Genomic DNA, 119,038 nt, shown 5'->3' with positions numbered 1-119,038 from the left:
GAGATAAGGCTTACACATCAGCAGGAAGTTGCAACTGTCGGGGTTGGTCATCCACATGTTCTGTACCTTTTTAAACTGTTCTTGACCAACAGTTGTAGCTCTGTGTAGCATCACCACTTTATATTTTCACCTTCTGTGACAGCACAACTTGTTCTTTGTGGAGCTGTTGGCTATGAGGGTCATTATTGTGTGTGTTTAACTAGTGTGTGTTGATATTGCATGGGCACAGTGTGTCACCACAATTGATAAGCAATTCTCTATTAGGAGAACATCACTCTAGTACTTTTAACTACTCTATATAGTTAGACAGCATATTTTTATTTATTTTTATTTTTTACATTTGAGAGTAGCCTCAAAGTGAAGAGCATCTTCCTTGCTATTATTTACATTTTTGTATTAATAGCAATTTTAACAAATCTGCACTATAATTAAATTACCTCTGTGTTTTGTATTCCCATTATTAAAGGGAAGCACCAGCTTGTGGTATTGCACAAGAAAATAGCTTAATTTTTAAAAGTTCAATTGCAAATAAAAGTATTGTCTTGTATGTGTTGTTCATATGAAAATTTATACAACTGATACGTGATGGCCTATTAAGCCAACATGAGACCCGTTCCATGACATTTTACATATGTGACTAATATAGTCCAACTTGTTTTAGTTACTGTACACTGTACATAGTCAAGAGAATCTGTTTGATCCAGCAATGCCTTGTGTACAGTAAAAATAGTTGGTGTTTAATGATCTAGTACTAATTCAGAATAATATTGAGATACAACACAATAGATTTATTAATTTATTTATAAATGTACTGTACAAGAAGAGAAAGTGCTTTCATGTGTAGCATAACTGCCAATGTTATCAGGCAATTGGTGCTGTGTCAACTAGAGTGTATTTTACAGTACATTCCTGAATCTGTCCTCAGTGAAATGGTGTCAAAATACACAATTACTTTGTATTGTGGCAGGGTGGGGTTGGGGGGCACCTTTGATGATTTTGGTCCATAGGATGCTTCTGGGTCATGTCAGATGTTGATTCCCTTTAAAGTGTCTGGCAACAGCTGAACAAAGTCAGCATTTCTTTCATTTTCTTCACAGACATTGACACTGTCTGCATGAAGGTATTCCTTTGAAAACTAAATTGTGTATTGCAAGTGCTGTATTTATCAATATATTTTTGGTTACGTCAATCGTCATACTTACGAGGAGTTACTGTTATATCACACTGGTTTGTATTTTAAAAAATAATCCATATCCAAACGTATTCCTTCATTTTTTTCTTTTTACACTTCAAAAAAATTACTCACTGCACTATGATTCACTTCAAGTTAAAAGAAAATGAATGAAACTAAAAATTCAAAGGTTACATGAATAGTGATGATACAATGGCTAAAAAAAATATGATCTCCTGTTTTCATTTTACATAAACTTGGTTTGAACTGCCATTTGACTATTTCTCATTTATAAACCTTAGATTAGACCAATTGGGCATTCGTCCACAGCAACTGATTACAAATATCACTACCACATTGACTGACCTCTCCACAGACTCCCTGTTGTCAGATATGAATTATCAATATTATAGGGAAGCTGCCGCTAATGTCAACAAATTGAATGTTTCAAAGGAAGTTCTTGCAGTAGAGACACTACCACTCCCACTGCAGTCAAAACTGGAGTTCTTATGGCTCTTACTGAGCTTTGATGAATCAGGTCATTTTTATCTCTGTTATGTAATGTCGCATGGTGAATCCTTTTTTTTTTTTTCAAATCCTTAATCGTTCTAATTTTTATACACTGGGTGTTACAATGTTAAATGTTTTACATTTAGGGCAGAAGTGACGCATTTTTTTGGCCACATTGTAAACACAGTATTGTCAGCTTATACAGTAATAGAAATGAATTCATATTAATGTAATGTGTGAACTTAATTGTGCATAGCCATGATATCCCTTCTTGATGAAATGTACTGTGCGGTATGTGTACAAATTATTGAAATTATGTCACCCGAAGCAATACATTGAGTTAAACCTTTTCCTATGTCATTATTATGTTGATTAGCATTTAAGATGTATAACATTGTTCAAGGCAACTTCATTACCTCTGAGTAACGATAAAAGGCTAAAGAAGATTGAGACTTGTCCATTCTGTTCACTGATTGCCTCTTGAAGTAAAGTCTTACAATCCAATCACTTGACAATGGACCAGTGCACCAGTTCGAATGATACTATACAAAACATCATACTCCTCCATGTGTAGATTATAATTGCGCAATTTCATAACTGGACAATTTCATAACCGGATAATTTCATATGGTCATGTTTATGATGACATTGTACACACACCTTCAAGCCAAAGTTATTTTTTGTTGGTTAAATGTGTATCTTCAGATTAGAAATTACACTGACAATGGCTTTTTATTTATTTATTTTTCTTCTTTCTCTCTCCATTTACACAGCTTTTTACATTTTTACCGTCATTCATGTTATCCATAACCTTATACAATTTTGAGGGAACAATCATAATATTTGTATGACTCCCGTATTTTGAGCAGAAAGTCAACCTGGACATACAAACAGTTAAAACTATCGACTACACTTTCTGTGAGTAACCAAACTTTACAATTAGAACATTGAATATGTCTGTGCTTTATTCAAAAGAACTGACAGAGTTTAACTGTTCCTCAAAGAAGAATAGATTATATCAAATATTTTTTTAAATACTGTACCTCTTCATGTCACACATTATTTTCTCGTTTTTAGCAATAATATATGGATTCACTGAATTATAAATTACTTTAATGCAAAATTTCATAATTAATCTGAAATCTAATGTTGTTGTGAACTGTATGTACATGACAAATATAATGTATATTGGCCGCCATATGTAAAGCGGCTCTCACTGAAAATAAAAGCAACAAACATTTTGTCACATTTAGCTTCAGTGTTTGGAAATATGCGATGAATTTTCCAGTCACTTTTATGTTTAGAACAATATTTGTCAACTTTATGGTTAAATTCAAATTTGTAATTTAAATGTTAAATATATATTAAAATGTTAAATATATATATATATATATATATATATATATATATATATATATATATATATATGAATGTTAAATATAAATGTATAGGTAGGAAAATAAGTATGTGAACACCCTGCAATTTTGCAAGTTCTCAAATTTTAAAATCATGGAGGGGTTTGACTTTTTCATCTTAGGTGTATGTCCACCATGAGAGACAATAAAAATCCGGAAATCACAATATAGGATTTTGTAATAATTTATTTGTGTGTTACAGCTGCAAATATGTATTTGAACACATGTGAAAATCAATGTTAATATTTACTATAGTAGCCTTTGTTTGGCGGCACAGTGGGGGACCTTGTTAGGGTGTTGGCTTCACAGTTCTGAAGACCGGTGTTGAAATCCCAGCTTGTTCTCCCCGTGCCTGCGTGGGTTTTTTTTTCCAAGCACTCCAGTTTCCCTCACACATCTCAAAAACATGCATTAATTGGAGACTAAACTGCCCCTAGGAGTTTTACCCACAGTAACCTTAGAAACAGTGGTGCCCGCTCTCTTCACGTCATTGACCAGTGCCTCCTATGTAGATCTGGGGTGATTTCTCACCTTTCTTAGAATAATTGATATGCCACAAGGTGAGATCTTGCCTGGAGCCTCAGTCCGAGGTAGATTGACCGTCATGGTTAGCTTCTTCCATTTTCTAATAATTGCTCCAACAGTTCATCTTTTATAACCAAGTGTCACGACCCATCGGAATGGAGGTAGGACCCAAATGCAGGATTCGGGAGATGCAAGGTAGTTCAGGGAAAAACGTTTATTATTAGCAGGTCGGGGATCGGGCAGGCAGTCAGGTGCAGCAGCGGTAGTTGGGACGTCGGGCGTAGAGAGCAGGTCAGCGGGCAGGCAGGAGTCGGTACACGGGAGAACGAGCAAAGCAGGCAGGAGTATCAAGGGAGTCAGGGTTACGGGGTCGGTCGGAGAACAGGCGAAGGTCAGTACACACGGGTTGACGATCAGGGATACTAGAGTGCTGGAACGGGACATGAACCTCAACAATCTGGCGGAGAACCAGTCATCACCGGGTCCTATATATACAGGGGATAATCAGCCCGCAAGAGGCGCAGGTGTGTGCCTCCCAATTAGTGCGACCACGCGGGCACCCACACAGCCCGGGCTGGAGCGGCAGGATCATGACACCAAGCAGCTTGGCAATTGACCCCTCCGTACAGGGGACTTAACCACACCTCCTGAAGTGACGTCACGCCACGTGCGCTGACGTCAGACAAACAATTGGGAAAAATATCGGCGCAGCAAGAAAGGAATAGAGGGAAACTGTCCGATTTACTGGCTGATTTCTCACTCGCATTCTTAGCTAACAGTGAAATATCATTAAAAAGCAGACAGCAGGGTTCAAGTATTTCAGCGAGGGGTATTTCAATGGTATTTACATGCATATTGACGGAGAAACCATTGATATTAGCGCGAGATCTTTCCAGAGTCAGAGGAAGACCGAGATGCCACATAATATAATATATTATAACCCAAAGACGAATTCGTCATTGACAGTTTCCTATTTTCGTGTTACATATCACACTTGTGTGCAGAATCTGTATATGTATCTGTATAGCCGTTTGTGAACCACCGTATGAAGGAAAAGAAGGCGAGGCTTGATTTACGAGTTGTTTCTCTCATTTTCTTTGTGTAACGTCACGCGCTCCCCTCAATAATTATTCTTGAATTACTGCCGAACCTACGCAAGTCCCGACCGAGTACGACAATCACTACTTTAGTGTCCTCAAACATCCTTCCTTTAGTCTTGGTGTTTCGGTGCATGTTAAAGGCTTTTAGGACTGCTAGTCCGGTTTAGCTTAGCTAATTAGCCACAAACAATGGGACACGTTTGTGCAGTCAGATCATCGCAAAATATCACTCAACACAGATCAAGTGTGACAATCATTCACACGTAGCTATATTATGCAAGCGAAGAACTGCTAATTCATTTATATGAGACATGTATTGAAAATCAAATTTAGGGCATACCTTCGTGCTAACAAACAAAGTCCGGTTTAGCTTCGCTCGGGAGCGCCGAACAGAGACACGTTTGTGCAGTCAGATCATCGCAAAATATCACTCAACACAGATCAAGTGTGTCAATCATTCACACTTAGCTATGTTATGCAAGCGAAGAACTGCTAATTCATTTATATGAGACATGTATTGAAAATCAAATTTAGGGTTTACCTTCGTGCAAACATATCTGTTCCGGTTGATGGATTCAGTTGATCATGCGGTCTTCCTCAAAGTTTTATCCATCAAAGACATTTTTTGTACTCGGTCTTCTGTTCCGGTTGATTTTAGATGGATTCAGTTGATGATGCGGTCTTCCACAAAGTTTGATCCATCAAAGACATTTTTCGTACTGGGTCTTCGGTTTTGGAAAGGGTACGAATTGAACTCCACCAACTAGCCTTTCAGGATACCTGTCGTCACTATTACAAAGTCCGTGACTACACCTCTTAACCATATCTATTGTTAAAGAACCCAAATACGCGATAAAACGCCAACAGAAGCTATACTGGACCATCCAGCCAGCATTGTCTGAGATTTGAGTCCGAGATTATGCAGATCTCTGCCCTCTGATTGGTCAGTGACGCGGATTGCGCAACATCCACGGAGGGGTCAATTGCCCCGTAGACCTTTCCAGTCTTGTGGAGGTCTACAATTTTGTCTCTGTTGTCCTCGGACAGTTCTTTGGTCTTAGTCGTGTTAGTAGTTGGAGCCTTACTGATTGAGTGGGATGGACAGGTATCTTTATGATGCTAACAATCTCAAACAGGTGCTTCTAGTTTAGAGTAATAAGTGGAGTGTAGGTTGACGTTTTAGAGGCGGACGAACAGGTCTTTGAGGGCCAGAATGTTTCCTGATTGGCAGGTGTTCAAATACTTATTTGCAGCAGTAACATACAAATAAATCGTACATTTTGATTTCTGGATTTCATTTAATAAAAAAAAAAAACAGTATATCTAAATACAAATCTTACATTTAAATGTGAATATTACAACCTAATGTTAAATGGACAACCAGTTTAGGGTGTACCCCACCTCCTGCCCAAGGGTAGGTGGGATGGGCTCCAGCACTCCCGCGACCCTTGTGAGGATAAGTGGATCAGTTCATGGATGAATGGATGTTAAATATATATTTGAAGTGATTGTGAGTGTGACTGTTGTCTGTCTCCATATGCCCTGCGATTGGCTGGCAACCAGTTCAGGGTGAGCACCGCCTTCTGCCCGATGACATCTGGGATAGGCTCCAGCACCCTCGTTGAGGATAAGCGGCCCAGAAAATGGATGGACGGATGGATGGAGTTAAATGTGACAAAATCTGTTATTCTTGACACGAAAATAAACGGGACACCATAGACATAAACATGACATCATACAGGGTTCATTGGAGGATGTGTGACGTTTCGCATTATATTGCAACATTAAAGGATTCATTATTAGGGACGCAACAGACGTTATTCCAAAGTCAAAGAAAACCCCGGTATTTTTTTTTTTTTTAACATCAAATGGCACTAAAGAAATGGTGCACAGAATCTCATTGTCAAAAAAGAAAAGGTTAATATACTATATCGGGTTTCACGCCAATAAAGCAATCTAGAGATTGACCTTTGAGCACTCATTATAGTTTTTTCACAGTATAATAAACAAATATTTTAGTTGCTGCAAGTCCAAGGTCGTAGGAGTTCAATGTAACATACTGAAATATCTGTCGGTTTGGAATATTTGAATAGGAGGGAGCACTGGTACATAAAATAACTATTGCCATGATGTGAATCTGTTCGAGATTATATATTCCACTAAATTTACAGACAATATAATATGAGTGGTGCATTTGTATCCTTAATTAATATATTGGGAAATTGTTGGTGACACTATGAGAGAGAATTGTTGTGATCTACTGTTCATTGAACTTCAGTTTCACACAGTTTCTTGTATTGTCTTGTCCTTGATTAAGTGATGTGATTAATGCAGGGAAAGCAGAATGCCCAGATTTAATTATTGATGTTTGATGAACTGATCTTTTGTGAGAACCTCAGGTCCCTCTATGCTGACATTATGCATGATGGCTGTTCCAACAATTTGTCCAATTGAGGCATAGTTTACAAAAGCATTTACTTAGATCCCAAATTTTATGACCTTGGGGGCATTGGCGTTTACATGCAATCAACATTAAAAATGATATTGATGAATGCATTCAACAATCCGTGTAGATTTATTGAACATATTTGTTGGACTTTAAGTAGCAATAGATTGTTATTCAACCATTTTCCTCACCACAAAATTTTTCAATTGTAATTTTAATGCAAATTAGTGTAAAACAAAAGGAATCCACACATTGCTTCCATGCCACTGGACTTCCAAGTATTTTCACTTAAAGTGTCGTTTAATTTCAATTAATCAAACTGGCATGTACCATTGGCAGATGTTTCATGAGACTGGTGTGACTCGCAATGTGTGGTCAGTGGGCACCAGGTATAATGAAATGAACACCAAATACAGTAATAAATCATTCATGGAAACAATGTACACATATACTGTATAGTCTCTTGCGTTGGAATGAAGTTAGTCTAGCAAGCAATGAAATATCATGGAAAGTATGTATTGTTGTAGATATAATTACTTTTGTTAAATTAATATATAAAAATGAAGTAGAGTTTAGAGTTTTTGAGAGCACCGTGTAACTATACTCCTTTACAGCTGCAGAGATTTTATTGAAGATAATATTTCTGCCTTATTTTTAAATGATCTGAACAATGAGTCAGCTATGCCTCTTTACCATCTCGCCATCTTGGAAGGACTTCTTGTTATTAACGATGATATGACGAACCCGGAACGACGCTTTGGTGGTGCCTTTCGTTGTTGAAGCACAGTGAAGAAAATAATTATTTGAACACCCTGCTCTATTGCAAGTTCTCCCTCTTAGAAATCATGGAGGGTTCTGAAATTTTTATTGTACGTGCATGTGAGAGAGATAATCTAAAAAGAAAAATCCAGAAATCACAATGTATGATTTTTTAAACGATTTATTTGTGTGATACAACTGCAAATTAGTATTTGAACACCTGTGTATCAGTTGGAATTTTGACCCTCAAAGACCTGTTAGTCCACCTTTAAAGGTCCATCTCCACCCATATTATCCTGAATCAGATGCACCTGGGTGAGGTTGTTAGCTGCATAAAGACACCTATCCACCCCATACAATCAGTAAGACTCAAACTTGTAACATGGCCACGACCAAAGAGCTGTCCAAAGACACGAGAGACAAAATTGTACACCACCACATGGCTGGAAAGGGCTACGGAGAAATTGCCAAGCAGCTTGGTGGAAAAAGGTCCACTGTTGGAGCAATCAGAAAATGGACGAAGCTTAACTGTTGGAGCAATCAGAAAATGGAAGAAGCTAAACATGATGGTCAATCTCAATCAGAGTGGAACCCCATGCAAGATATCCTCTCGTGGGGTCTCAATGATCCTTAGAAAGGTGAGGAATCAGCCCAGGACTGCACGACAAGACTTGATGAATGACCTGAAAAGAGCTGGGTTAGGGTCACCGTTTCCAAGGTGACTGTTGGTAATACACTAAGACATCATGCTTTGAAATCATGCATGGCACGGAAGGTTCCCCTGCTTAAACCAGCACATGTCAAGGCCCGTCTTAAGTTTGCCAATGACCATTTGGATGATATAGAGGAGTCATAGGAGAAAGTTTTGTGGTCAGATGAGACCAAAATTGAACTTTTTGGTCATAATTCCACAAACCATGTTTGGAGGGAGACGAATGATGAGTTCCATCCCAAGAACACCATCCCTACTGTGAAGCATGGTGGTGGTAGCATCGTGCTTTGGGGTTTTTTTCTGCCCATGGGACAGGATGACTGCACTGTATTCAGGAGAGGATGACAGAAGAGGATGAAGGAGAGGATGACATAAAATGGATGGATGGATATGGCATGCATATCTGTACAGTGTCTGGTATTTGTCAGCTAGTGCTTTGAATGAGTCTGATGTGTTGGTCAAAGATGTATTTCACATAATATGTTGCTGCAAGTTTGTTAAACTCTTTGTAAGACAAAACATGGAACGTCGGGTGCACCCTCATCGACCTGGGCAGTTTCAGTGAGACGGCAACCAGGTTAATAACCTTGGAAATCGGAAACGGGCCAACGAACCTGGGAGCCAGTTTGCGGGATTCCGTCCGCAGCGGGAGATCCTTGGTGGAGAGCCACACTCGCTGTCCCACTCTGAACTTTGGCGCTGGCCTCCTCTTGCGGTCCGCTGTGGCCTTGTAAGCGCTGCTCGTGCGCAGCAATGTCCTCCGCGCTGCTTCCCAGGTCCGTTTGCAGTGTCGCACGACTGCGAGGGCCGACGGGACCCCGGAGTCTGTGGCCAGTGGAGGAAACAGGGACGGAGGATAACCGTGAACGACATGGAGTGGAGCCATACCTGTGGAGGCGGAGGGTAGAGAATTGTGGGCATACTCCACCCACTTGATGTGCTGGCTCCAAGTGCTCTGGTCCCTGGAGGCCAGGCATCGAAGACCGGTCTCCAGCTCCTGATTTATCCTCTCAGTCTGGCCATTCGACTCCAGGTGATGACCCGATGTCAGGCTAGCTGACGCGCCGATGAGGTTGCAGAACTCCTTCCAGAAACGAGCGCTGAATTGCAGACCCCTTTCCGAAACGATGTCCCGGGGTAGCCCGTGATAACGGACGACCTCGTCTAACACCAGCTGGGCTGTCTGTTTGGCCGACGGAATCTTTGGAAGCGGCACGAAATGGACCATTTTGGAGAAACGGTCCACTACAGACAGGACCGCTGTGTTCCCTTGGGAGGGCGGCAGGCTGGTGACGAAGTCCAGCGCGATGTGTGACCACGGACGAAAAGGAGTGGACAGGGGTCGCAACTCACCAACGAGGACGCCGCCTGACGTTCCGGAGCCGCGTACTGGAAAACCTGGGTGAGCGCGCAGACGAAGCTCGCCCATGAGCGGCAGATTTCCGAGTTATGACTCCACTCGACGGTGGCCCATGCCTCTGCCCTCCCCGTCATGTGGGAAATGACGAAGGCGATTCGGGAGCGGTCTGTGGGAAAAGCGGACACTTGCAGCTCAAAGTGGAGATCGCACTGAGCCAGGAAGGGCTTGACGTTACCGGAGTCGCCTGAGAACCGCTCTGGTCGAGAGAGCGGAGTGATGCCGGCACAGGGAGGCACAGGAGCGGCCGCGCTAGCTTGAGAGGCTAGCCACGGTTCCAGCTGGGCGCAGAGCTCCTGGATCTGGTGAGTCATACCCTGGAGAGCAGCCTCTTGCTCGCCCAGGTGTTTGCCCTGCACTTGCAGCGCACGGCGGATGGCTTCGGAGTCGGCTGGGTCCATGTTCTGGCTAGATCGTTCTGTCTCGATACGGGGCTCAAGGGTGGACCCAAATGCACGACTCCAGAGACAGCAGACAGTACAGAGGAAACCTTTATTCGGTCTGAGGTCTGAGATCAGGTAGACAGTCCAAACAATCCGAAGTACCAGTATGGATGGGCTTACGAGGGTGGTCAGTGGACAGGCGTGGGTCGGTGCACGGAGAGCAGAAGTCAGGAAAACAGGAGTGCGGGAACGAGGCATCAAAAGCAACGATCTAGCGGAGTATTTGTCATCCCCCGGGTCCTATATGTACTGGGTCTAATCAGTGGTCATGAGGCGCAGGTGTGCGCCTTCCGATTAGCTGGCCACGCCCAGCCCGGGCTGGAATCCAGGAGCATGACACATCCTTCCCGTCTCTATCCCTCTGTCTGGCCAACCTGTAGAGATCCTTTTCTCCTTCTTTTTTTTTTCTTGTCCAACTTGGTGTACATGTCTTCATATGCTTCTTGTTTAGGCTTTGCCACCTCTACCTTTGCTCTACGTCACATCTCGATGTACTCCTTTCGCCTCTCCTCAGTACTCTCAGTATCCCACTTTGTCGCTAATCTCTTTCCTTGTATGACCCCCTGTATTGTGGGGTTCCACCACCAAGTCTCCTTCTCACCTTTCCTACCAAAAGACACACCAAGTACTCTCCTGCCTGTCTCTCTGATTACCTTGGCTGTCGTTGTCCAGTCTTCCGGGAGCTTCTGCTGTCCATCGAGAGCCTGTCTTACCTCTTTCTGAAAGGCCGCACAACATTCTTCTTTTCTCAGCTTCCACCACATGGTTCTCTGCTCTACCTTTGTCTTCTTAATCTTCCTACCCACCACCAGAGTCATCTTACACGCTACCATCCTATGCTGTCGAGCTACACTCTCCCCTACCACTACTTTACAGTCAGTAACCTCCTTCAGATTACATCGTCTGCACAAAATATAATCCACCTGCGTGCTTCTACCTCCGCTCTTGTAGGTCACTATATGTTCCTCCCTCTTCTGGAAATAAGTGTTCACTACAACCATCTCCATCCATTTTGCAAAGTCCACCACCATCTGTCCCTCAAAGTTCCTTTCCTGGATGCCGTACTTACCCATCACTTCTTCATCGCCCCTGTTTCCTTTACCAATATGTCCATTACAATCTGCACCAATCACAACTCTTTCGTTGTCTGGGATGCTCAGAACTATTTCATCTCGTTCCTTCCAGAATTTCTTTTTCAACTCTAAGTCACATCCTACCTGTGGGGCATAGCCGCTAACCACCTTATACATAACTCCCTCAATTTGAAATTTCAGTCTCATCACTCGATCTGATACTCTTTTCACTTCCAAGACATTCTTAGCCAGCTCTTCCTTTAAAATAACCCCTACTCCATTTCTTTTCCCATCTACTCCGTGGTAGAATAATTTAAACCCTGCTCCTAAACTTCTAGCCTTACTACCTTTCCACCTGCTCTCTTGGATGCACAGAATATCAACCTTTCTCATAATCATCATGTCAACCAACTCCTGAGCTTTTCCTGTCATAGTCCCAACATTCAAAGTCCCTACACTCAGTTGTAGGTTCTGTGCATTCCTCTTTTTCTTCTGACGATGGATCCGGTTTCCTCCTCTTCTTTGTCTTTGACCCACAGTAGCTGAATTTCCACTGACGCGCTGCAGGTTAGCAGGGCCGGGGGCGGGCGTTGTTAACCCGGGCCACGACCGATCCAGTATGGGATTCTTTGGATGAACGCTCATATTTGTTTGGCACAGATTTTACGCCGGATACCCTTCCTGACGCAACCCTCTGCATTTATCTGGTCTTGGGACCGGCCTACAGATTGCACTGGTTTGTGCCCCCATAGGGCTGCATTACTCAAATGCATTGATACAGAGGTGAAAGAGAATTTTTGGAAGGAGTTAGACGAAGTAGTTCAGAGCATCCCAGACAAAGAGAGAGTCACGTATGGTGCAATTGGCATGTTGCTGAAGAAAACAGTTTTTAATTTTACCATCCAGGAAATGAACTTGGAGGAGGAGAGATAGTGGTAGACTTTGCAAAAAGGATAGAAATTGGAGCAGCTAATAGTTTCTTCCAGAAAAAGCAGGAACAGAGGGTGACCTACAAGAGTAGAAGTAGAAGCACCCAGGTGGATTACATTTTGCGGAGATGATCTGATCTGAAGAAGGTTACTGACTGTAAAATAGTGGTAAGGGAGAGTATGGCTAGACTTTGGCGGTGATGAAAAAGGCGGAGCAGAAAATCAAATAAGATATTCTTCAGCGAGCCACGTGTCCACAAAGCCTCTGACCAGAATGTACATAGACGTACATACACACTGGGTAAGTTCAAATTAATTTAGTCAGCCGACTTCCTTTGAAATAGCCACACTCACTTTTATTCTCGCCAACACCCTTGCTCTTTAGTACCCTGCTTCCTCTTAAACTATCAATCTATCTTTTTGTTGTTTAAGAAATTGAAGTAGTGGAGGCTTAGGACAGATGTGAGTATTTCTGAACAAGAGTATGGTTTCCTGTCTTGGAAGAGTACCAGAGATTTTCAATTTTGGCCTTGAAGAAGTTGATGAAGAAGTACAGAGAAGGTCAAAAGGAGCTACTGTACACGCACACACACACACATACACAAACACAAAGCAGCTGAAATAAGTATTTAGCACAGCTCCATTTTTCTCATTAAATCTACTTCCAAAGGTAGTCTTGACATGAAACTCAAACGAGATGTGGCAACCACCAACTTATACATGCATACAAAAAAGCTCATAAACTAAGTTTGTTTGTAATAATGTGAAATGACGCGGGGAAAAAATATTCAACACTGCAACCGGTATTTATCGAATATTTTGTACAAAAGCTTGTCTTTCCAAATGAGAGCTCGAAGACATCTCCTGTATCAAGAAACTAGTTAGACACTGCTTTAGGGGGGCTTTTGTCCCATTCCTCCGCACAAGCAGTCGTCAAATATTGAAGGTTCCATGGGCTTCTTTTGTGGACCTTGAGACACGGTAGGACTCCAAAACCCCTATGATGAATACAAATATGACAAAGTATGACTCCAAAACCCCTATGGTTAATACAAATATTGGATCTCAGTTTCCCTTGCCTGTACGCGGGTCACCGGGGCCCCCCTCTGGAGCCAGGCCTAGAGATGAGGCTCTAAGGCGAGCACCTGGTGGCCGGGCCTGCACCCATGGGGCTCAGCCGGGCACAGCCCGAAAGGGTTACATGGGTCCCCACTTCCCATGGGCTCACCAACGGTGAGAAGAGCCACAGGGGTCGGGTGTGATGTGAGCTGGGCAGTAGCCAACCAGGGACCTTGGCAATTTGATCCTCAGCTACAGAAACTAGCTCCATCATTCTACTGGGGGACTTAAATGCCCATGTGGGTAATGACAGTGAGACTTGGAAGGGAGTGATTGGGAAGAACGGCCCACCCGATCAGAACCCGAGTGGTGTTCTGTTACAGGACTTCTGTGCTCATCACGGATTGGCCATAACGAACACCATGTTTAGGCATAAGGGTGTCCATATGTGCACTTGGCACTAGGAGAACCTAGGCGGCAGCTCGATAATTCACTTTGTGGTCATGTCATCGGAATTGCGACCAGATATCTTGGACACTTGGGTGAAGAGGGGGCGGACCTGTCAACTTATTACCACTTGGTGGTGAGTTGGCTCTGATGGTGGGAGAAGATGCCAGTCCAACATGGCAGGCCCAAACGTTTTGCTGGGAACGGCTGGCAGTTTCCCTTGTCAGAAGGGGAACTTCCGAAAGAACTTTGCTCATATTCCGGGTGAGGCTGGGGACACTGAGTCCGAGTGGATGATGTTCCGCGCCTCCACTGCTGAGTCGCCCAATTGGAGCTGATGCCGTAAGGTGGCCAGTGCCTGTGGTGGCTGCAGCCCCCAAACACGTTGGTGGACACCAACAGTGAGGGATGCCGTCAACCCCTTATGGGACAAGCTGAAAGGAAAAAAAAAGATGGTATTGAGTCGATGCAGCTAGTTGACAGTTTCAACTGCTGAACCTTTTTCTCTACAGTTTTTTGTCAACTTTATCAAATTCTGCCAAGGTAAGATTTAACTCACTTGTCCAAATGTTGTTCAGCAAACTTTCAATTAGCTTTGACATGCTTTTTTTTCAGCAATGGGGTCTTCCGTTCTGAGGGTGCATACGGGCCATGGAGGTGGGGTGCATTACTTATTGTTTTCCTTGTGACAGCAGTTCCTACTAATTTACAGTCTTTTAGAATCTCTGTACAGGTGATCCTTGGCTCTTGGACAACTCTTCTGATTATTCTTTCCTCTTTGCTGTCAAAAATCTTGAGGAGTACCAGATAAATAAAAATTTTTGGTAATGTGATTGGCTTTCCTCTTATGTATTATGGCCACAATCGTGCTCACTGGAACATTAAAAAGCTTAGATATCTGTCTGTAACCAATGCCATCTCTATGTTTTGGAACAATTAGTTTGTGAAGGTCTTCAGTCAGCTCTCTGATCTTACCCATCATAAAATGTGCCTTGCCTCGCACCTAGGCAATAATAGCTTCTTGTGGTCCATCAATTGGGACTGAACCACCTGATATTCATTTGCACTGACAATGGAATGGATTGCTGTTTGATTATTTATGAAAATTTAGTGTTGTCTTGATTTCCAACCCTTTGCACCTCCCTTTCTTTATGTCATTTCACATTTTTACACACAACTTAATTTCTGATCTTATTTGTTGTAGGTCCTTTGTATTTTCAGATTAAATGCAGTTAACAAGACTGTTTGAAATTTTCAGGTGCTGTTGACCTGAAAATTTCAAGCAGTCTTGTTTAAAAGTATGTAAACCTGTATTTAGTGGGATAAATGGTGATGTGTTTCAAACTTACTGTATTTCAACCACTGTACTCTTCATACAAGTGTTTTAAATACCTTCATATTTGGTGAATACATCGATGAGAGATAATGATTTTTGTGAAGTTCTCATTTTCAAAACACTTAGCTCAAGAATGTACTTCTATTACATCATTACCATCCCCAAAATTGTTTTCTACACAAGTTACATCCTCCTCCTCATCTCTGGCATCATGACATCATTGTAGCAGTCCAGCACCAATCTTATAGGAGTTGACCACTGTTTGACATCTACATGATTATCAGATGATTTACTGCAAAACACACACTCTTACAATCACTGGGGGCAGGTGAAAAAAACAATTGAGAAAGTTGAGGAATCCTCAACAGACATCTGTTTATAACATGAACAATTTAATTGGGAATAGGTGAACACCATGAGACAGACCAGTCTCCCATTTGAAAATGTGTGGTGCATTATGTAGCATGAAATAGGACAACAGAGACCACGGACTGTTGAACAGCTGAATCTGTACATCAAGCAAGAATGGGAAATAATTCCACCTTCATAGCTTCAACAATTAGTGTCCTCAGTTTCCAAATGTTTACAGAATGTTGTTACAAGAAAAGGAGATGCAACTCAGCAGTAAACATGAACATGTCCTAGCCTTTTTGGAATGTGTTGCAGCCATAACATTCTAAGTTAATGATTATTTGCTCAAACTAATAATCAGTTTAATAATTAAATATTTTGTTTCTGTAGTGTATTCAAACAAATATAGAATGCACATGATTTCAAGCTGGCACGCAGGGCTGCTTTCATGGAGCGGCGGAAATGCTCGCAGAGACCGTTCGCCTGGGGGTGAAGGGCGGTAGTGCGGTGCAGCTTGACCTCATAACTCGCAGCGACTGCGTTCCAGAGATCGAAGGTAAACAGGGCCACGGTCGGAAGAGAGGTTGGACGGGATTCTGAAGCACGGAACCCACGAGCCGATTAATGCCCAGGCTACGTCCGATGACCTCGTTGAGGAGAGGGGAACAGCTTCGGCCCAGCGGGTCGTCCTGTCCACCATGGTGAGCAAGTAAGCGAAACCGTGCGAGGGAAGAAGCAGACCTACCAAGTCGACGTTGACGTGGTCGAACCTCCTCTCGGGGACAGCGAAGGACTCCAAGGGGGCTTTTGCGTGGCGATGCACCTTAGCATGCTGACAGGCCCGTGGTCCGAGGCCTGGATTGTGCTCATACGAGAGTAGTCAAGACCCAGATGCACAGTGCCGACGACTGCCCTGGAGAGGCAGTCTGCGACCAAATTGGATTTGCCAGTGATGTGTTGGATGTCCGTAGTGTACTCCGAGATGAACGACAGTTGGCGCTGCTGGCGGGCGGACCACGGCGAAAGTGAGGGGTTCGTGGTCCACATATGACATGAACTCACGGGCTTCCAGTCGGGAATGGAAGTGGCGGACCGTCAGCCAGAGGCCGAGGAGCTCTCTATCGAATATGCTGCATTTTCATTCCCTGGGGACCAGCTGACGGCTGAAAAAGGCAAGCGGTTGCCAGGCACCGCCGACCCACTGTTTGAATACGGCCCCAACGGCGTAGTCCAATGCGTCGGTAATGAGAGCGACGGGGTCAGATCAACTTTCTCCAGTCTTCTTAAAGATCTTCAGCCGGTGTCTGGACCACATCAAGAGCGTCACATGTCTACCCACTACAGTTTGCCCACAAAGCTAACAGGTCTAAATATGATCCAATCAACAGGGATCTGCACTTCATCCTTGACCATCTTGTTAGCATGGGAACATACACAAGGATCCTGTTTGTGGTCTTCAGCTCTGCGTTCAACACCATCATGCCCGAACTCTTCTCCTCCAAGCTTCTCGAGCTCAGCATCCCACTTGTCATCTGTCAGTGGATTTACAACTTCCTGATAGGCAGGACACAGGAGGTAAGGCTGGAGGACACCAAGTCAACCACACACACCATCAACACCCGAGCACCTCCAAGGTTGTGCCCACTCCCCACTGCTCTTCTCGCTCTACACAAATGACTACAGCGCCCGAGTTGGTGCATGAGGTCGAGAAGTTCCAACTAGATATAGTCAGACTCGCCTCTGCGCACCGCTTGTGCTCTGGCAACACTCTTCTTGAGAGGGGTGGGACTCTGTTCCACTCTGGGGTTGCCCACGGGGAGAGACACCGAGTAGGTGTGGGTATACTTATTGCCCCGCAGCTCAGGGCCTGTACGTTGGGGTTTACCCCGGTGGATGATAGGGTAGCCTCCCTAAGCCTGTAGGTAGGGGGACAGGTCCTGACTGTTGTTTGTGCTTATGCACAAACAGCCCAGTCCTCTTCACAGATCTTCTCGAGATCAGATAAGTTTCCGTGCCGTCGCGGAGAAACACGGAGTTTAGGCTCCCTCCAAAGATTTTGTATTGGGTTTAGGTCTGGGCATTGGCTAGGACACACCAGAACCTTGATATTCTTCTTACGGAGCCACTCCTTCGTTCTCCTGGATGTGTGCTTCAGCTCATTGTCATGTTGAAAGACCTAGCCACAACCAATCTTCAATGCTCTGACTGAGGGAAAGAGGTTGTTTTCCAAAATCTCAAATACATGGCCGCGGTCATCCTCTCGTTAATGCAGTGCAGTCGTCCTGTCCCATGTGCAGAAGAACACCCCCAAAGCATGATCCTACCACCCCCATGCTTCACAGTAGGGATGGTGTTCTTGGGATGGAACTCATCATTCGTATTCCTCCAAAGGTGTTCAAATGCTTATTTTCTTCACTGTATATTTCCTACCTGCACAATGGCCACTGAAACAATGTAAATTTCCCTTATTAACCTGCCTACATTTTGTAGTGACATGTCAAGGGAAGTAATTAATTTCTCGTTCAGATCCAGCATCCTATTGGGATGTCCGTTTTTTTACATTTCTATCCTCAAATAATTATTCATTGTTTATTAAATGACCTGTTATTTTGTTGTTCAAAGTTCTTTACTCTCTGTTTAAATGCATTTCCAGCCAGGCTTATGTATACTGTATCACTAAATCCCTTATTTTGACATTTTGCAACTGCATGACATGATATCTCAGCAATGACCGTGGCTATGACATCAACGTTGCCTATTCACTCCTCGTCCTCCCTTCATGAAACTTTTGTAAGACACATACATGCTAGCATAGCTTATTTGCTGCCATGGAAACGCTGATCACTGACTTATAATACATTGACATTTGACGCAAACATTCGCCTCCGCGGCTTGGCAGCCGGGGGGCGTTATAAAATAGCATGCACCAACCAGCTGTTCAAAGCGGACAGTAATGTCAGACACTTTTTGTCTAATATCCAGAGCAATTAGTGATCCAGCCATAAGGAGTCACCGTTCAGTGATTTCCGTAAGAAAAGACCAATGTTCCGTAACATTTGACAGCTATGGTCGAAACTGTTACATTGATTTACCATTAATATTGTATATTTCATACTGATTGTATGGGATGGACAGGTATCTTTATGCAACTAACGACCTCACACAGGTGCATCTGATTCAGGATAATACATGGAGTGGAGGTAGACTTTTAAAGGCGGACGAACAGGTCTTCGAGGGTCAGAATTCTAGCTGATATACAGGTGTTTAAATACTTATTTGCTGCTGTATCACACAAATAGTTAAAAAATCATACATTGTGATTTCTGGATTTTTCTTTTTAGATTATTTCTCTCACACTGGACAGGCACTTACGATGAAAATTTCAGACCCCTCCATGATTTCGAAGTGGGAGAACTTGCAAGAGAGCTGGGTGTTCACATACTTATTTTCTTCACTGTTCTAGTCACCTTCTGTGAGTGAGTGAGGAGACCTGTTTTCAACTTATAAAAAATTATTTGTGCACCATGAAATGTCCATCCATCCATCCATGCATCAATCCATTTTCTTTGCCACTTTTCCTCACAAGGGTCGAGGGGAGTGCTGGAGCCTATCCCAGCTATCAACGGGCAGAAGGCGGGGTACAACCACAATTGGTTGCCAACCAATTGCAGGGCACATAGAGACAGACAACAGTCGCACTCACAATCACACACCTAGGGGCATTTTAGAGTTCCAATTAGTGTTGCATGTTTTTGGGATGTGGCAGGAAACCGGAGTCCCCGGAGAAAACTCATGAAGGCACGCAGAGAACATGCAAACTCCACACAGGCGGGCCAGGATCGAACCCGGGTCCTCAGAACTGTGAGGCCAATGGTTTACCAGCTGGACCATCGTGCGGCCCCACCATGAAATAGAATGAAATAAACCTCTGCTTTATCTATAACTTTTTTCTAATTTTATACATTTATTTTCTAAACTTTGAACCTTATTTTTCTATATTAATTACAGATGTTGCAGGAAGCATCTTCTACACAAGATGTTGACATCGAACCAGCAGATGCGGAATCTCCATCTTTGGTACATTCCAAAAGTTGCCAGACTGATGAAGTGCCTGTTCATGAGAAAGGAACACATACAGTATCTTTCCGACAGCAGAGAGAATACTGCAACATGTATTTCAACCTCAGGTGGCCTCAAGATGCTCATCTTGAAAGACCAAATAAGTATTCAGTGAAAATGTTACGAGAGAAACATATTTACACACAATATAAGCATCTTCTTTTTTTCCGTTCGGCTTGTCCCATTAGGGGTCACCACAGTGTGTCATCTTTTTCCACCTTAGCCTATCTCCTGCATCTTCCTCTCGAACCCCAACTGCTCTGATGTCTTCACTCACAACATCCATCAACTTTCTCTTTGGTCTTCCTCTCGCTCTTTTCCCTCGTAGCTCCATCGTCAGTACCCTTCTACCAATACACTCACTCTCTCGCCTCTGGATATGTCCAAACCATTGAAGTCTGCTCTCTCAAACCTTGTCTCCAAAACATCAACTTTGGCTTTCCCTCTAATGAGCTCATTTCTAATCTTCACCATTCTGCTCACTCTTTCCAAGAACCTCAACATCTTCATTTCTGCCACTTCTAGCTCTGCTTCCCGTTGTCTCTTCAGTGCCATCGTCTCTAACACAACCACCCAGCCTATCGCAGGTATGCTTTCTTCGTCACGTGACATCACATACTAAGAAAGCGTAACTGGATTGGCTGGGTGTTTGGTTTTGACCTTACAGTAAGTAACCCTGCCTGGTTGCACAGACAGTGACTTTCAGACAGACAATTGTAGACCGTTTAATTTCAGACAGCGAATTGTCGCCAGTTGAATTGTTAACATTGAAAAGTTACACTGAAATACAACTATTGAATATGTGATCACTTTACATTTCAAATTAAAATCCTGTTTTCTATGGCATTTCAAATTCATATCCTGGTGGGACATATTAACTTTTTATAGCCTTTCATCCTAGCAGAGACTCCTCTGTCACATAACATTTATAATGCTATGATAGCTACTTTTTCTTAACCATGTTTCATTTAATGAGGAAAAAAAACAAATCATAGGTTGTAATGATGTCATTAATCAAAACTGAATTGTTACCCACTGACCTGATATTAAAAAGAGACTGTCTCACATAGACGACTGGAGACAACGGTTTAATAGATTAACATTTTATCCTCACTAAGTTAGTAGTAGTACATTTTTGTGCCATATCTCTGACGAACTTTCTGTCTCCTGTAGTTACAGAGGTGAAAAATGCCCGTTTGAAATATTCTGGAAAAGACCTGGCAAATATCAATCAGATCCTTCATGGGTGGAAGAGGAGCCTTTCACATCTTAATGGATGGTGGTTTCAGGCGAGAGGGGTATGGGAGGAAGATCTGACGTGTTATGAGCCGGTCTCCAATGTTGACAATAGTCCTCATCCTATTCATCAGACCAAACATTGCATTTAGACTAGGAGAGAGGATCCAACATCTACTGCAAATTGTTTGGTTATCTTAGTCATAGAGGGGAAATTATGACGTGTGGATGGCTCCAATAGGGCAGGAAGAGGTGTGGGAGAGTTGAAGTTCTGGCACATTCCATTTGTCATTTGCTCCTCTGATTGTTTGGATGACCCAAATGAGTCTGTCAGCCCCTTGTCTCGCCTTGTCTCTTGTTCCTCTGATTGTTTGAGAACAACTGCATCCTTTTATCCTTGATTTTTGTCAATATTTTCTTTTTGGGGTGGTGAATGATGCAGTAAAAATGTTGGCAACCAATAACTCCTTGTCTATTTAGACAGAAAACATCTGCTTTGTTAAGATGTCCACTCTCCCAAAAAACACAGAAAATGTCAATGAAACTCAGCCATTCCAGGATGAGACTGTCCAATTGCTGCTGAATCCCGTCCATAAGATCCACAATGTCCAAGATCGTCGACGTCAGCCCATCGGCTCGGTCGTCGGTAAAACGTTGGCGGAAGTCGACCGAGGCTCAGCCGTCGCTGGAGCGAAAGTGGGCTGCCGCTGTGGCTTGGTTGTTGGCACGGTGTGGGCGATAGTCTGCTGTGGCTTGGTCAACGGTGAAGCATCAGCAGAGGTCAGCTGAGGCTCGACCGCCAACGAGACGTGGGGGGACGTTGGCCGTGTCTTGGTCGCCTCGCAGCGGGAGTTTCAAGGCAGCACCCTGCTTGGGCGTCTCCTCTGTCCGCGTCACACCCCTGTCTCGGCGGCGGCGACCAGTCTTTGCCCGCCACACACTCCTGTCCCGGTGGCGGCGATGACTCCTTGGCCGTCTCACGCACCTGTGCCAGCGACTACAGGTATACGACCGCCTCACGTTAGTGTCTCAAAAGCGACCCATCCTGGGCTGCCACACGCCCGTGTCTTGGCATCGGCGACCCATCCTCAGCCGACTCCCCCCCCCATCTCGGCAGCAGTGACCGGCTCGTGGCTGGTTCATGCTCCTGTTTCGGCGGCGGCGTCACATTCACGGCCGCCCCAGGCTCCTGTTTTGGCGGTGACCCATCCACGGCCGCCTCACGCTCCTGTCCCAGCATCGGCGACAACTCCTTGGCCGGCTCACACTCCTGTGCCAGCAGCGACAGGTATACGACCACCTCACATTATTGTCTCGACGGTGACCAGTCCTCGGTCGCCTTATGCTCCTGTCCCAGCAGCGGCAACGCCTCCTTGGCCACCTCACGCTCCTGTGCCGGTGGCGACAGGTCTACGAACGCCTCATGTTACTGTCTCAAAAGCGACCTGTCCTTGGCTACCTCACGCTACCGTCTCAGCGGCGGTGACCCGTCCTCAGCCGCCTCACGCCCCCATCTCGGCAGTGGCGACTGGCCCGCGTCTCACGCCCAAGTCTGGGCGGCGGCGACCCATCCTCGACCACCTCACGCTACTGTCTCAATGGTGACCAGTCCTCGGCCGCCTTATGCTCCTGTCCCGGCGGCGACGACTCCTTGGCCGCCTCACGCTCCTGTGCCGGCGGTGAAAGGTATACGACCGCTTCATGTTACTGTCTCAAAAGCGATCCCCGTCCTTGGATGCCTCACGCCCCCGTCTCGGCAGTGGCGACTGGCCCGCGTCTCACGCCCAAGTCTGGGCGGCGGCGACCCATCCTCGACCACCTCACGCTACTGTCTCAATGGTGACCAGTCCTCGGCCGCCTTATGCTCCTGTCCCGGCGGCGACGACTCCTTGGCCGCCTCAGGCTCCTGTGCCGGGGGTGAAAGGTATACGACCGCTTCACGTTACTGTCTCAAAAGCGATCCCCGTCCTTGGATGCCTCACGCCCCCGTCTCGGCAGTGGCGACTGGCCCGCGTCTCACGCCCAAGTCTGGGCGGCGACGACCCATCCTCGACCACCTCACGCTACTGTCTCAATGGTGACCAGTCCTCGGCCGCCTTATGCTCCTGTCCCGGCGGCGACGACTCCTTGGCCGCCTCACGCTCCTGTGCCGGCGGTGAAAGGTATACGACCGCTTCACGTTACTGTCTCAAAAGCGATCCCCGTCCTTGGATGCCTCACGCCCCCGTCTCGGCAGTGGCGACTGGCCCGCGTCTCACGCCCAAGTCTGGGCGGCGGCGACCCATCCTCGACCACCTCACGCTACTGTCTCAATGGTGACCAGTCCTCGGCCGCCTTATGCTCCTGTCCCGGCGGCGACGACTCCTTGGCCGCCTCACGCTCCTGTGCCGGCGGTGAAAGGTATACGACCGCTTCACGTTACTGTCTCAAAAGCGATCCCCGTCCTTGGATGCCTCACACCCCCGTCTCGGCAGTGGCGACTGGCCCGCGGCCGCCTCACATTCCTGTTTCAGCGGTGGCGATCTATCCACGGCTGCCTCACGTTACTGTCTCAGTGGCGACCAGTCCTCGGCCGCCTCACGCTCCCGTTTCGGCGGGGGTGACACGTCCACAGCTGCCTCACGCTCCTGTTTCGGCAGTGGCGACACGTCCACGACTGCCTCACGCTTATGTTTCGGAGGTGGCGACCCATGTACTGCTGCCTCACGGTCCCGTTTCGGCAGCAGCAACCCCTCCAAGGCCCCCTCACTCTCCTGTTTTGGAGCTGGTGACCCGTCCTCGGCCGCCTCACATGACTGTCTCGGTGGCGACGGGTATACGAAAGCCTCACGTTACTGTCTCGATGACGACCGGTCCTCAGCTGCCTCATGCTCCCTTCTCGGCAGCGGCGACACGTCCACGGCTGCCTCACGGTCCTGTTTCGGTGGCAGCGACCCCTCCACGGCCGCTTCACTCTCCTGTGTCGGCAGTGGTGACCCCTCCATGGCCACCTCACGCTCCTGTACCGGCAGCGGCGACAACTCCACAGCCACCTTACTCTCCTGGTTTGGCCGCGGCGGGTATACAAAAGCGTCACATTACTGTCTCGATGGCGACCTGTCCTCGGCTGCCTAACGTTCCCTTCGCGGCAGCGGCGACCCATCCTCGGCTGCCTCACGCCCCCGTCTCGGCAGCGGCGACTGGCCCGCGGCCGCCTCACGCTCCTGTTTCAGCGGTGGCGATCTATCCACGGCTGCCTCACGTTACTGTTTTGGTGGCGACCAGTCCTCGGCCGCCTAACGTTCCCTTCTCGGCAGCAGCGACCCATCCACGGCCGCTTCACTCTCCCGCGTCGGCAGTGGTGACCCCTCCACGGCCACCTCACGCTCCTGTTCCGGCAGCGGCGACAACTCTACAGCCACCTCACTCTCCTGTTTTGGTGGCGACGGGTATACAAAAGCCTCACATTACTGTCTTGATGGCGACCTGTCCTCGGCTGCCTAACATTCCCTTTTCGGCAGCGGCGACCCATCCTCGGCTGCCTCACGCTCCTGTTTCGGCGGCGTCAACACATCCACGGCTGCCTCACGTTACTTTCTCGGCGGTGGCGACAACTCCTCGGCCGCCTCACGACCAAGCCTCGGTGGCAACTCATTCCAGCGGTGTTTCAGAATTTTATTAATGATGTGTTACGGGAGAGACTGAACAAGAATGTGTTTGTCCACCTCGACGACGTACTGATCTTTTCTCCGGACGAAGCTTCTCACATCGAGCACGTCAGGGAGGTGCTGCAGCAGCTACTACGACATAACTTATATGTCAAGATGGAAAAGTGCGAGTTTCACCGACATTCCGTCAAATTCCTGGGATTCATCTTGGCCGAGGGACAGATTCGCATGGATCCCAGTAAGGTTGACTCTGTTCTCCAATGGCCCACTCCCACCAATCCCAGGGAGGTGCAGAGATTCATCAAATTCGCCAACTTCTACCACAAGTTCATCAGGAACTTCAGTTCCATAGCTGCCCCCTTGCACGGCCTCACTTCACCGCACAATTCATTTGAATGGGATGTGACCTGCCAGGAGGCCTTTGATAGTCTTTGGTCGAGTTTCACCGCAGCTCCACTCCTCATCATGCCAGATCGAGAGAGGCAATTTGTGGTGGAGGTGGATGCATCGGACTCGGGAATTGGAGCAGTACTCTCCCAGAGGTGTGCAAGGGATGGAAGACCTCACTCGTGCGCCTTCTTGTCTAAGAGACTGACTCCGGCAGAGCGGAATTATGATGTGGGTGATCAAGAATTATTGCCGGACAAAACTGCGCTGGAGGAATGGATGCACTGGCTAGAGGGATCACAAGTGCCATTTCTGGTCCTTACGGACGTTAAGAACTTGGAGTACCTGAGGACGGCCAAGAGATTGAATCCTCGCCATGCCAGGTGGGCACTCTTTTTCACTCGCTTCCGGTTCACTCTGTCCTTTTGTCCAGGCTCAAAGAATGGCAAACCGGACGCACTATCCCTGATCCATGAAGGGGAGCAAACGGAGGCCGTGAGTGTTCCTATACTTCCGAAGGCCTGCTTCGTGTCTGGGTTCACCTGGGAGATCGAGACGCAGGCAAAGGAGGCTCTAAGGGACTCTCCGGGCCCAGCCAAATGTCCTTCCGGCCGTCGGTTCGTGGTAACCTCGCTACGAGGAGACGTTTTCGATTGGGCCCACACGAACAAGACCGTCTGTCACCCCGGCATAGTGAAGACCCGCTCAGTAGTTGAACAACGGTTTTGGTGGCCAAACCTGGGAAGGGACGTGAGGGAGTATGTCAACGCATGCCCAATCTGTATAGCCAATAAGACCTTTCGCCTGCGACCTATGGGTGAGCTACGGCTGCTACCAATTCCCTCTCGCCTCTGGTCACACATTTCTCTAGACTTCGTTACAGGTCTACCCTACTCCAAGGGGAACGCTCCTAAAATTCTGTCCACCAAGCAGACTGCGCAGGTACTGCTCGACAAAGTCATCCGCTATCATGGCCTGCCAGTTGATGTAGTATCAGACAGAGGACTGCAATTCGTGTCTCGATTCTGGAAGGAGTTCTGCACCCTCATCCGGGCAAAGGATCTGGAGACCGGTCTACACTGTGTGGCATCGCATGATCACAGCACTTGGAGCCAGCACCTCAGATGGGTGGAATATGCCCACAACTTTCTCCCTTCCACTTCCACAGGTATGGCTCCGTTCCACATTGTTCATGGTTACCCTCCCTCTCTGTTTCCATCTGTGGCCGCCGACTCTGCGGTGCCATCCGCATTGGCGAGACGCTGCAAGCGAACCTGTGAACTAGCCCGAAAGACGCTTCTACGCATGGACAGCTCCTACAAATCCGCAGCAGACCTCAAGAAAAGAAGGGCACCAGCGTTCAAGGTGAGACAATGCGTATGGCTCTCCACAAAGGATCTTCCGCTGCGGACAGAGTCACACAAGCTAGCTCCCAGGTTTGTTGGTCCCTTTCCTATCACCAAGATCTTTAACCCTGTCACTGTTTCCTTAAAGCTTCCCAGATCAATGAGGGTTCATCCCACATTCCATGTAAGCCGGCTTCGACCAACTCGTCCATCTCCATTACTCCCCGCAGTCAACCCCTCCACCGCTGGTTCTTGACAGTAGTGTCTGTTAATATGTGTGTACTACTTTAAGAGAGGAGGGGGCCGGTAAGTGAGACTTGGCAGGAGAGTGACGTAAAAAGAGAGGTCATTGTTAGTGAGAAAGCTTGTTGTTGTGAGAAAGAGAGTTCGGTGTACAGCTTGATTGCTAAAAATAAAAATGAAACTAAAAACCCAGTGTTGACTCCATTTGCCTTGCTGACCTTACAGAAGGCATTGTTGTCAGAAGTTCAGGTTTCACAGTACCGCACGCCTGCTTTGTTGGTGAGGAAAAGGATGTTTGACGATTTCAGTGCTCGTGTGAAGGTGAAGTTGGAATCCGACGAGTGTTCGATTGACATGCAGTTGAAAAAAACTGTGAAGAGCATGGCCGTCGCGACTGCGTTGCCGTGCAGTAAAATCTGTGTGAGCCCACCAAGATGGGGCTACATCCAGTCACAACGGCAGAGTCGAGTCCCTGTCCGATAGAAGTAAGTGACTGTGACGCCATCCGTGAACTGATGTGGTCCGCCATGAAATCACTTAGGTTCTCTGGCAAGTGTAGCTGGGAGGGTTATAGGGAGCAATTTGAGTTGTTGGCTGATGCAGCGCGCTGGACAGAGGACGTGAAGGAAGTGCTGTTGGCCTTATCGCTCTCAGATGACGCCACATTCTGCTTGCTGCTGCTGAGCCGGGAGGAAAGACTCAACTACTGCTCACTGATTGGTACTCTGCAACGGCCTTTTGCAGAACTTAATTTGAGAGAATCTCGCATTGCATGCAACAACCATAAGAGTTGCTTCATTGTCTTGTTCATGAGATTGAGAGCCTTAGTCAGCGTGCATATGCTGAAATGCCAAATCCAATACAAGACGAAATGATTCGTGACCAGTTCATCCAAGCTCAGTTGAGCCATGCCTGCATACAGAGCTCCCGCATCCTGCAAACCTGGGAGAGGCACTCAGTCTCGCCATTGAACGGGAGATTGTAACCGGGGGTTTGGGGGGCTACAGACACTGCCCTGTCCTGTTTCAACTACTTCATTGACAGCAGGACTGGAACAAAGACCGCCATGGCTGGAGGAGATGGTGTGTGCCCTGACGACTCGCCTAGACCAGCGCAAGGAAGAAGGTGCCCACCATGCGTGCCCCGCTGTCTGCTGGGAGTGTAGGCAAACCGGTCATCTGTCCAGGCAGTGCCTGATAAGGCTGGACGAGCAGGGAAATGGGAAGGGGTCCGCGTAGCCCAGACGACGTGGACCCTTCATTTGTAGTATTTACTGGGATCTGGAGTCCACTGATGTCTTGACTGTGAGTGGGAAACAAATACACCCACAACTAAGCTGTTGCTACACTGGGTTGCCATGTTCCAGCGTTGATCGGGAACATTTCATGTACAGCCCTAGTGGATCTTCAACGACAATTGTGCGGCTTGACATTGTACCAGTAGGTTCCGTTCTGGAAAGAACCTGCAAAAGGTTTAGGACTGTGACAGGTGAGAGAGTCCTAATTAAGGGGAAGGGGGACTTTGTGTTTGTCCGAGGGGACCTATCAATTTCCTTCTCAGTTTGGGTGGGTGATGTGAGTGACCCGTGCATACTGGAATGGGACTTCTTAAAAGCCACGAAAGGTGTAGTGGACATGGGAGTCGTGGTGCTCACACTACTGCTATATTGGCCACTGTCACGGCCTCTGTACAACCTGAGGGGAGTAGCCTAAGAGGGAACCCAGCATCATCACCCCTCAACAGTTGCCAGTAGAATGGGCAGAGTCCTCTCACCCCAACATTGCCAGTCCAGGTGGTGAAGTGGAACAACAAACCCTACAACCACAATGGGCTGGATGGGCAGAGTTTGTTCGCCCTGCGATACCTGCTACCGGGGGGCAGCAACATCCTGCACTGCCATAGCAAGCAGTGCATTCTCAAAGTCTGTCAAAGGAGAATTGGACAGAGGGGATCTGCTCCATCTGTGAAAAGAACTGCATTGACATGAATGTTGAGTAGCAGAAGCAAAAGGTTTTATGGGACTATAAGGTCAGTTTTGCTGTCAGTGAGAATGATTTGGGTCTCACTCCCCTTGTGGAACATCACATTGACACCGGCGATGCATAACCAGCCCAGACAAGACCAGCGACCAGGGCCCCCGTCGTCTGCCTATGGTATAGCAGGAGCCCGCAGAGAGGGAGGTCCATGCCTTGTGCAACGCAGGGATAATAGAAACCTCCAACAGTCCGCAGGCATCTGGTGTGATCATGGTTCCCAGAAAAAAAGCTCTAGACCAAGATTCCATGTGGATTACAAGCTGCTGAACAAGGTGACGCGGAAGGACCTTGTGTCGGGTTCCGCGTGGTTTTTGTCCCTCAATCTGCACAGCGGATACTAGCAGGTTTTACTGAGTATTTCATTAAGTATTATGTTTGGGGTGTTGAAAGTGACATCTTATTTAAATATATGTAGATTTCTTTAACTTTGAGTATTTAATTGAAATGTATTGTATCTATTTACATTTTCTCCTCAGAGTATTGTCCTAAATACAGTAGTGTGCAAATCTTGCATCTTGCATATACATTGAGACAAACATTCTACCTGCATGAGGGTTATCCTGCACATTTGAAACACACAGTCCTCTGTGCAGTGCGCAGTAAAGTAAATCAGGTTGTACATTTATTTGCATGGTCCTGGTCCAGCCCCTCTGTCAAATTTTAGAACCCAATGTGGTCCACAAGTTATAAAGTTTGCCCACCCCTGCGCTAAGGAGCGATCTACGCGTACGATGAGTGATTTGTTTGCGCAAGGAATGACGCACAACGCAGTGAACATACATACATACATATTTTAACTGCAAGTCCTGACGTCCTCACAGGGATACCTTTTGTTGTGTCACAAAATTGTCGTTGCATTGGTCAATTGACAGCCGGGGCAGGTGTGAGCGCGAAGCCCTCTTCAATCCTGCTTCTTTCCTCGGGATTCTTCTTGGAGGTTGTGGTCAATCAACGCACTTGTGTCTGAGTGAAGCATACTAAGTTTTAAGGTGTAAATTTTAGTCTAAGAACTCAAACACCCAAAGAAACTTGCAGACAAAGGTTTGAACTGAGCGACCAAAATGTTTATTCGAGGCCTCCAATAAAAATGAGCAAATCCCATCAGGACAATGAAAAAAAGAACAATTATGGCAACATATGTGCTTATATACTTTATACACTTCAGTTTGGGACTTGCCTACCTTCTTGACAAACCTCCACCTCTTCGCCGTGATTGGTTCAGACTAGTTCCTCCCAAGCCTGCACCATTGTTGTACGTCCACAAAGAGACACTCTAAGCCAGAGTTAGTTTACCTCTGTTTAATTAACTCTATGTTCTCTTGTTTATCGCCAATCATTTCTGACAAGTATCGTTCCAGTAAAGCATTCTGTCACATATCACCTGTTTTAGCTACTGCGGCCAATTCAAGCCCAAGTGACATGGCTATAAACATTCTAAAATAGATATTGTAATGAAAAATACATATAACATTATTCACTTCAATGTCAATACAAAAAAATAAATATGAGCGGAGACCGTGTCCTCCATCCGCAAAGTTGTGGAAGTGTCACTCGACATTGAAATGATAGCCATATTGCCTGCAACGTCATTAGCAGACGTCACACTGGGACATTCGCCATTGAAAACACATAGTGGCACTTGCTATGGGAGAGGAACAACAGAGATTTTCTGAATTTTCCGATGCCGCTTCTGACACGGAAAATCTTTTTGAAGAAGAGAACATCTGACAATCGAAGGAAGTGACCGGGGCAATATTACCCTATCTTTTCGAGCCATATTTAAATGATATGCGGACCACTTCTAACGAACAACAGCCTCCCCGACAGTATGTATGACAGTAAGTAGCGTACTCAGCTGCGAGCGACGACAACGCCATAAAGTGGCCCGGCTTGGCACCATGATGAGCCACCTTGGCACCGTGATGAGCCACCTCGGACGCAGCACCGAAGCCGTGATTGGCGGACACCGACACATTTAGCACCCCTGACTTATGTACACTGATCTTTTGTTACGTTCTGAGAGGATTACGTCCCATGTTCCAAATGTGGGCTCTATAGTGGAAATTTAGATATTAAGAACACCATTAAAAATAGTTTATAATAATCGATTACATTATTAATCAAGAATATCCATCCATCCATTTTCTCAGGATCCAATCGCAGTTGTCATCAAGGGCGGTAGGCAGAGTACACCCTAAACTGGTTGCCAGCTAATCGGTTACATTATTGATGAAAGAAAGCTTTATAATAATTGATTGTGGTTTATAGCAATTGGTTACATTAATTTTTTTATTACAAGATTATTCTTTCACACTTTCTTGGGTAACTTCAAGCTAAAAAATTAATTTTTGAGTCAGTCAAGCACATGAACAGAAGCACACATTTCTAAAATAAATGTAAACTGATAATAATGCACACGTGCACACATATAATTCCCTCTCTCTTTGTAATGCAATCTAAAAGCATTTTATATTCTTATTAATATTACTAATAATAAGGGCTCTTCAGCAGAATGAGGACTTGAATGAATCGGTATACTCAAACTGCCATGGCCATCACTTTCGTTGGTGGCAGATCAAGCAACATTTCAATTTGCACACAAAATTATAAACCCCCAAAAGCGACCAAAGGACATCGGTTAGCCAGCTTTAAACTCCAGACAGTTTAGACACTAAAATAATAAGTTATACATTGGATGCATAATGTCCAAGCCATTTTTAAACATAAGACGCCGTGGAGTGAAAAACTTACCAGCTGAGATTTTCGGCAAAGTCCGAGGCAGTTACATCGGAAGTGACGTCAACTAGCTCGGAAGTAGATTCCTCGTTCGTTGTATTGCACCGTAGCTGATTTACAATCTGGCGCATGCCGGTGCTGCAAAACTATCTCCTGTTTTATATTTTGGTGATATATGTGTATTTTTGAGACATATTTTGGCTGGTGTTAAATTCGTTCACCATGACAAGTGAGAGTCTTCGTTGGGAAACGTTGCAGGCTCTAAAAAACTCCCCAAAGGGAAAGATCACATTCAACCCGTATTGGTCGTCGAGAGGTGAGGTGAGTAGAAAAGTTTCAAAGTTAGCTCAGCTGTTCTTCCTTTTCGCGTACTTATGACCATATCATATCCGTATATGTTTTGCATTATCCAGGGATGAAAATTTCCGACTTTTTCCAAACCAAAATGACCATTCTCGAGATAAACGCAAATCCGTTGACAAAATTTCATTGGGTACCGTGCGCCTGCCTCTCGGTGGTGGGCTCCGAGCTGCAAGTTCAGCTTAGTGCTAGCACAAGCACGACTATCATATGCCGTTCTAACTTGTTCGGTAGTGTAAATATTTGTATTTTGCGACATAAACATTAAATCCTGTTTGCGGCAGATTACTCGATTGGACAACAGAGTTATACAGTTTACCGATCCAATCCTGTTAGTGGTTAATGGAGTTTCACCATTGCCATGTACGTGTTCTCGGTTCTCAGAAATCGCAGTGTAACTTGTTTGTTAGCCAAGTAATGGCGCGAACTGAGCGACGGTGTGTTCAAAGTTTTACGATGGCGAAAGTGTTAGAAAAAAGAATGACGATCGAGCGAACTATTCATTGAAATAATAAAAACTTTGAATTTATTACATTCTTGAAGAGAAATATGGATAAAGCAGCCTACAGCACATATATGGTAAGGTAATTTTTATTCACATTGTTCTAAAAACTTTGAAACATCTTGGGAGCCAGTTGGTTCACAACACTGTGGTATCCCTCGATACTGGAGGTCTGTCCCAGTGGATATAGCTTCATCACATCTTTACTCAAATAGGCACTTTCAATGATGTCTGCCAGCTCTTCGTACTCAGTCGACCCTACATCAGATACACAACTTTTGATAATGGGTTTAAACTGACAATTGTGGATATGACCATGGCAGCAAGGAAATGAATTATACATTTTTTTATTCTGAAAAACAATCTAAACTTCAGGGAATTTGCCACTGCTAAGATTTCAACATATCGTGTTTCATATGCTCGTCTTTTAGGTTTAGGGTTACAATTCTCATTGTCTGGTGAAAGGCACGTGTGGATAGTTGAACAGGCACACGGTAGTAACCTTGGCATTCTGCAAGATAAAACCAAACATATTTCATTCATATTTTCAATTCGTAATATTTTATTTGATCAGTGTAATGGCCATTGTTTATAGCGGATTCTCTGCGTTATTTACACGCATTTAGCCTGTATTATAATGCACCGAACACTTGAGAGCACACACTGCTGTCGTCGAATTTGAGGAAGACATCGGTGTCAACAGTAGACTAACTTTATACAGTGTCCAAATTTCGTCACCTCCTAAACATAATATTTTACTTACATTTAAAATGAGGTAGATACTTGCCAATACGAAACAATTGAACACGCATGTAATTGAACACGGACGTACTTACTTGCTCGCGAAGCCAAGTGGACGCTGTACAGGATTTTCAAAGCAGTCCTCCATGAAATGGTTGTAACCTAATACTGTCGACTTTGACTTGTACCCCCAATGCACCCGCATTGTCTTCACAAACCTGGTCCACATCTTGCCTCTCCGTTCGTTTTTCGGCCATTCATGTCAGCTGACTCAGTCAGCGTTTTGTCGCAGAACAGCCGTATGCAACACACTTCCTCACCATCTTTGCTAGCTTTTTCGATCTCTGGCTAAATGTTGCCTCAACATGACGTTAGATTCCGGAGAGAACTGGAACTTGCCAAATCTAAGGGACGTTTCAAACAAAATCTCGAGACTGACTTTGATGCTATTTTATTTAGTTTCTGTTGCGTTTACAATTTAAAAAAAAAAAAAATAAAATTTTAGCCTCATTTGTGTGATAGAGAAATCAAATATATTTCCTCTGGATTAGATCTTTAAATGCACTGGCCTGTCAAGGAATAAACACAAATGGTCTATACCCACAATGCTTTGAAAATGCTGAAAATTTAGTTCAAGATAATTGGCGTTAGTGGCAACAAGCTAGCGATACATTGTAACAAACGTTCCTGTCGGCAAGTGTGACATATTGTTGGGTGGGGGTGTCCACGCATCGCCGCGACTGCCGTAAATAGGAGGCCGGCTTGCTAGAACGCACCTTTATGTCCGTGTGCTCGACGTATTAGCCATACCTGAATCAAGCGACGAGGTGGATGATAGTCTTAACGTCTTTTTTTTTTTATATAACGATAACGTCCCCCCTTGCTGGACACAGAGCCACCCGGTTGCGGTGGTAAAGATCCCCTTCGACAACCACCAAATATGATCTGGGGCCCACCTGCCTTCGACAGACCCCTCTTAGCCACCTGCCTGTCCGGTCCCCAGGCAGAGGCTTCATCCTGATGTCCTGTCCAGTACACAGTTCAGGTAGGTCTCTGGCAGACTTGTCATACCAGAGCTTGGCTGACTCGTGTTTAACTCTTACCCTGACTTGGACCCCTGTGACCACTCTCGGCTCCAGGAGTGTGTCAGCAACTGGGAGTGGTGTCCTCAGCCTTCGAGACATCAGCCTCTGTGCAGGGCTACTGTGCATCCCTTCTGTGGGTGTGTTCCGCCACTGTGATATGACCACATCGTAATATCTCAGAATCGGGACAGCTGTCACGTGCCGCTTGATCTCTTCGATTGCAGCATCGCGCTTGGCCAGCCAGTGCCATGGGGTGTCCTTGTCCAGCAGTCTACACAACGGCTCGTACAACTCAGAGAGGTGTGGCATGAATCTTGCCAGATACGTCACAAACCCAATGAATCGTTGAACGGCTTAGGCGTCATCAAGGTGTGGCATGACCTGGACCGTCCAAATCTTTTCAGTGTCCGCCCTGATCCCCTGTACTGACAAAATGTGCCTGTGGAACTTAACCTCTCTGACTCTGAATTGCAGTTTCTTGAAACTCAATTTGACCTCCGTGCACCGCTGCATGAGTGCTAAGAGTTTTTTATGTTGATCCTGTATGGCCAGCACATCAGTCTCTCCACACCCTATTATTAATATGTCATCTGCTATGGGTTCTACCCCACTTAAACCGGCCTTCCTGCACAGATGACCGCTGTCATGAGGAAGTTATGCTCCCACCGGATATGCCAAGTCAGTCCACTCAGGTGGGGTGAGGTAATCCATGTTCTGTGTAGAGCAAGGGTTGCATCAACTCCTGGTCTCAATGGAGTTCCAAACATGCTCTATAAAAACACACCAGATGTCCTGCGATTCCTCTGGAGGCTGATGAGGGTTGTATGTAAAAAGAGGGAGATACCAACTGCCTGGCGTAAAGCTGGAGAAATTCTTAACCCAAAGGAGAAGGACTCTTCAGACATTGGGTAGTTCCGACGAGGGATCGGAAACGGTTACAAATAATTACTTATAACCGGTTTTCGATTGTTTAAAACCGAAACCGTAATCGGACTTTCGAAATCGGTTAAAATTTCCAATAATTTCTTCCGGTTCCGGTATTCCACATTGCACTACTTTTTTCAATATCATTTCCACTTTTTTCAAGAATGTTAACATGAAAACATTTTCACAAAAAAAGAACAAAAATTTAACTTACACGAGTGCGTTGTTGAAAGCCACATTCAACAAGCTTGTTTGTCAATATTGTATACAAACTACCCCATTACCGCGGAGTAAATTAACGATCGATGGTGTAGCGCCGTAGAAAAGGAGTCGGAGGCGGAGTGTCGGACACAGGAACAAAACTTGTTTTATTGGCAGACATCTAAACACTACTCGCATAACGGCGGGAACTCTGTGAACTCGTCACTCCGGAAGAGCAACAACAAAAACAGTCCGTGCGGAACCCCGGGTGAATTATGTAAACACCACAATGGTACGGATTTTAAAACCGGTTAATTGTTTTTTTGCTACAGGTGTTCGGTTAAAACCAATTATGAAAGTAAGCGTTTTTTTTTTTTTTTTTTTTTTTGCGTTCCCTAGTTCCGACAGATAAGCCTCCTAAATGTCAAAGGGAATTTTTTTTTCAGCGTGCTTGCTCATAGGCTAGCAGAATACCTGCGCGTTAACAACCTGATTGACAGTCAATCCAGAAAGCAGGACTGCCTGGCTTCTCCGGATGTATAAAACACACGAGCGTCATCTGGCACGAGATTCAAGTTGCCAAAAAAGAGGGAAGAGGTCTTCATGTGGTGTTCCTGGACCTAGCAAACTCCTTTGGCTCAGTCCCTCATAATCTTCTGTGGACAGCGCATGACTATTTTAAGGTTTCAATGTTGTTGTGATACTGCTCTCCTCATCTAACTTGCACTGTAAGAATGCATCTCGTGCATCTACCAGTGTGAAAATGCGAGCCCTAGGAAGCTTGTAAAGCATATCCTCTAGTGTTGGCAAAATGTAGTGAGACCTTCTCAAAGCTTGGTCTGCACTAGGCGTTGTCTAGTCAGTGTTTCTGAGCTGTCGTGTCCAATCATCAACTGCTCCTCTGGGATGGTGAACTGCATTAGACCTAGACGTTCACTAGTTTCACCAGACAACAGAGGTCTCTGCCCGCTTCTTACTATCTCAAATCGTAACATGTGTGTCTACCCTCACCACACACTGTTTGGAATATGCCTATCGAATGCATTGATTGACCCGAATATAAAAGCAATCGAGTCTGGCTTGGCAGCAACTTAACTCCAGGAGCTAATCTCTTCATGTCTTTTATACTCATTACATCACATATTGCTCCTGAATCCAGCTGGCACCTCTGAGACCCGACATTTTAATGTTAACAAAACACTTTTTTCCTCGTTCCTGAACCGCACCTATGCTCTCTGCAGTGTATATATGCGCCTCTGTGACAAGTCTGCCCGTATCCTCCACCTCAGTGTCTGCTGTGTGCAGCTGTTGCATATCCTGGCCCCTTTTCATAAAGACTTTGGCAAAATGATTTACAGTCCCACAGTAGCAACAGTTCTTTCCAAATGCAGCGCAAACGTCACGCCCACGTCTTTATTTATTGACTCAGAATTTGCATGCTGTATTCTCACTTGTGGCTGCAGTCTTAAATTGATCTTTTTCAGTGTTCCTGCCTAGGTGGGACCCGAGAACAGTGTCCATCTGTTGCATACAGTGTCTCTCATGACCGGTCTTGAGTGATTACTTTTTACCTCATGTCTGTCATTTCAGCAGTTCTGCAAATTTCTATGGCTGAAGCCAGTGTAAGATCTTTCTCTCGAAGCAAGCGATGGTGCACACTCTCATCGATTACACTCAGTACCAATGTGTCTCTTATCAGATCCTCTCTGAGTTGTCCATACTCACATGAAGCAGTCGTTAACTTTCTTTTTTTTTTTCAACGTCATGTTAATCCACGTTATTGTCTCTTGTTCTAGCCACTTCCGACACCATGTTCGTGTGTGTGTTAACAATAACGACGCGAGGTAGCTTTAAGTGCTCAGTAATCCTTCTATTTAGTCACAACTCTGCACATAACATTCTCATGCTTCCGCATATGCTACTTGAACAAACCGTTGAGCAGGGGATGGGCATTATCATTCCTAACACTTATTTGATGTTTCAAGAAACCGTGACTGCGCGAAGTGTGCTTTGATCGACAATATCGACCCATATGCCTTGGAGAAACAAATGTAGTAAGAATTTAGAACTGTGGGTGTCGGTAACCTATCCAGACATCTTCAACTATCTCCTCTTCTCGACAAGCGCTTATACCATTTACCAACTTAAGAATTATAAAGGTCTGGAGGCCTACAAACAATTCATCAATGGCTGGGTTCGTGATGCGGCGGTATCCATTGTAAGCAACCTGTGTCTCCACACTGCTAAGGTTAGTGTACTGCACAATGCAATTTAAATATGTAGGCTGTGGCTACTTAATTTCTGAGTGAATACTGTTGACAGTATTCATTCGCATGATTACAGTCAGTGTTGTGTTAAAGTATGTTGATTATACCAATAAAAGAAGTGTAAAATTATTATTTTCATTTTTGCAAACCTGTGCACATAACATTACTTTGGGGGGGATGAGAAAAGCAAGTGGAAACCGAATACGTGAAACAATGAAATACAGATTAAGATGGATTAATTATAGAAAGCGATCACCATTTTGGTGGGATGAATTCAAGTAAACAAATGATAACTAAGCAGGATTAATTTCAGAAAGGCGTATGAATGGGGGCGCACTGCTATGTTATTGGTTGCTCAAACGAAAGAGGGCGTTGTAAAGCGTCTTTCTTTCGTCTGCCAGCTGTGATCAAGAACCAGTGCGAGAAAATGGGGCAGTTATATATATCAAACGATGAATCCTGTGGCTGTCTCATATCAGCAGAGTCAATCGAACAGCCAAGTCATTCCCTTATGTCAGAGTTTGCTCAGAGCATTTCGTTCTTGGTAATTATTGGATACCTTTTATAATTTCACACCTACTTGGCAATAACCTAGTTCTGTGAAGGAGAAGTATTCTTTAGGGTCAAGGGCCTAGATACAGTAATAGTCGTGTGAATGCAATGCAAGTCTCCAAAATCTGTATTTTCCGTTCCATTATACAGGGTTCGCACGCGTCCCTTAAAGTCCCTAAAAACACCTAAATTTTCGAAGGTGCATTTAGGGGCTCCTAAAAATCCTTAAAATCCGCGAAAACCGGTCAAGCCCCTAAAAAGGCCTTAAATTCTAAAAAGTCAAAGGGAGGACCTCTACCGCCAAAATTCTCCAGAAAAAAAAATCTTTTATTTAAAAACAAAAATAGCGATCCGTCTGGCGTCTAAAACAGCCGGAAATTGTCAACGGAAGTCACCGTGATGACCAGTCGCCATCTTGTCGTCGATATTCCATTGTTTGTTTCCGTGAGTCGGCATTTCACTTCGTCTTCGTTACGTCTTTCATCGATCCAACTTTTATCATGGGGAAGTGCATTTTTCAAGATGCTTGGGTTAAAAGTAAGGAGTTTGGAAGCTGGGTTCGTTGAGATGCAAAAGATCGGCACATGTTTTACTGCCATCTGTGCAAGCAGAGCTACCAGCTCGGAAAGATGGGCGTCAAAGCACTGGAGTCGCACCGGGAAAAAAGGAGACACGCTGATTTGACGAAGACTCTCTCATCTTCCGTTGGTATGAATCTGTTTCTAAAATATAAAGATAGTGAAGCATCAACTTCAGGCAGTGGTACTAGCAGTGCATGCGCACCTACAGTTGTCCAGCCATCGACTTCAACCAGCCAGAAGTCAGGCTCTATGAACGTAGTTCAATACACGAAGGCGGACTCGTTAAAGGCAGAGATCGTGTGTACTTAAAAAGTGATCTGCAGCCATTACAGTTACAAATCTTGTGAAAATAATTCGAATGTGTTTGCAGTCATGTTCCCAGACAGTGACAATGCTAAAAACTACCACTGTGGGGAAAGGAAGACTTCGTACCTGGCTACATTTGGCATCGCTGCCCACTTTTCATCTCTACTGCCTCAAAGCCAGAATAGAGACTGACATATGTACGCTTATTGAGAAAGCTGATAGGTTGTGTGAGCAGGCAGAAGAAAAGAGGAAGCTGAGGTTTATCACCAAGGCCAATCCACTCAGAGGCAGAGCAAAGGACAAGAGAGCCTCTTTGGCACCTCTGCAGCAGCAAATAGAGGAGGCACTGGGTAGGCTCAAGGAGCTAGAGTAGGGGTGCTGTGACAGACATCAGGAGAAGACATTTGTGTATATAGTTGCAATTGTAGTTAGAATCAGTTTTTCTGTATACTGTTATGTGAAGACGTTGACAATGGTCATATCAATGAGAACTACCACAAGGGGCGACAGGTGATCACTGTCACAGGTACTGAGGTACTGGAACCTTTGATGAACCAAGAACAGCCGATGGCACCATTGGGTGAGTCTTTTTTCCTTACTCTTGATTTCACACGATGGCCCTAAATTTTTTCCGTGTCAGCCCTACATTTTTCGTGTCAGCCCCTAAGAATGGCCCTAAAAAGCCCTTAAATTTTTTGGGTCCGACTGAGTATGAACCCTGTTATAATAAGTTTGCAAAAATGAGTTACCGTACCGCTAGCTGTTTCATGAATTGAGTTAAAAATATAGCTGTGTAAGTGGAGAAAGAGGTGCGGGCTCCACTTGGGACTAGTCCCGGTCAAACCTCTCTCTCGCCCTCTTGATAACAAAAACAAAAATAATAACTACACCTCTTTCGTTGGTATAATCAACATAATTCAACACAACGCTGACTGTAATCACGCGGTAAATATTTAAATTGCATTGTGCGGTACACTAACCTTAGCAGTGTGCTTACAATAGATACCGCTGCATCATGATAAATTGGTTGTAGGCCTCCAGACCTTTGTAATTCTTCAGTTGGTCCATCGTATAAGCGCTTGTCGAAAAGAAGAGATAGTTGACGTTGTCTGGATAGGTTAATGACGCCCACAGTTTGAAATTCTTCCTCCATTTGTGTTTCTCCAAGGCATATGGGTCGATATTGTTGATCAAAGCACACTTCTTGTCATAACGGTTTCTTGAAATATCTAATGAGCCCTGATAACGTCCCAAAATCTTTTTACCCATCATGCATCACTTATAACAGTTGTACGAACATTTGTGTAACTCCGGTCTGTATGCAAAAGCGATAGAGTGAACGGCCCGTCAGTAGAGTGAACCCATTCAACATGGCCACGTGCCCTGGATGTAGTCATGTGGTCGAAAACAGTCTATACTTACCAAGTACAAAATGCTCTGAGCAATCTCGGACATAAGGGAATGATTTGGTTGGTAGATTGGCTCTGCTGATACGGGACACAGTTGTCGCCGTTTGGTTGATAACTGCTCCATTTTCTCACACTGGTTCTTGATCAGAGCTGGCAGTCGAAAGAAAGAAGCTTTAGAATGCCAACTTTCGTTTGAGCAACCAATAACATAGCAGTGCACCCCGATTCATACGCCTTTCTGAAATGATATCTGCTTAGTTACGGTTTGATTACTCAAATTCACCCATTCAAAATGGCGACCGCTTCCTAAACCGGAAGGTGTGTGATGTCAGTCGAAAACTATCTATATACGTGTAATAAAACTAGTGCAAAGAGACGTTCCCAACACCTACTGTAATTCAATTTAATCCAGTTATTTATTTTCACGTAGAGGACATCTTTTCTTTTTGTGTATTTTCTATAAAACTGTTTGTATTTCACAGGACATTTTGTCACGTTATCAAGACTCGTTCAGCTTGTCACCGCAGTCCGGAGTCATACTGCAGCACCTCATCCTGCAGTCCCCACAGAAGGCTGTTGGTTTGAATTCTACATCTGGTCAGGCCAGTCCTGGTCTCACCTCCACTTCTTCCACTGGTTCGAGTTGTGACATTACAGTCAAAAACAGCACAGTCACTGTACCATTATCAAAGACTGAGGAAGAACAGGCATGTTCACCATTCTGATGATGAATAATGTTGAAATAATATTGTTTGACAATGTTTTACTTTGCAATTTGCATCATGTGTTATAGTTGAGAATAATCATTTGTCTCCTCTAACTTTTGAAAATTATTTCACTGAAGCTGAATGTTATGTAACATTTGAACGAAAAATATTTTATGAAATCTTACAATGATTTTCTTTACATCAGACTCATGACAGAAACGAGCAGTATCCCGAGAAGGATGTCGATGAAATCACCAGTTTCTTCTCACCAACCATCTCCCAGCTCTCCCCTGAAGCCATGGCGATGGCTGGACAGATTGCCATGTTTGAAGAGGAGCAACGTAAAAAGGCAAAGGTCCGAGCCAAACCATTTTCCCTACTCATTTTGGTTTAAATGGAGTGTTCAGATAATGTGATTAATTATTTTTCATGTTAAAGTTATATTGGTAAATGATGCACATTTAGTGTTTTTTGGACACGTTTACAACATATTTATTCTTACCAATGCGTATGTTTCAGATGGCATTCAGGGTGCGTCAGGAGCTGCAGGAGAAGCTAGTGATGGTGGTGGCGAGTACTGAGTCGGAGCAGCTGAAACGCTTTGAGGAGCTCATGGAGTTGAAACAAAGACAGGAGTACCAGAGCATGCGGGATATGATGGACAAAGAGTGCGATATCGTAATAGCGTGAATGTGTCTGTGCTTGGTTTTCCTTTTCATGGTTTTTGAATTTCCTCCACTGTAGAACAAAGGAGAGCATTGGCCGTCAAGAGAAGCTGAAGGAAGAGCAGCGCCACAGAATGAAGGTATTCTCAAAGCGTGACATGCTGTATTTCCCCCAAGCCAAACACATCCATAAATTAAAAAACTTGGGAAGTGTGTGATTACCATCTTGATTGCTTGTTCTCCTGATCAAAGATCCAGAATCTCCGCCTGAGAGAGGTGGAGCAGCAGCGTCTGAGGGAGGCAGAGCTGGAAAGACAGCGGCTGGTTGAAGGCGAAGAGAGGCTGCGGAACCTCAACTCAATACAGGAGGAGATCCTCCAGCTTAACCAGCTGCTGGAGCCCTTGACTCAGACTCAAACCACTGTACTATCAGCATCTCTTGGCACCTACAGTACCCGTGGGAATCAGCTATGCTCGCAGGTGTCCGAGGTTGTTCGAAAGACAGCAGAGGTCAGTGTAAGATGTTAGCTTTTAATCAGGGAAACACATCAAATGATAAGGTACATCTTAATGGGATTATTTGACTATAAAACCTAAATAAGTGGGTATTATGACTTCTATGCAAACAGGTTCCATAAATAGTTATTGAAAGTTTTAAATGTTTTTGGGGAGAAATCAAGCTATCAAGAGCCCCTCTTAGCAACCGACTTGTCTGATTCATTCTGCTATCCTTACAGGGGCAATATCCCAGCACAGAAGACATGACTGTGGCAGAGCGGGCCCTACATGAAATGAGGACTCAAATTCGATTGATGCAGGAAGAGGCAGCAAAAGCTCAGGAGGAAGAGAAGAAAAAAGAGATGGCAGAGTCCCGCCGGAAGGTAGAGGACCTGAAGAAGCAGCAGGAAGCAAAAATGAAGGCGGAGCAGGCAGCCAAAGAGAGGGTGCATAAGGAAGGTGGGAAAATACACACACAACACAGACACTACATTAAAAAAAAAAACACGTGATTGGTTAAGTCGTTTCCCAGTAGGGCTAGATCCTTCAGATGTTGAAATAACTCATTTCTTTCACTATAAAATCTGCACTGTTTGAAATGTTTGCATTGGTTACTGAAAATGTAAATCATTGTGCTGTACCTATTATAATAATACTATTAAAGTAGTATTTCTTATCCAAACTTAACCGAAACTTGGTCGTTCATTACCCGAGTTTCCACTTTGATCGTTAATTAAGCTGCCAAATGAGCAATATGGATGTAGTATACAACAGCACATTCAATAGCCATTAGGTCCCTCTGCTATTGCAGATTTTGGGTGTTGCGTAAATATTGTAGTCTTCCACACAGTCCGTCATAACTAAGCCTTCTTGCCTGAACTGAAAAAGCCTGCTTGGATGAGAGGCTTATCGTCTCCTAAGACAAAGAGAACAGTCCACCTACGATCAATTCAGTTCCCTGAGAATGAAATGAACTTTATGAATGAAAATATTCACAGTCACTCATAACCAATTGCCAATACTGTCATTGTTGCCAAGTGAGGTACAACCATATTTTGCTCTATTGAGGGTAATTACTCAGGGCCAGGTTTGGAATCGTTTTCCATTATGATTACAATCATCATTTAGAAATTGCATTTTTTATGTATTTAGATTGTCTTTGTGAGACGTGACAATTAGTTTAATGAGCTGTAATATTTAAGTGTGATTACTGTTAAATATTTTTTTAAATCTGATATGCTGGAAGGGAGCAAATACTTTCTTATGGTACTGTACATTTTCATTTGCTGCTTTAGAGAATTCTGTTAACTCTGAGCGGAATGTTTCACACTAATATTGTCAAACAGGGTTGCAGAACAATGCAGAAGACACCACTTTGAAATGGTACAAGGAATTGCAGGTGTCGCTTACTCAGTGCGCTCAGTCCATTGAGCAACTCAGCTTATCAAAAGATTTCCAGGTTAGTTTCACTACTTAATCAGTGTCTCGAGCGCTGTGTGAAAATCATGTGAAGCCTCCTTAGTGTGTCAACATTTCTGTTTATGTAGACAAAGAAATTTAAGTTGGAGCTCCAGAAAGCTGCTACTATACCCATCAGTCAAATCTCCTCCAATTCCGGATCTCAACTTCGAGAAATCTTTGAAAAGCTCAAGAAGCTGCTGTCTGGAAGGGTGGTGGTGTCGGCGGGAAAGTCAATTTCCACCTCCCATCATCCACAGGGCTTGGACTTTGTGTTTTACAAAGTGGCTGAGAAGTTTGTGGTGAGTACTTGTCACAGTAGAATCACACCCTGAGTGGAGGAGTGACCCTCGCCACAACAAGTAGGAAGTTTTGAGACAATCGACACGGACGCCAAAGGCAAGATTCTGGCCAGGAGAGATGAAGTCCCAGTGAGTTGGCCTGATCTCTGTAGCTTCATATTCTACCTGAGCCTTTTATTAAGAATCACACGGGTTAATCGATACAGAAGTCAACATGGGATTACATAGAGAGTGATGAAAACATCACAACATTTTCAATTTCTCGAGTACAATGTGTCCTGAAGTATAATGCGGACCCCCAAAGTTGACCTAAAAATCAGGAAAACCCTTCTACCAATGTACAATGCACACCACCAATTTTCTGCTACCCATATGCTCAAAATTTTGGGAATTATCTGCATTTATATTTTGTTAGGTTTGTACTTGTATTGTTTTTCAAAAAACTGTCCAACAATCATTAATAATAATCATTGTGCAGATGTAGCCATAATATAATCTTGGGACAGGCCACAGGACACTCTTGTCCTGGTCCCTGTAATTGTCAGAACAGAATCCCACAACCAACTAAAATAAATGCTCAAGGATGGCATGACATTTTATTCATACTGTTGGTAACACATACTACAGTCTTAAATAAATAATCTACAGTATTTAACAAACATTTGTTACATTAAATATTTGCGCATAAAACGTTTGTACGTAGAGCAGTTTATCGTCTACATTACACATCCATGGCAAGACAAAGCAACATCTAGCTCATCTCCAATCTGAAAAATATCCATCATAGCTACCTTTTGGTGACCTCATGCAGTTCTGGTGACTCCTGAATTCATGAACAGTGATCCAATTTTGCTCCCATAACATGTCATCCTCTGTGCCCTCCATGGCGTTTGTGGGGAAGCATTTTTTGAATCCCAAGGGTTTTGATTCCCTAGCACAGCCTCTTGCCCACCTGAAGCCATAGCTTTCTATGGCGTCAAGTGGCTATCAAAACAACGTGAGCTCAAACTACATGAAAAAAAAGCATTTCAATTTCAATTGTGTGCGCTCTCCCGTTTTATTTTTAATGTGCCCATGACGCTTGTATGACGTAGTTTGAGCTCATGTTGTTATTATCCTGACCTGAAGTCATCGAGGTGAGCTATCGTTGTTTCGGACTGCGGCGCTACTTCCGGGTTGGGGGCTTAATCAGCACGAATGATGACACATTTCTTTTAAAAGCAGCTGCACAACTACTCATTGTAGTCGGCATTTTTTTGTCTTCGTTTAATTTAAAACAAACTCACGGGCAGTCGTTTCAGATCTTTGGTGCAGCAGCAACAAACATGCTACGCAAACGATCGTAAAATGCAAGTTCCCCGAGGATGTCATAGAGTTCAGGTTGGGGGCGCACATTACTGTAATAAATATAAATGTGGAACATAAGACATCGAATGTCATATCGAAATGTATATGTATACCTTTTTTTATACCACTCTATGTAGCTGTACACAAGGTTTATTTTTCATCTATATATCTATACCTAAATGCGCTCAATTAACTTTTTGAAAGTATTTTGGGAAAAATCTTCGCATTATTTTCGAGAAATTACGGTATTTGTTTTTACCCTGACAGAGTTGTTTACTCCGCCTGCCACCGCCCACCTTTGGTCCTGGCCTATATCATTAAAGCCAAGCCTGACCTAAGTGTGGGTATCAGTGTCATGTGTTCCCAGAATTGTAGTTAAGTTGTTGTTATTCCTTTAAACTGCGATTACTTGTTTTAATGAAACAAGTGCATAATATGACAGTTATACAATTATGTGTGTGTGGGTAAATATAGGGTATGTGGATATATGGTTAATATTGTTTATTGTAACATTGGAACTATATTTGGGAGTATTGGAACATTACATTTGATAATATGGTTGTACATATAATTTTTTATCAACTATAATGTAACATCAGACATACATCCAAACACGTCATAAAACACACAGGATTGTCAATCCCAGAATGACTGTGCATAGTTCCAGTCAACATCTGGAGTCCCCTGAGATTAGTCATATTTAGCGTTACTATATTGTCTGATAGCTGGGTCAATTTTATTATAGATTTCCATTGTTTAGCCAGTGTGGTTGTAGGATGTGGTTTCCAATCTTCTCCCGAATATGCTACCGTGTTATCACGCTGCCCAATCATGGCATGATAGTGATGAGCTCCTGGGGAACCACCTGCTAGAGCTTTGAGACTTTTTCTTCATATTTTAATTCAGAATATGGGATCTTAAATGAGAGTTTGGTTTACCTTTTCACCGACCTGTATTAAGGAGACATGACGACTGTGTTTTGAGCTGCACTGTTGACCAGGGTAGTAAACCAGACCATGACTTTTTTTGCATTGCTTCACGCCTAGCTCTTTCCTTTGGTTTTTCTGCTCACTCTGGTATCGATCGTAGTTCAGTTTCACAACGACGGGGCCATATGGCAGTGTACTGTTAGGTTTGGGAATCTCTGGCGATTCGATACAGATTTGATTAAAAAAAAAATCTTAAATCTTCACGGACGGAACAGTTTGAGTCAGTATGGGAGCAATATTGTTTTTGATTTGGTGCAGAAAAAATGTGATCAACATTTTCACGTGGTAATCATAAAGAATCTTGATTTGATGAAACCCAATTATGTCTAAAATGTCTAACCTTATTTTCAAGCATGTATAATGAAATACCACGTAATCCTGAGCTTTGTTGCTTTATGGGACTGTAAAAAAAAACAATTATTCTATTTTTATTAAAATTAATTTTCAAGGTTTTCTTTTCTGGCACCACGATGGAGTGACTGGTTAGAACGTTAGCTTCACAGTTTTGAAGACTGGGGTTCAAATCCCAGCTCTGCATGTGTAGAGTTTGTATGCGCTCCCCATGCCTGCACGGGTTTCCTCAGGGCACTCCCTTTTCCCTGTTTCCTCGCACATCCCCAAAACATGCATTGATTGAAGACTAACTTGCCCTTAAGTGTGATTGTGAGCGTGAATTAGTTTTTTTGTTTCTTTGTGCCCTGCAACTGACTGGCAACCAGTTCAGGGTATACCACGCCTCCTACCTGAAGACAACTGGGATAGGCTCCAGCGATCCTTGTGAGGATAAGCGGCTCAGAAAATGGATGAATGTATTTTTTCTTCTCAAACTGCACAAATATTTAGTGCCATGCAAGGCCTCGCACACTGTGCCACTCAAGCTACGGCTTACACTGCACATATGTACAGCTTTTTATTTTTTATTTATTGAATTTGTTGCTTGCTGAATGCTGTCTGGCTTTTTGAACTTTTTAGTCGTGATGACTAGCTTAGTTCAAATGGCGATGGTTGTGTCAATTTCGGGGCATACCTGGCCGTGTGTCTTTTCGGAAGTTTCTTTTTAGGGTTGCACAGTTCCAACCCAAACATTTAAGTAGAGTGTTAGCAAGGACTTGAGTGTAAACGTATGTTTACTGAGTTACACTGAAAGGAAATTGCAGAGATGTATCACCTTTGGCATATTGTCTGCATGTTTACAATATGCGGAGCACATTTCGCCACCGCCCCCGTTATTAACGGCGGACTTGAGATGAAGTTTGCAACATGACGTTAGATTCAGTGTTTATAACCCCTGGTCCAATGCTACTTTGCTATCGCCATGACAATGACCGTAGAATGAAAACCATAAAGCCTCATGAAACGGATCCCTAGCCTTGCAATATCCAATCCGCAGCCTTACAACCGACATATCTAAAGATTCCTGGCGGATTTTGTATTGACAACGAACTTTGCACAGATACGTCGTATCTCTTACCTTTACAGGCGGCTATCTGGTATGTATGATTCTTTCAGCTTGTTCCTTTCGGGGTCACCACAGCGTGTCATCTCAGATGAACACACATTTTGTTTGGCACAATTTTTACACCGGATGCCTTTCCTGTCACAACCCTTCTCAGGGAGTGGGATACGAACCCACAACCCCTGGTTTACCAAGCCAATGCTCTAACCACTGAGCTATGGGGCCTCCTACGGGCGGCTATCTGGTCACATTGATTTATTGTTATCTTTATACTGTATGTCACCAGAGTGGTCTGTTAAGAAAATGACATGCTAAAGTGTGTTTCTTGTTGTAGAAACAAGGTGAGGAAGAGGTGGCATCGCATCATGAAGCAGCCTTCCCCATCGGTGTGATGGCCTCGGGTATTTGGCAGATGCACCCTCGATTTGGTGACCTCCTCCTTGGCCACCTACACAAAAAATGTCCTTATGCGGTTCCACATTATCCTCGAATGAAGGATGGCACACCTGTGGATGAATATCAGAGGTCAGTAGCTTCTCCCACACTAGCCATCTAATGTCTGTGTCTAAGGACTCTTTGTTGAAGCAGAGCTGGGAATTTGCTCACATTTTGACAGCTTTGGAGGTATTGTCAAGGAGTGTGTAAGAGTAAATCCAAAATTCAAAGTCTGATGTCATCAACAACATCAGGCTTCATTTCATTTTCCAATTACATTATCACTGGTGAACAATTTGAAAATGAAATTGAGTTACGATTTTTAGGATGTTAAAAAGTAAAATTGGCATGCTGATTCTAAAACTCTTGTTGCCTTCTTGTATGTCATTTTTTTTTCTCCACAGCTTACTCTTGAGATAAGTAAATTACACTGATTAACTGTTGTAAAACTTAATGCAGCATTATTGGGGCACAAGCCAATGCAATTTGTAGGCCGGTTCCAAGCCTGGGTAAAAGCAGAAGGTTGTGTCAGGAAGGGCAGCTGGTTTAAATCTTTGCCAAACAAATATGAGTGCTCATCTAAAGAATCCCATCCCGGACTGGTCATCACCTGTGTTAATAACCTCCGCCGCCAGCACCGTTAACGTGCAGGGGGCCGGCGGAAATTCAACTACTTTCGTTCAATGACAAAGAAAAGGAGGAAAGCGGATTTGTTCACAGAAGAAAGCGGATTCGTCGACAGAAGAAGAAGTGGAATGCACAGAGCCTACAACTGAGTGTGAGGACTTTGAATGTTGCGATTATAAAAGGAAAATTTTGTTTCTCATAAGTGAAGTTTTTTTATGATGAGAATTACTGCCCTCTCTCATCTTGAAATGAAATGGGATAACTTGCACTGGATTTTACTATGTTCTATTTTGTTTTCACTTTGTTTGAAAACTTGATATGATAGAGAAAAGCTGAGATCAGTTTCAGATTCTGCACCCAAAAAGGATTTAAAATAGCTGTCAAACCTAACCAAACAACAATTGTTCCCCAGTGATTTTGCTATCATTGCAATATGGAAGCACCAAGTGTGACACGGAAGCTGAGAATAGAAAAATGCCATTAAAAGCAGTGGCTTTTTACTCAACAGGATTCTTGGTTACCGTGTGGATGACTCTGGTGTTGAAGGCCAAGACAGTTTTCTGAAAAGGATGTCCGGCATGATCCGCCTCTATGCTGCCATCATCCAACTGAAGTGGCCATTTGACTCCAAACACGGGGTAGGAATGCTTTCATTTGTTTGGTCAGTCATGTGTTTGCACCTACCAGAAAGACGTGCACGTGGTGGTATTGTTGTTATGCCTCTGTTAATGAAGGAAAACCCCATAGTGGTCGCAGAAATAACTTCAATTTGACAAAAGTAATAATAAGCAAAGCAAAGCAGTTTTTTTTTGTATAGCGCTTTTCATACACTAGGTAACTCAATGTGTGTTACATGATTAAAAAGATCTGAATACAAAGAGATAAAACATTCAAAATGGGAAGAAAAATACAACAATGACAAATATATATTAAAAAATAGAAAAAGAAAAACACAATTAAAAACAGCGTACAGTGCAAGAAATACCATTATAATTGGCAATACTCTAAAAAGCAGACTTGGGGCTGGCGTCACCTCTGTTGGCATTTTGTTCCATCTGCGTGATGCATAATAGCGAAATGCTGCTTCACCAATGTTTTTCTTGGACTGCGCTCCACTATTTGTCCTGAGTCAGTCGAGCTCAGAGGTCAACTGGGTTTGTATTTTGTAACCATTTCATTAATGTATTCAGGACCTAAATCATTTAGTGATTTATAGACCACTACCAGAACTTTAAAATCTATTCTAAAGATGACTGGAAGCCAATGCAAGGACTTTAGAATTGGCCTTATATGCGCTGAACTCTTTGTTCTGATCAGAACCTGAGCTGCAGCATTCTGAATGAGTTGCAGCTATTTAATACTCCTTTTTTTGCGGGGAGTCCAGTCAGAATACCATTACAGTAGTCAAGTCTACTTGATATAAAAGCGTGGATGAGCTTTTCCTGGTCTGCTTGACACATAAAAGATTTCACTCTAGATATGTTCTTCACATGGTGGAAGGTAGTTTTTGTGATTGATTTGATATGGTTGTTGAAAATCAGGTCACAATCAATCAGAACACCAAGGTTTTGGACTTGAAGAAGTCCTGTTTAGCTGCATGACCATGGAGGATCTGTATGCTTGCTTTTTGGGCTAAAACAGTTTTGCTGTGTAACGGGAGTTTGAAATACTCCCTCTGTTTAGTTTGTTTTTGTTAAAGCCCGAGTGTCATCCCTATGAACATTTTAAAATAGATATTGTAATGAAAAATACATATAACATCATTCACGTCAATGTCTATACGAAAAAATAAATATGAGGGGAGAGCGCGTCATCCATGCGCAATGTTGCAGAAGTGTCATTCTACCATATCCAAGTGGTCGCCATATTGGCTGCATCCTCCGTCCGTGACGTCACCCGGGCATTCGCCAATCAAAACACGCGGTGCACCCTAACTATATGGGAGACAAACGCGTCCCGTCTCACATGGAAGCTCTTTTCGAAAAGGAGAAAACCACAACCGAGTGAAGTTACCGGGGCAATATTGCACTATTGTTTCGAGCCCTCGGGGCAATATTACACTATTGTTTCGAGGCATATTCAGATGATATGCGATCACGGCCAAACCGCATCCCCGTCCGATCCACTTCTGCGGCGGAGATGAGCGATCGCGGCTCATCGCAGCCGGTCGGTTTGGCTTATGACGGTGCTGAGCTGTGCTGCTTTTAGGGGGATGTTCATAGCCACCACAGTACCCGATGAACACCGTCGAGCCGGGGCGCATTACTGCGCGCATGCGTCTGAGCGAGGCATTCTTGGCTGGGTTCTTCAGATTCGCTGCCATCCGCACAGCAGCCCGACACCGTCCGACGTGCACATCGACATATTTCGTACGCGGATCTTTTGTTACTTTATGAGAGACTGATTATGTGGTCCGCCCCAAACTTTTTTCGTAGCTGCATACACACCTACCTGTTATTTGGAACCCACAAAGCTCTCGTGCTCTGCACCCGCGCAATCCATTTTTCACAACGAACCGGGTCTCTTGCAAACTTATGAAGGGTAAATCCATTCTCCCGAGTGTTCAAGCAATGTCCAGCAATGCAATGAGCCGGCATTTTGGCTAACACGAAGGAACAACGAGCTACCTTCTCGGAGGTAAAACTAATGGAAACAAACGAGTCCACTTGGGGGCGCCGCTGTCCTTTACGTCACTTCCTGCTTCTTCTCGAAAACAAATCCCTCGAGAGGATTTTCATGGCGGGAGTTATAAAAAGCTGTATGCGTCAAAATCATGTTTTGTGGTGGAAAAAACGCATGGGCCCATATTGTCTGACATTCTTTCATTAATAACATACTAAAAATCATCCATTTCACTACAGTAGCCCTTTAAAGATAGTGAGTCCTGGTGTTTACTGACAGCAATTTTATTATTTATTTTCAAAAACAAATGTTTCAGTTTTGTTATGGTTTTGTTGAAGAAAGTTTTGGGTCATCCAGTTATTTATCTGCTTTAGACAGTGGCACAATATCTCACTTGAACTGTAATCATATGGAGACAGTGTTAAATATAAGGGTGTGTCATCAAAATCTAGGATTGCTTTTGAATTGTGGTTCAACAGAATAATTTTAAAATTAAAAAGGCCCACGGAAAAAGGATGGTACTCTAGAGAACATGGAAAATTTCCCCTTAAATCATTGCCACTTCCTGGTCAATCACACTTGCCTCTTCTACTCTTCCTTCTCTCTCATTTTTTTCATTCATCAAATTCTCAAACCATTTTCCATCTATTTAGCACACTGCTGGCACCAGTCAACACATTTCCATCTCTATCCTTAATCACCCTTACCTGCTGCGCATCCTTTCCATCTCTGTCCCTCTGTCTGGCCAACCTGTAGAGATCCTTTTCTCCTTCTTTTGTGGTCAACCTGGTGTACATTTCGTAATATGCCTGTTATCTAGCGTTTTGCCACCTCTACCTTTGACCTACGTCACAGCTCAATGCATTTATTTCAGCTCTCCTCAGTCCTCTGTTACCCACTTCTTCTTTGATAATCTCTTACTTTGTATGACTTCCTGTATTTTGAAGTTCCACCACCAAGTCTCCTTCTCCCCTTTCCTACCAGAAGACGCACCAAGTACTCTCCTGCCTGTCTCTCTGATCACCTTGGCTGTAGTAGTCCAGTCTTCTGGGAGCTCCTCCTGTCCACTGAAAGCGTATCTCACCTCTTTCAAGAAGGCCGCACAACATTCTTCCTTTCTCAGCTTCCACCACATGGTTCTCTGCTCTGCCTTTGTCTTCTTAATCTTCTTACCCACCGCCAGAGTCATCCTACACACTTCCATCCTACGGTGTCAAGCTACAATCTCCCCGACCACTACCTTCCAGATTGATGGACACAAACTTGGTCTTAGGTCATGGGTCTCGCAACAGGATAATGACCCAAAACACATATGTAAAAACACCCAAGAATGGGAAAGATCAAAACATTGGACTATTCTGAAGTGGTCTTTTATGAGCCCTGATCTAAATGCATAGGAACAAGTGTGGAAGGTCGTGGTTTGGAGAGCATTTTGCTCCACTGAGAGAGAAATCGTTTCTTTTGTGACCAAAATTCCAATGGAACTTGATTTTCATCGTTCAGTATTATTACTACTTCAGGTGTTATTTCTGTGACCAATGTGGGTTTTTCTTTCAGAGTACCACCACTAATTTTGTCCATGTTTAAAATACAATGCACATTTTTGTTTTAATTTTTGCATGTTTATGATTTATTTTATTTCAATTAAGTTTTTTTCTATCAGGGTGGAGGCAGAAGCAGCACATTGATAATTTTGCTTATCTTTTAGTTGCCAACTCACGGCCTGAATCATGGTTGGCGCTGGTTGGCTCAGATGCTCAACATGGAGCCTATATCTGACATCACTGCAACGCTACTGTTTGACTTTCTTGAGGTGAATTCTCTTTACTATATTTTCATTGTGCCAAAGGGAAGGTACATTTTTTGTTTTGGACTACAACCTTACTTACTCAAGCAATTGCTGATGTACACACTAAGCTGAAACGCTTTATTTGTCCAATTCTTTCAGGTCTGTGGTCATTGTTTGTTAAAAAGCTATCAGGGTCAGTTCTGGAAAGTCCTCCTGCTTCTGAAAGAGCAATACTTACCCAGGTACAAACTTGCACAGATTAGTCATTCAGCTTTTCAATCATTCATTTTATTTATATGTTTTCAAAGTCTGTCCTGTTCAGCTGCATGGTCCCAAGTCCGGATGAATGCCGTGGGTTGCGGCAGGAAGGGTATTGGGCATAAAACTATGCCAAACAAAAATGAGGGTTCATCAAACAAATTCCATAACAGATGTTCCGGGCTAACCACGCCTGCCCGGTACGGCTAATCTGCAAGGCCTAGGTAGAAATTAGGATAATGTAGGTTGAAGACAAAAAAGAGAAGGAAAGAGGCTTAGTCGGCAGAAGAAGAGGCATGCACAGACCCCACAACTGTGTGTGTGTGTGGGGACTTTGAATGTTGGGATTATGACAAGAAAAGCTCAGGAGTTAGTTGACATGATGATTAGAAGAAAGGTTGATCTATTGTGCGTCCAAGAGAGCAAGTGGAAAGGGAGTAAGTTTAGATGCTAGGGAGCAGGGTTTAAATTCTTTTTCCATGGAGTAGATGGGAGGAGAAATGGAGTAGGGGATATTTTAAAGGAAGAGCTGGCTAAGAAAGTCTTGGAGGTGAAAAGAGTATCAGATTGAATGATGAGGCTGAAATTTGAAATTGAGGGTATTGTGTATAATGCGATTAGCGGCTATGCCCCATAGGTAGGATGTGACCTCAAGTTGAAAAATAAATTCTTGAAGGAATGAGACGAAGTAGTCCTGAGCATCCTGAGAGAGAGTTGTGATTGGTGCAGATTTCAATGGACATGTTGGCGAAGGAAACAGGGGCGATGAAGAAGTGATGGGTAAGTACAGCATTCAACAAAAGAACTATGAGGGTCAAATGGTGGTGGACTTCACAAAAAGGATGGAATTGGCTGTGGTGACCACTTATTTCCAGAAGAGAGAGGAACATAGAGTGACCTACAAGAGCTGATGTAGAAGCACGCAGGTGGATTATATTTTGTGCAGACGATGTAATCTGAAGGAGGTTACTGATTGTAAGGTAGTGGGGGAGGAGAGTGTAGCTCGACAGCATAGGATGTTGGTATGTAGGATGACTCTGGTAGGGAGTAGGAAGATTAAGAAGACAAAGGTAGAGCAGAGAAGCGGTGGTGAAAGTTGAGAAAGGAAGACTGTCGTGTGGCCGTTTGGAAAGAGGTGAGACAGCCTCTCGATGGACAGGAAGAGCTCCCGAAAGATTGGAATACGACTGCCAAGTACTCAGAGAGGCAGGCAGGAGAGTACTTGGGGTGCCTTCTGGTAGGAAAGGGGAGAAGGAGACTTGGTGGTGGAACCCCAAAATACAGGAAGTCTTCCAAGGAAAGAGATTAGCGAAGAAGAAGTGGGACATAGAGAGGACTGAGGAGAGGCGGAAGGAATACATGAAGAATTCACGTAGGGCAAAGGTAGAGGTCGAAAAGGCTAAACAAGAGGGATATGACGACATGTACACCAGGTTGGATATGAAAGAAGGAGAAAAGGATCTCTACTGGTTGGCCAGACAGAGGGATAGAGGTGGGAAAGATGTGCAGCAAGTAAAGGTGATTAACGATTGCGATGGAAATATGTTGACATGCGCCAGTAGAATGGAGGAAAAGTGTGCTAGTCCCCATTTTTAAGAACAAAGGAGTTGTGGAAACTATAGAGGAATAAAGATGATGAGTCACACAATGAAGTTATGGGAAAGAGTAGTGTAGGCCAGACTCAGGACAGAAGTAAGTATCTGCGAGAAACAGTATGGTTTCATGCCGAGAAAGAGAACTACAGATGCATTATTTGCCTTGAGGATGCTCGTGGAAAAGTACAGAGAAGGTCAGAATGAGCTACATCGTGTCTTTGTCCACCTACAGAAAGCCTGACGGAGTACCAAGACAGGAACTGTGGTACTGCATGCGCGGGTCTGGTGTGGTGGAAAAATATGTTAGAATAGTACAGGACATGTATAAGGGCAGCAGAACAGCGGTAAGATGTGCTGTAGGTGTGTCCAAAGAATTTAAGGTGGAGGTGGGACTGCATCAGGGATCCGCGCTAAGCCCCTTCCTGTTTGCGATAATAATGGATAGGCTGATAGATGAGGTTAGACTGGAATCCCCTTGGACTATGATGTTCCCAGATGATATTGTGATCTGCAGTGAAAGCAGGGAGCAGGCAGAGGAACAATTAGAAAGATGGAGACATGCACTGGAAAGGAGAGGAATGAAGATTAGCCGGAGTAAAACAGAATTTATGTGCGTGAATGAGAAAGGTGGAGGGGGAAGAGTGAGGCTACAGGGAGAAGAGATAGCAAGGCTGGAAGGACTTCAAATATTTAAGGTCAACAATCCAATGGTGAGTGTGGTAAGGAAGTGAAGAAACGGGTCCAAGCAGGTTGGAACAGCTGGCGAAAGGTATCTGGTGTGTTATGTGACAGAAGAGTTTCTGCTAGGACGGAGGGCAAAGTTTACAAAACAGTGGTGAGGCCAGCCATGATGTACAGATTAGAGACGGTGGCACTGAAGAAACAACAGGAAGCTGAACTGGAGGTAGCAGGAATGAAGATGTTGAGGTTCTCACTCGGAGTGAGCAGGTTGGATAGGATTACAAATTGAGCTCATTAGAGGGACAGCCATAGTTGGATGTCTTGGAGACAAGGTTCGAGAGAGCAGACTTAGATGGTTTGGACATGTCCCGAGGTGAGAGAGTGAGTAAATTCGTAGAAGGGTTCTGAGGATGGAGCTGCCAGGCAAAAGAGTGAGAGGAAGACCAAAGAGAAGGTTGATGGATGTGGTGAGGGGGAAGACATGAGGGCAATTGGGGAATTAGTCTCACAGTCATACTGAAAATTTAGTGTCCACAAAAACAGCAAGAATTGTTTCTATCAGCTCCAAACTATACTTGTCTGCACTATTTTGTCATTATCCAGCTCAAATCAGAATGGCTCAGTCCCAGACCAATTACAGATACCTCGTATTTACACTGCAGAGACATTGTGGTTTGAATCTCTTTTATCTCCCTTTTTTCTATTTTCATGTGTTTGGACCCTGACTTTAACTTAGCCTAAGTATCATGGGAATTGTGTACCTCGTGTGTTGACTCTTTATTTGATTGTCTTTATTTGACTATGTGCAGCCCTATGGGTGGAAAAAGCCAGTGCAATCTGTAGGCAGGTCCCAAGCCCGGATAAATGCAGAGGGTTGTGTCAGGAAGGGCATTCAACGTAAAACTATGCCAAACACATTTGAACATTCATCAATTTATGTTTTGGAGACAAGGTTCGAGAGAGCAGACTTCGATGGTTTGGACATGTTCAGAGGCGAGAGAGTGAGTATATTGGTTGAGGGTGCTGAGAATGGAGCTGCCAGGAAAGAGTGAGAGGAAGACCAAAGAACAGGTTGATGGATGTTGTGAGGGAGGACATCAGGAGAGTGGGTGTTCGAGAGGAAGATGCACGAGATAGGCTTAGATGGAAAAGGATGACACGCTGTGGCGACCCCCTAACGGGACAAGCCGGAAGGAAAAGAAGAAGAAAAAGAAGTCCTGTTCAGCTGCATGACCATGGAGGATCTGTATGCTTTTTGGGCTAAAACAGTTTTGCTGTGTAAGGGGAGTTTGAAATACTCCCTCTGTTTAGTTTGTTTTTGTTCAAGCCCGAGTGTCATCCCTATAAGCATTATAAAATAGATATTGTAATGAAAAATACATATAACATTATTCACTTCAATGTCTATACAAAAAAATAAATATGAGCCGAGAGCGCGTCATCCATGCGCAAAGTTGCAGAAGTGTCATTCTACCATATCCAAGTGGTTGCCATATTGGCTCCATCCTCCGTCCGTGACGTCACCCGGGCATTCGCAAATGAAAACACGCGGTGCACCCTAACTATGGGAGACAAACGCGCCCCGTCTGACACGGAAGCTCTTTTCGAAAAGGAGAACACCACACAACTTTAAATTAGAATTTAAAGTTTTAAATTACCAGGGCAATATTACACTATTGTTTCGAGCCATATTCAGATGATATGTGATCACGGCCAAACCGCATCCTCGTCCAATCCACTTCCGCGGCGGAGCTGAGCCATCGCGGCTCATCGCAGCAGGACGGTGCTCGGGGGGTGTTCACAGATGCTGCAGTACTGAGCAACACAGTTGAGCCGGGGCGCTTTATGCGCGCACGCGCCTGAGTGACGCATTCTCGGCTGGGCTCTTCAGAGCCGCCCCCGTCCCCCGACGCACAGCCTTCGCAGAAGCAGTGACCGCCGAACGCGGCGCTTAAGCCGGTGTGGCTGATTTTCTGCGCTGTGGTGGCATAGAATGGAGCCGAGCCGTGCTGCTTTTAGGGGTATGTTCAGACTATCTGGTGGCAACAGTCGTAGTTTGATTCATGGATTTGCATGACAAAGCGTTTGAAAGATCTTTTGGTGGAATTTTAGAGTGTATCTACATTGTGTATCTCAGCCTCAGCAATAGTTGGAATAAAACACTCAATAATTATCAGCCCCCCAGAAAGAAAGTAAAAAGTTTTAAACGAGAAAATTTTGTGTCGGGTTGCAAATCTGATTTCGGAGAGTTGCTGACAATTTGGTCCAGGAAGTCTTGCCGTCTCTCGTGGAATCATAGAATGCCTATCACTGGCCAGTAGTTAAATTTATGCTCTGGAACGCTCGGAAATTTTGTGTGTTGACCCAAGTGTCTATCTTGAATCAGGATTGAAGCTGTGACCAGCAGTGGCCAGATGGGTTCTGTCTCTAGACTGAAACTATTTCTTGAGGTAAGAGATGCAGTTTTCAATTTTGCTTCCATATGTAATGCTCACTATGTAAAGAAATGTTTGGTGTGATTCAAATTGAGAACAAAAAAGCATTTTAAGGAATAGGTTTTTTTCACCCACCTATGGACTCGAGTCATTTATTGAACATATGCAATGTAGGACTTAACGGCTATGTTTCATCTTGCACATAAAACATTTAAGAAATAAACAAAACAGATGTTGGTGAGATTTCACAGAAATAAAAGCATCTGATGAAATGTCAAATTGGATTTTTAATGTTAACTTGCAACCTACTCCACAATTCAGATCAGATCCAGTTTGAAATTGATACAAACTCAAATTTTTGTTCAACTCGTATGTGATTATTTATTTTTAAGGATAGTTTACGTAAACACTATTTTTGGTTTTATGTAAATTGAAAACAAAACTACGAGAGTGTGTAATGAACATGCTCCTTTGTTGTGTCCTATCCATAGAAAGTGCTGCAAGAGCAGCAGATCAGTCCACCTAAAGGAGAGCTGACATCCATCTTCTGGAGGTCATGAGGTTGGAGAGAGTGCAATGCCACTGGATGAAGCTGAGAAAAGCTGAAATGTTACAGCAACAAAGTCAACTTACTTACTGACAATGTACTTTGAACTGAAAATATATGCTCTCTCTTACTAGTCTTGCCCTTTGGCAATGTATTGCCCTCCAAAACACAAGTTCAGTCAAGTTATTTTGATGAGCTATTTTAAAAATATATCTTTTTAGAAAAACGGTTACAATGCACCAAATAAGGTTTGTCCTCCAAAACAGTGTTTATCCGATACAGGAAAGGAAAATATTAAGCTGGTATGTATCAACTGATTTTCATTATCCTAAACGAGAGAAAAAAAAAAAAACAATGAATATTACTTGAAAACCATGAATGCAGTGCTTGAAGTATGAAAAGACTATTTCTGAGCAATGTTTTATTGCAACAGTAATCATTTTGTCACATTTATGTGAAGACTGTAATAAAAAAAAGTTATTCTGCTACTTATTGAAATCATGTTCTAGGAAACTCGAATCCCAAAACAACTATTTGTAGCAGTGAAATGTTTTGAACACATCAGTCCCCAAATCATTTAAAAAAAGAAAAAATTAAATCAAATTAAAAAAAAGAAACAAAATTATTAATCACAGTTGTTGTTGTTTGTGTTCCTTTTTCTTTACATGTTTCCCAGAAATATAAAAACATTTGTCTCAATGTTATTCCTGCACAACTTGTCCTCCAGACTTTGGAGTCTCTTGCTGACAGACAACAAAACTCTGGGAAAAAAAATTCCTCTCTACCCTGCAGTTGTTATGGTGCAGAAGGGTCATCAAATAATACATGAACTGTGCCTTTCATACTTTTCATAAAAACTCATTTCCAGACTCTCATTGACATAGTCTAATTAACAGATGCAGAAAAGCATGCACAGAGTACCACTCAGCACAAAGCGGTGGACTAAATTTGCACGCTATCCAATTTGGTTTTGGATGAATTGTGGCCCTGTTTCGTATGCAATGCAGCTTTGATGAACGTGTTTCTTCTCAATTGTGTAGTTGTTAAGATCATTTTTCATTATTGTTCAAGGGAACAGTTGTATAACTTTTTGTTTTGCTATAAGTAATACAGTTCCTCTGGAAATTGTTTGCAGCATTTTACTTTTGTTACATCCTTAATCCAAAACTGAATAAATACAGTAATACCATATTTAATATTTTAATTTTTTTTAAACTTTAGACCAGGGGTGCTCAGTCAAACATGAGGCAGTTTTGGTAGAAGGATCTAAACAGAAGAAGCCCAGAAACGTATTGCTGCCACACCAAAAAAAATAAGAAGCGTTACAATCATGTTATAACATGATATGCGCCACGTCAGGGGTACTCAATGCGTCGAACATGAGGGAGTCTTGGTCGGTAGTGGAACGGCGTACCCCAAGGGGGGGGGGGACGTCAGCCAATTTTCCCTCTAATCTCCGCACGTGCGCAATTGTGCACCGCTGATGCAGTCTCTTCACAGATAATCGGCGTTGCGTGCAAAAAAAAAAAACAATGCAAACTGAAAGTATAAGATACAGCTATTCCGTTTGGCATTTTGCACTGTGATTCAGTGAGTGAGGGATGGTTGGTTGTTACATCCAATGGCACAATTCACATACGTACTGTAATAAAAGAAGAAGCCACTGGTTTCTTTTAGGCAGCACACAGAACTTTCTCTGACTGCTGCTCCACTACACTCTATTCTTAGTTTACCTTACACCCCCCACCCTCCCCCGCGCTCTTAAAGATGTGCCCATCAATGTGTTTTATAATCACAGCGTGGCACTTGATCTGCGTAGGCACTTTCTCCCACATAGAACTCATGGAGGGGTCTGAAATTTTCATCGTAGGTGCATGCCCACTGTGAGAGAGATTATCTAAAAATCCAGTATCACAATGTATGATTTTTTTTTTTTTTTTATGATTTATTTGTGTGATACAGCTGCAAATAAGTATTTGAACATCTGTCTATCAGCTAGAATTCTGACCCTCAAAGACCTGTTAGTCCACCTTTAAAAGTCCACCTCCACTCCATGTATTATCCTGAATCAGGTACACCTGTGTGCGGTTGTTCGCTGCAAAACGACACCTGTCCACCCCATACAATCAGTAAGACTCAAACTTGTAACATTGCCAAAACCAAAGAGCTGTCCAAGGACACCAGAGACAAAAGTGTACAACTCCACATGGCTGGAAAGGGCTACAAAGAAATTGCCAAGCAGCTTGGTGAAAAAAGATCCACTGTTGGAGCAATCATTAGAAAATTGAAGAAGCCAAACAAGACAATCTCAATCGGAGTGGACCCCCGTGCAATATATCACATCGTGGGGTCTCAATGATCCTTAGAAAGGTGAGAAATCAGTCCAGGACTACACGACAAGACTTGGTCAATGACCTGAAAAGAGCTGGGACCAGTGTTTCCAAGGTGAGTGTTGGTAATACACTAAAACATCATGGTTTGAAATCATGCATGGCACGGAAGTTTCCCCTGCTTAAACTAGCACATGTCAAGGCCCATCTTAAGTTTGCCAATGACCATTTGGATGATACAAAGGAGTCATGGGAGAAAATTTTGTGGTCAGATGAGACCAAAATTGAACTTTTTGGTCATAATTCCACTAACTGTGTTTGGAGGAAAGTGAATGATGAGTTCTATCCCAAGAACACCATCCCTACTGTGAAGCATGGGGGTGGTAGCATCATGCTTTGGGGGTGTTTTTCTCCACATGGGACAGGACGACTGCACTGTATTAAAGAGAGGATGACCACAGCCATGTATTGTGAAATTTTGGGGAACACTTCTTTCCCTCAGTCAGAGCATTGAAGATGGGTCGTGGCTGGGTCTTTCAACATGACAATGACCCAAAGCACACAGCCAGGAAAACCAAGGAGTGGTTTTGTAAGAAGCATATCAAGGTTCTGGCGTGGCCTAGCCTCCCTCCAGACCTAAACCCAATAGAAAATCTTTGGAGGGAGCTGAATCTCTGTCTGACCTAGAGATAGTGTGTTAAGATATGTGTGGAGGAGTGGGCCAAAATCCCTCCTGCACTGTGCAAATCTGGTGAACAACTACAGGAAATGTTTTACCTCTCTATTTGCAAACAAAGGCTACTGTACCAAATATTAACATTGGTTTTCTCAGGTGTTCAAATACTTATTTGCAGCTGTATCACACAAATAAATTGTTAAAAAGTCATACATTGTGATATCTGGATTTGTCTTTTTAGATTATCTCCCTCATAGTGGACATTCACCTACGATGAAAATCTCTGACCCCCTCCATGATTTCTAAGTGGGAGAACTTGCAATATAGCAGGGTGTTCAAATACTCATTTTCTTTACTGTACATTGTCAATTCTTAATGTGTATAAATTGGGGCATTTTAATGAATCAGCACACAACCTATTGCAGTTTTTAATGAATCAGCACACAACCTTTTGCAGTTTAATACATCACATCAGGAGATCCACTTAATTGTATTCACCTTTAGTGTCCCATCACAGTGAACAACTGGTTAGGATATCTGCCTCACCGTTCTCAGGACCTGTGTTCAAATCCAGTCTTACCCGTGTGGAATTTGCATTCTCCCTGTCTGTGTGGGTTTTCTTCCAGTACTACAGTTTCTTCCCACATCCTCAAAAGATGCCCGATAGACTAAATTTGTCATTGTCTACATTTTGGTTGGGTTTGTTTCATGTTTTCTGTGTTCCATGTTTTTCACGTCTTGTCTGCTCATTTTGTTTGCTGTGCATACCTGTTTGCGTTTAACCTCCTCCCTTGGGTCGACCAATCACCTCCCTCCAGCCACTCGTGTCTTGTCCAAGTGTTCCTCGTTGTCTCGTCTATCTATTATTTGGTTGTTGGACTGTCCAGTTTTCTGTTTTTCAAATTATTATTATTTTTTTAGATTCCTGGACTCCTGCCTTGCGTCACTGCTTCCCTGCACTTGGGTCCTCTGCATCTTTGCCTTCCCTTGCCTGCCTTTACTTACCCCAACCATGACAAAATAAGCTGTAGGTGTGAATGTAAGTGAGAATGGTTGTTTACATGTGCTCTGCAATTGTCTGGTGACCAGTTCAGGGTGTTCCCTGCCTCTGGCCCAGAATCAACTGGGATAGGTTCCAGTACACCTATAGCCCTAATGAGGATGAGTGTCACAGGAAATGGATAAATGGAAACAATTTGTAATCTAATTTGTATTAAATGGTAAAAAGACTTTATTTTTGTTTCTAAATTGATAATACAAAAAAATGAAAAGTCCATTAGTTCAGAACATGAAAAGTGTATTAGCAACCAAATAAAAATTAATTTGAATGTAGATTCATATGCACATCCTGGCAAGACATTTTTCAATCTTGAAGTCTTTCACTGTAAAAATAGTACCCAAAATACCATTATCTGTCATTTTAAATCCAAAGTAACTTTGTCATCCTGAGACCCATAAAACATCTTATCTCCAGCTTGTAATACACGCCAGCACATTATTAATTTCTTAATACTTTGTAGTTATGTTGACTTTCTGAAACATCTCTTTGTCTTCAATTGGAACAAAAAACATTTCTATTCAAAACTGTTGACACCTTTGTGAATCTTTCACTGCCTCATATTTATTGTGGAGATGATTTGACCTGGCCACCAGTGTTGTCTCATTATTACGAAAGTCAGACTATGAAGTCCAGAAAGTCAGCATGCCCACAAAGATTGGTTCTGCTCCCGATTTAAGAACCTTATTTTTTTTGTAGTTAAAAGCTGTTCTCTTGGGGAATTTTGAGTGCAGTCCTCTTACTTAGAAGGCAAACTACTCTACTGCCAATCCTGACCCAAATTAAAATCCAAGAAACAATAAGATATGCTGTTGTGAAAGAAAAAGAACCTACATCAACATATGTGACTGTATGATTTGTTACAAGCCTAACTTTCAGACAAGAACAAAGGAAATGGCATGTCACCATTTGGTATATTTTAACATGTAATAAAAGAAACGCACAAAAAAAGAAACTGAAAATTCTATGTACAGTCCACTTTGAGTCGTATCTATTTATATAAATGGAAATGTCAATAAAAAGTGTCCACAACAAGTCATCGTACTCCCCCCTGAGATCCTCTCAAATATATTTGCACTGCCTCACTTGAGCAGTCTTGTCGCAGGTGGGTGAAATGTGATTATCTCTCAATCAGGATGCTGTTCTTCTCCCAGTGCCTCAGTGACTCATCCCTCGGCAACTCAGGTTAAGGCCAGTTCTGATTTTGGTGGTGGTTCCAGACTATCTGCAAATTCTCCTAACTCATCTAACAGCTCTGTGAATGCTGGACGTCTGAAGGACTCAACCTAGGGGACAAAGAAGCAACATTGACCAAATGTGACATGTTTGACCAGAGACAATCTGTAAGAGTGGTCTGAATTTAACAATACATTTATCATAACACAGTGCATCATCTTGAGAGCAGCTTCTAATATTTTGGTTACCTTGTTGAGGTGCATTAGAGAAGCCACAACAATAATAATTTTTAAAAAGTCTGACATTTTCAGATGTACTGTATGCCATACCTGAACAGCAGTGTGGCTTCCAGTTCTGCTTCAAACTAATCATAATAATAGTAATCAAATGATGAGGATGCATTTTTCTCTAACCGCCCAGAGTGTGTGAAAGTTTGAAGGGGTTGGGCTCATGTCTGGGGCCCCTACAACATACACACACGTGGCACATAATGTAAGTGGTGAATTTTTTTAGGTTTTGAGGATGCATCACAGTGATTCCAAGAGGAAAGTCTTAAGGTCCAATAATAATGGTACATGTCTAAGAACTATCAATGTGCCCTTGAGCAAAACACCAAACCTCCAAGCTTTTCACCAGTAAAAGTGCATCTAAATCCTGTCGAAATGCAAGTCTGAAGGATGCAAGTGTATGTGGTAAGGATGTCACTCGTGTTGATTTTATTTTTGTGATGGAGGCCAAGGTCCTGTACTTATAGTTGCATGTATAAAAAAAAACACCTACCATACAGCAGCTGGCTGCCAGTTCTAAGAGACGTTGAGGACAGTCGGTCACGAGGTCCTTGAATGCATTCTCATCCAAGCCATAGTCCTAAAATTTGTTGATAATGACTATATCATAATTGCATTTTACTAGAGTTTGACATCCATCCATCCATCCATTTTCTTAGCCGCTTATCCTCACAAGGGTCGTGGGAGTGCTGGATCCTATCCCAGCTGTCAATGGGGAGTAGGCAGGTACACCCTGAACTGGTTGCCACCCAATTGCAGGGCACATAGAGACAGACAACAGTCACACTCACAATCACACCTAGGGGCAATCTAGGGTATCCAATTAATGCATATTTTTGGGTTGTGGGAGAAAACCGGAGTGCCCGAAGAAAACCCACACAGGCATGGGGAGAACATGCAAACGCCACACAGGCGTGGCTGGGATTGAACCCTGGACCTCAGAATTGTGAGGCCAACAGTTTATAGCTGCACCACTGTGCTGCCGCATAATAATATAATTTAAAAAAATATGGGCATATTTACATTTTATAGAAGCAATACGTGGATGTCAGTATACATTATAAAAACACCACTTGTAAAATCAACAAAAATCCTGAAATTATGTTGAACAATAGCCATCTTTTAGTGTGTTTTTCTGTCTTAATCTAACACTTATAAATGAGCTCTACCTGTGTTCTCGGCAGTATCTCAGGGTCAGCAGGGATCCTGGCCAGGATTTCACAAAGCACAATTCCAAAGGAGAAAACATCCACCTAAGAGGGTAACATGCAAAGCACATATTTGTTATATGGAGCACATCACTGTGACCTTGGGGGGAATCCTCGAATCTTCAAAACCATTACTTTTGGTGACACACACAAAAAAACAAGCTCTGCTTCTTGAACCAGTGACATTGCATTGTCAAAGAGAGCAAGCCATTAGGTCTTGGTCCTGTCCTCGATGGATTGGGTGGGGTTCTTAGCCTCCATGTTGCAGGCACAGGAGCAGTGTGAATTCACTTGCAGGTGTCCGTAGGCACATGCCCCTGAGATTCTTTCAATGGGTCTGGGGCCACTCACTTATTGCAACACATAACACGTGTATATGGTAATTACTAATGTAGCACCCCATTTATATTCTCGTTCTACAGACTTCTAAAATTCATTTAGTCGCACCGCATTTTAATTGCATAGCTGGGTTCACGATCCATGTCTTGCATCCTTCTTCTCCTGTCCTAGTCCTGTCTGATCTTGTCCTGTCCTTCCTTAACCGGGTGTAGTGCTACAGTCTCATGTGACATCTATTTTTCATGTTCTTTCGTTGTAGATATGTAATCATTTACGTTTCTCATTCCGTTTGCAGTTAGTGCTTAGTCTTTCTTACCCCTCCAGAAATTTGCTGATTAACTGATCCTCAAAAATTTTCATTTTAAATTCTAAGAAATCACAGAGGAAGCTAAAAACACAGCGGTACTCTAACATAACTCGAACAGCTGAATAAGACACACACAAACACAAATATATCCATCCATCCATCCATCCATCCATTTTCTTTTCCGCTTATCCTCACAGGGGTCGTGGAAGTGCTGGAGCCTATCTCAGCTGTCACAGGGCACATGGAGACAGACAACAGTCGCACTCACAATTACCCCTACGGGCAATTTAGAGTGTCCAATTATCATTGCATGTATTTGGGATGTGTGAAGAAACCGAAGTTGCTGGAGAAAACACAAGCAGGCATGAGGAGAACATGCAAACTCCACACATACGGGGCTGGGATTGAACCCAGGTCCTCAGAACTGTGAGGCCAACTCTTTACAGCTGAATCACCGTGCCGCCCACACAAATATAAAATAAATATAATTTGTTCTTGACAATATCATCTAAATAACACATACTGACAAATGGAATAGATTTCTGTAAATATGCAATTTACCAAATTTTGACATAAACCGACACCAGCAATTAGTGTGATAAGTCGTGTGTTGTATTGAGTGGCTTGGAAGTAGAGAAGTAGTTTTCCCACACCTTTAGATAAACACCTATAAGAATTGATCTAATGTTTACTTACAAAGCCAATACCTATTTTATACATGAATCTGTCTAGGTCTTGTGACCTAAAACAGAGTGTCTCATACCTTGCGGTCATACGGCTCCCCTCGGAGCATCTCTGGGGCCATCCAAAAAGCAGAGCCAACCAATGAGAGCTTCCTGCCGGGGTCTTTGACCGGCAGTTCCACCACCTCTCGAGCAAGACCAAAGTCTGTCACGAGGGCCTCTCGACCTCGTGATGTCACTCGGATCAGACAATTCTGCAGAGAAACACAGATATGCCATTGTACCAGCAGAGGGCAGAGTCAGACAGGTAAAGGATTTCTAAAAAAAAACAAACAAACAAAAAAAAACCTCACGCTATTCTGTATGACTTTGGAACGTAAATATATTCAGTCTTCCCTGGAATAGTCAACATTTTTTTGCCATCCATATTGGTTCTGATGTCACTGCATTGATCACGAGTCTCTAATGTCAGCACGTTTCCCATGCAATAAATAATTCAGACACAAAAAGAGAACAAAGACTGCCTGTGTGGTACAAAGCAGTCTCCGCTATATCAAATTCGGAACACCCTGACTGATATACTGTCATGCTTTGCATATGAAAATGCTTCCTACTCACAAATTTAGTCTACAGCTTAATTCACTGCCAATCCTCCCAGTCAATATTGATATTTGACTTATAAAGTCGTCAATGGCAATGAATGTGTTTCAATGTGTGAGGAGACACAGATTCTGGGCCCCCCACCATAATCCTCCCGATGGGCCATCCCACTGCACCCCATAGGCAAACTTTTAAATCATTCTAGTATAGTTATTGAGTTGTGTTGTTTAAGTTTGAGGTTGTGGTGGTCTACATAATTCACCTACGGGACCTCGAGTTAGGTGACAAGGTTCCGCATGGACGGAGGCTCAATTCAGCCTCCCCAGGATGATACCGCGCGATATTACCATCAACCCGGTGAACTGTGTTTTCGGGGTGCCCTCCATCCAGTTCCTCGGGCACCTCATCGACAAAAACGGCGCCGCCCCCCTTCCGTCAAAGGTGGAGGCCGTCTCCGCTTTTCCCCGACCTCGCCCGGCTCGGGGGCTCCGTGAGTTTCTGGAGATGGTGACTTTCTATCATCGGTTCATCCGCCGGGTGGCCCACACCTTGCGCCCGCTGTATGAGGCTCTTAAGGGCAAGACCCCCAATCAGGACATTGAATGGATGGCCGAGAGAGTGGAAGACTTCGGGGCCACGAATGCTGCGCTGAACCGGGCCACTATGCTGGCCCACCCGTCCCCCAGGGACCCCGTCGCTTGCACTACCGATGCGTCAGACTACGCCGTTGGGGCCGTATTCGAACAGTGGGTCGGCGGCGCCTGGCAAGCGCTTGCCTTTTTCAGCCGTCAGCTGGGCCCCAGGGAACGCAAATACAGCACATTCGATAGGGAGCTCCTTGGACTCTGGCTGGAGATCCCCCACTTCCGTTCCCTACTGGAAGGCCGTGAGTGCATGGCATATGTGGACCGCGAACCTCTCACTTTCGCCATGTCCAAGGTGGCCGAGCCATGGCCCGCCCGCCAGCAACGCCAACTGTTGTTCATCTCGGAGTACATTACGGACATCCGACACATCGCCGGCAAATCCATCGTGGTCGCGGACTGCCTCTCCAGGGCAGTCGTTGGCACTGTGCATCTGGGTCTTGACTACTCCCGTATGCGGACCAGGCCTCGGACCACGGGGTGCAGACCTGGGTCGAGTCGTGCGTGGCCTGTCGGTGTGCTAAGGTGCATCGCCACGCAAAAGCCCCCTTGGAGTCCTTCGGTGTCCCCGAGAGGAGGTTCGACCACGTCAACGTCGACTTGGTGGGTCATGCTCGGCTTCAGTTGCGCCCCCAAGGAAGGACTGATGTCCTCGTCCTTTGGGGTTGGCCCTCCCCCCGCGCCGGGGGCGGCCCCTTTTGCCCCGCCTCCCTGCACCTGCCGGGGTGTCCTCAACCCCGTCAGGGCCCTAGCCCCTTGACTCGATGGACTGTGCGGCCCCGCCCCCCCTCGGCCCATGAATACTTTTTCTGATTACGTTACCACTAGCAGATGGAGCTAATCCTACGACCAAGTACACAAACGCACACCAGCTATTTAAATGACGTTAAATTCAATTAAATGATGAAAGAAATTACATTTTAGCAGGAAAAAAAGCTAAGCGTATTAGTTCGTACAGCAAAAACTGATGTCTTGAGGGGGTAGCAAAAAAAAGTTTGGGAACCACTGGTATAGGTCCACCAAAATCACATTTTCGCATTGGTTTACACAACGCAATCCTTATTCTTTTCAGATTACGTTTTTGGGAAATCCCATTATCACCTCATTTTAATTGTTTTTCTTCAGTGGTTCTGACAAAGATCAAAAATTGATTCTGACATCTAAAATTACGTTCTGAGGATTTTGATATCAATGAAAACAATATGAATGTTCATTTTATAACGTGGATCTATAAAAAAGAAAAGCCATTTTCAATCTATGTACAGTAAATGTGATGCCTTTTTATATGTGTAGCTGTTGAATCTCGGCATCTGGAGATCATTATTCCAGAGGTGTTGTAGGCCCAGTAGCCATTTTAAATGGCTCATGGGAAAAATGTCAATTATAGATGTTTCTTCTAAATTTAACCTGACTTGTCTGCCAAGCAAAGCAAAAATATGGGAAACCGAGGTGGAAAACACGTTAAAGTATGATGATTGAGAGGTAGGAAAGCATAAGTAAGCACTTACTTAAGGATCTCAACCTCAATCTTGGAACATTAACTCGCACAATGAATGAGGCAGTGTTATGGTTTAGGAATGTTATTTTCCACTTTTGAAAAGCTTTGGTGTCACTCACTTAACAGCATTTGAGGTGGGCGCCTTAATCTCAAATTTATGATATTGATAGATCCATCCATCCAACATCTTCTCAGCTGCTTATCCTCAGAAGGTCCGCGGGAGTGCTGGAGCCTATCCCAACTGTCATCGGGCAGGAGTATCACTCATTTTATTTGTTAATTTTGAACCAAGATACAGTATATAAATGAAATTCTGTCATCTCAGGCCCCTGAATCAAATACGATTTGTTTCATGTGGTAAAATCACACTGGGTAGGAATTATTATTTTCACCAATACTCCTTGTGCTTCAACAGTTCAAATTCAAAATTTGGTTGATTAAAAAATGATTACATGACAAAATTGGGTCCTAGCAAATAATAAACAGACATGTGGACTCATCATGTACTCATTTTTTTAATTCACTGATTAATTCATGGATTATATAATGAAAGTTTAGAAATTTTCGAATGACGGAGAATATGATATTTAACTAGCAATAAATACATGAAGATAATTGTGATATGTTGAAGCACAACATGCATGACATTAGTTTAGTCACCACATAAAATGTTAGATCTTGAATGCCATTTACAGCATGTCCCACAATTTAGTGTGCCAAAGGCTTGACCAAATAATCGTTGTATTGCATTGTGGTCTGTTCAATGTGAATAAAGGCTTCCAAGGTATTTTTAAAGAATAGTGGTGTTGTTGCTCTTTCCAGTAATGTGATATGTGATAGATATGAGATGTTAAGATGTGACACACAACCAGCAACTTAATACCCTCTATAGGAATAATCACAGGTGGTACTAACTAAATCAAGTTGTCTTACTTTTGAGTTGAGGTCTCTGTGGTAAATATTCTTGTAGTGCAGGTAGATCATTCCTCTGCTAATATCGCAGGCAAGGTCCACCTTCTCTTTCCAGCCCAGGGCAACATCTTTCCTGGCCAGGAGCTCCTCCAGACAGCCACCATTCACGTACTAAGACAGGTCAGAAATGCAGTTCTGTCACCGTTTTCTTGAAGTATTATAGTATTTCCCCGCCCCTCCCCGATTTTATTTTTGTGCACATCTATCGCACACAAAGATTTCAAATCATCAAACCAATTTTAATATCACAGATAGACGACCCAAGGAAATACAAAATACAGTTTTCAAATGGCAATTTAATTTATTAAAGCACTAAAAAATCCAAACCTTCCTCCTGCTCTCTGAAACGTAATTGCCCCCTTCACTCTAATGACAGGCGGTGCCACCCTTGGCAGCAATAACAGAAATCAAGCGTTTGAGATAATTAGTGATGAGTCTTTCACAACTTTACAGAATTATTTCAACTATGTTATATTGGAAGGTTTTCTAGCATGAACATGAATCATTACATGCATAATTAATGCCGATATATATTTTTTTACTATTATGGAAAATGATACGGCGTCGTCTTGCAATTTAGAGCAGTTTGAAATAACAATAGAACAATAGCCTGGCGCAGTGACCAGTGTGCAAATGGGGCAGAGACTTCAAGAAATGTATGCTTTAAAGTTTTTTTAGACTGATTAGTAGTGTGATAATCTGGAACAATGTCAATTGTTCAAATGATGCAGATACTTCTCAAGTACATGAGTGGCCAGTATAGGTCAACAACAGATGTGCAAGCAGTACAGCGTAGTGAGACTACTAAAGTGAGTTCACAGTGTATAATTGGCATGACCTACTGAACATATGACGACAGCACACGCATGACCCTAGTGAGGATAAGCGGTCCAGAAAATAGTTGAGTTGAAACCTAATTCCATTTCAATCTCAACAGGATGGAATTCATTTCCCCATGTTGAAATTAAAATCGTAACTCTCTTGTCTATCTGGACATTCCTGCTCATGAACTCTGAACCTTGGTGCACACCAAAGAAGCAGATCAAAACCATTTTAGTACAAGTGGGAACACAACATGGAACAAAGATACAGACCTGTGTTACTGTATCAGCACGTGGCATGTGTGAGACTCTATGTATTCACAATATACTGATATATATATATATATATATATATAATATTTTATTGTGTATACTAGGTTGTCAACTATACGTACCCCCAAAATCAACCCCAACAATCAGGAAAACCCTTAGGAAAACACTTCTATGTAGTGATGTTATGAGATCTGCCCACTCTTTGAAGTGTGTGTCTGTTGGTAATTGAGGAGGTGTTTCACAAAGCACGTTTCAAAGCTTGGTTCATTTAAAGGAGGTGCCAGAAATGATGACGTCCGAACCCTCAGTAACCGGCTGCACCACTTCACCGATGCAGGAAGTGCTTCAGATTTCGCCATTATGTTTCAAAGCAACCACAACATACAGTATCCAGCAGGAACCTCCCACACCATCTCATGGTTCTTCTCCTGAGAAAAATAAAAGAAGCTTTTGGAGCCAAGGATCTCACCGCCAAGATCCCTGCCTTTGGTTTTACTACCGAGCTCACTGTTCTTGCCCAACAGGCCACTTGCCACCAACCCACCCATAACCCGCCTTTTGAGAAGTTAAATAAAAAAAAAAAAATTACTCACCTCTAAAATTGGATAGAGTTTGTCTTCTTTGACACATATTCCCAGATATCTAGAAAAAGACAACATGCATATTATTGATTTGCTCTGCTTATGAAGTGTCTCGTAGAAGAAGTTTGTGCAGGGGTGCAACCAGAGGTTTAAGGCAAACCACTTCAATGCTGCAAATTAGAATTTTAATTTCCTACACCCCCTTGACTCATGGTCATGAGAATTATTCCCTGTACGACCATGTTAGTAATTATGTATGAAAAAAAGAATGACTGTGTTCAACATAAGATAACCACTGCAATAGAAACCAACATTTTATTAGCAATTCCCCTAAAGAGGATGAAATAAAATTTCCAAACAAAAATGAATCTCTCCAAGTAGGCATTTTGTTTTTCTGAGACCAATGGAGCTGCAGCTGCAGTTATGTCAAATTTGGCCTGCAGGAAGGTCATCAAGATATCAAACTTACTGCATTGTGTTCAATGTAAAGAATTACACTTTCATAGAAGAAGTCATTTTCAACAACTTTTTTTTCATTCCTAAAAATGACCGGGATATTTCGTACTAATATTATTTAATATGTTATATTGTATTTATTCCTGTTCTCCACAGATAAACTGCAGTGTGACAAACTTTGACCCTGTGACCTTAAATCTGCTTGCTTCACACATTTTGTAACTGATAATGATGACAGAACAAATGTCTGATTTTGCTTACTGAAATAAATACAACTTCAAGCCTCAAACCCATCCAATACACCGGATGTACAGTATTTTTTAATGACACAATTAGTGCCAATTTGTTTAACTACAAATGGATGATATATATATATACACACACACATGGATTTTTTTTTTTAATTCACAGTCCTATTTTGTTTTAAAACAGTATTTCCATTGATTAATCACAATCCATTCCATGCATTATTTGAGACTAATGGACTGACTTGAATGGTTTACACAGACCTATCCAAAGGAAGCGCTCTTTTATTCCTTGCTGATGGAATGTTCTGAAAAAACGTTCAATAACCCACCAGGAAGCCTGCACTTGTTTGCCTTTTTCTTCTCCCTTGTGACACTGGGTGGCTCTAACATCCATCCATCCATCCATTATCTCAGCCGCTTATCCTCACAAGGTTCATGGGAGTGCTGGAGCCTAGCTCAACTATCTTCGCACTGGACACAGGGTACACCCTGAACTGGTTGCCAGCCAATCACAGGGCACATAGAAACAAACAACAATTTGCACTCACAATCACTCTTAGGGGGCAATTTAGAGGGTCCGATTAATGTTGCATGTTTTTGGGATGTGGGAGGAAACCAGAGTACCCGGAGAAAACCCATGCAGGCACGGGGAGAACATCCAAACTCCACAAAGACAGCCAGGATTTAAACCCTGGACCTCAGAAGTGTGAGGCCAACGCGGTAACCAGTTGCTTCACCGTGTTGCCTATTTGCAGCGATTTACAACTAAATGAATCAGATATTTTAATAATTCAGTTACAGTGGCAAATAATGGGAATTGCATCTGTCTGATAACACTATTACATGATTTAATGTGCACCTTTACCAAAAAACTGTATTACATTCAAGGTAGCGCTTCTGCCAAAGTCAAGTGGGAGATAGTGTTAGTTGATGACTGTTACCTGACAATATTGGGATGGGAGAGTTTCTGAAGAAGGCTGATTTCACGTATAATGCTGTCTTGGTCCACGTCTTTTTTGTATATCTTCACAACCATCACCTTGGCACTAGTAGTGTGTATTACCTGAAAAAAAATTATGGTGATACATCTTATTCGAACTTCTAATGTTGTAGCAAGTATGATTAATAAGGTCTAAGATCGCAGTGACATCCGACCATCCATTTTCCAAACAGCTTACCATCACTAGGGTCATGGGCGTGCTGGAGGCTATCCCAGCTGACTCTGGGGAAGAGCTGGGTTACACCCTGAACTAGTCAGCAGCCAATCGCAGGATACTAATGACAAGTAGACATTTACTCATCCATGCATCTTCAATGCCGCTTATCCTGGTTAGGCTTGCGGGGCACTAGACCCTGACCTGGTCGCCAGTCAGTCACAGGGCACATTGTAGGCTTTTATATGCAAAGCAAAATTCTTACATCACGGTCCCATCTTTCTAGATCATTCAAACAAGGATTTACACCCTTTTATATGAAAATCAGCTTTCTTGGTTGCCCTGCCACAGTACTACTTTCCCAATAAGTGTTACATAATGTCTCAGATGAGGGTGGGATTGGAGCTCCACAGTGTCCAAAGCTCGTGGGCCAATCATGGAATGGTAAAAATGTTCCAATTAATGGCTAGAACAAAGCATGCTTTGGTGACAGCTGAAATGTAGACTGGTATTTGGCAAAAAGTGGGAAGGACACTTGAATGCATACCTTATAGACCTTGGAGAAGAAGCCACTCCCAATGAGCTCAGCACAAAAGTTTTCCCAGAATTCCAGTTTGCGCACAGCGGTGCGAAGTTTCTGCCAACGGTCCACATGAAAGTACTGGTCTGAAGACTCAGCACACAGGGTTGGACTGGTGGGCTCTGATATATCCACATCACACATGCTGGAGATGCTGGCTGAAAGACACAAAACATGTTAAGCTTGGAAAAATATTACCATATACTGTAAAGGTTTGCTGTTAAGGGAATATGCACACAATTTAAAAGGAAAAGGATAGTACCATTCATGATTTTTTTATTTGAATTATTTCCCATTTTCCATCAATCCATCCATCCATTTTCTGAGCCACTTATCCTCACAAGGGTCACAGGAGTGCCTATCCCAGCTGTCACCAAACAAGAAACGGTGTACACCCTGAACTGGTTGCCAGCCAATCGCAGGGCGTATGGAGACAGACAACAGTCACACTCACAATCACACCTAGGGGCAATTTAGAGTGTCCAATTAATGTTCCATGTTTTGGGGATGTGGAAGGAAACCAGGCGGTCTGCAAAAAACCCACACAGGCACGGGGAGAACATGCAAACTCCACACAGGCAGGGACGGGATTTGAACCGCGGTCATCAGAACTGTGAGGCCAACGCTCTACAGCTCTTCTACCATGCTGCAAATTTCCTATTGCTTTGTGAAAAGATTTATAACAGAAGTTCTTTCCCTTTTGGCTTTACCCTTTTCAAGGTCATTACAGCCAATCATCCTCTTCCATCTCTCCCTGAGCTCAGCATCTTCTGCTCTGGATCCAGCCATATGCAGGCCTCCCCTAATCACATCAATACAAATTTGACTCCTAACCTAGTGTCTCTAATGTATTGAAAGCATCCTTCTATCGATCGATGCAGTGCCTCTCCTCTTCACATACAGTGTCCTTATCCTTATTTGCCCTTTCTCGATGTATCTTCAAACATTCCTGTCTGTGCTGTCTTCTAATGAGCTCATTCTTCATGTGGACCCACTTCAACAGCTTATCCTACCTTTCTCATTCAAATGTACATTTTCAATATATTTCATTTTTATTCATCAATTACTTTGCATGCATTAAATCTCCCTTATCGTAAATAGTGAATAATTTAATAATAATTAAAAGTTTATAGATGCTGGATGATTTCAGCAAAGCACGGTGTTTGTTTAAATGAAGCTTCCTCAAGTCACTTCAGCATAGTGTCTTGGGATCAATGTGTCAAAAGACAACAGCAAACCCACAGTTATATTGCTTTGGCCTGAGTAGAAAAACAAACAAACAGACAAACAAACAAACAAACAAAGTACTTCATGGGTTTTCACATTTCGCTGGGGGTTTTGATCCCCATTAACTGCAAAAAAAAAACAAGGGATTACTGTATTTGTGAATTTGTGAATGCTGAACTGTAAATATGGAGCTTAGTTAGCAATTAATAGTTATGGAAGTAAAATAATAAGTTCTATTAATGTACACTTTGCTGGAGAAACCTCCATCCATTATCTGAGCTGCTTATTCTCACAAAGGTTGTGGGAGCACTGGAGCCTATCCCAGCTACCTTCGGCCAGGAGGCGGGGTACACCCTGAACTGGCTGCCAGCCAATCACAGGCCACACATGAATAAAAAACCATTTGCACTCACAATCACACCTATGGGCAATTTAATCTCCAATTAATGCATGTTTATGGTATGTGGGAAAAAAAATGATTGCTCAGAAAAAAACCTACACAGGTACGGGAAGAACACCCAAACTCCACACAGGGAGTGGCGGGAATTGACCCCTCCGTGGATATTGCGCAATCCGCATCACTGACCAATCAGAGGCCAGAGATCTGCATAAACCAAAGCCCGTTTTTGCTCCCGCCATTTTCTCTGACTACATTGAATGGTCCAGTACAGGTTTTGTTAGGGTTTTATCGCATATTTGGGTTATTGTTTTAAAACATTTCTGATACCTCGCTCAGGAGTTCGGTATCAAATTTTAATAGGTTCGTTGGAGATAGGCACTCAGAAATGAAGACAAGACACACTTCTGGCTACCAACAATTGGCACTTTATTGGTCCCACACAGAAATGGTAACACAAGCACGTGGTATGAAGCTAAGTAATATCCAACCAGCTCTTAGAAGAATATCCAGCTCTTACCGTGCGCCAATAGGAGGGAGAGCCAACACTCCAGGTAGAGCAGCTTCAATACCGGCTGGGCGTCCGTACGCAACCCGCAGTAGACTCTACCGAGAGTATCCAAAGTTCTCCTTTTATACTCTAAGCGTGTGCGGAAGGAGGGGTGAGTGGCCAATTCATCCCGCCTGACGCCACACTATTCTTTGTTACCAACAGATGGCGTTGCACGACATCATATAACACAAAAACATCTTTTTATGACATTGCTGGTTATCCAAACATCCTTTTATGACATTGCTGGTTATTCAAAGCTATTGCGATCGTCTTTTAGGTTATACAAAGCTATTGCGAAACATATACAAAGCTATTGCGAAACATCTTTTAATTATGGAAAAACAACACAATAAAATTATTCTTACTTCAGTTATTTAACAAAAATATGGTTAAGAGGTGTAGTCACGGACTTTGTAATAGTGACGACAGGTATCCTGAAAGGCTAGTTGGTGGAGTTCGATTCGTACCCTTTCCAAAACCGAAGACCCAGTGCGAAAAATGCCTTTGATGGATCAAACTTTGTGGAAGACTGCATCATCAACTAAATCCATCTAATATCAACCGGAACAGATACGTTTGCACGAAGGTATGCCCTATATTTGATTTTCATTGCATGTCTCGTATAAATGAAGTCAAAGTTCTTCGCTAGCATAACACTGCTGCGTGTGAACGATTGACACACTTATTCTTTGTTGAGCGATATTTAGCGATGATCGGACTGCGCAAACGTATTGATTTCTTGCTGGCTCGCGGCCAGAATCTTAACCAGACTGTGTTTGCATGAAGATATGCCCTAAATTTGATTTTTAATCCACATCTCGTATAAATGAATGAGACGTTCTCCGCTAGCACAACAGTGCTACGTGTGAACGATTGACACACTTATTCTTTGTTGAGCGATATTTAGCGATGATCGGACTCCACAAACGTATTGATTTCTTGCTGGCTCGCGGCCAGAATCTTAACCAGACTGTGTTTGCACGAAGATATGCCCTAAATTTGATTTTTAATCCACGTCTTGTATAAATGAATGAGACGTTCATCGCTAGCACAACAGTGCTACGTGTGAACGATTGACACACTTATTCTTTGTTGAGCGATATTTAGTGATGATCGGACTGCACAAACTTATTGATTTCTTGCTGGCTCGCGGCCGAAGCTTAACCAGACTGTGTTTGCACGAAGATATGCCCTAAATTAGATTTTTAATACACGTCTCGTATAAATGAATGAGACGTTCTGCGCTAGCATAACATTGCTACGTGCGAACGAATGCCACACTTATTCTTTGTTGAGCGATATTTAGCGATGATCGGACTGCACAAACGTATTTGATTTCTTGCTGGCTCGCGGCCGAAGCTTAACCAGACTGTGTTTGCACGAAGATATGCCCTAAATTTGATTTTTAATCCGCGTCTCGTATAAATGAATGAGACGTTCTCCGCAAGCATAACATTGCTACGTGTGAATGATTGAATGAAATCAGAAGCATGGAGTCTGTCTCAGTTCAGAATGTATTGTATTTGCCATTTATACTGTTTGTCTTACGTCAGCGCACGTGGCGTGACGTCACTTCAGGAGGCGTGGTTAAGTGCCCTGTACGGAGGGGTCAATTGAAACCTGGTTCTCAGAACTCTGCGAGAGACACTCTAACCAGTCGCCCGACCGTGCCGGCTGGAGAATCTTTACCAAGCACATTATCTTGAGTGGCACACGCACGCACGCACGCACGCACGCACGCACGCACGCACACACACACACACACACACACACACACACACACACACACACACACACACACACACACACACACACACACACACACACACACACACACAAAACATACTGTCTTGCAAATCCTGTTTTGAGTGTGATAATACAATACAGTAATTGAATACATATGTTCTGTATTTTACAAGAGTCATTTCTATGGTATATATAGACAGATTTATGCTTTGAGATACATTTCTTTACTCTTTATTCTCTTAATTTGTGTAAACGGCAAAATTTGCATGTCAAAGGTGCCGCTAAATCTATAGACATAAAAGAACTGCTCCTAACAATGTCCAACTTCTGATCCTTGCTTCGCAATCATTAATTTAAATTGTTGGTAAAACTCAAGTGCGTTGTTGAAAAAATTGTGATCAACATGAACAAACTAAATGAATAGTCCACCTACCGACAGAAAGTTAAAAACACAAAAGCCAACATGGTTTCCCTCCCCTTTACATTTACAGCTGGATGTACAAAATCAATTCCAATTAAGTTGTGACATTGTGTTAAACAAATAAATACAGAATACAATGATTTGCAAATCAGGTTCAGCCTATAATTGAATTAGATCAACTATGAAGACAAGATATTTAATTAACTGATAGAATTTATTGTTTTTACTAAATAATAATTAATTAAATGAATAATTAATTTAATGGCTTCAACATGTTCCAAAAGAGCTGGGACAGGGTCATGTTTACCAATGTGTTGCATTACCTTTTTGTTTAACAACATTCAATAAACATTTGGGAACTGAGGACAGTAATTGGTGAAGCTTTGTAGGTGAGATTCTTCCACATTCTTGCTTGATATACAGCTTCAGCTGTTCAAGCGTCTGGGGTCCGTTGTCGTGTTTTACGCTACATAATGTGCCACACATTCCAGGCAGGCCGGTCTAGTACTTGCACTCTTTTACTACGAAGCCACACTGTTGTAACGTGCAGAATGTTGTTTGGCGTTGTCTTGCTGAAATAAGCAGAGGGGTCCACCAAAAACATGTTGCTTGGATGACAGCATGTTTCTCCAAAACATGAATATACCTTTTTGCCAGTGTTAAACATGACCCTAACCCTTTTTGGAACGTGTTGCAGCCATAAAATTTCATGTTAATGATTATTTGCTAAACACAAGTTTATCATTGGATATTAATTATGTTTTCTTTGTAGTGTATTCAACCAAATATAGGTTGAACATGATTTGCTAATCATTGTTTCAGTTTTTATTCATGTTTAATTATTATTATTTTTCTCATGTCCCAACTTCATTGGAATTGGGTTAATACACTTCTCGGAGGGTTTTCTTCACCTTTTCTGTTCCAGTCCATAGCAAAGATGTTTAATGAGGGTGAGGTCAAGTAATTTCTTTATGGGCAGTGCAATTGACCAGTAATGGTGGATCAGATGAAGGCTTTCAAATTTGTCAATATTCAAGTGTTTCTTAAGGTGTCTAGCTACATCTGTATCTATCATCCATGTGGTGTATTTATACTGTATATTCAGATGATACACTGTATATGGTTAGACAGTGTTTGTCATACTTAGCAAATAGATGCAAACCTAGAAAGTGTCAGTGAAAAGGGTAAATTATGCATTTCAATCACGAAGAGCACCTTTAGATGAAAGAGAGGCTCATAAAATGAACATCCATTCCACACAATGAACTCCAGAGAGGAGGGAAATCACTTTACGCTATCCAGCCTGAAACAAAGACATTGACTAATATGAGGCCAAATATAGAGGCTGGGTTAAAGGATAACAGGATCCGTCACTGAACAGATACTACCCTCGATTTTGATGTAATCTCATTTCAGCTCAGGACTACTGTACGTTACATAGAGGGCTGTTGATATAGATGTGTATCACTGATAATTTTATCACATCTCAGATGTATAAAATTGAATCACATAAGCAGTCAGAGTAAGCCACAACAAATCATGACCAAGATGGTCCAATAAATTTAACCTAGAAATATTTTTAACCTGTTATTGAAAAAAAAAAAAAAATCAACCACCAGGATCCCATAATGCTGTCAACACATTTCCAATAATAAGGTCAATGTTTATTTAATTGTTTGATTGATTTGCTTCCTTTTAGGTCTACATAGGCTGAGCACAACAGGTCCACACAATAAGTAATGTAGCACTGACAAAACCTAATGAAAGCAAAGAAGTTGATACCACTGAATGAAAATGGTCTGGTTTAAATGAAGGATTAAAAATGATCAAGTATCAGTAAAATTTCATTCATTGCTGCAACTATGACTCTAAAAGCAAGGAATTACCATTGCATAAATAATACTAATGCTCAAACATCCATTCATCCATGCATCCATCCATTTTCTGAGCTTTTATCCTCACAAGGGTTGCGGGAGTGCTGGAAACTATCCAAGCTGTCATCAGGCAGGAGGCAGGGTACAGCCTGAACTGGTTGCCAACCAATTGCATTCGCAAGAGTCGCATTCACAATCACAGCTAGGGGCAATCTAGGGTTTCCAATTAATGCATATTTTTGGGATGTGGGAGAAAACCGGAATGCCCGAATAAAACCCACGCAGGCACATGGAGAACACGCAAACTCCACAGGGATGGGGCCAAGATATGAACCCCGCGGGGTCCTTCGAACTGTGAGGCCAACGCTCTACAGCTGCAGTCAGCTTCAAACAATTATTCAATTATAAAATACATTTATAGGTTGAGAGGAGCCAGATGAGGTGGCTGGGGCATCTGATCCGGATGCCTCCCGGACGCCTATCTAGTGTGGTGTTCCGGGCATGTTCCACCGGAAAGAGACCTCGGGGACGACCCAGGACACACTGGAGAGACTATGTCTCTCGACTGGCCTGGGAACGCCTCGGGAAACCTACGGAAGAACTGGAAGAAGTGGCTGGGGAAAGGGAAGTCTGTGTATACCTGCTGAAGCTACTTTCCCCGCGACCCGACCCGGAGAAACGGTAGAAAATGGATGGATGGATGGAAAATACGGGTTAGGAGTGATATACACAAAATGCATCGACAAGGCTAGGCGATACAGGAAAAATTGTATTGATATTTTTTCAGATCAGTCAATGTATATTAAAATACAAATCACAGTTTTTTTGCTATATTAAATTTTCACTATTAAGCTTCATCTTTTGAGTTAAATATTTATTTTTGGTTAAAAGCTGAACATGACAATGATGAACACTATGCAACTGTGTCAGACAAAAACACTTCAATTCTAGTTATTTACCTCATATCATAGAGTAAAATATCTCAACGTGATTAGAGAGTAATTAAAGACAGGTTCCACTACATCCTGTGATTTTGATTGACTGTCACACAGAGAGTGACTGTATTTTGTAGCAGAAGTCGCTGGGCTCCCAGCATGCATTGAGACATGACATGTTGTACTGTCACCATAATAAAGACGTTAATCCTCAATGTTCATAAGTGACTAGCATTAATGTAACATTACTCATGTGGTTATGTTACACTTATCCATTGGATATTTGTCTTATTTAAGTCTTGCATTACATTTATGAGGCTCTTTGTTTTCATAGAACCCTGACTGTGTGTTGTGTGACATCTTGGTCAGTTCAGCTGTATGCTCAGTGGACCTAAGCAAAGCATTTCCTGGGGCACTTTCAACTGTAGTAGATAAAAGTGTGATTTTCCTCGTGGTTACTTAATTTTTCGTTCTTTGGCAAGCCAAAAGAACCCCCATTTACCTTGTGTGACTCATCAGCACTACAATGAATAAAATATTGATTTAAAAAAAAACATACATCTATAAAAGCTTGAAGTTTACATACACTGTGCAAAAAGACATTTCCCCCCCCCCCCCCTAAATGTATGAAGTCAAATAAGACCTTTCTTGTTTCAGGTCAGTCAGGATCACCCAAGATTAATTGAATCTTTTCAAATGCCACAATAATGAGAGAGACAATTTATTTGAGAATTTTATGTTATTTTTTTCAAGGTCAAAAGTTTACATCGACAAAAAGTACTACGCCCTTAAAGAACATGGGGAAGTCCAGACGATCACGTCATGGATTTGGAAGCTCCTGATAAGTCAACTGACAACATGTGAGTTAATTGACTGCAGACTTAGGGATGTATTTAAAGCCACATCCTAAACACCTCTAATTCCTTATTTGAAATCATGGGAAAATCAAAAGAAATTGACCAGGAAATCAGAGAAGGACTCAGAATCAGCTTTACTGGCCAAGTGTGGAACAACAAACAAGGAATTTGTCTCCGCCAGTCGGTGCCGCTCTGGTACGACGAACAAAGAACAAACAAACGAATAAGAACAAAGAACAAGAGACATCTTGTTTATAGGAACTATTCCTTATATGAGTCACAGATGTGCAAGATGTCATCTTCTTCATTTAGAACAGATAAGTGTGTCAATTATGTTAAGTGTACCCTGACGCATTCGTGGTTCCCGTGATAGACCAGTGCAAGGACAATTGTGCAAAGGGAGCATTTTAAAGTGATGAATCTTGTGATAGTCTAAGGAATGTATTACTAATACTAATAGTCCTGTGTTGCATGATTAGGCTAAATTTACTATTGCAGAAGCTACAAAAGAAAACTCCAAATGTAATGGCTAAACCATAACAACTGTACCTAGCAGCTTTAATTGAAAAAGCCAACATTGCATTAACGTTCTACTGCTTCTCCCTTGATATTGTCGTCATTTTCTTAAATGCTGCCAAGATTATTATTTTTTTCATTGCATATTCTCGTGTCATTTCAAACTAAAATCAAACATTCAGGACTTTCAGGACATTAATGGTTTTACACATCATTAAAACAGATTCTTGTGTTTTTATGTTATGCTTAGTAGTATCTTTGGATGTATTTTTATGACACTATCTGAGTCAACTCACAAGTCACAGAGACCACAAACCTGGAAAAAAACACATCACACATTAGTGACATCATGGTGCAACTTTCGTAAGATTGTATAACACCATTTTTTTTTGTTTTTTGGAAAGCAGCACAGCTTCTGAACGTTGAACTAACATTAGACCAGTAATACAACATAGAAGATCATAACCAACTGAGAATTTAACCTGTGACAGACCATCACAACAATTATCGATCTTGTCCTGAAAGGTTCACAAAAAGATTTGATCATTTGACCCTGTTTCAGACCCTTGACAACATAATGGTACAAGTTGAGGTTTGGAATGCAATATCCTCAATGACGTAAGGTATGTTAGAAAAAACGACAGCAGCACCACAGCACAGTTAATCTGCCTTGAAAGCTTTCTGGTCATGGCATTTTTGGTTACAATTTAATGTGTTAAAGATGAGCATTTAATAAGGTCTGAGTAAAGCCCCCAAACTATTTTGTGCATTTTCCACTGCACAGTGCCTCAGTTCCACTCAGCACTGGTTTTATCCACACATTTTTTAAAACTTCAGTTCATTTGACTGCAAGTCTGCATTTGACTACTTTGACCAGTGCTATGTTGAATGATCTTATATGACATCAATAAGGTATGGCCAGGGCTTAAACTTGATGAAATTTCATGCTGGCACCAGACACACATGGTCACAGCCAAAACAATGATATCCAATTACACAATGCAGGCAGAATCAATGATCATGAATTTTAGCACCTGGAGTGTACGACAGTTTCAGTATCGTAGAAAAAAGACTTTCAGACGTTTTATGGAATACTCTGTGGAAGAGATCGGAACTGAAGAGGAGGAATTTTCTAATGCTTACCATACATATGTTCGAACCGGAGTTGACGAACGCAAAACAAATACGGGATTCGGCAAGACCTGACCAAGTTAATGTGGAACTTTGCACCCAAAACATACACTGGTATGTGCCTCAGGAAATCTATGTACACCTAGTTGACGAAATAATATAATTCAAACACGTTCAAACGTCTGATGCTGCTTGCACACAAAAGTGAGTCGTTTGTTGTTGTTGTTGTTGTTGTACTAGCGACTAAGTCGGTGTAAAACAAAAATCGAAACTTTCGGTATTGTTCTGCGTTTAAAGATCACATTTATAGTACGCTCTGAGTTGGACAGTACAGTACACTTACATTTAGCCAGTGAATATCGTTATTTAAACTAAATGATCAGTAGTTGTAGGATGGAGCTGCCAGGCACAAGAGTGAGAGGAAGACCAAAGAAAAGGATGATCGATGTTGTGAGGGATGACATGAGGACAGTGGGTGTCAGAGAAGAAGATGCACGAGATAGGCTTAGATAGCAAGATGACACGCTGTGGCGACCCCTAACGGGACAAGCCGAAAGGAAAAAAAGAAGAAGATCAGTAGTTGTAGCTAATAGCCATATACATAGAAATATGTAATTGGTATTTGTATCTGTATTAGAAGGACATAAGGGGCAAGTTATACATTTAACATTGTCCATTTCTTAATTGTTGTTGAGGTTGCTTTGCATACATTAAAGTATGTCATGTTTTCACTCTTTAGTCAAAAGATAATGAATGTATAAATGATAGGACTTTACGCCACAGCGGCATTATTTCAGCCTTATCTTGGCGAGCAAAAGATAGTAATTCAATACAACTTTGGGCTTAAAACATACCAAATAACATTATTTTAATTGATTTGATTTTTTTACCCAGGTGTAAATGTGGAAATTGCCGGCCACTGCCTCCCCAGAGAGAACGCCACTGCTGTAAGGAAATTACAGAAACCGGCTGGAAGTTGGATGGAACCGCCTTGGCTAGCATTGTTAACCACAAAGGCTTTCACCCAGTCTGCCTAAACCCATTTGTATTGGAGATAGCCTGGCATGTCTTTCAATACCATTATGGCAGAAACACCTTCACAGGAGAAGGACATAAAAAAAATCGCCACGTGGCGTACAGACAGTAGGTGAGGTGGTGTCGGGGGCCTCTCGGGAAAAGCAACAGGGTTGTTATACCATCATCTGCTGTGCAGAGAATCCAAGCAGAATTTCCACACCCAGGACTTGAAGATGATGCCGTGTTCACAGGATTTATGCCCATCTGATGAACATTACGCTTTTTCTTTGCATGAAAACTAAAGTGTGGGTATTGATCCTTGACTAATAATTGATGGTCATTACTGTCATTATGTGACAGTTTCGAGTCTATAATATCTTTTGTTGTTCTGGTGCAAAATTTGCCTTTCAAGTTGACTCTAATTAGAGTAAGCGATATGGTTGAAGAATTTGTGATATCATCTGTATCACAACATTGAAAAAGTTTCTAAACAAAGTCTTTTTTTTTTTTTTTTTTTACAAACCACTGAGGGTGAAACCATCATTCAATAAACATTTGTATATGCACATGCTATATATGATATTGTTTCATTCCATAAAATGTCATTAGGAGCTGGAGAGTATGCCACCTCACCTTGCTTTCACCATGGAAGTCATATTTACAGAGGTTCACACAAGTTGAGAAAATGACTATTGAACAGACCAGACTAATGGATTAATGTTTTGCATCATGCAACATGACTGGTTAATCAGCATGCGTCAGCAGTTTGTAACATAAAACTTCTGCTGTTGAAGTTCCATCAGGATAGAATTTAGTTTCAGTTTAACAAACCGTTGTCACAGTTATTAAATTGCCTTCTTCAAATTCGTAATTTTTAAAAATTTTCACAACATATCATTTCAACAGCTTTGATTTGAAAATCTTGAAAAATGATCCTGAATAGCCAAGTCTTTGCTTGGTTTTGTGTACTGTGGGCTGAGAGGTGGTGGTGCTTGGGCATCAGCAGAGGAAGTCATTAGGTCTGCATCCACATAGAGGGTCCAAAACTCTCCTAACACGCATTCCGCATACCCTGAAACATGGAAATTACAGTACTTCATACATATGCAGATACTGCTGTCCTGGTTTACTCCTTCATCCTATAGGTATAGTATTAACATGGATTTGGAAACCATACCACACCAACAATCATATGAAACATAGAAATTAATTCAAATCCAGATTTATAAAATTTATCTGACCCCCCTCTTTTACAGATCTGAGGACTACATGTACAAGAAAATTGGAACATGATCGATTATTAAACTTACTCTTAATCTTTCTCATTTTTAATATACTCGTCTTTTATGTTTGGGGTTAGAATTCTCTTTGTCTGGTGAAAGGCAAGAGTGGAAAGTTGAACAGCCACAAGGTAGTAACTTTGGGCTTCTGCAAGATAAAACAAAAAACATTTCATTCATATTTTCAATTTGGAGTATTTTGTCAGATCAGAGTAATGTCCATTGTTTGTAGCGCATTTTCCATGTTATTTACATGCATTTAGCCTGTCTTTTAAATAATGCACCGAACATTTGAGCGCACACACTGCTGTAGTTGAATTTGAGGAAGACCTCAGCGTCAACAGTACACGAACTTTATACAGTGTACAAATTCGACTACCTCTGAAACATCACCTGGATATGGATTAGCTGACATATATATACAGTATGTTTCGGTATTGTACTTACATTTAAAATGAAGTAGATACTTGTCAATACTAAACAATTGAACATCCATGTACTTACTTGCTATCGAAGCCAAGTGAATGCTGCACCAGGTTTTCAAAGCAGTCCTCCGTGAAATGCTTGGAACATATTCCTGTTCACTTTGATTTGTAAGTCCAATGCGCTCGGTTTCTCTTCACAAACCTGGTCCATAACCTGCCTATCTGCTCATCTTTTGCCCATTCATGTAAGTTGACTCCGTCGGCGTTCGACGCAGAACAGCTGTATGGAACAAACTTCCTCATTATCTTTGCTAGCTTTTTCACCCTCTGGCTAAATGTTGTCGTGAGTTGACATCACATTCCGGAGAGAACCTGAACTTGACGAATCTAGGCGACATTTCGCACAAAATCTTGAGACTGACTTTGACGCTAATTTATTTCATTTCTGTTGTGTTTACAATTTTTAAAATATTTTTTTAATGACATTTTAGCCTCATTTGTATGGTAGATAAATCAAATACATTTCCTCTGGATTAGACCCTTAAGACCAATTGGTCATAATGAATGACGACATGGATAGTGTCACGTCCTACATCAGTTTTGTAAAGATATGTGTGTACCAATAAAACATTTTATTCAATCGAAAAGTCGTGATTCATTGCCAAACTTAAGCAACTTCTACAGGCTATCTAGGAAGCCTCACAAAATGGGGACAAAGGCCTGTCCAATCGAGCTAAAAATTTGCTGACTGAAAAATTGACATTCCAAATAGAAATCATGCATAAAAGCTACATAAATAATTTGTGACCAAAGAATCTAAGCCAGTCTGGCGAGGATTTATAGTGCTGTGAAAAAATATTTGCCACCCTCCGATTTATGATTTTTTTGCACATCTATTCCAAACAAATCATTAAATCAATTTTAATATCACTCAGAAATAACCTAAGGAAATACAAAATGCAGTTTTCAAATGAAAATTTAATTTATTAAGGGACAAAAAAAATCCAAACCTTTCTGACCCTCTGTGAAAAAGTAATTGCCACCCCTTGTTAAATCATAGTCATTGTGTCTAACTACAATCTAGGAAAGGTGAATTAAATTTCACAAGCCACACACAAACCTGATTACCATCATACTTGTTCTATCAAGAAATCACATTAATAGAATCTGCCAGAGAATGTGGAGTGGGCTACAAAATCTCAAGAACCAATGCATCATGCTGCGAGCCAAAGAAATTCAAGAAGAAATGAGAACAAAATGATTGAAATTATGAGTCTGGCAAAGGTTACAAAGTAATTTCCGAGGTTTTGGGGCTCTGGTAAACCACTGTCAGAGCCATTATCCACAAATGGAGAAAACTGGGAAGTGTGGCAAACCTTCCTAGGAGTGGACGACTAACTAAAATTACTCCAAGAATGCGATGACAACTCATCCAGGAGGTCACAAAAGAACTGTGAACAACATCTAAAGACTTGCAGACCTCATTGGTCAGGGTTCATGACTCAACCATAAGAAAGACACTGACCAAAAATGGCATTTATGTGAGGGTTCCCAGATGAAAACCCCTCTTGTCAGCAAAGACAATAAAGGCTCATCTCACATTTGACCAAAAAAATAGAAAACATCTTGATGATCCACAAGACGTTTGGAGAAACATTCTGCAGACTGAATCAAAGAATACAAAGGCTCATCTCACATTTGACAGAAACTATCTTGATTATCCTCAAGACTTTGCGAGACTGTGGACTGATTAGTCAAAAATTGAACCTTTTGGAATGTGTGCGGCCCATTACATCTGGCATAAAAAAATGGCACAGCATTTGATAAAAAAAAAAAAAGTCATTAGCATGGTGGCGGCAGAGTGATGATCTGGGGCTACTTTGAGAACATCCAAACTCTACACAAGTGAGGCTGGATTTGAACCCCGGTCCTCAGAAAAGACATACTAAATGTCAAGAGCAAGGCCTGGCCACTCCCCTTACGGCAGTGGCCAGGCCACTGCTCTGGGCGGTGCCACCTCAGACACCTGTCACAACTGTTTCGCATGAGGCACTCAAATTGACATGGCATTTAGGTTTGGAATTTGTCACTGGTATGTGCCACTTCATTGCCCATGCTTCTATGCATTCTGGGACAATCTGCGACTGTACGTAAGTTAGAGCAATCTTTAGTCAAAGCGATTTTGTGCCATTTAGTTTGACCACGTCTTGTCACGTTACTTAATTTGCCTCACAGTCATCGGACCTGGTTTCATGGTTTTTGGATCCTGCCTAGCCTCGTGTTTTTGTACCTCTGCCTTGTTCTGGACTGCCTTTTGGTTTCGACCGTTTCCTGGAATAAAGTCACTTTGAATATTATGTCGTTGCCTGGTGATCCTTTCCTTTAAAATATCACCTATAGCTAATAATAATAGCTCCTTCCAGAATTTCTTTCAGGATGGAATTGGCAGTGGGGAACACTTATTTCCAGAAGAGAGTGGAACATAGAATGACCTACAAGAGCGGAGGTAGAAGCACACAGGTGGTTATATTTTGTGCAGACAGTGTAATCTGAAGGAGGTTACCGACTGTAAAGTTGTGGTGGAGGAGAGTGTAGCTCAAGAGCATAGGATGGTGGTGTGTAGGATAACTCTGGTAGTGGGTAGAAGACTAAGAAGGCAAAGGTAGAGCAGAGTATCAGGTGGTGGAAGTTGAGAAAGGAAGAATGTTGTATGGCCTTCCGGAAAGCGGTGAGACAGGCTCCAGATGGACAGGAAGAGCTCCTGGAAGACTGGCATATTACTGCCAAGGTATTCAGAGAGGCAGGTAGCAGAGTACTTGGGGGGTCTTCTGGTAGGAAAGGGGAGAAGGAGACTTGGTGGTGGAACCCCAAAATACAAGAAGTCACTCAAGGTAAGAGATTAGCGAAGAAGTGGGACACGGAGAGGACTAACGAGAGGCATAAAGAATACATTGAGATGTGCCGTAGGGTGAAGGTGGATGTGGCGAAGGCTAAACAAGAGGCATATGACGACATATACTCCAGGTTGGATACGAAAGAAGGAGAAAAGGAGCTCTACAGGTTGGCCAGACAGAGGTATAGAGATGGGAAGGATGTGCAGTAAGTAAAGGTGATTAAGGATAGCAATGGAAATATGTTGACTGGTGCCAGTAGTGTGCTAAGTAGATGGAAAGAATACTTTGAGAAGTTAATGAATGAAGAAAATGGGTGAGAAGGTAGAGTAGAAGAGGCAAGCGTGAATGACCGCCAAGTGGATTTGATTGGTAAGGTAGAAGTTAGAAAGGCACTGAACAGAATAAAAATGGAAAGACAGTTGGTCCCGATGACATACCAGTGGAGGTATGGAAGCAATTTGGTGAGGTAGCGGTGGAATTTTTAACCAACTTATTCAATACTATACTATAGTAGCGGGAGAGAAGATGCCAGAAGAGTGGAGGAAAAGTGTGCTAGTCCCCATTTTTAAGAACAAAGGCGATGTTCAGAAGTGTGTAATACAGGACATGTATGAGGGTAGCAGAACAGCGGTGAAATGTGCCGTTGGTGTGTCAAAAGAATTTAAGGTAGAGGTGGGACTGCATCAGAGTTCCGCGCTGAGCCCCTTCCTGTTTGCGGGAATCATGCATAGGCTGACAGACAAGGTTATACTGGATTCCCCTCAGACCATGATGTTCGCAGATGATATTGTGATATCCAGTGAAAGCAGGGAACACGTGGAGGAAGAGTTAGAAAAATGGTGGTACACACTGGAAAGCAGAGGAATGAAGATGAGCCAGAGTAAAACGGGATATTTGTGCGTGAATGCGAGGGGCAGAGGAGAAAGTGTGAAGCTCCAGGGAGAAGAGATTGCGAAGGTGGACGACTTCAAATATTTGGGGTCAACAATACAGAGCAATGGAGAGTGCGGTAAGGAAGTGAAGAAACAGCTCCAAGCGGGGTGCAACAATTGGTGGAAGGTGTATGGTGTTCTATGTGACAGTTGAGTATCCCCCAGGATGAAGGGCAAAATTTATAAAACAGTGTTGAGGCCGGCCTTGATGTACGGATTAGAGACGGTGGCCCTGAAGAAACAACAGGAAGCAGAACCTGAGGTAGCAGAAATGAAGATGCTGAGGTTTTCCCTTGGTGTGAGCAAGTTGGATAGGATTAGAAATGAGCTCATTAGAGGGACAGCCAAAGTTGGATGTTTCGGGGACAAGGTGAGAGAGAGCAGACTTTGATGGTTTGGACATGTTCAGAGGAGAGAGAGTGAGTATATTGGTAGAAGGGTGCTGCGGATGGCACTACCAGGCAAAAGAGCAAGAGGAAGACCAAAGAAAAGGTTGATGGATGTTGTGAGGGAGGATATGAGGACAGTGGGTGTTAGAGAGGAGGATGCACGAGATAGGCTTAAATGGAAAAAGATGACACACTGTGGCTACCTCTAATGGGACAAGCCAAAAGAAAAAGAAGACAACGTTTGTGTGCACGGTTTCTATTAATTTATTGTAACCAGTGTCCATTTCTTTATCACAGGAGTCCCCAACATGATGCCTGCAGGCCACATGTTGTGGGTCCCCGAAATCTTACGAAATCTCTCTCAACTGAATTTATTGAACTTTCACTACATATTGTTTAAAGCAGGTGTGCTCAATGCGTCGATCGCGATCGACCAGTTTACGGCATGCTGAAAAAAAAAAGACAGTCGTATTTTTCTGACCTTTAGCTCACCACACATGCATACAACGACAGTACAGGAAAACACACCAGTCCACAAGTTTCCCCAATATTTTAAGCCCTTGCTTGAGAAATCTTATCAAACATGATGGCGTAAAGTAGAAAACAAAACCATATCACTTTCATACAGAATGGGAGGCGGACCTATTTTTGACCAAAGAGTTGAATTTTGGTTTCATCTGACCACATAACCTTCTCCCATCACTCCTCTGTCTCATCCAAATGGTCATTGGCAAACTTAAGATGGGCCTCGACATGTGCTGGTTTAAGCAGGGGAGCCTTCCGTGCCATGCATGATTTCAAACCATGACGTCTTTGTGAATTACCAGCAGTCTGTTAAGTAAGTTGCCATGCCACAAATAGCAATGGAGCGAATTGATCGCAACTGGCTTGTATGGCTTGGGTTCATGTGTTGAGCTGAGCCCTAGAACCAACTCTCAAATTGAACACCAGATGTCGCCAAACAAAATTATACTTGATTGGGTCACCAGCACGGCAAAGATCTCTCTGTTAAACGTAGCCTTCCCACTTAGCAACTCACGACATTGCATACATATACCAAAGTCAGTAACCTTATATAAACCTGATTATTTTTCACATCTTTGTATTACATACATATATCAAGGTCAGCAACCATAAGAGCCCAATTATTGTCATATCTTTGTATTCAAATCTTGTTTTTTGACACCAAGACATCAACATGATGCAGCTGCTCACACCCTGCGGTTTCCAACGGTTTTTCAACGGCGAAGCACACGGGCCTGCAAGATGTTTGCACATCGCTGGGTTGCTGAACAGGAAGCCTGTCACCCTTGAATCACCACACAGGATGTTTGCAAGCGATTGATTTGAACTATTTTTCCATTAAACCTTTAGCAGAAAATAATGATGCTTTGAAATGGCTTTGTGAAAAGAATATAACCTGTGTATGACTGTCTCTCTCAATCAAGGCAACACATGATGAGCAACCAACTAAAACAAGCCTGAGAACGCATGAGAGAATTGTATTCACAAGTTGATACATTTATGCTATTGCTCAAAAACTAGGGTGAAACTGAACGCAAGTTTGTGGTTATTTGTTTAAGATTGACTTATTGATTAAAGGGAAAATGACAGTTGAGTTTGCGGGCGCCTGGCCCAAAATTGAGTGAAGCTAAGAGGCGCATGACAAGTCAACCCAGGGATGGCGAAATGGGCCCAATAGGATAACAAAGTGAGCCCTTCCCACTGGGCGTAGATTCAGCCAAAATTTTCCAGAATGTTCCACCAAAAAGCTATAAAAAGCTTGGCTACAGAAGTCCGGGGCTTTTTTGTTCGTTTCTCGCAGACAAAGAAACAAGGTCATTCTATAGGTGTAATAGTCGTGTGGTAAGCTGGCGGGGAGAAGTCTTCGAGCAACTTGGGATGCTTATTTTTGACTACCCCATTTAGGGTTGGGCGCAAGTAAAACAACTACTATAATAAGGTAATGGCAAGATAATACCAGCGATATTACGTGGTTACCTATGGAGGACAAGTTGTCTTGACAATTTATCCTTAATCCCGAAAATCATTATTACTAAATTAGGCTTTGAGCTATGTAGGACTTGATCACCCCTAACAGGCTCACTCAAAAATGTCCATTTTACCAAATTTCTGATGCTTTTGAATGCTCTTAATCTTCTTTCATATATATTACTTTTTACTATTTGTATCATTTATCTCATCCTACTTACCATCAGTATTATCATTTTATTCATTTTTCCTTTTATTGATTTATGTTCAATTAACATCGAATTTTGCCTTCACATCGCAACCGTACCCCGCGTCTGGCGGGAATGTCTGTTGAGTAATGAATGTTATCTAAACAATTTTTATCATTTTATTAAATACTTAAAACTTCCATCTTCATCTATCTTTGTCATTTTTATATTGAGTTGTCTCATTATTACAATTCAACCTCATTAAAGATCGAGCGTCAACGACATTAACATCATTTAGTCGTAAAATTCTATTTTAATCAGTCACTCATTCATAATATCTGGTTTAAGATAAAACAAATCCGTATGATCCTAACAAGGATTGTTAAATTTACTAGGTCAATGACTGTATGTAATCGATTCGTAAGAGATGAAGCTGCTGTAAAAGCGGAGTGATCACTTTGTCACCCTGTTATTCTGTAAGGTTACTCGACAAGGGCTGATAAGTAAGGGCAGACCGGATTGGCTCTGCAAAACTAAAGGCAGTTAGTATACCTAGGCGAATTCATCTCGACACCAACTTAAGAAGCTCCTGTCCTCCTGCATGCATGGCGTTAAGAGTCAGCTGGGGTAAAGGGGTAGCTTAACCCTTTAACTGGAGAGTCGGTCAGGACATTTCTCCCGATTAGTCATGCGGATAAGCGGAATCTGACAAGTCACCTGGGAAACGGTGGTCCCAGCTCTATTCAGGTCATTGACCAAGTCCTGTCGTGTAGTCCTGGGCTGATTTCTAAGGATCATTGAGACTCCACAAGGTGATATCTTGCATGGGGCTCCACTCCGATTGAGATTGACCGCCATGTTTAGCTTCTTCCATTTTTTAATGATTGCTCCAACAGTGGTCCTTTTCTCACCAAGCTGCTTTCCAATTTCTCCGTAGCACTTTCCAGCGATGTGGAGTTATACAATTTTGTCTCTGGTGTCTTTGGACAACTCTCTGGTCTTGGTCATGGTACAAGTTTGAGTCTTACTGATTGTATGGTGCAGAAAGTTGTCTCTGTGCAGCTAACGACCTCACACAGGTGCATGTGATTCAGGATAATACATGGAGTGGAGGTGGACTTTTAAAGGCAGACTATCAGGTCTTTGAGGGTCAGAATTGTAGCTGATACACAGGTGTTCAAATACTTATTTGCAGCTGTATCACACAAATAAATCTTTAAAAAATCATACATTGTGATTTCTGGATTTTTCTTTTTAGATAATCTTTCTCACAGTGGACATTCACCTACGATGGAAATTTCAGACCCCTCCATGATTTCCAAGTGGGAGAACTTGCAATATATCAGGATGTTCAAATACTTATTTTTTTCAGTGGTTCAACAACGAAAGGCACCACCAAAGCGTCGTTCCGGGTTCGTCATATCATCGTTAATAACAAGAAGTCCTTCCAAGACGGTGAGATGGTAAAAGAGGCATAGCTGACACGTTGTTCTGATCATTTAAAAATAAGGCAGAAATATTATCTTCAATAAAATCTCTGCAACTGTAAAGGAGTATAGTTATACGGTGCTGTGAAGCCATGGCTGATGTCTGGAAGGACATCGGAGAGTGTGAGTGTTTCCCACTGCAGTTGGACGAATCCACTGACATGAGTCACACAGCCCAGGTGTGCATTTTCATTCGTATGGTGTTTAGTGATCATCAACGTGAACTCAGATAGTTATAAAAAATGTTTATAGTTAATTATGCTGTGATGTGCAATATTGGTTATGCAAGGCACACACACTTACATTTACACAAAAAGAATCCTCACTATACATTAAAATAAATGTTTTGTATTTTTGTAGTGGGTATATCTTTGTGACTTGTTCGTTCTATTTCATCATTGGTCATTCTAAAAAAAAAAAAGATGTCACCCCTCCTGTTGATCGCAAGAGGCTGGCTGCTTGAAAAGTTGATCTTGGGGTAAAAAAGTCTGGGCACCCCTGGCTTAAAGCATTTTTTTAGCTACTATGGAGAATACTTTGTTGAAAGCCTTTTTTTTTTTTTACATTGCGCACGTAATTGAGTTCAAAGCATTTAGTGTTAAATATTTTAATAGAAAATACTTGAATTGAATTCTTTAATTTGAGATGTAATAATTCATTGCCCAGGTGACTAAAAATATTTATAAAGGAGTGAACTACTAACTAATTCTATTGTTTTTTTGTAATTAGTAACTAATAAATAAAATTTGCACAACACTGGCAATGCATGATAGTCTCTTCTATGTAGACATGTTCCCATGAAGAACCTTGCAAATGTGTTTCTCTGAAGAAAAATTCAAGTAATTCAATGTCATAATACTTACTTAACTGATTCTCTAAGCTATTCACGTGCATCTTGTGAAAGCTGGAAAACCCCAGATGTCTGCAGAAACTGAGGAGGAACCACATACATGCAACAGCAAATGAGCAAAGCACAGTCACACAACTCCACAAAACGTGTCACAAACAAAGCACACAACACGTAAAACAGCGCATCAATAGTGACTGGCAGACGTGCATTCACTGGCATACGGATTTCTTTGATTTGATACTTCCTTAACGATGAAGAACACCGGAAAGAAAATTTTGTATCTAATATATAAACCATGAAAAAATAATCCTTCAGGGAGTGACAATATTTTCAGCCTTAAACAATGGATGTAAAATTTGGTATTAGTTTGTTGAAAGGATTCCAATGGCTATTGTAACCCTCCAAACATTTGTCTATTAACACAGAAACACAAGGCAGCACAGTGACTCAGCTGGCCTCACAGTTCTGAGGACCCGGGTTCAATCCCGGCCCCCCCTGGGTTGAGTTTGCATGTTCTCCCCGTGCCCGTGTGGGTGTCCTCCGGGCACTCCGGTTTCCTTCCACATCCCAAAAACATGCAACATTAATTGGACACTCTAAATTGTCCCTATGTGCGATTGTGAGTGTGACAGTTGTCTGTCTCCGTGTGCCCTGCGATTTGCTGGCAACCGGTTCAGGGTGTACCCCGCCTCCTGCCCGTAGACAGCTGGGATAGGCTCCAGCACTCCCTGCAACCCTTGTGAGGATAAGTGGCAAAAGAAAATGGATGGATGGACACAGAACACAACTACTGTCATGGTCCTGCCGGTCCCAGCCCTGGCTGTGCAGGTCCCCTACACACCTGCGTTGATTAGGAGGCGGACACCTGCGCCTAATCGCTGATAATTAACCCCAGTATATATAGGACCCAGCGGATGATCTGGCTTTGCCAGATTGTTGCTGTCCATGCCTCGTTCCCGCACCTCCTTATTCCTGAACTCCTGTGTACCGACCTCCGCCTGTCCTCCGACCAACCCCGTAAGCTTGACGCCCTTGAGACTCTTGAAATTTGGGGGCTTGCATTCATTGTTGGGAACCGCTGCACTCTTGTGTGTTGTGAGTGGGGAAAAACTTCATTGGTTGTCCATTTTTTTAATGCCACACTGATAATATTTGATTTGTAATCATGGACATGCCTAAATTTATCTGTATGTTATCAACAGACTCTATACAGTAACGAGATACTGAGAAAGCATTCAGAAAAACAAATAATTTGCTTACCTTAATGATTCACTATTGGAAAAGGAAAGTTATGTGGTGGGTTCCTGCATCATATATCCTCTCATGTTTGCTGTCACACAGGAAGTGTGGCTCGATTCTCTCTCTCTCTCTCTCTCTCTCTCTCTCTCTCTCGCTCTCTCAGGTTTCGAGTGGTGGATTCAGTTTACCCGCAGCTGCTATGAAAGCAGTCTCGCTTGTGGGATGCATGTTTCATGGGTTGTCTTAGGAACCAGCTCCACGAGCCGTGCGTCGGTGGATGCAACTCCACCCACGAGGAGGGAGGCTGGAGGGGAATAGCAGACTGGCATGATTGCTGCTTCAAGAGCTCACGAGCATTGGACGACAGCAGATTTTCACTGGCACTTTGTAGCAGGGATTTATTTATGCCTCCAAACATATATTTGTGATGACTGAAGTGGATTAGAAACTTGCCTAGAAGCTGCAAATGTTGGTGCGATGTATCCAGACACAACACAGAGCGAGAGAGAGTGTGCGTGCGTGCGTGCGAGAGTGTACGCGCACGCGTGTTCGTGTCTCAAACCTTGTGGGAGATGAATAGACACAAACAAAAAGCATATACAGTACAGCCAAATGCCAAACTGTTTTACAAAATTACACTAGCTACACACATTTTATACCAGTAGCACCCCCAAATATAATAAATATTCAGAGCAGCATGGTGAAGCAACTGGTGAGAGCGTCTGCCTCACAGTTCTGAGGACCGGGGTTCAAATCCCCCCCACCTGATTCCCCCTGTGGAGTTTGCATGTTCTCCCCGTGCCTGAGTGGGTATTCTCCAGGGACTCTGGTTTCCTCCTACATCCCAAAAACATGCATTAGTTGGAGACTCTAAATTGCTCTTAGCTGTGATTGTGAGCGTAACTGTTGTCTATCTCTATGTACCCTGCGATTGGCTGACAACCAGTTCAAGGTGTACCCTGCCTCCTACCCAATGACCGCTGGGATAGGCCCAGCTCTCCTGCAAATCTCATGTGGATCAGCAGCTCAGAAAATGGATGGATTGATGGATGGATGGATGGATGGATGTCTTATTTGATGTTCATGTTCTGATTTTTTTTTTTCCAAATCTGAAGTTACAAGTTACTCCACCACACATCAGTGGAGCTCACCTGTGTCTGCCAAAATCATGCGAGTTCACCTGGGCCAAAACTTAACATTGACCCAGTAGGCGTAAGTTTCAACAAACGTTTTGACACCAAAATCTCACTCCGGGAAATGGGCCCAGTCTAGTAACCACACTCTTTTGCTACAGGGCCACGCTGTTGTAACACATGCAGACTGTGGTTTGGGATTGTCTTGCTAAAATAAGCGGGGTTGTCAATGAAAATGATGTTGCCTGGATCGCAGCATGTGCAAAACCTGTATGTACCATCCAACAGTTAATCAGGCCATCACAGATAAATACCAATGCATTTGGCACAAACACAACTCCATATCATCACACATGCTGGCTTTTGAACTTTGCATCCATAGCCGTCCGAATATTTCTCATTCTCTTTGGCCGAGAGGACACGACATCCACAGTTTCCAAAAACAATTTGAAATGTGGACTCACCGGACCACAGAACAGTTTTCCACTTTGCATCAGTCCATCTTGGGCCCAGAGAAGCCGGCAGCATTTCCAAGTGTTGTTGATCAATGGCTTTTGCTTTGCATAGCAGAGCTTAAAATGCACTTATTGATGTAGCACTGAAATGTATTTACTCACACTGGTTTTATGAAGTGTTTCTGAGCATACAGTACCGTGAAAATTTATTTTTGCCCCCTCCTGATTTCAGTTTTTTGTTCTATTACACACAAAGATTTCAAATCATCAAACCAATTGTAATATCACTGAGACAACACGAGGAAATACAAAATTCAGTTTTTAAATGACAATTCAATATATTAAGGCACAAAAAAAAAACCTTTCCAACCCTTTGTGAAAATATAATTTCCTACTCAACCTAAAGGGTTGTGCCACCCTTTGGAGCTATAACTGAAATCAATCATTTGCGATAATTGGTGATGAGCCTTTCACATTACTCTGGAGGAATTCTGTCCCACTCTTCTTTGCAGAATTGTTTCAACTCTGCCATATTGGACGATTTTCTAGCATGAACTGCAGCATGATCCAAGAGTACTTAAGCTTAAGGACACAAACAAATAGCCAGACGTGCTCCTTCAGGATTTTTTGGTACACAGAAGAATTCATTGATCCATCAATCACAGCAAGTTGTCCTGGTCCCGAGGTAGCAAAGCAGCCCCAGACCATCTGCACACTGCAACCACCATGCTTTGTCACGACCCATCGGAACGGGAGTAGGACCCAAATGCAAGGCTCGGAAGATGCAAGGTAGTTCGTGGAGAAACATTTATTATTCTGTGGTCAGGGATTGGGCAGGCAGTCAGGTGTAGCAGCGGTAGTTGGGACGTCGGGCGAAGAGAGCAGGTGAGCGGGCAGGCAGGAGTCGGTGCACGGGAGATCGATCAAGGAAGGCAGAAGTGTCAAGGGAGTCAGGCTTACAGGGTCGGTCGGAGAACAGGCGGAGGTCGGTACACACGGGTTGACGATCAGGGATACGGAAGTACTTGAACGTGGCATGAAGCTCAACGATCTTGCGCCGACCAGTCGTCATATAAATAAACAGGATAATCAGCCCGCATGAGGCACAGGTGTGCGCCTCCCAATCAGCGCAACCGCGCGGGCACCTGCACAGCCCGGGCTGGAGTGGCAGGATCATGACATGCTTCACTGTTGGCATGTTGTTTTTATCAAATGCCTTACTATTTTTACGCCAGATGTAACAGGCGGCACACCTTCCAAAAAGTTACATTTTTGACTCTTCGGTCCACAGAATGTTTTTCTCCAAAAGTCTTGAGGATCATCAAGATATTTTTTTTTTTTTTTTTTGGCAAATGTGAGATGAGACTTTGTATTATTTGCTGACAGCAGGGTTTTCATCTAGAAACTCTCTCATGGATGCCATTTTTGGCCAGTGTTTTTCTTAAGGTCTTGAACACAGACCTTAACTGAGCCCAGTTGTTCAAAGTTTCTTTGTGCATTGGGCAGGAGGTAGGGTACACCCTGAATTGGATGCCAGCCAATCGTAGGGCACATGGAGACAGACAACAGTCACACTCACAATCACACTTAGAGGGAATTTAGAGTCTCTAATTAATGCATGTTCGTGGGATGTGGGAGGAAACCGGAGTAAACCCACAAAGGCACAAGGAGAACATCGAAACTCCACACAGGTGAAGCCGGGATTTGTACCCCGCTCTTCAGAACTGTGTGGCCAAGGCTCGACAACTACATCACCGTGCCTCCTTAATACGACCCATTGGTTACCCAATAAACACAGATCCAAACGTACAAACAATTTGAAAAATCTGAAGAAAATAAATATCACTTTGTGTTCCTTCAGTTCAGTTAAATTAAAAGTTAGCTTTTGACAGTCCTCACCAACAATGCATTGAAACTAACAAATCATTTGAGTGAAAGGACTGAATGAAACCAATGTATTTGTTTTCTCAATCAGTTCAGTCCATTTTCATAATCAATCTTGAAATCTGCAAAAGAATTAACATATTTCTCAAAACAATTTGCATTGGGTACAGAAAGTATTCAGAATCCCTCAAAATTTTACCTCTTACATGCAGATATTTGCTAAAATTATTCGTTCATTTGTTTACGCATCAATGTAAATACATCAGACCATGTTGAGAGGAAAAAAACTGGGAACTGTTGACATTTTTGCAGATGTATTAAAAATGAAAACCTGAAATATCTCACAGCCACAAGTAGTCAGTCTTGACTCAATATTTCGTATAAGCACCCGTTTGGGCTAATACAGCCATGAGACATTTGGTGAATTATACAAGTTTTTCACATCTGGATTTGGGATAGGCTCCAGCGCTCCCATGACCCTTGTGAGGATAAGCGGCTTGTAAAATAGATATGCATATGAATTTGGAGACATTTACAGTTCTGTCAGGTTTGATGGTGAATGTTCGTGGACAGCCATTTTTTCACATAAATTAAGCAATCTGGAAGATTCCAAAGAACACTATAAAACAATAAAACATTTTCTACATGCAAAAACACATGTATTTACACTCAAATTTAAGATCAAAACAAATTTGCCTCATTTGTTTGCTTTTATGTTTTGGCCTCCAACTTGAGCCAGGCCCATCTCCACCTGCACCTGATGCCTATCAAGCTGTGCCGCATGATTAGTTTGCTTATTCCCTATCTGGAAGAAAAGAATTGCCTAAAATAATTGTCTGTTTCCCTTCATTTTTCTCCCCCTTTTGCCTCTCAAGTCCCTTGCATCAGAGCATAATTCCCCCTCTCTCTTGTCTACCTTGTCCTTTTATTGTCACACATTGAAACATGCTGTGCTCCAGCTACACTACTAGCTAGTTGATACTTTAAAAGGTACAATTCAGAAAACTGTTCAACTCTTCAAATTGAAGTGGCCATTCCAGCAAGACTTGGAATTTTAACAGACTACCATTTTGGAAACTCTTGTTACGCTGCTACTGTAAGTCTGCAAGTTCATCCAGTGAGGTTATGTGATGTGAAAAAATTTGCCCAATGAACAACCTCTGGTGGTCTTTCGAGAACCAGACCAAAATAGGTATGCACACCCCAGTACATAACAGGCCTATAAAGACCTCACCAAAATAATTAATTTTAGTTTGGTATAAAAATAAAATACTTCTTTTTTCAGGGAACACGTACAGAAATGATGTGTCAGTTGTTTTGCTAATTAGGAGGGGCCGGTCTGAGCTACAAATTCCAGGGTCGATTTTCTCTCCCAGTCCAGCCCTGTGAAAGAGATGTCTTGACATGGTTTCAAGTACACACTAGAGCAGTAATGTGAAAATAATCTGACCTTGGTTTGCTACAGTGTACATATCTGCCTATTAAGATTTTACCCTAAATGGCACTTTTTTTTTTTACTATCATTATGCTGACCTATTTCAATGTACTATGTAAACAGATGAAATCGCCAATGACTGGTATGTCTTTGGTTAACCACATTGTCAGTTAGCTCTTCCATAAACCTCTGATAGCTGAGCGTCTTTTCAGCAAGTGAATAGGGATAATGCGCTCAAATTGTGCTTTCAAAGTGCATTCAAACACAGAATTTGCTTACTAGTTTGTGCAGATATTTATTCAAGTGATCAATATATGCCAGGTTTGGCTTGATTTTGTGTTTTATTTGTGGTACTCATAAATTACTTTTCCAAAAAGCACACTTCCTTCCTGGTTACACTCTTGTGATGAAGAGTAACATTGCATAAATTGTGGTGCATCATTTTTGTACCCTTGGAAAGCAATGAAATGTAAACGTAAATTACGCTAATGCTTACAGTTCCAACGTACTGCATTGGGCATTCATTCCTTTAAGGACCAGGCTTAGATGAGTTACTTGGACCTTTGACTAACTCATGTTTTTGTTCATTCATGTTTTATTTTTTCAATTTATTTTACAGATAGACACATCATAAGTACAATGAAAGATAAAACTACATCGTCACACAATCGATAAGCAGTAGAAACAGCAGGTGTAATGTGTATTCGCTGTGTATATACATAGGATGATTGAAATGTATCTCCCTATTTTTAGGTACTTGTAATTTATTTTTTAACCATAATTCGTACAATAAATGAACATGAGAAGAAAGTTATTGCATGGAGTTTTATTTCAAATTCAATATGGGCACCAACATTAGCCACCAGCTTCTCAAGCTGCATTACCTTATTTCACAAGGAATTTGTGTGGGATGGAACACTTCCAAACATTTGCCCTTAAAAGTTCTTCTAAATTAATGGTAATGTAAAATAAACTTCACATACATTCTGAAACACACACACACACACACAGACACACACACATATCGCAACGTCAATAAACATTTTAAAACAGGGAGTTACTTTGCAATCCCTATGTATAACATAAAAGAGATGGAAAATGCACCAAATACACACATTAACTCAAAGACAACAAATATGCTGGAAACAATCAGTAACTGTGCTCATTCATCCACCTATTTTAGATACCACTTATCCTCAATCGGGTCAGAAGTGAGCTGGCGCCCAGCTCAGACTTTGGGCATGAAGTGCGGTACACCCTGGAATGGACGAATTGACAAAGGGTTTAATCAAGTATATCCTTCCATCAATCTATTTTTATATACAGCAACGTAATGAATTTGGTATGTACCACTGTCAGCAGCAAGAAAAACAAGCAAATATAAAGGCATCAGACATTTTTCTTAAATCATCCCCTTTCACTCCAGGCATCTTTTGAGGAACTTCCCTGTCTATCTTGTTAGATTGAGTGCCATGAGTGTTTCTACTCTTCCTAAAATAAGGTTCATCAGTACATACAGTCAGCAGCAAGAAAAAAAAAGCAGAATTTAAAAGGCATCAGAGAAATGTCTTGTTTCTTGCACACCAAAGGTCATTATTACCAGTAGCTGACGAAAAAACACATCTCCTGGTCCATACTTCCACCTACTGCCCACAGACTGAAACAACAGGACAATATATGCAACACTAATAATAAAAAGGCAAAGATATCTGTAAAACAGCATTTTTTTTTTGGTCAAGTTAAAATAGTTTAAATAAAGTGATTGTCTTTTTCATTTCCCATAGAGGAATGCAGTGTGTCATATAATGTTAGTTATAGGTGACTTCGTCCAACCTTTGACTTAAAATATGTGGAACAAAAATCAGCTTGTACTCAAGAAAGATACATAGAATCGTGACAGTTTTCTAGATGAATTTTCCAGCACTTTTGATCAAGACACTAAAAGGTGCAAATCAAACACAGACACTTCGGCATTTATGCTGAAACTAGAGCAGCCCCCTTAGTATAATTAATTAGTAAATTTATGAAAAACATAGGGTTAGGGTCCACAAACGACATACATCTATCACCAGGAAATAGTCACATTCAACAAACGTTTGTATTTTTCACAACACCGAAGATTTCAACCCTTAAAATTTGCAGCTACCAGTTTGGCGATATGAGGATTACAAACACAGTAGTATTACTTCTAAGCTTGCTCATTGAAATTGGGTTTCTAATTCACCAACTGACTGTGCAAACATTATCACTTCGGATGGGATTTTTAGACAAGAGATAGATCAGCAGGACATTGGTTTAAAATGATCAGCATACCATTTGTTGTTGTATTGCCATTGTCAATAAAACCTCTAATGTAAATAAATATGGTGTTTTTGACAGTGGCAATACACATCTCAACCAATACACACACTTCTAAACTGTTGTTTCAAACTCTGAAAGAGATCCGACTCTGAAGCCCTTCATTCACATCCAGCATCTTTTATAACCCTGTGAAAAATCCCTCCAAACTTCTCGCAATCGGGAAGGCGAAAAGCCGTTGACTAGAACAAGTTTAGCAAAAGTGCACCTGTCGTACACTAGATTGCCAATTTCAAAGAGGTTCCTGAATTCCAGCCATATTCTTGAAAATACAGGTCGTATTCCAAGCACATTCAGACATAATCCCACGTAGACGTCCTCAAGAGGGATCCTCAGGACGAACCTGGAAGCCCATGACAGCTTGGAGGCCAAGTCGATCGAGAAGACATAGCCAGCACCTGAAACATAAGGAGGGAAGCTGTTCTCAGAGTACAGGTGCTCCGATAGGTGCCATTTGCTATTGTGGTTTCGCCTGGGCTTGCCGTTAGTTATTACTGATCCTGTAATGTAACCATTCCTTGGAGAGCTGCTCAGCAATTTCATGAGGTAGAATACGTTGACAAATATATCAGCATCCACCTTCATGGCATAGGAGGCATTTGCGCAGTTGATTGCCAGCCAGTTCATTATCATCATGGTTTTGATTGTGAGATTCTTGTAACTGTCCACAAAGTTCATCTGGATGACGTCTGAATATTTCCTCTTCTCTTGGTCAAGCATATCCTGGATGGTCCTCACCGGCCCCCCCTCAGGCACTCCCATGTAAAACAGTGTTATTGTATTCTCTTCTGCGGAACCCCATGTTTTTCTTATGGCTTCCCTTGCTGAAAAATCCTGAGGGGACACTGGGACCATGAAGACCAGGAAGGGGTTTCTCGTCTTACAGGCGTCAGGCTCATTGAAGATATATGTGTATGTTTCAGGGGACAGGAGTCTGTCCTCTTGCACAGGTAGACTTGCTTTAGAAAGTTGCTTAACTGATACATTCTTCGCAACTAAAACGAAAGCAGTCGGAAGAATCACAACTACAACCGTGAGAGTGAGGAGCTTCACTAACCTTCTGAAGAAATGTACCCTCATAGCCACCAGGTCTTCTGTTCTGTGTTAAATAGTTTGTCCTTATTTGATTGTGAAGCCGGAAAAGAATACGGAACTGAGCCAGAAAAGGCTCCACCCACTTAAAAAAAAATAAAAAAACAAGACGGGCTGCAGCCACTGATCTAAAAAAAAAAAAAAAAAAGACTGGATAGCGCATACAAATCGAGTGGTATGTCGATTGGTTGAAGCCATCTTGGTGCTCCCAAAACTTGTGGAGGACATGGTTTACAGGTTGGGTTGTGGCGGGGTTTTTCTCAAATTTTGGCATGTAGAATTAAACCTGGACGCGTGAGCTTGACATTTTTCCAATTCTGGTAAAATGAAGGATTTTTAATTCGACTTGGTAAGCCAAAAAAGGCTAAGTGCAAAGGAAAGACATATAACACTGTGCCTACCAAGAAACCGTGCATATTACCCAGGGCCTGATTTCCTTGAAACGTTAACTTTTTCCAAAATACGCTGTGAAGCGCTATCATCATAACATCGCAAAAATCTAAGCCTTTTCTTTTGCCATAAAAACATTACATTTTAAGTCAAACAGTTAGATATATTTTTGGAAATAAGGATTTGCAATGGGAAAATACATGCTAAATGCATTGTCCATTTGTTGTCTCTGCGACGTCCTACTTCAGACAGAAAATTTAAACTTGTTTCCTCGCATTTAAAAATCAAATTCATTTTGCAGAGTTCTGTATTAAAAAATTCATCCCAAATTTCACAGAAAGTGTGTTTTCTTGTAAGTAGTGGATAGATTTAAAAATAAAAGCAATTGAACTTTCATATTGATGAAAACTTCTCAAACAGCCCTCAATATTTAATTTTTTTTTTTAACCACATCTGTCGGGCTATTCCGTAAGGCAGCCACGCTAAGAACCAATTTTTATCATTTTCATCGTTCGACTAAAAGGCTGATAAATACTCATTTTGATTTGGAAGGAAGTATCTTACAATACCAAAATTTACCTTTTGTCGGCCCATAAAATTACAATATTAGGATAATTATATATACAATATTAGCTGTTGCAGAAATTATAAAACCCCCAGCATATAAAACACATGAAAATGTACTTAATTGATCAACTGTGTGCAAGATCCTTTTTCCAGTCCAGTGTTTAGCTTTCAAGGAAAGACCCCACTCATTACGCCAATTCCCGACATCAAAATCATGTCTATGCCTTTAGCCATTAGACTAAAAAGATACATTTTGATCAAACAGTCCACTAGTGGACTGATAAACCTAAAAAGTATGTCTCAGTGTAATAATCTAAAAAATATTATCTTGTCTCAAGATGCAGAAAAAGTTTTGACAAAGTTAACTGCAGCGACGCTTCCAACATTTTGAAATTCGTTGGGTGCTGAAATCGATTATTTATTCTGAAATAGCTTGAAATTAGTTTTCCAATGAAACCAAGATCAATGTGAAAGGTTAAGGACTAATAAAGCTATGAAATTTGAAGTACAGAAATTAGAGGTGAATAATCTCCCATTTACTGAAATCTGTAACCAAAATGTGTGTTTTTACTGAACAAAATGTCCGTAACTTTCTTAATTTTCAAGATATTTTTATGAAACTTTCAGGTAATAATCATTGGGCCATCAACAGTTTATCGATTCATCCATTTTCATATGCTTATCCTTATTTCTGTTTGTCGTCAAAATGGTCGCAGGAGTGCTGGAACCTATCCCAGCTGTCATCGGGCAAGAGGGGGGGTACACCCTGAACTAGTTGCCATCGAATCGCAGGGCACACAAAGGCAAACAATCATCCGCACTCACAATCACACGAAGGGGCAGTTTAGAGTCTTCAATTAACACGTTTTTGGGATGTGGGAGGAAACCCGATTGCCCGGAGAAAACCCACGCAGGCACGGGGAGAACATGCAAACTCCCGAGAGCCGGGGCTAGGATTAGAACCCCTGACCTCAGAACTCTGAGGCCAATGCCCTAAGCAGACGTCCCACCGTGTCGCCATCGAATCGCAGGGCACACAAAGGCAAACAATCATCCGCACTCACAATCACACGAAGGGGCAGTTTAGAGTCTTCAATTAACACGTTTTTGGGATGTGGGAGGAAACCCGATTGCCCGGAGAAAACCCACGCAGGCACGGGGAGAACATGCAAACTCCCGAGAGCCGGGGCTAGGATTAGAACCCCTGACCTCAGAACTCTGAGGCCAATGCCCTAAGCAGACGTCCCACCGTGTCGCCTCTATTCCTCGATTTCAATGCTATTTTTCATGATGTATCATCATAATAGTACTATAAAAACTATTAGAATAGCTTATGAAGTGTGGATTTACTATCCATCCATCCATCCATCCATCCATTATCTACTGCTTTTTCGCGTCGGGTCGCAGGGGAAGTAGCATCAGCAGGGATACCCAGACTTCCCTTTCCCCAGCCACTTCTTCCAACTCTTCCGGAGTGATCCCAAGGCGTTCACAAGCCAGCCAAGATAAATAGTCTCTCCAGCACGTCCTGTGTCGTCCTCGGGGTCTCTTTCCAGTGGGACATGCCCGGAACACCTCACCAGGGAGGCGTCCAGGAGGCATCCGAATCAGATGTCCCAGCCACCTCATCTGGCTCCTCTAAATGCGGAGGAGTAGCGGCTCGACACTGAGCGTCTGCCCAAGGGAGGCCAAGATCCAATTTTTGTAGTCATCATAGGGGTTTTGGAATCGTACTTTGTCTGGACCCACACCTAGGTCCTGTTTGTCATGGGTGACCCCACTGGGGCATGAAGCCAGAGACAACTTAGCTCCGAGGATCACAAACCCCTCCACCACGATAAGGTGACAGCTCGAGGAGGGGCTTACTTATTATTATGATTATTTACTAATGAAATAATAAAAACAAAACGCAAACAATTATTTTCACTTATTCAGCTTTACAAATGATAAAACACTGACTTGGAACAAAAATATGATGAATGAAAGCAGACTAAAAGAAATTATTACTTTTATATGCTCTCATTCAACCCCACACATGCTTGACTCTGCCAATGTAAAATTTTACTCTAAAAATAAAAAAAATGGCAGCACCGAGGAGTAATTAGTTTGAGTGTCTGACTTACATTTATGAGGACCAAGGTTCAAATCCCAGCCCCGCCTGTGTGACGTTGACATGTTCTCCCCGTGCTGCGTGGATTTTCTCTGGGCACTCCGGTGTCCTTCCACAGCACCAAAAATTTGCATTAATTGCAGACACAAAATATCCCCTAGGTGTGATTGTGAGTGCGACTGTTGTCTATCTCCATGTGACCTGCAATTGGTTGCTAGCAACCAGTTCAGGGTGTACCCTGCCCGATGACTGCTGGGCTCAAGCACTCCTGCAACCCTTTTGAGGATAAGCGGCCCAGACAATCGATGGATGAATAGTCACAGGGCTGCTTCTCTCCTGTGGATTTTTAATCCACGACAAATATTTGCACATCCTTTGGTGGTTGGTGGTTGGCCTGGATGGGAGTGACGGTTCTGAGTCCGTATTGCCCCGTGACTGTGTCACCTCACCCTTACCGGTTTCTCCAACTGTCATGCACTACACCCCACCATACACAATAATAGTTGGTGAGGGACCTGATAACCATAGTAATAGGGTCAGTGCTATGGGGCAGGTGATGCCTTTTCACATTTCTCTTGGCGTCCAATAAGTGGTATTTTTCAAGGTCTAAAAGGTTTGATCAAATTTCAGAAGGGTACTTTCCAAAATTAGGTCATGGTCTCACTGCACAAAGTACTTGAACTAGCCTCGCTTACCCCTGGTTGTAGTAATAGTAGTTGAAGTAAAAGTAGTTATAGTAGTAGTAGTATAAAGACTTTTTCATTTGTTAAGTACATCATTTGTTTTGCTTTTTCATTTTTATAAGGTGCCTTTGTGCATCTATCTTTTTATCACATTTATTTTTCCTGGTTTTCCTGTCCATCCATTTTGTTGGTTGAGTTTTAAGTGACCGGTAGATGGCAGCAGAAACTCATAAATATTTGTTGTGATCAGGACTGTTGAATTATATAGGAATCTGGAGTAACTAGGAACGTTAAATGTTTAATGTTTTTACATTTATGCACCTGTCTTGCGAATCATGGCATGATGCCTATTGTTATTACTGTGGTGATTTGGATTAGGATACTCCATGAGATGAATTGTCTATTCTAATCCAGTTGATCTGAAGCTAACGTAATCAATCTTTTTGGAGATGGGTGGAAACCAGCGTATCCGGAGAAAACCCACATGGGCATAAAGAGAACATGCAAACTCAACACTTACGGGGCTGGGGTTTGAACCCCGGTCCTCAGAGCTGTGAGGCAGACGCTCTGGCTATGATAGAATAGTTTCACTGTAATGAAGAACATTCATCAATATTCAATATATGTTTGACATTTAAACCACTTTATGCTCCAATGCGGATTGCATGCTAATGCTCTCACACTGCGTCACACGCTAACACACATTGGTAAAGTACAATTTCTCGGTTTTTTCCATTTGTGTTTTTTGCAAGATTATTCATCTTCACCTTGGACCCCAAGAAACCTTAGTGGACTTAAGTTATGTGCATGCATACATTTGTACGGATGTTTTCTCTCAGATGTGAAACATTTGCCTCCTCCTCCCTCCCCCATGATGGGTTTTGCTTGTCACTCACCCTTCTCTCTGCATCGTCACTTAATGCCAAAGGTAAATGAACATAATTTTTATTATTCTTTACATTATGTATTTTTAATGCTCATTTTTTTTTTTTTGGTGGGGGTGGAGGCTTGGAACAGATTAGGCTATTTACATGTAAAATGCAGTTTTACTTATGAAGAATTCATGAAAGGAAATGACTTTCGGAAAAAAATAATTTAATAAATAGAGGTACCACTGTATTCTCTCATTCAAGCTTTTTCTAACCAAATTTTGAAGGAAAATGTACCGACTGATTGCACACAAGATTTATAGCTCGTCATCTTCATTCTAGATCACCCATAGTGTGTTTGATGAGGTTGAGGTCTGGGCTCTGTGTGGCCCAGTCATATCCAACTGTGTGTCTCATAGTAAAATGGTTTATCCCCTGTCCAAAGTTTTTCCTCATTGATTGATCTTAAAGAGCATGTTACTGTATATTAAGATACATGAAAAATAAAAAACAGTGGCTAATTTGACATTTAACATTTAGGAAAACTATTCAACACGAGCCACATAAATGTTCATGGCTGGAAAATTCCTGCTATGGAGAGGAGGAAAACATATTGGTTCCCCACAAATCTAAGTGAGCTCTTTCATGTGGTCTTTTACCAACGTTATATTCTGCCAGCCTGACCTCACTTCCAGAGTTCCTCTTTCCTGCTGAGGTGGTAACACATTCTCTCATAAAGCATTCATAATTCCTCGCAAATACAGATCCATAATTTCAAAGAGCAGGCAGACAGCAGCAAACAAGCCATGACAGGAGGCCAAACTTGTTGCAGGAATAGATCGGCAATCACAAACAATCTCCTACCAAACACAGAAGAGATTTTTGAATTCTGAAATGGAAAAGTGTGCATAGCTTGTCCCGAAAGCATTATGTGTTAATTATATATTTTAGTAGTACCACTGCAGCTTATCTTCATCTACCAATAAACAGAATAAAATCAATATTGAAACACTCATCAATAACCCAAACATTCCTCAATTAGCTTCAGAAATTAAAAAGTCTTTAGCTGGTCCATTAGCAATTGCTGAATTCCATAAAGCCATAAAAACCATGACAACAGGTAGAGCTTCAGGCAATAAAGGATTTTCCACAGAATTTTATTAGTATTTCTGGTCAATACTAGAACCACTATTTTTGAGAACAGTGACAGAGATAAAGGACAAATGCCTATTTTGAAGCCATATGAACGGAGCACCAATAAATAATACTACTGAAACCACGGAAAGACTCCAATCATCCAACTAATTACCGACCGCTGTCACCAACTAATCAACCAATCAATCGGAGATCAATATCATTTCAAAGGCTTCAGCCAACAGACTACAAAAAAGAAAAATCTCCCGCTGATCATGTATTATGACCAGACAGTTTTTACTCAAGTTTGGTGCTCCACCAGCAATGTCAGGTGACTGATAATCCCAATAAGTACTAAATGGAGAAAAAGGTTTTGAATGTTTTTTTATTTTTACAATTATTCACAAATCTGGCTTTGGTGATTCATATGTTCATTGGATTCCAAGGTAATACAACTTCCCCAAAGCAGCTGTCAACACAAATGGAGTCACATCAACAAAGTTTCACTTTACAAAGAGAAACTAAACAAGGGTGCTCACTCTTATCCCTTGAGACACTGGGGAAAGCCAATATTAACATATTATCTCCACTACTGTGTCAGAACACAAAATCAATCTGAATATACCTATCTCACTTTTAGATAGAAAACGCGATTTATTATCAATGATCCCATTCAAACCTACATTAAAGTCGTTCAAAATACTAGAATCTGCCATTTTAAGTTTTTCCTCTAAAAATAAGAATAGTCTAGCTATCCTTTAAAAAGTTAAAACAGAAAAGTGACTTAATGCACCCAATTTCAAACACAATTATAAAGCTAGCCAAATACAATACCTAATTAAATGCTTACATCCAAATGTTGAACTTTGCTGGAACTAGAACAGATAGTTCACAGTTCACAAAATTTTAGGACCTCCTATTTATCGACACAAGTCTCAATTGTCACAATTGTTTTTAAAACTCTGATTATTGCAGTCTTTTATCTTAGGGTAAAGTTTTAGAAACCACACAATTTCAGTCAGCACCATATTATTCCTCCCCAATCTGGCACAATCCAGATTTTGAGATTAAAAAAAGGCCCCTTTATGACAGCACATGGGAACAAAGTGGAATTAATTGACTACATCACTCATTCATAAATAATGCATATATGTCACGTGAAATATTATTCCAAGAATTTCAAATTACTTCCTTCAATGCTATTCATTCATTCATTCATTTATTTTTTGAGCTGCTTCTCCTCAGGAGGGTCACAGAAGTGCTGCAGCCTATCCCAGCTGTCATCGGGCAGGAGGCAAGGTACACCATGAACTGGTTGCCAGCCAATTGCACGTCAAATGGAGACAAGAAAATGTCAACTACAAGGGCTAATTGTGCAGCCGCTTTTAAAAGAAACGTGTCATCACTCTGGCCAATGACGCAACCAAACCGGAAGCAATACAACGTGAGATGAAACCACATAGTACGATCGTACGATCATTAAAAAAAAAAAATACCACACACAATTGAAATGGTCGCCTTTTTAAAAGTGCCCATTACGATGATTACGCTGACGTTTTGATAGCAACCTCACGCTATGAAGATTGTAGCCAAACGGGGACAAGAGGCTGTGCTGTTAGCATGGTGGACCTTCTCCTCAAAGCGCTGACAGTAATGAGGAATAAAGGGAACCAAGACTCTCGGGATTCAAAAAATGTTTCCTCACAAGCGCCATGGATGGCACAGAGGATGGCATGCTGTGGCAGGAAGATGGGATCACTGTTCATGAATGCAGGAGGCATCATAACTGGACCAAATCATCAATGATGAGTTTAGCAGTGATGCACAAAGGATATTTTTCAGATAGGAGATGAGTCAGATGAGCTTTTGAAGTCTTGGCCAAGAATGTGTCATGTAAACTTCACTATGCACAAATGTTTAATGCATAAATGCACAAATGTTTTATGCACAAATATGTAATGGGAAAAAAGTTCAAGTTAAACAGTGTAAAATAGTTAAATTATTTAAGACTGTAATATGTGTTATCAAAAATATTAATAAAATGTTATGCCATCGTTGACCATTTATTTTATTTGGTTGAGGGATTCGGTTCTAACAATTACAGGGACCAGGACAAGCATGTCCTGCGGCCTGTCCTGAGATATATAGTATATTACCACTGCATCAGGACATGCACAAAGATTATTATTATTAATGATTGTTATACAGATTATTTTTTGAAAAACAATGCAATTACAAACAATAAAAGTACAAACCTAGAAAAATAGAAATACAGATAATTCCCAATATTTTGAGCATATGGATTGCAGCAAATTGGTGGTGCACATTGTGCATTGGTAGAAGGGTTTTCCTGATTTTTTTTTTTTAGGTCAACTTTGGGGGTGTGCATTATACTTCAGGACGCATTATACTCGAGAAATTATGGTACTTATTTGCAGCTGTATCACACAAATCGTACAAGTCATACGTTGTGATTTCTGCTTTTTTCTTTTTAGTTTATCTCCCTCACAGTGGACATGCACCTACGATGAAAATTTCAGACACCCCCCCCCATGATTTCCAAGTGGGAGAACTTGCAATATATCAGGCTGTTCAAATACTGATTTTCTTCACTGTATATCTATAGAAAATATCTCCGTTAAATGTAATAACCAAATGGATACCTTTTGGAAACCTTCATTTCCTTTCATTAAAACAGTGAACCTTGACGCTTGATTCTTGTCAGCCTGGGAAAGAATGTCATACACAAATGTAATGTGTCATGTAAATGTGATATAGTGGTCTGGTACCAGTTTCCCTCCCTTTGGGACTGGTCGGAGAGCCTTGGGCACCGTCCTGAGTCCTAGGGAGTGGGTGGCATACCCCTGACTGGGTTACTTACCCCTTCCAGATAAGTGGGGTTAACTGTTGCATGGCATTACTGCCCCCCCTGCCCCCACAACCACAAATAAGGACACATTAACTGTGGTCAAATAGCCAGACTGTCCATTGTTCTGTTGTAGTTTGCACCCCTATTCTCCTTGTCCACTCTGTCCCCTCAGTTTGTCCCATAAAACCTGTTTCTGTCCCACTGCATTTAAATAAACAGAAGAAAAATTGAAAAATTATTTAAATAAATAAAAAGTAAGTGGAGGGACCATTTAAAACTTCCTTGTTACACAGCACAACTGTTCCAACACAAAAGGAATACAGCTACACCTCTGCACATCACGTTGCAGCTGAACAGGACAGATAAAAAACATGCAACCTTTTACATTGGACAATAAGGTGCTTGGATCTGTACCCATAGATGTCTAGTTTAAAAAGTAGCAGTACTGTATGAATAGTAGATACTTCACTGGTGTCGGAAAAAACAACAGCAGACATTCTGACCTAGATGCTGAATGAACTTTGAATTACTCTCCCTAGCTTTTACTTTTTAAATGATATCATACATTATGATGTCCTTTTTCAGTATGTATGCGCTTGTGTGTATTCTTTCCAAATATTGTAGGTAGCCCCCCCCCCAAAAAAAAAAAAAATCTGGAGTTTAAGCCTCTGCAATTCTCACTCTATGTCCTAAAAATACATTATAATTCCAAAATTATATCATACATCAATATTTTTTTAAATCAACAATCTCACGAGAAAAAAAAATATTCAAACCATGCTTCATTATATGGATTTATGTTTTTTTTCCTAGCTATTCTGCATGTGATTTAGCAGTGTGTACTTCAAATACACATGCACACACATGCACACAGACACAGACACAGACAGGAAGGGAAAAAAATGCTTGTCTTACAGATGTGTGTCACCTATTTCCAAAATTGAGATATGTGTCTCTTGAGCCAGGAATATGGGCCCCCTAACCTTCGGGAAATGCCACAAGTTCCCCTTTGTGGAATGTTTCCTATCTCCTGAACAGAAAAATCAAGCTTTGAATAGCAGAAAACTAATGATTGAGTTTGAAGGCAATGCTCCAATTCAATGTACCTAAATATTTGTCCTGACTTTAACAGCTACCATGAAGGTAACCAAATGAGTTGCTTCCCTTTACAAAGGTTTCTACAGCTTTTCATTAGACATGACATTGATGTGGACTTGGGTGCAGTTTTTAAAATATAGATGGACTAATACTACTTCTTTTTCAACAACAGTGGAGTATGCTGATCGTGCATTGAAAAATATTCTCGTTAAGACTTTGATCTTTTATTTTCAATGGCTGTCTCACTTGTCCACCTGGTATTCCTCCAGGTTTACAACTTGCAATTAAGTGATGAAAGTTAAAATAGTTATTATTTCCAGTGTGTGGAAATGTCTAATGAAGACAATCTGGAATGATTACTCATCTTGAAATTTTGGTGTTAAATGCAAACCGATGTCACCTGATCAATGTGCATATGTATCGCATTCTACCTATCAAGGCACTGTACTCAAAGTGCTTCATGCTGTAGACCCATTTACTCATTCTTAGACATTGTCATTCTTCTTCTTTTCCATAGTGTGTCATCTTTTTCCATCTTAGCCTATCTTCTGCATCTTCCTCTCTAACCCCAACTGCCCTCATGTCGTCCCTCAACACATCCATAAACCTTCTCTTTGGTCTTCCTCTCGCTCTTTTGCCTGGCTCCTCCATCCTCAGCACCCTTCTACCAATATACTCACTCTCTCGCCTCTGAGCATGTTCAAACCACCGAAGTCTGCTCTCTCGAATCTTGTCTCCAAAACATCCAACTTTGGCTGTCCCTCTAATGAGTTCATTTCTAATCCTATCCAACCTGCTCACTCCGAGTGAGAACCTCAACATCTTCATTTCTGCCACCTCCAGTTCTGCTTCCTGTTCTTTCTTCAGTGCCACCATCTCTAATACGTACATCACGGCCGGCCTCACCAATGTTTTGTAAACTTTGCCCTTCATCCTAGCAGAGACTCTTCTGTCACATAACACACCAGACACCTTCCGCCAGCTGTTCCAACCTGCTTGGACCCATTTCTTCACTTCCTTACCACACTCACCATTGCTCTGCATTGTTGACCCTAAATATTTGAAGTCCTCCACCCTCGCTATCTCTTCTCCCTGTAGCCTTACTCTTCCCCCTCCGCCTTTCTCATTCTTCATTCCTCTCCTTTCCAGTGCATGCCTCCATCTTTCTAATTGTTCCTCCGCCTCCTCACAATATCATCTGCGAACATCATAGTCCAAGGGGATTCCAGTCTAACATCATCTGTCAGCCTATCCATTACTACCGCAAACAGGAAGGGGCTCACTGCGGATCCCTGATGCAGTCCCACCTCCACCTTAAATTCTTCTGTCACACCTAAGGCACACCTCACCATTGTTCTGCTGCCATCATACATGTCCTGTACTATTTTAACATACTTCTCTGCCACACCAGACCTACGCATGCAGTACCACAGTTCCTCTCTTGGTACTCTGTCATAGGCTTTCTCTAGATCCACAAAGACACAATGTAGCTTCTTCTGACCTTCTCTGTACTTTTCCACGAGCATCCTCAAGGCAAATAATGCATCTGTGGTACTCTTTCTAGGCATGAATCCATACTGTTGCTCGCAGATACTTACTTCTGTCCTGAGTCTAGCCTCCACTACTTTTTCCCATAACTTCATTTTGTGGCTCATCAACTTTATTACTCTACAATTCCCACAGCTCTGAACATCGTCTTTGTTCTTAAAAATGATAACTACAACACTTTTCCTCCATTCTTCAGGCATTTTTTCGCCCGCGAGTATTCTGTTGAATAAGTTGGTCAAAAACTCCAAAGCCATCTCTCCAAATTGCTTCCATACCTCCACTGGTATGTCATCAGGACCAACTGCCTTTCCATTTTTCATCCTTTGTAGTGCCTTTCTGACTTCCCCCTTACTAATCATTGCCACTTCCTGGTCCTTCACACTTGCCTCTTCAACTCTTCCTTCTCTCTCATTTTCTTCATTCATCAAATTCTCAAAGTATTCTTTCCATCTATTTAGCATACTACTGGCACCTCTATATCCTTAATCACCCTTACCTGCTGCACATGCTTCCCATCTCTATTCCTCTGTCTAGCCAACCTGTAGAGATCCTTTCGTGTCCAACCTGGTGTATATGTCTTCATATGCCTCTTGTTTAGCCTTTGCCACCTCTACCTTTGCCCTACGTCGCATCTCGATGCACTCCTTTCGTCTCTCCTCAGTCTTCTCAGTGTCCCACTTCTTCTTCGCTAATCTCTTTCCTTGTATGACTCCCTGTATTTTTCTAGGTTCCACCACCAAGTCTCCTTCTCCCCTTTCCGACCAAAAAAACACAACAAGTACTCTCCTGCCTGTCTCTCTGATTACCTTGGCTGTCGTAGTCCAGTCTTCCGGGAGCTTCTGCTATCCATCGAGAGCCTGTCTCACCACTTTCCGAAAGGCCGCACAACATTCTTCCTTTGTCAGCTTTGACCACATGGTTCTCTGCTCTACCTTTGTCTTCTTAATCTTCCTACCCACCACCAGAGTCATCCTACACACCACCATCCTATGCTGTTGGGCTACACTCTCCCCTACTACTACTTTACAGTCAGTAATCTCCTTCAGATTACATCGTCTGCACAAAATATAATCCACCTGCTTGCTTCTACCTACGCTCTTGTAGGTCACTATGTTCCTCCCTCTTCTGTAAATAAGTGTTCACTACAGCCATGTCCATCCTTTTTGTGAAGTCCACCACCATTTGACCCTCATAGTTCTTTTGTTGAATGCTGTACTTACCCATCACTTCTTCATCGCCCCTGTTTCCTTCGCCAACATGTCCATTGAAATCTGCACCAATCACAACTCTCTCTCAGGATGCTCAGGGCTACTTCGTCTCATTCCTTCAAGAATTTATTTTTCAACTTGAGGTCACATCCTACCTATGGGGCATAGCCGCTAATCGCATTATACACAATACCCTCAATTTCAAATTTCAGCCTCATCATTCAATCTGATACTCTTTTCACCTCCAAGACATTCTTAGCCAGCTCTTCCTTTAAAATATCCCCTACTCCATTTCTCCTCCCATCCTTTTTGCAAAGTCCACCACCATCTGTCCCTCAAAATTCCTTTCCTGGATGCCGTACTTACCCATCAGTTCCTCATCACCCCTGTTTCCTTTACCAATATGTCCATTGAAATCTGCACCAATCACAACTCTCTCGCTGTCTGGGATTCTCAGAACTACTTCATCTAGTTCCTTCCAGAATTTCTCTTTCAACTCTAGGTCACATCCTACCTGTGGGGCATAGCCGCTAACCACATTATACATAACACCCTCAATTTCAAATTTTATCCTCATCATTCTATCTTATACTTTTTTCACCTCCAAGACATTCTTATCCAGCTCTTCCTTTAAAATAAGCCTACTCCATTTCTCTTCCCATCTACTCAGTGGTAGAATAATTTAAGCCCTGCTCCTAAACTTCTAGTCTAACTACCTTTCCACCTGCTCTCTTGGATGCACAGAATATCAACCTTTCTCCTAATCATCATGTCAACCAACTCCTGAGCTTTTCCTGTCATAGTCCCAACATTCAAAGTCCCGACACTCAGTTGTAAGCTCTGTGCATTCCTCTTTTTCTTCTGACGATGGATCCGGTTTCCTCCTCTTTGTCTTCGACCCACAGTTGTTGAATTTCCACCGACGCCCTGCAGGTTAGCAGTGCCGGGGGCGGATGTTGTTAACCCGGGCCACGACCGATTCGGTATGGGATTCTTGAGATGAACGCTCATATTTGTTTGCCACAGTTTTTACGCCGGAAGTCCTTCCTGACGCAACCCTCTGCATTTATCCGGGCTTGGGACCGGCCTACAGATTGCACTGGTTTGTGCCCCCATAGGGCTGCATTCTTGGACATTATCATTAGTGTGTGAATTTTACCATTGGGCAATCTGACTTCAAACA

At 42.5% G+C, this 119,038-nt stretch overlaps 3 protein-coding genes and 1 long non-coding RNA gene across 9 annotated transcripts; 2 read left to right on the top strand and 2 right to left on the bottom strand.

The window, feature by feature from the left end:
* The first annotated feature begins 31,509 nt into the window (after positions 1-31,509).
* On the top strand, positions 31,510-59,270 carry gle1 (GLE1 RNA export mediator). 2 transcript variants are annotated; one of them, XM_061816557.1, is made up of 17 exons: positions 33,961-34,091; positions 34,186-34,264; positions 34,356-34,500; positions 40,854-41,078; positions 41,284-41,433; positions 41,598-41,746; positions 41,823-41,883; positions 41,996-42,253; positions 42,481-42,700; positions 43,588-43,700; positions 43,789-44,001; positions 48,128-48,318; positions 49,364-49,493; positions 53,186-53,290; positions 53,426-53,508; positions 58,187-58,250; positions 58,727-59,270. In XM_061816557.1, exons 1-17 carry the CDS (start codon positions 34,067-34,069, stop codon positions 58,793-58,795), a joined length of 2,280 nt encoding a protein of 759 aa, XP_061672541.1. In that variant the 5' UTR covers positions 33,961-34,066; the 3' UTR covers positions 58,796-59,270. The 2 variants fall into 2 exon arrangements, with proteins under 2 accessions (XP_061672542.1, XP_061672541.1); XM_061816558.1 differs by lacking the exons at positions 33,961-34,091; positions 34,186-34,264; positions 34,356-34,500 and adding an exon at positions 31,510-31,764.
* Positions 59,271-63,089: 3,819 nt separating this feature from the next.
* zgc:162952 (PKc_LIMK_like_unk domain-containing protein) lies at positions 63,090-105,459 on the bottom strand. 5 transcript variants are annotated; one of them, XM_061817747.1, is made up of 10 exons: positions 105,345-105,459; positions 95,797-95,864; positions 74,640-74,830; positions 73,880-74,001; positions 72,247-72,295; positions 70,521-70,670; positions 66,926-67,099; positions 65,478-65,561; positions 64,802-64,888; positions 63,090-64,131 (listed from the first exon to the last, which is right to left on the bottom strand). In XM_061817747.1, exons 1-10 carry the CDS (start codon positions 105,365-105,367, stop codon positions 64,027-64,029), a joined length of 1,053 nt encoding a protein of 350 aa, XP_061673731.1. In that variant the 5' UTR covers positions 105,368-105,459; the 3' UTR covers positions 63,090-64,026. The 5 variants fall into 5 exon arrangements, with proteins under 5 accessions (XP_061673731.1, XP_061673732.1, XP_061673735.1 ...); XM_061817748.1 differs by lacking the exon at positions 105,345-105,459 and adding an exon at positions 97,044-97,173; XM_061817751.1 differs by lacking the exon at positions 95,797-95,864 and having other exon boundaries at positions 105,345-105,456.
* On the top strand, positions 96,707-97,559 carry LOC133499582 (uncharacterized). The gene is made up of 2 exons (XR_009794696.1): positions 96,707-96,800; positions 97,125-97,559. It is a non-coding gene; the product is annotated as an uncharacterized LOC133499582 (long non-coding RNA).
* Positions 100,921-105,367, bottom strand: b3galt8 (beta-1,3-galactosyltransferase 8). The gene has a single exon (XM_061817753.1). It carries the CDS (start codon positions 105,365-105,367, stop codon positions 104,393-104,395), a length of 975 nt encoding a protein of 324 aa, XP_061673737.1. The 3' UTR covers positions 100,921-104,392.
* Positions 105,460-119,038: the final 13,579 nt, after the last annotated feature.

Source organism: Syngnathoides biaculeatus, chromosome 4 (assembly GCF_019802595.1).
Source record: "Syngnathoides biaculeatus isolate LvHL_M chromosome 4, ASM1980259v1, whole genome shotgun sequence".
Classification (NCBI taxonomy): domain Eukaryota; kingdom Metazoa; phylum Chordata; class Actinopteri; order Syngnathiformes; family Syngnathidae; genus Syngnathoides; species Syngnathoides biaculeatus.
This window is presented reverse-complemented; position numbering and strand designations above follow the sequence as displayed.

Coding starts and splice junctions, on each gene's coding strand:
- gle1 (XM_061816557.1), top strand. CDS start 34,067: ATGTCCTGTCCAGTACACAGTTCAG. Junction 41,079..41,283: donor CAAAGACTGAGGAAGAACAG/GCATGTTCACCA, acceptor TCTTTACATCAG/ACTCATGACAGAAACGAGCA. Junction 41,434..41,597: donor AGCAACGTAAAAAGGCAAAG/GTCCGAGCCAAA, acceptor CGTATGTTTCAG/ATGGCATTCAGGGTGCGTCA.
- b3galt8 (XM_061817753.1), bottom strand. CDS start 105,367: ATGAGGGTACATTTCTTCAGAAGGTTAGTGAAGCTCCTCACTCTCACG.
- zgc:162952 (XM_061817747.1), bottom strand. CDS start 105,367: ATGAGGGTACATTTCTTCAGAAG. Junction 95,865..105,344: donor AGGGTACATTTCTTCAGAAG/GTTAGTGAAGCT, acceptor GTTCCTCCTCAG/TTTCTGCAGACATCTGGGGT. Junction 64,889..65,477: donor AGATACTGCCGAGAACACAG/GTAGAGCTCATT, acceptor AACAAATTTTAG/GACTATGGCTTGGATGAGAA.